General features: G+C 53.4%; 6 protein-coding genes across 18 annotated transcripts in view; 4 read left to right on the plus strand and 2 right to left on the minus strand.

Moving 5' to 3' along the window:
• The first annotated feature begins 2,435 nt into the window (after positions 1–2,435).
• On the plus strand, positions 2,436–14,013 carry LSM14B (LSM family member 14B). 2 transcript variants are annotated; one of them, XM_064276305.1, is made up of 10 exons: positions 2,438–2,604; positions 4,755–4,918; positions 6,210–6,345; positions 7,034–7,150; positions 9,324–9,491; positions 9,725–9,802; positions 10,085–10,246; positions 10,556–10,706; positions 12,317–12,502; positions 13,195–14,013. In XM_064276305.1, exons 1-9 carry the CDS (start codon positions 2,478–2,480, stop codon positions 12,486–12,488), a joined length of 1,275 nt encoding a protein of 424 aa, XP_064132375.1. In that variant the 5' UTR covers positions 2,438–2,477; the 3' UTR covers positions 12,489–12,502; positions 13,195–14,013. The 2 variants fall into 2 exon arrangements, with proteins under 2 accessions (XP_064132376.1, XP_064132375.1); XM_064276306.1 differs by lacking the exon at positions 9,324–9,491 and having other exon boundaries at positions 2,436–2,604.
• Positions 14,014–15,856: 1,843 nt separating this feature from the next.
• On the minus strand, positions 15,857–23,278 carry PSMA7 (proteasome 20S subunit alpha 7). The gene is made up of 7 exons (XM_003421773.4): positions 23,096–23,278; positions 19,468–19,594; positions 18,417–18,541; positions 17,753–17,875; positions 17,120–17,239; positions 16,424–16,486; positions 15,857–16,076 (listed from the first exon to the last, which is right to left on the minus strand). Exons 1-7 carry the CDS (start codon positions 23,189–23,191, stop codon positions 15,984–15,986), a joined length of 747 nt encoding a protein of 248 aa, XP_003421821.1. The 5' UTR covers positions 23,192–23,278; the 3' UTR covers positions 15,857–15,983.
• Positions 23,279–23,711: 433 nt separating this feature from the next.
• SS18L1 (SS18L1 subunit of BAF chromatin remodeling complex) lies at positions 23,712–49,438 on the plus strand. Of its 6 annotated transcripts, XM_064276309.1 has the most exons (12): positions 23,729–23,829; positions 25,070–25,109; positions 27,565–27,710; positions 31,024–31,100; positions 31,468–31,552; positions 33,020–33,164; positions 33,827–34,024; positions 35,616–35,780; positions 36,234–36,335; positions 38,495–38,587; positions 40,723–40,842; positions 44,017–49,438. In XM_064276309.1, exons 4-12 carry the CDS (start codon positions 31,024–31,026, stop codon positions 44,430–44,432), a joined length of 1,401 nt encoding a protein of 466 aa, XP_064132379.1. In that variant the 5' UTR covers positions 23,729–23,829; positions 25,070–25,109; positions 27,565–27,710; the 3' UTR covers positions 44,433–49,438. The 6 variants fall into 6 exon arrangements, 5 of the variants coding, with proteins under 5 accessions (XP_064132380.1, XP_064132377.1, XP_064132378.1 ...); XR_010319331.1 differs by lacking the exons at positions 25,070–25,109; positions 27,565–27,710 and having other exon boundaries at positions 23,712–23,829; positions 44,017–45,991; positions 46,082–49,438; XM_064276310.1 differs by lacking the exons at positions 25,070–25,109; positions 27,565–27,710 and having other exon boundaries at positions 23,712–23,829; positions 44,017–44,144; positions 45,779–49,433.
• A 103-nt stretch (positions 49,439–49,541) lies between these two features.
• On the plus strand, positions 49,542–61,945 carry MTG2 (mitochondrial ribosome associated GTPase 2). 4 transcript variants are annotated; one of them, XM_023540822.2, is made up of 9 exons: positions 49,542–49,639; positions 52,102–52,209; positions 54,058–54,266; positions 56,529–56,676; positions 57,067–57,182; positions 57,839–58,057; positions 58,355–58,493; positions 59,313–59,703; positions 61,485–61,945. In XM_023540822.2, the coding sequence occupies exons 3-9, from the start codon at positions 54,063–54,065 to the stop codon at positions 61,561–61,563; spliced, it is 1,296 nt and encodes a 431-aa protein (XP_023396590.1). In that variant the 5' UTR covers positions 49,542–49,639; positions 52,102–52,209; positions 54,058–54,062; the 3' UTR covers positions 61,564–61,945. The 4 variants fall into 4 exon arrangements, 3 of the variants coding, with proteins under 3 accessions (XP_023396590.1, XP_023396589.1, XP_003421847.1); XM_023540821.2 differs by lacking the exon at positions 49,542–49,639 and adding an exon at positions 49,688–50,112; XR_010319332.1 differs by lacking the exons at positions 49,542–49,639; positions 61,485–61,945 and adding an exon at positions 49,688–50,112 and having other exon boundaries at positions 58,355–58,635; positions 59,313–59,422.
• A 4,876-nt stretch (positions 61,946–66,821) lies between these two features.
• On the minus strand, positions 66,822–77,662 carry HRH3 (histamine receptor H3). The gene is made up of 3 exons (XM_064276313.1): positions 77,404–77,662; positions 76,328–76,494; positions 66,822–74,616 (listed from the first exon to the last, which is right to left on the minus strand). The coding sequence occupies exons 1-3, from the start codon at positions 77,660–77,662 to the stop codon at positions 73,690–73,692; spliced, it is 1,353 nt and encodes a 450-aa protein (XP_064132383.1). The 3' UTR covers positions 66,822–73,689.
• Positions 77,663–89,629: 11,967 nt separating this feature from the next.
• The window catches only part of OSBPL2 (oxysterol binding protein like 2), a 53,632-nt gene continuing 6,172 nt past the window's right edge, over positions 89,630–137,089 (plus strand). The window contains exons 1-12 of one of the 4 annotated variants that reach the window (XM_064276315.1): positions 90,005–91,161; positions 91,275–92,455; positions 108,924–109,092; positions 109,441–109,582; positions 112,400–112,475; positions 118,851–118,985; positions 120,031–120,128; positions 125,090–125,272; positions 126,098–126,205; positions 131,204–131,293; positions 133,311–133,434; positions 136,947–137,075. In XM_064276315.1, coding sequence (XP_064132385.1) covers positions 109,056–109,092; positions 109,441–109,582; positions 112,400–112,475; positions 118,851–118,985; positions 120,031–120,128; positions 125,090–125,272; positions 126,098–126,205; positions 131,204–131,293; positions 133,311–133,434; positions 136,947–137,075 — 1,122 coding nt within the window. In that variant the 5' untranslated portion in view covers positions 90,005–91,161; positions 91,275–92,455; positions 108,924–109,055. Of the gene's footprint in view, positions 89,729–90,004; positions 92,456–108,923; positions 109,093–109,440; positions 109,583–112,399; positions 112,476–118,850; positions 118,986–120,030; positions 120,129–125,089; positions 125,273–126,097; positions 126,206–131,203; positions 131,294–133,310; positions 133,435–136,946; positions 137,076–137,089 lie in introns of those variants that run through there. The other 3 variants (XM_064276316.1, XM_003421772.4, XM_064276314.1) reach the window with 3 other exon arrangements.

Consider the following 137,089-nt stretch of genomic DNA (forward strand, 5'->3'; position numbering starts at 1 on the left):
TCACACCTGTCTCCCTGGAGACCACACTGCTCTCCTGCGTACTCACCACGGGAGCTTCATCAGTGGCTCTGGCTGCAGTGGAAACCTCCCAGCTGCCTCTTTGTCCACCACCCACCCTATCTGCCATGAGCGGGCCCCTGGCCGTCCACAAAGCCCTTCACAAGCATTAGCAGCTGCTAGGGTCCTCACATCCACCAACGAGATGAACAGGGCAGACGGGGAAACTGCAGCAGAGGGTCTGACCTGTCCAGGGCCTCCCAGAAGCTCTGCTCTCTGTACTAAAGCTTGCGTGCTGTTACAGGGCTTTTAGGGTGGAGGTGCCAGGTGGGGTGTGGCCCAGTCTGGAAAACAATCTGCACCAATGCCCTCCTAGATCAGGTCGAGGGCACGCTCCTGCTCCCACTTCGGGCAAGACTCCTGCATTCTTGGGCCTGGACACCACGTGTATTTTTAGGCCTTTACCCCGCCCAGGCACTCGCACTGCCGCTTGTCTTCAGGGACCCACCCTGCTGCACTACCAGAAGCCTGGCAGCATTTGGGAGGTCTCTGGAGCTGCCTCTTGCCCTGGCCCTGAGGCCCATTACCTGGACTCCACAGGCTTGGGATGCAGTTCCTCTTTCTAAGAGAGCATCAGCTCATGTGCCCTGAGAACGCAGCCCCACCCCTAACACAAACAGGCTTGTGGCTCAAAAACCAGGAGGTATAAGGTAGAGGATAGGTGCCCTGCTCTGTGGGGTAAAGAGGTCTATAACAGTTAGCTCTCAACCTCGGCAGAACAGTGGGATCACCAGGCCAGCTGATGTGAGGTGCCCAGGAGACCCCCGTCAGCGCCTAGTGCAGACAGGTGCACCTCAGTAAGCCGGAGGACAGGATGAGAGCCTGGATCTTCCTCCTAGGGGCAGATGAGCCGATCCCCAGCACCTCTCTTACTGGGCTGGTCTAACCGCAGCTTCACTGCTTGTGCTCCTTGTTGGTGCTGTTTCCCAGGAGGCAAGGAATTCCAGGGTGTGCAGGTAAGTCCTGGCAGACACACCTGGAAGACTTTTCCAGCTTCTTGTCTGCTTCCCCTGAGCTCTCTTCGTCAAACTACTGTTCTCTGGCTGGATGTTGCAGGGGTCTGGTTGCTCTGGTGCGGTGCTTGGCAGAGAGCCTGGCTCGGACCCCTCCAGGCCTGCCCTGAACGCACCTCCTCCGCTGTAAAATGGGGTAGTCAAAATTCCGTGTCTCACATGGCAGGTGAATTGTTCTGATCACGGCTTTCAGCTCTGATCAAGTACACACGTACATGTGTACACGTGAAATAAGCACTTCATAAATAATACGTCTCCTCAGTCCCTATGTAGCGCGCTTTCTAATGTTTCCAGTTTTACTTACATACAACGCAGGTCACCACCCACTTAATTTTCAGGAGCCAGCACGGGTCAAGGAGAAATAAACAGCCGCACATGCGTATTAACTGCTTATTGTGCGAGGTGCCGCTTGAGGGGCGTAGCGAAATAAACGGGGTTGGGGACCGTACTACATTATTGCCCTCCGGGGCTCCAGCCTCCTTGCCAGCGGGGTAGGGCGCAGGGGCGAGCGGGCAGGGCCAGGACAGGTGGGGCCTGGGGCCCTGCCAGCCACCAGGCGCCGCAGGTCTGGGAGGAGATCCGGGGTTAAGGAGTGTCTCAGCGCGTTATATTTAGGGGCTGACCCGCCGGAAGTGCTGGATGCCGGTGCCACTGCGCTTTACTGTTGTCCTCCCTGAGAGACTGCACGGCCTGGGCGCGGGGCCGCGCGAGGAGCGGGCCCTCCCCCTGCTTCCCTCCGGGCCCATCGGGAGCCCCCCGGACGCCGCGCGCCGATCTCGGACCGCGGGACGTGGAACGGGGAAGCGCACCCGGTCGACGGCCGCGGGGCGCACGGCCGCCCTACCACCCTCGAACCCATGCCACGGAGAGGCTGTGCGGACCCGGATAACGCAGACGGAGAAACTGAGGCTGGCCCCACCCCGCGGTCTGCACACGAACACCCCCTCCGAACACGCGCGCTTCCGCGCTGGATTCCAACCCCTTCCACGGCGCGCGCAGTCTCGTGCTCCCCGCTTTTCGCAGGGCCCGCCGGGAACAGGAGGGGCGGGGGGCGGGGGGGCGGGGACGTCGCGCTACGCAGGCGCAGGGCGCGGGCCCGCCCCCGGGCTGGCGGTGCGGCCATCTTTAAAGGGAGGCCGGCGCGGCGGGCCAATGGGAGGTGCGGGGGCGGAGCGCTCCGCGGGGACCCGGATGTGGCTGCTGCGCCCCTTCTTCCCGCGCCCCTCAGAGCCCGGCGGCGCCCTTCTTGGCCCGCCTGGTCCCCGCGCAGGGCTCTTGGGCGGCAGCGAGCAGGCGGCGCGGCGGCGGGCCGAGGCGCGGAGGAGCGGGCGGCGAGGCGAGCGTGAGGCGGCGGCGGAGCAGGCCGCGGCCCGGCGCCTCGCCCCAGCCCCGCGGCCGGCCGCCGCCATGAGCGGCTCCTCGGGCACCCCGTACCTGGGCAGCAAGATCAGTCTCATTTCCAAGGCGCAGATTCGCTACGAGGGCATCCTCTACACTATCGATACGGACAACTCCACCGTGGCGCTCGCCAAAGGTACGCCCGCGGAGCCGGCCCAACCGCCCGAGCCCGGCCCCCGCCTCTGGGTGGCTCTCCCACCGGTGCGACTGCCCGGACCCGTGCCCAGACCACCTCACGTCCGCCGCCTGCCCTACCCCGGGGGACCCTCCCCTCCTCCAGAGCGTCCCCCTCGACGACCCTCATGCTCCACTCTCCCCCAGGACGCCCCCCCAGACCTCCCCTCGAGGATGCTCTCCGCCCTTCCCGCCCCCAGAGAACTCCTCCTCGCACCCTTTCTTCCGCTAGTGCGCCCCCCGCGATGCTCCTTGCGCGACGCCCTCCCCCAGGACGCAGCCCCCGACCTCCCCTCCCCCAAGGATGCATACCCTTCTTTTCGCCCCCAGAGAACTCCCTTCTCTCCCGCAGAGCACTCTCATGACGCCTCCCGCGCTCTTCCCTCCCCCACGACGCCTCCCTTTGCGACATCCCCACACCCACGACGCCCCTCGGGCTCTGTCCTAGCCCAAACGCCCCCCCCCGGACAAATCCTTGCGACCTTTCCTCCCCTAGGTATGCCCCTACTTTCTCGCCACCACGACGCCCCTTTCCCCCCCAGGATTCCTCCTCCCCCACGATGCTTCCCTCCACACTTTTTTCTCCCCAAGAATGTCTGTCACCTTTACCCCCGCGACGGCCCCCAGCTCCTCTTGTCCCCCGCTCCCGCCCCTGTTGGAGAGTGCCCCGAGCGCACCCAAGCCACACAATAGTCTCGCCTCGGCCCTGCGGCCCCACAGCAGCGTCATTGTGCGCCGGGGCGGAGTGGAGGCAGGGCGCGTCCCGCTTAGACCCTGGGGGGCTGTCTGAAGTCAAGCCTGCTGCTCACCTGCCCTTGGGACGGGAGGGTACAGCTGGGCCAAGAAAGGGAACTCGGGGGGGGGGAGGCGAGAGGCGGTGCAAGGGGCCAGGAGTGTCCCAGAGGCCTTCACAGGCTTAGGGACCTTCACAGGCTGAGGGGGGAGAGAACATGAATTCTCAGGCCTTTCTGGAACCCATTAAGCATCTGGGGTCTTGAGCTGGAACAAATACCACTTCTTAATGGCAGCAGCTCAGTTTTCCTATCCTCTCCCAGATGCTGAGGCTTACCCCTTGGTGACAAACTTGGGTAGGCTCGGCTAGACTTAGACTTGGGGTTCTACATCAGTCCAGGATGTTTTCTGAGCTTGCTGAGGGAGAAGGTGGTCCACACTCTACAGAAGATGGGCAGGTACTCCTGCCGTTTGGAAAACAGCCCTTGTGGACCTAGGTCTGCAGAAACCAGCCCTTTTTGTGCCAGGTCAGGGCCACTGTGGTGGGTCAGGATCTCTGCCGGGAGGTGTGCTGAGGCTGCTGCCACAGAGGGAGCCCCAGGCCTTCTGGACATAGTCGTGCTTCCCGGAGTGGAGACTGCACTGCTACTGCGGGAACGGGAACGTTTCAGCGTAGAAGGCTCCTTTTTCTCCTGGTGCTGCACCTGATAGAAGCTGTCTGTTAGAGAAGCTGAGCCCCTGCCCCCCAGTACTCAGCAGGAGTTGTGCTTGTAGTTTAGGGAGGCTGCCCTCAAGCCTCGATATGCGCCTGAGTTCCTGTGAAGCAAAGATGGGACCCCTGAGCCCTGCCTATCAGGGCAGTGCCTCCGGTTCTGCAGCTTAGGAGAGAGTGACCACTCAGGTTCTGGGTTCCCTCCTCCGCCAGTATTTTCACTACCGAAACAGCTGTTCAAGGCTGATGGTGGGAAGAAGGAAGGGGGATGGCACAGCTCACTGGCTTCTCTCCTGAAGAGCATTGTTCCCTGGGGAGGTTTCAGGCTAAGCCAGCTGTCAGCTGTTTAACTTAGGACTAGTTGGGAGTCCTGCACGTAGGTGCGTTTGCGTTAGGGAGCTGGCATGTCATGGAACTGTCAGCATGAGATTGTTCCTTGTGGGCTCTGTCAGGTGGCTTAATTCTGTAGGTATCGTTCGCTGAAAGTCAGAGTGCCAAGTCAGTGCTGCAGCATAAGATCCGGGTGCTGCATGTGGACGTGCTCGGGGGAAGGGGCCTGCTGGGTCCTCTTCTGTCTTTGGAAGGTGTGGAGCTGTTGTGCTAGAGAGGTGATTGGTGTGCTTGGCTATGGATGACAGTCTTATACTTGGCTCTTCTTATCTCTCAAGTGAGGTCTTTTGGTACTGAAGACCGCCCCACAGATAGGCCTGCCCCCCCGAGAGAGGAGATTTACGAGTACATCATTTTCCGTGGAAGTGACATCAAAGACATCACCGTGTGCGAACCTCCAAAAGCTCAGCACACGCTTCCTCAGGATCCTGCCATTGTACAGGTAAGCGTGTCACTGAGCTGCTGTGGCATGGCTTCTGATGCGTGCTGGTGCCCAAGTGAAACTGGTTGTCATCTGTCTGGCCGGAATACTCAACCCAAGGGGTAACCTTTCAATGAAGAGGAAAGGGGATGGATTTGGTCAAGGCTGTTGACGTTCCTGTGGAAGACCTGGATCCAGGCAGCTTTCAGGAGGTGGCTGTGCTGTTAGCGGGGCCCCGGGGAAGGCGGCCTGTGTGTGTCTTTCTATATGTGTGTGTGGAGTATGCTGTCAGCTGGGCCCCAGGGAAGGAGACTCGTGTGTGTGTTTCTCTTTGACTTTGTTGGTCTATACTTCTGTCCACGTGTGTTATTTTTTTTGTGCGTTTGTCTGTGTTTCTGTGTGTATGTCTGTCTGTGTCTGTGTGTCTCTTACTTTGTCATCGCGTATGTTCTTCTCTCTGTGTCTTTATGTCTGCGTGCACGTGTGGTGTGAAGGGGCAGCGCCTCTTGTCTGGTTTTGGGTGCCTAGGGAACGGTATTGGTTTTTTGTTTTCGGTGGGATAAATCTAAAGCCTGAATGGGTGGAGAGGAGTGAGAGATCCTAGTAGGGGCAGCAGGACTTGCTCTCTTAACGCCGTCTAGATGTTAAATCATGTGACTAGGAAGCTAGATCTGCAAGGCTTGTACCACGTGGCTGCCCGTTGTGCTATGAGAGCATGTCTTGTTTAGGACACTGAGGCCCAGGTTAATGCTTTCTTCACTTGTTAGTTGAGGTATTTATTGGCTCCCCGGGTTCATGCTCTGCACCCTGCCTGGAAGGTGGAGCACAAGGAGCGGCACCTGGGCCAGACTACTGAAAGGTTGGAGGTTAGGTGGGCCAAGCCTCGAGGGACAGGAAGTAGCAGGCGAAGGAGGTGGGAAGGCCTGGCTGAGGCAGCAGGGGGGCAGGACAGAAGGGGGACGTTCCGGAGCTGCGGACAGTTCCCCAGCTACGTGCTCCGGCTGCGTGCATGCGTCGGGGCTCCAGGGACCACGAGGCTACCTGATGGCAGTGGGGGCCGCTGGAGGGTTTTCATCAGGTGGGGGGTGATTGTCACAGTTACACAGACACAGGAAACGGGGAAGAAATTAAGTGGAAAAGGAAGCTATAATCTCGTGTGAGTCTTCCTGAAGCTCAACTCTGGGAACCATCTGATTGTTTCAGAAATACAGGAGGACAGTGGGGTGCTTGTCCCGTCCGAACAGGTGCTCTGAGTGCAGGCTGCGGGGCCGCAGAGGCTTTGCGCTGCTCTAATTGTGTTCTCGTTGTCCAGTCTTCCCTGGGCTCGGCCTCCACGTCGTCCTTTCAGCCACACGTGCCTTACAGCCCCTTCCGAGGGATGCCCCCCTACAGCCAGCTGGCAGCCAGCTCCCTGCTCAGCCAGCAGTACGCAGCCTCCCTAGGTCTCGGTGAGTAATGTCCCTCTGGTAAGCTGCTTGTGCTTGTGACTGTGAGGACGCAGAGCCAAAGTCTCTGACCTGCGTCTTCTCCTATGAGTTACCCAGCGAAACGTCAAGTAATCAGAAAGCTTAGTCACTACTCAATTTAGGGCAGAAGAGGCAGCCATTCTGAGTCAGAGGCAAATCAGAGTTCATTTGAAACGTGAGCCTGGGTCTGGGTGGAGCTCTGGCATATCTGCGTCAATGCAGAGATTATTGGCATGTGGTTACAGATGGCCTAACCACTTGCACATGTGAAAGCTAGTAATTATAAAAGTCACCCTCCCTGTCACCGTAGTCCTGTAAGATTCAGTTGAGGTAGGCCTCCCTGAGTAAGGTGCTGTCCGACACACATCCTTGTCGGGACGCGACTTTGGGGATGTGTCCAGAACCGCCCTGTGCATCCGCTAGTGGGGAGGTGTAGAGGTGGGGTGCACTGTGACCAGACCCCAAACCGTGTTTGCCTGCCGCTTGCTACCAAACGTCCTGTCTGTCTCTGTCGCTGTTCTTAGCGTGATAGGTGGCCCTCGGCCTCCTTGTCCAGTTTCTAAAATACATTGTGTGAGTGCATGTCCCCCGGGAGGTTGCTGGGCACGAGATGGTGCATCTTCACTGATGTGTATTCTCTGTTTCGCTGTTTTTTTTTATCTTCCTTCAGAGAAGTTGGTAAGCCCACCAGCCTCAGCTGCTGCTTCCAGCCCTAGCTCTTCTCCATCTCCACAGCCTGTGTCAGAGCTTGACATGTCTTCAGAGCCACACCAGCTCACATCCAAGGGTAACAGCAGTGTGGAAGAACTGCATGCTGTCTTGCAAACCACTCTGAGAGCAGGGGGTGCCAGTAGGCCAGCAGCACAGTGATCATCACAGAGCAGGGGTGAACCTGCAGGCCAGCAGCACGGTGGTCGTCACAGAGCAAGGGGGTAAACCAGTAGTCAGCAGCACGGTTGTTGTTACAGAGCAGGGGTAAACCAGTAGGTCAGCAACACATGGTGGTCGTAATAGAGCAGGGGGTAAACCACTAGGTCAGCAGCACAGTGGTTGTCACAGAGCAGGGGTAAACCTGCAGGCCAGCAGCACAGTGGTTGTCACAGAGCAGGAGTGAACCTGCAGGCCAGCAGTGCGGTGGCTGTAGCTTTAGGTCCCGCCCAGCATCCTTAGGCTCCTCTGTGTATTCTGGGTCCAAGTCTGCTCTGGTCTGGGCCTCCACTGCACGTGTGGGAGACTCCTTCTCACAGAAGGCAGCTTCCTGGGGGTTCGTTGGGTCCCAGACACGTTAGAGATGGCCGGGAACGTATGCGTCTAGATTGAGGGCAGCTATTTAAACCACAGTGGGACCTGCTCACACCCCGAACTGCTTCTTGGTCTGTGTGGGACCTGAGGCAGTTCAGAGCACTGAGGAGCTGGGCTTCAGGCATCTTCGTTAATACCAAGCCCCGTTAAAACTTGGGTGATTATCCCACGCTGCTTGATGAGGTGAGCAAGGGCTGCCCTGCCGGCCACTCACTGATAGTAGGATGTCCCATCCGTCTGCTGAGGGGGCAGCACCTCCTGGGGTTACTTTCCCTGTCCACGTACTTGTCATTTTACCTGAAGCTCTGAAGTTCATGTTGATACTTCTCACATACGCCTGTTTCGTGTACGGTACCGCATGCTTTGCTGCAGGCTGGAACCTGACTGTTACATGAACTTCATCCAAGATGGTAGCTTGGGCTCTCCTGGGGCACACAGCAACTGTCAGTGTGTTATCTCACGAGGGTCCTTGTCCAAATCTTACGTTGACGCCAGCGTACCTGATTTACAGAGTTAGCTTTTTTCCCATGTAAAAGCTATGTTAGGTAATTTCATTGTTCTTGGGACCGTTGACATACAGTTGCTCATGGAGTTTTGGTTTCTTAAAAAAATGGTTTGGTTTTATGAAAAGTACATGAGGCCGTCTAGTTATAGCATGAGTGTGAAACAGCCATAAGCTGTGTCTGTCCCTCAAGGGTCCTCCAGCACTGAGGGGTGCCAGGCCAGACAGCGTGGGGTGGGTGCATTCTGTGAGAGAACACTTTGAATACTGAGGCCACCCCCAGCCTGCCCACCCGTGTTTCTGACCTGGTTACTGGACTTTCTCCATGGTGATTTTTCTGGTTTCTGTCCCATTACAAAAGTTTTTATCTCTTGTTGGGCTGCCCTCCAGTTATAGCTGTCCCTGGTTAGGGCTTATTTGTTCTGGTTCACATCTCTGTATACCTCTTAGAGTCCAGAATTGAGTAGTACCCACAGACCCAGGAATCTAGAAAGAAGAGTGCCTGTGTGTACCCTGCGTTGCCCTTTTCTTCTGTGTCAGGGGGTCTGGTGAGGCCAGGGATGCCTATAACGAGGCCACTGGAGCCTCAACCCCATATGTTGACCCTGGAGACGAGCATGGCTGTCATTTCTCTGAAGTGCAGCTTTTACTGCTGTATCTTTTTAAATTTGTCACACCTTAATCAAAACTGTAGTAGTCTAGAATTCAGTACCCATGGCATTTTCTAGAAGGTGGTAGACCGGGCTGGTCTTGTCTAGCATGCACGAGAATGAAACATTCTCGGATCCTGAATTCAGCAGCTCAGTTGGGGTTGTAATGTATGTGATTTTAGGAAAGCCAGGTCTGTGCGACCTGGGAAGGCCTATTGCAGGCAGGATGTTTGTCCCTGCTTGGTTCCCTGAGGTCAGTGTGCTTGAGGCTCCCAGAGGTGAGCTGGACTTGGTGCTGGCTGGTGCTGTCAGGCGGCGTGACCGACTTTTCTGTCCGAGCTAGCCTTGGAGAGGTGTGCCCTGTTGGGGGCTTGACCTGGGCTTGGTAGAACTGTCTAGGCTGTTTCCTTTGTCTCTCCCCTGACGTGCTGGCCTGAAGAGAACTGGCTGGGGGTGTGAGGCTTTCTTCTTTTCTGATTTAAATCCTCCTCCTGTCCCCAACTCAGGGCCTGGTTTTCCATCCATCCCAGTCGGCAAGAGTCCCATGGTGGAGCAGGCCGTTCAGACTGGTTCTGTTGATAACCTGAGCACCAAAAAGCTGTTGCCTGGCAAGGGGTCTGCAGGGGTGCAGCTCAACGGTCGCCAGGCCCAGCCAAGCAGCAAGACCCCCAACGGTACTTGAACACTGTCCGCTCCCTCCTTAGCGCTCACCTCCGGGTTTCAGAGTGGGGTGGTGTAAAAACAGACCCACCACCAGAGACCCTCCCGGCCCTAAGCCCCTGGGGCCTGGCCAGGTGGGCCTCTGCTTCCCCCAGTGCTGCTGCGCAGGTGTGGTGGTGGGCGGCTTCTGTCGCTGGGCTGCTGGCTTTCGCAGAGGCTTTGCCTTAATTTGTCCTTTGGCGCCTAGATGGAGCTCAGCCTGCAGCTGTGCAGAATCAAGGGCTGGTGAACGACGAGAACAGGAGACCTCAGAGGAGAAGATCAGGTACAGCTGCTGCCCTTCCAGTTCTGGGCCAGGAGTGACCAAGTTGAGCTTTGCTTGCTCCTCCCACCTGCTGCTTTTTGGGCGATCATCTCAAGGGGTGCAGGGTGCCTATCTCTGCATAGACTTGTTGTCTCAGGGTGCTGTGCTCCCTTTTTGTTGTCTGTGGGCTGTATCTGTAGTAACGAGGTCTGCAGCACCAAGCAAACTACTTTTGAAATCATCCTTGGAAATACCTCACCAAGCCGGTGGCTGACTCCAGCCATGTGTGTCTGTCCTCTCCAGGGAACCGGCGGACAAGGAACCGCCCCAGAGGGCAAAACCGCCCAGCTGCTGTGAAGGAAAACACTATCAAGTTTGAAGGCGACTTTGACTTTGAGAGTGCGAATGCTCAGTTCAACCGAGAGGAGCTGGACAAGGAATTTAAGAAGAAACTAAACGTTAAAGGTCTGACCCGTTACGTGAAAACTCACGTTGCCTGAAGGAGCGTGTTAAAAGGAGAGGGGTCACAGGGAGCCAGTGGGGTGGGGACCAGTGTGGAAACCACGTCATCTAGGAAGGAACGAGATGAGGGGGTGAGTGGAATCATTCTCCTGGGGTAAGCAGCAGATTCTGTGCACCCATTACAAGGGCACAGGGAGCCGAGCAGTGAGCAGTTGTGAGGAGATTTCCACTTAGTGTAAGGCACCGATGTGGCCGGAGTGCACGCCGAGCAGACCCTGCCTACATTAAAGCAGGCTCTACTTCTCTCCACAGACGACAAAGCTGAGAAGGGGGAAGAGAAGGACCCAGCAGTAGCAACCCAGAATGATGAGACCCCCGTTGAGGAGGACCTTCTGGGGCCCAACTGCTACTATGACAAGTCCAAGTCGTTCTTTGACAACATCTCCTCTGAACTCAAGACCAGGTGAGCCTGAGCGGACGGGTGGAACAGATACCCTGCACACCTCAAGAGGACCTGACTTAGGTGCTGTGTCTCCATGGCCAAGGTCAAGTCAAGCATCTTAGCATCACACTTGGGTTTGTCGTAACAGATAATGTCAGTCCTAGTGGTGCCTGCGTTGTTCCACAGTAGGTGCGACCTGGGTGTCCTTCAGCGGTCACAGGCACCTGCAGAGTTGCAGCCGAGGTGAAGTCCGCCCTCACCTCTCCATCCCGTGAGGGCCGGACTAAGTATTCCTGTTCTCCTAAGGAAACTGGACTTTGAGTCCTGCTACACCTTGCCTTGGCCTGCTTGTTTTTCTTCAGCTGGCCTTGGTGGCCCGACAGCCTTGGTACCCGAAGCAGCGGGCTGCAGCCTTCTGGCCACGCTGTTTTCTCACTTAATGTTTTGAGGCCAAGGACCGAGCGCAGGCTGCTTAAATTTTTAGCACCTGACTGCTGGTACTGGTGTGTCGTCCCAGAGGAAAGCCTAGACGGTGGGTAGATGAGGCCTGTGGAATGGGCGTGGCACAGGAGACTTGGTCCATTCAGTGCACAACTTATACCAGACACACACCTGGCCATGGAAGACATCCCAGAAAGCAAGATGGGGAGCTTGTCTTCCCACATAAGCAAGATGGGAAAGCCCCCTCCTCACCTTCCCCACACTTGGGTTTTGGCAGGGGAAACAGGCTATGAACAGCTAGAACAGGAAGTAGGCTGCCCTGGGGAAAATAGCAGCATGGGCCAAGGCAGCAAAGTGCAGGGGCAGGCATGTGGTAAAGGAGAGGGCGGTGTTCCCAGACAGGGCGCTGGCTGAGAGCAGGGCTTCACAGGTCACTGACGGTTCTGGCATGACTCTGGGTGCTGTGGGGAGCCGTGAGTGGGTGTGGGCTGAGGGATGATGGCACCAGATGTTTCCTCTGCACTTGTCGAGAGTGGGCTAGTGGTGCACAGGTACAGAAGCTGGTGGTCACTGGGGGCCTTCGAGGTAACCCAGCTGTCTTGGAATAGGGTGATGGAGAGGGCTGAGGGGCTGGGTCCTGTGCACAAGGTGAAGTTGCTGCCTCTGACTGAGGAGGCCAGTGGGGGCAGCAGGTTTCGGGCAGGAGGTGAGGTCCCCAGTTTGGATGTGTTGAACGGGAGCCTGCAGTGTGGGTGCACCACTGGGTGTGGAATGGGCTCAAGGAGCAACCCAGTTGGGTGTGGAAGGGTGCGTCAGGAAGAGTGTGGGGGGCTGGTGCTTTGTCCCCTTGCCCCCACCCCAGAAAGCACAAGCTTCATCTAGCCCAGTGTCCTCTTCCAGCGGTCACTTGATCCTGGAGGGGTGTGAGTTGCCTGTCCTGGAGCCTGTCATGAACTTGTGTGGGACCCTGGTCCTGGATGATGGGCGAGGGCCCCATTAGGCAGCCTGTCTGTGGAGAGCAGCAGGCCTGGTGTGAAGTGTAGCTAGGTCTTGGGCTCCAGAGTCTTGACAGGGTCTGTTCACCTGTGAAATGGATTGTGTCAGTCTGTTCATGGGCGCTGAGGCTGGTTCAGACGCTGAGTCGGTACGAGCAGCGGCTGTAATTCTTATGTGCTGTGTCTGGGGTTCAGTTCCAGGCGTACTACGTGGGCTGAAGAAAGGAAGCTCAACACGGAGACCTTTGGGGTATCAGGAAGGTTTCTGCGTGGCCGCAGCTTCCGGGGTGGATTTCGAGGGGGTCGAGGCACCGGCACAGCTCGTCGCAACCCAACCACCCACAGAGCTGGGACTGGTAGGGTGTGAGGATGCAGCCCGACGTGAGTGATGGAACTTTTTGGATCGAGACTACAGGCTGGGTGGGAAGCCTCCTCAGGAAGAGCTTGGAGCCAGGGAGTGGGCTGCTCTGTTTTGAAGAAAAGCCCCAAGGGTCAAGGGCCCCTTGAGGGCGGGGACCTTCTAAATACTTGGGCGTACTTAGAAATGGCAAGACTGCAACCCGAGCCCTGACCCCAACAAAGACCAGCTGTGCCAGGGTCCCCAGGGAGGGATCCCCAGACCAGCTACCGCAACCCCTGGGGGGCCCAGGCCCCAGTGTGGTGGAAGCCCCCTGCAGTGTTGTGTGGGCTAGAATCTTCTCAGAGTGTGGTCAGCAGGCAAGAGCTTGTAGCACTCTGAGTCTCAGCCCACCTACCTGCCCTGAGCAGAGTCTGCATTTTAACGATGTCCTGGGGCTTGCTTGCATGAGGTTCAGGCTCTAGGCAGAGCTTCCCCTGTGGGGCGGTGAGGGAGTGTCCAGTGCTGGCCCTCCCTAGCCCTTGGGGAGGCCAGAGGGGACAGGGAGCTGCCTTACTGACCCAAGTGCTCAGTTTTCCCCGTGGGCAGCCCTGGCCGACCGAGGGAGAGTGAGAGGCTCCTGTCCCCACTCAGGCCACAGCACCTGGCTGACCCTGGGTCGCTGCCTAACCAGACGTGCTGTGGAAGCCAGCTTGGTGGTGGTGTGTCTTTGCAGGCTCCCGCTGAGGCGGCACAGAAGGAGCTGCGTACGTGAGGACAGGACAACGTGGAAGACGCCGCACTTCTTGGGCGAGACACGGGTCGCTTTGTTTACTGTGGAAAGTTCGCGCCCTGCTACTTGTGTTTTGGACTTACTGTGGAGTGGTCCAAGTTAGAGCCACTTGTTTTGGGGGACGTGTCCCAGGTGGCCTCCTTGAGGTGACCTGGCCTGTTTTTCTCGTTCAGTGCTCACAGCTAATCCCAAGGTTTGCTATTTTTCAGAAAGGTTTCCACTTGGGCCTCACTCAGTGACTTTTTATGACTGCTTTGACTTCTAAAGTGGAACCAAATTGCATTTGGCAAATACAGCAGCCAGGTGTGTCTGCAGCAGACTGGCCTTTGGTGCTGCTGGCCTGGTACTCCCGCTGTCCAGGGCAGGGCCCCAGGAGCCAGGGCCAGCTCAGGCGGGGTGGGCGGGGTATCAGGCGGATCATGTTGTAAAGCAAACTAGGGTGCCTTGCTGCCACCTGAAGTGGGGTTGTCAAGGTTGGGGACTGGCAGATGAGGGAGGAGGCTCAGGAGGACCCCTGGGAATAGGATGGGGCACTGAACTTAGCTTCTTAGTGCAGAGTGTGCTTCTGTAGGGGCTGATGTTGGGGTTGAAGCCCAGGATAGGCCCCTGCCTGATCCTGGCAGGCTCTGTGTCGGGCCCTGGCAGAGGACAGCAGTGTCCTCGTCCACTTTGGAAATGAGCCAATCTTTTGCTAGTTCAGCTGACCAAGAGCATATCTTCTCTCAATTGTAAATAGTTGTGTTTTTCTCTCTCAAGGTGGGGTGGGGGTGGGCGCGGGCGGGTGGGCGGGCGGGCGGGCATATAAACTCGTTGCATGGGTAGGTCAGACTTAGTGTAGCATGCGTCCCCGACGACGGGGCATTTTCTTGAAAACAAGCACCTTGGTAACGAAACCCCTTCCAGTTAGCTGTAAAGGTTTAGTTGTGTATTATTAAGTTACTGTAAAGCTGGGTTTATTTTTGTAGGACTTCATGGCTAACAATTAGGACATAGCAATGGGGCTGCTCTGTTGGAGTAATGTAAATTGTAATTATAAATAAACATGCAAATGTTTGTTTTTTTCTCTTACCTAACGCTCAGTAAGTAGCCCGCTGACTCCCCTGTCCAAGTCAGATCTAGCGTCACATTCACGGTTCCATGTGTTTTAGTCTAAAGGTCTGTTCCAGGCCTGGAGTGCACTTGGGGAGCATATTGGCAGGAGTTGGGGGGACTGGTGGTCTTGAGGAATAAGCTGACCAGGCTTGCTGTAGGTGGCAGGAGTTGGGGGAGCCTGGTGGTCTTGAGGAATGAGCTGACCGGGCCTGCTGTAGGCGGCAGGAGTTGGGGGCCCTGCTGGTCTTGGGGAATAAGCTGACCGGGCCTGCTGTAGGCAGAAATCTGGGCAGGAACACCAGTTCAGAGGTAACCTGCCTCAGGGGTGGTACATTTCCTGCCAGGAAGCAGCTTCCATGCTTGCGTGGTTCCTGGGAGCTAAGGAGATGAGGCACAGGGCTGTCCAGCTCCTCACTGGGGCCACCATGCAGGACAGCAGGTGGACTTGCCAGTTCCAGGCTGAAAGCACCCCGCTTCACTGTAGTGGGGTCAGAGATGATAGCTTTTAAGCAATCCTCAGAGGAGGAGGAATATCTGGGAAGTTGTGCCAATTCTTTGGAAACTTGCGTGTTGAGTTACAAGCCTGTGACTTAATTGGGTGCCAAGGCAGGGATGTTCCGTGGGTGATTTGGTGGACCCCCCTTTCCAGGCAATTGGTCCCTGACACGTGGGGACAGTCCCTGACATGTGGGGACTGGCCAGCACCTCCAGCAGAGCCCAAGCACCTGGCGGATCTCCCGGGGTGGTCTAAGCTCCAGAATTTGGACCAATTCTTTGTAGCCTTTTCTGGCAGCAGCCATCCTTGACCTGTAGAAATGAAACCCCCACTGCGTAGTGTACATGCTAGATATAAGCAGCCACAGCCCCATTCTCAGCCAGCTAGGTGACTCGCGGTTAACTGCATAGGCTGATACAATTTTAAATTGACAGCTGAGACAGTGACCCAAGCCCTCATACAGCCGTGGGGAAGGGGCGAGCCAAGGACCCCTGAGTCTTTTTTGAGCCGGGCCTGGAACTGGAACCCAGCACCCAGCAGCAAGCACAACTGCTCAGGCCCGGGGGTCACTATTAGGATTTTTTTGTGAAGAAAAAGTTTGCAGTTATGAAGGTGAACTGTGTTGGACTGGAAGGCAAAATGCTGCAAAAGGAGGGGGACTTCCAGGAACAGAGGGACATCTGAGATGGAAGACTCGGGAGACTCCAACACAAAGATGTGCTAAAGCCCGCGGCAGGAAGTTCGGAATGGCGCTGCTCTGCAGGATCTGAGTTAAACAGGAAACTGAGTGCTTTCAGGTATACGTCTGGAGCCCGACTCTGATCCATGGGGTGGGAGCCCCAGCAGGGCATCTGTGCCCCTCAGTCACCTGGGGCTGATCCCGAGGGAGGACCCCCACCCAAATAGCTAACAGCGAGAGAAGCTCACATCAAAGGAAGCCCTCGGATCCCAAAAATGGGGGGGGGGGGGATTCTCTTTTCCTGAGAAGCTACTGTAATCACACCTACAGAACACACATTCTCTTTAAAAAAGGTTAAAAAATACAGAGGTTTATTGTTGACGATCAGTGTGGGTAAATGGGTGAAGCCGCCACGTCCTTGAGGATCCGTGATCTGAAGTTAAAAATCACAAGCAAGAGAGCTCATCATGATGCTTTTTTCTGTTTCTTCTTTTCATTTTCTTCTTTTTCCTTTTCAATTTCAGCAACATATTTCTCAATTTCTTCAGGATTTAAAATCTACCACACACAAAAAAATACATATATATGGTTAACCCTGGGCCCACGGTGCCAAATCACTAGCGTCTGCTTTGATGGGGGACACTCCTGGCTCCGGCCAGTGCGAGACCAATTCTAAGCCTCCCTGGGAAAGGACAGAAAACGAGACTGCGCATGCCTAGACCTTGCTGCCCATCAGGAAAAACAGGTTCTGCACACCAGCACACGCGTGCCACCTTGACACAAGAGGACGGAAAGTGTGCCTTCAGACACACCTGTGGGCACTTGGGAAATGTTTCCTTCTAAGCTAGTGCTGCCCTGCCCCAACCACTGAGAAACTACAGGCAGAGGGAAAAGAGGAAACTTACCTTGAGGGGCTGATCCCGCCGCATGACAGCAAGCTCAATGTTTTTGCCACCTGACTGAACCACCTAAGGGATGAGAAGACGGCAAGATCAGGTGCCTCACTTACCTCGACACAGCGAGTACGCAAGCACCTTAAACGGTCAAATGTGTGCCTTGTCCAAGGTCTGGGCACCCACCGCCTCTGTCCTAAATGCACGCGAGTGTGTGAAGTCCACTTAGCACATGGTACACTCTCCTATGCAGCTCACACACTGACATCTGCCCCCACATGCAGCCATTCTCACCATCACCCGCCGTTTCTCATTCTAGCCTAGCCTCCACAGGGAGGCCCACTTGCCTCTTTAACTCCACCCTCTAGCATTTCCCCAATAGCCCTCGCCCTTCTCCCCTGGCTCCACAGCAGCTCAGAGCCTCAGAAGGCGCTGGTGAGGGCCGGGAGTGGGCAGGCAGCTTGCCTGTGCCCGCACTCTGCACCGCTTACTAGCTGAGTGCCTCGGCTGCCCAGGTGCACAGTGGTGCACTGCTGCTGAGAGAACATGCTAACCAGTACATGCCCCGGGAGAGCCACTGCCTCGGCAAATGCTGAGACCCCAGCCATTACCGCTGGCATCCCCACCACTACCTCCACATCAGCCATCCTGTCCTGTCCATTCCATACACGCAAGGAATACTCCCACCACATGCGGACAAAAACCTACCTCCAGGAGGGCCTTGATAACAAGTTTAACGGCCAGGTCGTCTGTCTCAATGGCTTCATCCGTATAGTTCTTCTCCAGGAATTCACGCACTGACTTCGCCCCCCGGCCGATGGCATTGGCCTGAAAAAACATGTTCCATGCAGCACAAGGCATGCAGCCCACAACCCCCTGAGTGGCCAGCAACTGCCCTGCTCCCTGGGCCCACTCTGCCTGGGGTCCAGGGAGCTGCAGCGGCAGGGCAGGGGTGGGCTGGGCCCAGGACCTGCTCTATGGGTCCCTCCTGTGAAAGCTCTTAGAGTTGGTGCTCCCCCTTACCAAGAAACAGATTATACTTTCATTTCATTCCCAAAGACACCTGGGAGCTTTTAACTGTTCTATTTCTCAAACCTCACCATCCTTTGACTTCCTCCCAAATGTCTCTGCTCCTATATGGTTAGAGCTGTCTTATAATGTCTCTGCCCCCATATGGTTAGAGCTGTCTTAGAACACTCACGTTCCATGTGTACGTGCACCTTAATGTGCACGTAAGATTAGGCTAATTTTAACTGGCACCAAGGATCACTGATTCAGGCCCAATCCCTGTCGGCGGTACCCAAAGTCCCTTTATCTAGAAAGAAAGGCTGCTAGACTCACCTTCCAGGCATGGTACGTGCCTGAGGGGTCAGTCTGATACAGTCGGGGAGTGCCGTCAAAGTCAAAGCCCACGATGAGGGCAGAGATTCCAAAAGGTCTGCGCCCATTGCTCTGCGTGTAGCGCTGCCAAGAAATGAAACAAGTCAGCGCCACCTTCCTTCAGCCTTGGCACTGGCACAAGGCCCCAAAGCTAGCCACAGGAATTACCAACGACACCCCAAACAACTATGGTCTATCTCGGAAATTCCAGGGAAGAACGGAAGTATTTTAAATTGCTCAGCCCACTCTCAGGTTACTTGCAATTCCGATTATGAATGAAACTAGCCCACAGCTTTCAGCATTCCTCTCTGCATATCCGTCACCCTCAGAAAGACCCGCCTGTGACCAGAACCACATCATGGAGCATAACAGAGGATCTCTGGAGTCACTCTGATGGAAACAGATGGGCTCAGCCTGCTGAGGGGTGGCTTTCCGCCCCTCCCACGTGCCTGGTGCCATCTCCCCACGCCACCAAACGAGAGCAGGAGACCACCATAGCGAACTGACGTGTACCACTGACAATCAGGACTACCCCGGTGCTCTGACTGCCTCACGAGTAACACAGGACACTTTCCACAGCAGGCCGATGCCCCATGCTGGAGCCGTGCACCCAGGCAGTGCACACCTGCTTCAGACTGGCAATATAGCGGGTGATGTACTCCACGGTGACCGGGTCCTCCACTGTCAGCCGGTGGCTCTGGCACTCCACTCGGGCCCTGTTGATGACGATCCTTGCATCGGCGGTGAGGCCTGCAATGACAGCAGAGCAGAGCTTCCACCTGAGCCACACGTGCCCAGTCCAGTGAGGACGACACTCGGGATGCAAGCAGGACAGCAGTGGCCCTCTGGCATGGATCTCAGACTAGTCCCACGCAGCCAAGCATGGAGGCCACCTGAATGACTGCCCGCGCTTAGCCACACTAGGTTATTCCCTTGGGAGTTCTGTCACGAGGCTGGTCAACCCCTTATTCAGGTCATGAGAGGCAAGATGAAGAGAGCTAACCCGCACCACGTGCTCAGTGGCCCTGCCCTCTCACCTTACAACAGCGTGTGCAGCCCAAGAAAGCCTGCCCTTATATCACAACAGAACAGAAAAATGGCCATGAAGGGACACGGCACAGCAGCCACATCCTGGAAGTGCTGCAGAGGTATCCTGTGACACTCTGGCCAATCCTTTAAAATCCCACACCCATTTCTTGTTATGGATTGAACTGGGTCCACCCCAAAATATGTGTTGTAAATCCTAACCCTGTAGATGCGACCCCATTTGGGAACAGGGTTTTCTGTTGTGTCAGCGAGGCCATGCCAACACAGGGTGTGTCTTCAGCAGTCAATTTTGAGATGTAAAGAGCAGATGGGGCACAGACAGAACAGAGATGACCAGGGACCGCTAGAAAAGCTGCGACAAGGATTTCTCCCAGAGCAGACAGGGAAAGCAGTCCCCTAGAGCTGGTGGCACCCTGATTGCAAACTCCCAGCCTCCTGAACTGTGAGAAAATAAATTTCTGTTCATTAAAGCTACCCACTTGTGGTATATACGTTACACCAACACTCATCAATGGCTCTTGTTGACCAGTTGACACGTCCCCCAACAGCCTTTCCCCCCCGCCGCTGCCCTTAGAAGTTCTGTTCTTTGCTGGACCTCAAGGAACAAAGCCCTGTCCTGAGACTGGTACCTGCAAACGCCATGCAGACATTGTCATCCAAAGCACAGATCTTCCGCACCGTTCTCTCATCCTGCAGTTTGGCCACAGATTTCTTTTCCACTCCAAGAACAACAATTTCTCTTCCTCGTACGCCAACCTTCAATAAAAATCAACAAACCGCTTAATACAGTGACTGAGGTTCTGCCACCAGGCGAAGCAGCAGCCCTCACCTCACCAGGTGTGCCAGGCACAGCCTGCCCTCCTCCATGTGCCCGCCACTACAGTCAGCAACACACCCTGCCAACCCTGGGTATCGGCTCTTTATTGGCAGAACTAGCTGAAAGTGAAGAGGACTTGAAGCCCTTACTGATGAGGAGCAGAAGGTACAGCCTTCCGGATGGATTACACTTTAACACAAAGAAGACAAAAATCCTCACAACTGGACCAGTAAGAAACATCACGATAAAGGGGGAAAAGACTGAAGTTGTCAAGGATTTTATTTTACTTGGATCCACAATCAACACCCATGGAAGCAGCACTCAGGAAATCAAAAGACGCATTGTATTGGGCAAATCGGATGCAAAGACCTCTTCAAAGTGTTAAAAATCAAAGAGGTCACTTTGAGGACTAAGGTGCGCCTGATCCAAGTCATGGTGTTTTCAATCGCCTCATACGGATCCAAAAGCTGGACAATGAATAAGGAAGACGGAAGAAGAACTGATGCCCTTGAATTATGGTGTTGGCAAAGAATAACGAATATACCGTGGACTGCCAGGAGGCAGAACAGATCTGTCTTAGAGAAAGTACAGCCAGAGTGCTCCTCGGAAGCGAGGATGGCAAGAGTTCGTTTCACTTACGTTGGACATATTATCAGAAAGGACCAGCCCCTGGACAGGGACATCGTGTTTGGTAAAGTAGAGATCAGTGAGAAAGAGGATGACTCTCAATGAGATGGACTGACTCAGTGGCTGCAACAGTGAGCTCAAACAAAGCAGTGATCGCAAGGATGTCGGAGGACCAAGTAGTGTTTTGTTCTGTTGCACATGGGGTCGCTATGAGTCAGGATGGACTCGACAGCACCTAAACAGAGGTTATCCAGGTACTCTAACCTAAAATGCCCGACGCCATGCTTTTAAAATACTGAGAGTTCAATCATAACGTAACTAAATTACTATATAATTAGCATATGCGTTATTTAAATCTAATGAGTTAAACAGTTGCCCTTAATATCGCTGGGTGCCATCAAGTCAATTCTGACTTATAGTGACCCCATGAGACAGAGTAGACTTGCCCCCTAGTTTCCTAGGCTGTGATCTTTACAGGAGCAGATTGCCAGACCTCTCTCCTGTGCAACCGCTGGTGGGTTCAAGCCACTACCTCTTGGATAGCCGCTGAGCGCTTAACCATCATACCACAAGTGCTCCTTAACAGTGAAGTTAGGTATTCTGAAACGAACGTTTCTAAGTTGTGAAATTACGAACAACCCATTGTGCCTGTCCCAGCAGTGCCGTGTGCTAATGCACCTGGCTGTGTGAGGACTTGCCATTGGGGACAAAGGTGTCAGCTGTTGTTGGGAGGGTGGACAGGAGATGATGTGGCCATTGTTCCAAAGAGAGAACCTCAGTTCCGTCCCCACTGAGACAGAAGCAAACACAACGGGACAACTCTCAGAGAGATAACAGCCCTGGTTATTTCTGAGCGGAGCCTCCCAACACCCAGCACTGCTGACGCTCTGGCTAGATGACTCTGTGGGCAGCTGTGCGGGCACTGTAGGGAGATTAGCAGCACCCCTGGCCTCTACCCACTGGATGATAGTACCCCTCCACCTCCTTAAAAATTTAGATACCAAAAATGTGTCTTAAAATTGCCAAATGCCTCCGGAGGAAAAAGTGCCCCCAGTTCAGAACTACCTGACCACTCCCAGAGAAATGGACTGGTTTGCAGGAGCTAAGCCAACAGGTAAGATTTGGGGCCTTCATTTCTAAACAGCTAAAACTTCAAGAAATGAAAAGGAAACGCACAGCACCGCACGGGTTGCCTCTGCTCTGCAGCTCCAACCTCCCCAGTGCTGGGCTTGAAGTGAAAAACTGGCAGAGAATTTGCAGTGACAAACGGACGGCAGCGTCACGTGCTGTCTCTAAGGCCCCTGCACATCAAAACGGCCCTGTGTGGTGTGAGCTGAGGCCCAGCGTGGTGTAAGCTGAGGCGCGGGCTGACTCAGATTGGGTCGGGCTTCTGTGGCCTAATGGTCAGATCCAGGGACGCACCTGCCCAGGCCCTGCATTGCTGACACTGGGAGCCAGCAGCTTTTTGTTCTCCAAGCCCACCAGGTCCTTTGGAGACAACTCATTTCCCTAGTGGAGGAGACCCCCATAACTCGGAGCTGGCTGAGTATCGTTGCTCCAGCGCACCAAGGAAGCCTGCAGGAGCCAGCCCTGAGAGCCCATCTGCGCCCCTGCAGTGCGTGGGCCAGCCACACCCCCGCCGCAGTCCCGCCCAGTGCAATGGTGACCACGCCAAGATGGCCGTCACACTGCCAGCATCGCGCGGGGCTCAGGGGGGCACTCCGCTGCAATGAAAGATAAGCAACCCTCCTTAAGTTTCCACCCCCTTCCCGGAACTCCGCTGTTTGTGAAAACGCCTGTCAAAAACCGTGGGCAAACATCTGCCGATATTTCTTTCAGTTACCAACGCTGTACGTCCCCGGCCTACTCAACCTCTGAGAAATAAACAAGCCGCTCAGTCCTGGCTCGCTCTCCACCCAAACAGCAGAAAGCCACTGACACCGCAGGTCCCAAGGCCTCAAATCACAAACGCGGTTCCTCCTCCGTTTTCCTTTCGAACAGCAGGGTCGTTGCTTCCGTGCGCTCCACTCCTACCACTAAAACAAACTAAAACCAAACCCACTGCTCTCGAGTCGATTCCGACTCATAGCGACTCTATAGGACAGAGTAGAACTGCCCCATTGAGTTTCCAAGGAGCACCTGGTGGCCTTGAACTGCCGACCTTTTGGTTAGTAGCCGTAGCAATTAACCACTACGCCACTACGCTCAGTTAAAACAGCGAGCCCACCACACACGCCCCCGAATACAAAGAGGGATCAGCACGGCGGCTCGACCAAAGCAGGGCAGCGAAGGCAGAGCTGCCGCGCCGCGCCAAGGTTTAAGGCGCGTACCGGGGAAAGCGCCGCCGCCCGCACGAGAACGCGCCGCTTCCCGAGCCCCCAGCACCCGCCGCCGCGCCCCGGACCACCGCACCCGCCGCGCCTGCCTCCAGGACGCAGGCAGCGGGACACACGGCAGCTTCCCGAGCACCACCCTTCCGGGACCCCGGCACAGCCCGAAGCGCAGCCCTCCCCGGGAATCCTCCCTGCGCTCCCCCGTAGGCTTCCTGGGATCCCCCAGCCCCATCCCGGCGGGCTCCGGGCGCGCACGCCCCGGGAAATTCCCGGCCCACGGCTCGGCCCACTGACCCTCCCCGCGGGTTTCGGGGCGCACACCTGCCGTCGACCCCGGCCCAGGGCGCGGCCCTGCTCGTTCTCCCTTCGGGGTCCGGGGCACGCACCCTCCGCGAAAACCGCCAGGAGCCCCGGCCCCCGCGCGGCCCACTTCCGCCTCGATCCCCGGGCTCGCGCAGGCCTCGACTCGGCCGGTCTTACCGCGGTGGAGCCCTTCTTTACGGCCTCCTGTGCGTACTCCACTTGGAAGAGGTGGCCGTCGGGCGAGAAGACGGTGATAGCGCGGTCGTAGCTCATGGCCGGGCCCGGCACGGCCTGCTCCGGAGACTGCCCGCTGCGCCCCAGCAGGTAGGGGAGACCGCCCGCGCGCGTCCTCAAAAGCGCACACTCATGCGCCGCTGCGGCCGACGCACCACGCCGGGCTACGGCCTACGCTGCCGACGCATGGCTACGCCGCCGACGGAAGCCTACGACTGCGCTGCTCGGCTGACCCGCCGACGGCGGCTTACGGCGCCATCGCACGGCTACGCTGCCGACGTAGGCCTACGCTGCTGGCGTAAGGCGTGGGAGGGCGTCCGGAGCGCACCACGGCGGGCGCGGGGGAGCGCGGCGAGAGCGGCGACGGCGGGTGCGGCGCGCGGGACAGGCGGCGGAGCGCACGGCGCGGGGCGCTGAGATAGGATCGGCGGCGCGCGGGGCGGTGGACGGGCAGGCCGGGGTACGAGGCGGAGGCGGCGGCCAGGGCGAGCCCACCGCGCGGCGCCCCCCGCCCGCCCCGCCCCCACCGCTGCGGAGACGGAGCGTCCTCGGACGCCGCGCGCGGCCAGAGAATAAGCCCCATGAGCCAGGGCTGAACCTCTGCCACCATGTCCGTGGCCTTCGCGTCCGCCCGACCGAGAGGCAAAGGCGAGGTCACGCAGCAGACCATCCAGAAGGTGGGCCGCGGGCCGGGGCGGGCGCGGGGGGCGCAGGGCCGGAACAAAGCGCGGGCGCTGCCGCACCGAGGCCGCCCCCCGCGCCCCTCGCAACGCTCTCGGGTGCGACCGCCGAGGCGCGCCGCCTGCGCCAACTTTGTGGGGGGCGCGCCGGCCCGGGTGGGTGCGGGGGTGCCCGGTTCCCCAGGACGCAGCCAGTGTCCGCGGTGCTTGCCGGAGCCAGCCCGGGTCATGCCGGGGACAGGGTGCCGGGGACAGGGTGCCGCCGCCCGCGGGGCTGGGGACAGGGTGTCTCGGGGCCGGGCAGGAGCAGGGCCGATCGCGCTCGGTTGCAACCTGGGTGGCGAAGCGGCGGCGGCCACTTGCTTCTGCTCGCACGTTGGCGAGTGGAGAGGGGCCGGGTGGGCCTGGGGTGCATGGCTGGGGCGGCACGCAGCCTTTTCACAAAGGTGCTGACGCTTGGAGCCAGGAAGGGTCGGAGCAAAGTGTGGGGATCTCGTCCCCGAAGCTCCGCGCGTGAAGTCCACTTGCTCACCAGTGCGCCACCACCTCGTACTCGCATGTAACGTTCTTTTTAGCGTGACACCCTGGCCTGCTTTTTCAGCTAACAGAAACTTTGTAGATTTGCCTGACAGCGTTCCTTCTCGTTTTACGAGCTTGGCACTGCAGTTTTCTAGGGATATCATTGACCTAGGCTTAGGAACGTGTTTAACGAATGCTTTTTAGACAAAAGCCTGTAGTTTTGAAAGGGAGACTTGGGATGTCTTATTGTTTCTTATTAGAAGACTCGCTCAGAAGGGAATCCGAGCCAGGCATTCCGCTTTAATCTCCACAACGTCATTTGTAGCTACATTGTTTTCTTTTCTGAACTTTTGATTCCGTTATCATTCTTCCTGCGGGTTCCCAGGAGCGTCCAATTTTCCTTCGGGGTGCACTTTGCTGACTGTGCCCTGTGTTCTTTGGTAATCTGCTGGGTCCTCGTGGAGGTGGCCCTCAGTCTGTGGCTTGTCGTCGTATAAACGTTACTACATTAGCTGGCGTTAGGTGTTCTATGATTTTAACAAACAAGGAGCCTCAGCAGATTGAGAAGCAGTAGAAATGCAGATCTCAGAGTGTGGCGTTTTAATTGTGTAATAAACATTACTGTAGTGCTTATTGCGTACCAGCCAGGTTCTAACAGTTGTCCAAGTCTTTATTCGTTCTGTTTTTCCAGGTGCTTACTATCTCTTCTGCTTTATAGGTAAGGAAGCTGAGGCATAGAGAGGTTAAGTGCCTGCCTGGTAAGTTGTAGAGCTGGGAGTCGAACCCACACAGTGGAGCTCCAGGGCCCTCTCCAACCATGACACTGACCTTGGGACACTTGGCTAGGCAGAGGGCTGGGCATGTTTTGGCAGTCGAGAGGGGCTCCTGGCACCCTGATTTTGGGGAGCTTATCTCTGATAAGCACAATCGTCATTCCATCTTTGGCTTCCTGCCCCCCAACTTCTCCAGGCAAGCATGTGTGTTAGTGCGGCCACCCCCAAACACAGTGGTCAGAAAGAGGAGAGCCTACCTTCAGACCCTCAAAAATGCACTGGCAGCTGGCTTGACCTGTCCAGTCGGCAGTCCACATCCTCCTGCCTGTGCGTTTTGACAGTGAGTCCGTGCCCCCAGAGCTGTTTTACTGGGTTGCCTGGGGGGGTGTGACAGTCTGCCTTGCATTCAGAGTGTGGTGTTTGCAATGTGTGGTCGTAGGTATGCGTTGGGGGCGTTGAGGAAAACCAAGGGTGGTGGCGAAGAAGCAGGAGGTGTACGCCTTGTTCTCAGAGCGTATCTGTCGGTGGGATTCTGTTAGGCAAAGTCCTATGCCACCTTCAAGGCCCTACTCAGATGCCTTCTCTCTCTTTGGTTGGCATATGGCCAATATAGCAGTTTGACCCATAGCTTGAGCTCCTGGGCTACTTTCTGTTTGCAGTCTCCTGAGCTCCTGGGCAGGGTGAGGGCTCAGGACATACTAAGGGTGGATGACACTGGCTTTGTCAGTGGGAGTGCTTTTGTTAAGTGGGTGTGTGCGTTTTGGGGGTGTTCGAGACAAGAAACAAATGAAAAGAGGGTCTAGAAGTTTGAGGGAGTCATGGGTCGTCTCATGCAGGGACTGCGTGGAGCAGTCCAGAAAGGCAGGAAAGGCTGGCCTGCCCTGGGGACCTGGGCCCCGTGCTGAGGACATGGTGCAGGGGGAGAAGCAATCAGAAAGTGCTTGGGTGAGAACTGCTGAGCTCGGGGTGCCACTTTGGTGGGCCTTAGCAAATCCAGCAGCCCCTGCACTCAGCTGCCTGGCTGAGTGGCTGGGACCTGTCCTCTGCGCCTCCCCTGCGTCTTGGGACCAGTGTGTCCTGTTGACCAGCACTGCACTCTGGGGAGGGCAGCAGTGTGGCCAGGTGTGGGCATGTAGGAAAGGGCCCTGGGCACGAAGCTCCTCTGGCCTGCTTGGTGCTTCCGTGCTGCTCAGCACACAGTAGTTGCTCAATAAATGCAGCCATTGTTGTTACACTTTGTATGGCATTCTTGATTGTAGGCTGGGGATGAGGTCTTGTCCCTCTGCGTCCCAGCAGCACATGCAGGGCGAGATCAGTACACAGCCCCGGGAGGGGGGGGACGAGGTGGGGACCTGGGGCTGTTTGCCAGTGAGGAGCTGCAGGGGTGGCGCCGTCAGGCTGCCTGGGCCCCTTTCCTTCCCCAGTTTCTTTGTTCTTAAGACCAGAAAGGGTGATGCCCTACCCAGCATCCCAGAGCATGAGTGGGCCAGCCCTGCTCCAGTGTCCTGCGTGCGCAGGAGCAGGGGGTGGGGATGTGGGGAAGGGATGGCCAGCTGGGTGGCGGATGGGCCTCAGGTAAGGGATGGGCATCCAGGCAGAGGGTGGGTGCCCTGGTAAGGGATGGGCGTCCAGGCAGAGGGTGGGTACCCAGGTAAGGGATGGGTGTCTGGACAGAGGGTGGGTGCCTTGGTAAGGGATGGGTGTCTGGACAGAGGGTGGGTGCCCAGGTAAGAGATGGGTGTCCGGGCAGAGGGTGGGTGCCCTGGTAAGGGATGGGTGTCTAGTCAGAGGGTGGGTGCCCTGGTAAGAGATGGGCATCCAGGCAGAGGGTAGGTGCCCAGGCGGGGGATGGGTGTCCGGGCAGAGGGTGGGTGCCCTGGTAAGGGATGGGTACCTAGGAAGGGGGGGTTCACATTGGGTAGGGACGGGCTCTTTGGTTAGGAAGGTGAGCCGGCTGTTCACAGAATGAGACTGTTCCCCCAGCTGTGAGTGGTCCAGGGACACCCCCAGCTTCCCACTAACATTGCTAATTGACAGTTTTTAGTGAGTTGTTACAGAAAGCTTGCTGCCCAAAAGTAGAGTCCCCCCTGCCAAGGGAAACACCAGCTACCTATATTTACATCCCCAGGGATGGAGAGGGGGTGATCTCCTGGGAGGGAGTAGGGGTGGGGTCCCAGGAAGCCACAGGAGCCTAGCCAGGGGTGCTGAGCAGCCTTGGCTGGCTTCTTGGTCATCTTCTGTGCTTGAGTTGCCCCCGTGAGGGAGCCACCCTGCCTTGCAGTGGGTTACTCAGTATGGCCCGTCTAGCCATAGTCTCTGTGATTCATACACAATCACTGAGTAGGACAATGCAAATAAAGTGTAAGTAAGGTGTACGGAATTCTAACAAGGGGATTGGTCAGTTTTCCTATCTCACTAGGCTTAATATGAGTTATTCCAGAGGCAGGAAGGGAGGATCTCACCACCACCAAGAAAGAAGAGCCAGGAGTGGACTGTATCCTTTGAACCCGGGATCCCTGCACTGAGAAGCTCCTGGAACCAGGAGAGAGCGAGCGAGCAAGTAAAGGAGCTGTAACACCAGAGACGGTGAGAATTGGTGGCAGCAGAGGCAGGAGATGGCACGGTGGGTTTCCTGGCCCACAGAGCAAAATTGCTGAGCACCTTCGGGCAGGAGGCCGCTGGTGGAGTAGGGTGCCTCTGGGCGCTTGGTGGAGCTAGGTTTGCTGACTCATGGAGCTGGAGCTGAGTGCCTTCAGGCAGAGGCTTGCTGGTGGAGTAGGGTGCCTCTGGGTACTTAATGGCTGAGTTTAAAGAGCTTTGTAATGCTTGCCTGAGCAGGGCAGAGTCCGAGGGGCCAGAGAGAGGCATGCCTGCAGACATAGCTGAGAAGAGGCTGTCCTGATGGAAGAACTGTATCCTGAGCGTTCCTGAACCTGAGTTGTAGCTCTTACTCCCCTAATAGACCTCGTAGTCTTGAGGGTTGTCTTTGAGTTCTATGTGACCATCGCAGTGGATTATCAAACCCAACAGCGAAGTAGAGAGTGCCATGAGAGGGACGGTTGGTGTAAGAACTGGCGAAGACGGTGGAGAGAGGAGGCATGTCTGATCTCTGCCTCATAGTGATCAGCCTTGGACTGTTGATCTAGATTCTTCTTCCCCTTTGTGAAATTAGAGATCAGGCATCTTGGCGTACACACCCCCACAGCCCTTCAGCTGCGCTTGAATCCAGCACTGTTGAGACTCAGGTGCCACACCTGTGGGCTGAGGGTTGGCAGGACTGCAGAGAGTAAGGTGCAGCCCCTGTGGGTGGGGGAGTGACAAGACAGCAGAGACTCAGGTACAGTCCCCATGGGTGGGAGGTGCAGGACTGCAGAGGCTCAGGTTGGCCCCTGTGGGCAGGGAGGTGGCAGGAAGGCTTTTCCTCTCTCCTGCCAGAAACACCTGGCACCAAGCTCCCTTGCTGGGTGTTCCCCCAAAGCAGGCATTCTCAGAGCCTCTCTGTCTGTGCAGCCCCCTTGTCCTTTTATCTCTCCCTTCTGAAGTGGCTCAGGCTCTGAGATTAGCACCTTGCACCTGCAGCTATGTCTGGAGACTGGCAGCAGAGAGCGAGGGTAGAGCCTGGTCTCTCTCTCTTTCTCTGATTCTGTCTTTCTCTTTCTCTGTCTTTGTTTTCTCGTTTCAGGAGCTTCTTAGCACAGGGATCCCAGGTCCAAAGGACAGGCTCTACTCTTGGCTTTTCTTTCTTGGTGGTGGTGAAATCCTCCCTCAGCTCTGGAGTTGGCTCTCTTTTAAGCCTAGTGGGCTGGCAAAACTCACCAACCCCTTTGTTAGGGTTCCATATACCTTATTTCCATAGCCTCACCCCCACAAGGGCACCATGCACCTTTTTTACGTTTTTAGCAAGCTATCCAGTCACCGTGGTGGGCCACAAGCACCTCGTTTGTATTGTTCCACCCAGTCATTTGGTGGGAGTTATGAAGGTTGGCTAGAAGGGACATTCTAAGTAATTCGCTGCACTGCACAGATTCTCCCAACCACGGAAATCTTGTTTCAGGTATTCCAGCAGGTCTGTTTTCTTGGGGCAGTTCTTCTTGAGTCTTGGGTCTCCCTCCACCATCCTCCTGGACTCCTCTGGCATCTGGTATCATTGTCTATTCCACAGTCCAGTCCAATCCCTGTCTGAAAAGTTGGCTTTGGGAATGGTTCCTGTCTTGGGCCAACAGAAGATCCAGGGATCATGACCGCTGGGGTCTTTCTTGTCTCAGTCAGACCATTAAGTCTGATCTTTTTACGAGAATTTGAGGTCTGCATCCCACTGCTCTCCTGCTCCCTCAGGGGTTCTCTGTTATACTCCCTGTCAGGGCAGTCATTGGCTGTGGCCAGGCACCATTTAGTTCTTCTGGTCTCAGGCTGATGTAATCTCTGGTTTATGTGGCCTTTTCTGTCTTTTGGGCTTATGATTACTTTGTGTCCTTGGTGTTCTTCATTCTCCTTTGCTGCAGGTGGGTTGAGACCAATTGATGCATCTTAAATGGCCACTTGCTAGCGAAAAACACACTTTTGGAGGCTGGTTAATTGTCCACGTATAGCTGTATCTTACCTCGCCTACCCGCCTCTGTTACTGACCCTTTGCTTTCCCCCTTCTTGAGCTGCTATACTGTGGGTGTTCAGCTTGTGACCTTGGGAGCACCCCTTGTATGGGAATGATCCCTCAGGGTGAAGCGAAGAAGCCCCTCAGGGTGGCTTTCATGGGGAAGGAAGAAAGCCGGTCACGATGGTCCTTCCTTGGTGTACTCTGGGGAGAGCCATCACACCAGCACCTGTGGGCTGCAGCTGTCCTCACCTGCCCAGCAGGCTGACAGGTGGGCCTGCAGGTCAAGCAGTCTGCCCTCTGTAGGGGGAAGATGCTGAGCAGGAGGGAGGAAGTTGTAACTTAAAAACAGAGCAGGAGAACCCAGCCTGGAGGCAGAGGTCAGGGATGGCGAGACACCGATCCACGGAGCCTGTCCTGTGGCGGGGAGGCTCGCTGCTTCAGTTTTCCTGTCTGTGAATGGAGCTATGGGTCCTGCCTCTAAGGGCAGTTTTGAATTAAATGATGTGGGATGAGCCTGGCTTCGGGCCTCAAGAAGGGGGAGGATGGGAGCGGGTACTGCTCCACGTGATGGAGGGGAGGAGGGAGCGATGGAGGGGAGAAGGCGGTGGAGGGAGCGACGAAGGGGAGGAGGGAATGCCGCGTGTAGGAGAGAATCTCACACACACCAGCAGCCTGCTTGGGATTGGGCAGGGGGCTTGGAAGCAGTGGGACCCCAAGTTCTGGGAGATGCCTTCACAGGGTGAGTGGGGGGGGTGGGCAGCCCTTGGGACTGGGATAGGATGCTGGATAGCCAGGCTCAGTGGGGCAGGGGGGCCACCTGCTTTGTGGGAGCCCACCCCTGCAGCAGTGCTGTTCCTGCCCCTCCCCCAGGCCGATCGCAGCCTCCGTTGGGAGCAGGCTGCTTTCCCTGGGGTGGCACTCTGTCTGCCCCTGTGGGGGCTGCTCCCCATTCCCCGTCTTCTGTGGTCTGATTTGTGGGTCTGTCATACCTGTAGACGTGGGCTTGGAACCTCGTGTAAGCATCCCCAGCCCCCTCCCCCCCAGGGTCCCAGCAGACTCCTGGAGGAGCCTTGCTGGGCAGATGCATGGTCAGAAATGGGCAGGGAGCCCAGACGGTTGAGGGCAGCCTGGTCAAGGGCACCCCAAGGGGTCGGAGCAGCAGGGAGCCTGCCCTAGGGTTTGGGGATGAGCTGTGCTCAAGGGTGGAGTCCCCAGCACAGACCTTGGTAAGTGCCTCAGCTGAGGTTGCATGTGACAACAGAGTCCCCCCCCGCATCCCCCCCCCACATTCCCGTGTCCCCGCAGATGCTGGACGAGAACCACCAGCTGATCCAGTGCATTCTGGACTACCAGAGCAAGGGCAAGACAGCCGAGTGCACCCAGTAAGTGCCGCCTGCTTCTGCCAGCACCGCAGGGACTTCAGGGACATGGAGGTGGGTGGTAGTGGGCCCAGGCTGGCCACTGCTGGATACACCATGGGACAGGGCCCGCTGGACCCCAGGGCCTGATACAGTCAGAGGCGTTCATGTGGGAATGGGGCATTTTCAGAGGCCCCCACGTGTGGAGCTGGCTGCCCAGGGTCAGCAGGAGGAGGAGGGCTTTTTCCCTCACAGCCCCCCACCCCCGTCTTCAGGCCCCTAACTTGTCCCAGGCGATCTCCGGGGCATAGGGCCGTCTTCACTCTGCTTCAGGATCAGCCTGTGACTGTGGCGGTGTTGGCGTCCCCACCCCCGCCCCCGCCCCGTGCAGGTACCAGCAGATCCTGCACCGGAACCTGGTGTACCTTGCCACGATTGCCGACTCCAACCAGAACATGCAGTCCCTGCTCCCGGCCGTGAGTACCGCAACAGGATACCCGAAAGCGGGCAGGGGGGAGTGAGTGGAGAGAAGAGGAGGGGCGACCCCCTGAGGCAGGAGTCAGGGCTGGTGCCCAGCGTCCACCAGAAGGGCAGGGTCTGTACCAGCTGACTGCTGGAGGAACTGAGATACCTCAGAGCTTTCAAGTCAGGGTTCGGGGTTGTCAGCCTCCCCGCCCAGCAGGAAGTCGCCATAGGCTGTTGTGGTGCATGGGTTGGGGATTGTGGGTGGAGACAGTGGGATGGCTGGAGGCCTGTGGCCCACTTGCCTTCGGATGATTTGAGGAGAACTCATGAAAAGGGCTGTTCTCAGAGACTGGGACAGACATTGGTGCTCTAACTGGAGCTGGTACCGTGGACCGGTTTCTGCCCCTGCACTCCAGATGGCCAGGGGAGGGAGCAGGTACTGCAACCAGACGTCAGATCTGTGTCCACTGCTAGTAGGAATGTAAAACAGTGAAGCCGCTGTGGAAGACAGTTTGGTCGTTCTTCAAGAAGTTAAACATAGAGCTACCACGCCAAGAAATTCAAATCCGTTGTTGTCGAGTCAATTCTGATTCATGGTGACCTTATAGGACAAAATAAAACTGCCTGGTAGGGTTTCCAGGGAGTGGCTGGTGGATTCAAATTTGCCGACCTCTTGGTTAGCAGCCGTAGCTCTTAACCACTGCGCCACCAGGGCTCTGGCATGGAGCTGCTGCATGATCTAGCATTTCCACTCCTGGGCGTGTACCTGGGAGATGAGAAAGAAGGGACTCAGATTCGTGTGCACCAGTGTTCTTGCAGGGCCATGGCAGAGCACAGAACGTGCAGCCGAGTAAACCAATGCAAGGCCTGGGCATGTCAGCAACAAGGCTCAAACAGCCTGTGCAAAGTCCCGGGGGCTGGGGGAACTGAGGCTCAGAACAGCCGGTGCAGAGTCCTGGGGGCCTGGGGAACTGAGGCTCAGAACAGCCTGTGCAAAGTCCCGGCGGGACTGAGGCTCAGAACAGCCTGTGCAATGCCCCGGGGGGACTGAGGCTCAGAACAGCCTGTGCAAAGTCCTGGGGGCTGGGAAGACTGAGGCTCAGAACAGCATGTGCAAAGTCCTGGGGCCTGGGGGTGGGGGGTGGGAGGGCATGGTAGGACCGAGAGATGCAGAGATGGTGAGGCAGCTGAGCCCAAGGGGCAGAGCAAGTGTGGATCAGATGAGGGCACAGTTTGTCCTTTCATCCTAGGAGAAGGGCCCTGCTTTTAGCACTCAAGCATATTGATAAACTTGATGCTTGTTTAGGTCTTCCCCATCTTGGCCTTGATGCATCCTGGCATTCTGGCCCTTTGGGGGCTCCGTTGTGCCTGGAGTGACAGTGTTGACTATAGACGTTTGTCAGGTGGCTGTGAAGTGTAGGGGAAATTCTCCTGGAAGCTGTCCTCGGTCAGACTAACCACCCGCCTGTCACCCGCAGCCGCCCACCCAGAACATGAACCTGGGCCCGGGAGCACTGTCCCAGAGCAGCTCCGGCCAGGGCCTGCACTCCCAGAGCAGCCTCGGCGACACCATCGGCACGGGCCTGCCCCCCTCCTCCCTCATGCAGGGCCAGATCAGCAATGGTGAGCATTCAGAGAGGCAGGGCTCCCGGTCACCTGGAAACGGGGTCACTGATGAAGGCTCTGGGTGGCACTCCATACCCTGCCCGGGCTGAGACGGCCTTCCCTCTCCTACCTGAGGTCCGGCACAGGTGGCGTGCATGTGCAGAAGGGACTCCTTCCTCTGTTGTGATGCTCAAATTACACCCATCTCAAATGCAGAACGTGGGTCCGTGTTGATCTTCTGTTGCCATTAATGCCATTGAGTTAGTTCTGACTCACAGCAACCCCACGTGTGCAGGATAGAACTGTGCTCCATAGGATTTTCAAGGCTGTGACTTGTGGAAGCGGTTGGCCAGGCCCGTCCTTCCAAGGCTACTCTGGGTGGGTTTCAACTGCAGCCTTCCGGTTAGTAGTCCAGTGCGTCACCGTTTGCACCCCCACGCTCCTCCTGATTGTCTAATAAGCTGCTCCCGTTGCTGTCTTTGAGTTGGGAACCATGAAAGTAATTGCCAGTTACACAGTCATCTTGTACTTGGGTTCATGTGGCTTGTTCACTAAGTGACTAGTGTTATTAACCAACATGTCAATCTCCCTTTAAGAATCCCTTGGAGGGGCAGCGTTGGGCGAGCTGCAGAGGTGGTCCTGGCTGCCCAGCCGCCTCACCCATCATTCCCTCCCGGCAGGTCCGAACCACGTGTCCCTGCAGCCGACGGCACAAAGCACACTGCCCACCACTTCCATGAGCCTGTCAGCCAGCAGCCACAGCTCGGGGCCTGGCTACAGCCATGCGGGACCCGCCTCGCAGAGCGTGCCCCTGCAGGGCCAGGGTGCCATCGGCAACTATGTGTCCCGGACTAATATCAACATGCAGTCCAACCCAGGTATCTCCTCTCCTGCCCCCTCCCCGGTCCCAGGGGCCCCTGAGACATGGCCATGTCCCACACTGGGTCCCTGGGGGCGGAGGGAGGGCGCCCTCACGGCAGGCATTGTGCTGCTGCCCGCTCCAGCAGCCTCGGGGGTGCACGGCGGGGGGAGGCAGGGTGTGCACGGGGCTGGCTTGCAGCCTCTGAGGAGGGCGGCGTTTGCTTTGGCCTGGGAGGGGAGGATTGGGCTCACGGAGGCACAGATGTCCCCACGCAGGAAACCGTGTGGCTGGGGTCACAAAAGTAAAAAGCGTTGACGGTCCGCAAGTGCCAGCCTGAGGGCTGGGCCTTCTCTGGGGCAGCGGAAACCACCAGAGCTGGGCTGTCAGGATGGTGGCCACTGGCTGCTTGGGGCTGTTGAGCACGAGCCCTAAGTGAGGTGTGCTGTGGGCACCAGAGGCAGCCCAGGTTTGAAAGGTTAGCATGAAAAAGACAATGGGAAGGATCTGTTGAAAGTAAAAACGTGGGTGGAAAATGATTTTCTGGACATTTTGGGTCAAAAAAAGTACATTATTAAAGTTGATTTCACCTGTTCCATTCTGATTTTTTCAATGTGAAGTCACACACGTGGCTCAGCTCTGTGGCTCCCATCCTGTTTCTGTTGCCAGCATTTTCTAGAAAGTTCTTAGGGGTGATGTGTCAGACAGGCCTGTAGATGTGGAAGAGTCCACTGTGACTGTAAAACCAGTAGGGCACAGGGGGTCAGAAGTAAGGGTCATGGTCATGGGAGAATTAGAAGAGCCATAGGTCACCGGGGATTAGGAGTAAGGGTCATAGGTCACAAGGGCGTCAAGAATGAGGGTTACATGTCACAGGGTCAGGAGTGAGGGTCATGGGTCACAAGGTGTCAGGAGGGAGGGTTGTGGGTCACGGGTGAGCATCGTGGGGGGGCCAGGAGCAAGGGTTGTAGGTCACGGGGGGGCCAGTAGTGAGGGTCATAGGTCACAAGGAGGTCAGAAGTGAGGGTAATGGGTCACAGGGGGGCCAGGAGCAAGGGTTATGGGTCACGGGTCTGGAGCAAGGATCATGGGTCTTAAGGGTGTCAAGAGTGAGGGTCACAGGTCACAAAGTGTCAAGAGTGAGGGTCGTGGGTCACAAGGGGTCAGGAGTGAGGGTCACAGGTCATGGTTGCAGGTCACAGGGTGTCAGGAGTAAGGGTTGTGGGTCATGGGCCAGGAGCGAAGGTTGGGCTCTTGGGACCAGCCCTGGGGAAGGAGCCGTGGAGCCCTGGTTGGGCTGCCTTGCCGAGGCAGTGGGGGCCTGGTGTGGAGCCGTGGTTGGGCTGCCCTGCCGAGGCAGTGTGGACACGTGCAGTCTTGTTTGCTGTGGGGCCCCCATGGCCCCTGCCCAGCAGTGCTCTGTGTGCTGAACGTTCTATGGGCTGGGGTTCGAGGGGGCAGGACAGTGGTGCACACCCATGGGTGGGAATGTGATTGGAGTTGTGGGGAGGTTGCTGGGAAGACTGTGGTTCACAGGTGAGTGAGCGGGGGGGAGGGCGTGTGCCACTTGGATGATGTCCCCCCAGCCACTTGGGTCCTCATGTCCACAGTGTCGATGATGCACCAGCAGACAGCCACGTCCCACTACAGCTCGACGCAGAGCGGGAGCCAGCACTACCAGGGCCAGTCCTCCATTGCCATGATGGGCCAGAGTGGCCAGGGCAGCAGCCTGATGGGGCAGCGGCCCATGGCACCATACCGGGCCTCCCAGCAAGGTAACGCCCGTCGCATACGCACACCGACACACCCTGGGCTCCAGCTGTTGCTGAGCCCTCGTGCACACTCAGCTCCCCTTCTGTGAGTCGGAGTGGTGCTCCTGCCCAGGGGTGCCTACGAACGGGTCCGTACATGGCTCTGGACCTGGGGCTGCGCTGGGGAGGACAGAGCCTGATGCTGATGGGAGTGGGGCTTGGTGCAGGGTCAGTGCTGGGTGCCATTGTTTTCGTAAGTACCAAGCTTAGAGTGTCAAGGACTGGAGCAGGGGGAGAGCGAGGGGTAGATAGTGAGGCTGTCCTCCCGCCCCCCTGGGTGACAATACAGTGTGTTCTCTGTGAGCTGACTGCCCACTCCGCAGGCCTGCATCTGAGGTTTGTTTAGGATGTCCTCGTCCATAAGGAGAGCACTGTGCAGCGGCTGGCTGAGTGTGACGTGCAGTATCCGGTCCGCAGGCTCATCGCAGCAGTACCTGGGCCAGGAGGAATACTACAGTGAGCAGTACAGCCACAGCCAGGGTGCCACAGAGCCTATGAGCCAGCAGTACTACCCAGATGGTGAGTCCAGGCACGGGGGCCTTAGGCGGGACCCACATGCCTTGGTAGCACTTGTGGGGTTACTGAAGTGGGCCAAGGGGGCCGTGCTGGCTGTGGGAGTAAGCCATCTGGACCTTTTCTCGGTTGTTCCAGTTCAGACTCGTAGCCTCTGAAACTCCGTCCGCAAAGCGTCCAAAGCCAGTAGTAAAAACGGTGGCAGTGGCTGTAGACTTCCTCATCTAACCCTGCAAGGGAGAAGAGATAGTCAGCATTGGCACCAGCCCAGTGTTGACTCCCGTAAGGCAGAGATCAGACGTACCTCCTGTCTCCGACATTTTTACCAGTTGTGATACCAGCCATTCCTTCCACAGCACTCTGCTTTTCTGCTGGATTCGATAATTCATTGCAGAGGCCACAAAGAACTCACAAACTATACTCAGAGTTACAGGGTTTATTAGGGAAGTGACAGGTTACAACTTGGGATCAGGAATGACTCAGGATGTAGTTGTTTGGGTCAGGACAGCTTCTTCTTAGCTGTGCCTGTAGGCAGGCCCCTCTCTCAGCCCCTGGGCCCCTTGGCCTGGCCTCTGCCTTGCTTGCGCAAGTGTTTATAAAGTGCCCTAGCTCTGCTGACAAGTGCCCAGAGGCACCCCACTCCAATAGCAAGCCTCCTGCCCGAAGGTACTCGGCTCCATGGGTACTGTTGCTCCATGGGTCAGCACACCCACCATACTGTCTTGCTCAGTGGGTCAAGAAGCTCACCGCACCATCTCCTGCTGGTTTCCTGGTCCTGCTGCTGCTATATTTCTGCCATCGGTTCTCACTGTCTTGTGTCTTCTCCAATATTAACAGCTTCCTCTGTCTCCTGGGTCTAAGAGGTTCTTAGCACAGGGACCCTGGGTCTGAAGGACGTGCTCCACTCTTCATTCTCTTTCTTGGTGGTAGTGAGGTTCCCCTTCCTGCCTCTGGGGTTGGCTCCCTTTAAGCCGGATGGCAAAACTGACCAGTCCCTTCATTAGGGTTCCTTATACCTGATTTGCATGCCCCCCCCAAGAAGAGTTCTGTGTACCTTATTTGCATTGTTAATCTGTCCAATCCCATTGGTGGGCCACAAGCACCTTATTTGCATAGTCCCACCCAATCATGCTGTGGGAGTTACAAGACCATGAATGGTTAGAAGGACCGTATCAAGTAACTCCCTGCAGCGCACCTTGTCTGAGCACGTTTGAGGTTTGGGATGAGACTTGGGCTGGCAACGGGCAGTGCCCGGTTCTAGAGAGAAGCCTCTGGCACATGCCACTGCCACTTAGGGCCCCTCGTTTCATGCAGAGACATGCAGTGTTTTGAGGAGGTGGATGTATGTCCCAGCGTACAGTGATTCAGGAAGGGACCTGATCCTCCGTGACAGTGTGTCTGTTTCTTATAACCGTGTCCTCACTGCCCAGTTATAATTTCCACAAATTATTTCCCTTTTAATCATCACCTTTCATTGGCTTTAAGTTCTAGTCCCCGGGGCTTTTAAAGTGTCCTATAGCATGGCTGGAGCCCTGGTCGCACAGTGGTTCAGAGCTCGGCTGCTAGCCAAAACGTCGGCAGTTCGAATCTACCAGCCACTCCTTGGAAACCTATTGGGCAGTTCTGCTCTGTCCTGTAGGGTCGTTATGAGTTGGAATTGACTTTACGGCATTGGTTTTTTTTTTTGGAAGTGTGTCTTGGACTTGGGAGGTGGAGATGGGGCTTCCCAGAGAGGGTCCCCCCAGCTGGGGAGCAGCGGGTACACGTTGGTGAAAGATTGGCTGTGGGCGAGTGGCAGAGACTGGCTGCAGTGTGAGCATGTCCCTGCAGCATGGTGTGACACAGGACAGGGCCCCCCTGGGTAGATGAGGCAGGAGTGGCAGCCACAGTTCCTGGGTGGTTGTCACCATCAGGCACTTGACACACTTCACTGTCTGCACAAACCAATCATGTCATCCTCACGCTGGCCCACGAGGTAGCAGAGGGAAACTGAGGTGCGGAGCATTGAGGAGCTTCTTCAGGGCGCAGGCTATCTGTGGAAAGTAGTGTTCGCCCCAACTCCGTCTCATACCTGGCTGCTGCCTTGGGTTCCCTTCTGACCCTGTGACCCCCCCCCCAGGACCAGCCATGGGGCCTCTGCTGACTGCAGCCCTGTTTCTTTGCAGGCCACGGAGACTACGCCTACCAACAGTCGTCCTACACGGACCAGAGCTACGACAGGGCGTTCGAGGAGCCTGCCCAGCACTACTACGAAGGCGGTAAGGCGCCGGGGGCCCCGGGGTCAGGGCTGTCCTGAGGAAGGGGCAGGTTGAATCTCAAAGAGGGCAGTCGGAGTGCCATTTGGGAAGCTGCATCCACCTCGGGAAGCTCGAGGTGCCCGCTCTGTGCTGGGACCCCACCCATCAGGTATGGGAAGCTCGAGGTGCCCGCTCTGTGCTGGGACCCCACCCATCAGGTATGGGAAGCTCGAGGTGCCCGCTCTGTGCTGGGACCCCACCCATCAGGTATGGGAAGCTCGAGGTGCCCGCTCTGTGCTGGGACCCCACCCATCAGGTATGGGAAGCTCGAGGTGCCCGCTCTGTGCTGGGACCCCACCCATCAGGTATGGGAAGCTCGAGGTGCCCGCTCTGTGCTGGGACCCCACCCATCAGGTATGGGAAGCTCGAGGTGCCCGCTCTGTGCTGGGACCCCACCCATCAGGTATGGGAAGCTCGAGGTGCCCGCTCTGTGCTGGGACCCCACCCATCAGGTATGGGAAGCTCGAGGTGCCCGCTCTGTGCTGGGACCCCACCCATCAGGTATGGGAAGCTCGAGGTGCCCGCTCTGTGCTGGGACCCCACCCATCAGGTATGGGAAGCTCGAGGTGCCCGCTCTGTGCTGGGACCCCACCCATCAGGTATGGGAAGCTCGAGGTGCCCGCTCTGTGCTGGGACCCCACCCATCAGGTATGGGAAGCTCGAGGTGCCCGCTCTGTGCTGGGACCCCACCCATCAGGTATGGGAAGCTCGAGGTGCCCGCTCTGTGCTGGGACCCCACCCATCAGGTATGGGAAGCTTGAGGTGCCCGCTCTGTGCTGGGACCCCACCCATCAGGTATGGGAAGCTCGAGGTGCCCGCTCTGTGCTGGGACCCCACCCATCAGGTATGGGAAGTTGACATGCCCGCTCTGTGCTGGGACCCCACCCATCAGGTATGGGAAGTTGACGTGCCAGCTCTGTGCTGGGACCCCACCCATCAGGTATGGGAAGCTTGAGGTGCCAGCTCTTTGCTGGGACCCCCCCCCCCCGCCCGCTTAGGTATGGGAAGTTGACATGCCCGCTCTGTGCTGGGACCCCACCCATCAGGTATGGGAAGTTGACATGCTGGCTCTGTGCTGGGACCCCCCGCCCCCGTCAGGTATGGGAAGTTGACATGCTGGCTCTGTGCTGGGACCCCCCCGCCCCCGTCAGGTATGGGAAGTTGACATGCTGGCTCTGTGCTGGGACCCCCACTGGCTTATGTGCATTCACCAAATGGGTGAGGTGTTAACTGGTCATGTTGGCTTGGGTCAGGGGGTGCTCTGCCACTGGTCGGATCCACAGCTGACCAGCTGCTCTAACACACTTCTCACATCTGTGCTTTGGGTGTGTTTAACGTTTGTGTTAGTGTGCTGGGGCTGCTGTAACAAAGTTCCACAAATTCGGATAATTAAAACAACAGGAATTTGTCCTCTTGCTATTGTGGAGGCCCCAAGTCCGAGATCAACAGTGCTTACTTCTGGAGGCTCTGAGGGAGAACCCTTCCTTGACACTCTCCCAGCTTCCGGTGGTTTCAGGCAATCCTTGCTGTCCTTGGCTTGTGGGCACATCACTCCAGTCTCCGCCTTGGTCATCACATGGCATTCTGTCTGACTCAGTGTCCAAGGTTCCTACTTTTAAGAACAGCTGTCATTGGCTTAGGCCCCCTACTCCAGCAGGACATCATGTTACTTAATTATACTCACAGAGACCCTGTTTCACATAAGCTCGTGTTCATGGTTCTCAGAGGTTACGATGGGGACGAGTTGCTTTTAGGGAGCACAGTTCAATCCATAACAGTGGTATTAGTCTTCAGGTCGATTGTGATGTTAACCCTCTCGATTATTTTGGTTTTCTATCTATTGTTCCAAAGCGGTAATAAGAAAATGTAGTGAAACGTTTGGGTCATTGTGGGAAGAAACACATACTGACGCAGCAGACATGGCCCGGGGCCTCTAGGTCACCTGTGCCTTGAGTGCACAAGTGCGCCACCTCTCAGGTCTGGCACCGAGCTTGGCATTTCCTTCTTTGCTTCCAGGAAACTCAAAGTACAGCCAGCAACAGGCCGGCACCTCTCAGGTCTGGCCCTGAGCTTGGCATCTCCTTCTTTGCTTCCAGGAAACTCTCAGTACAGCCAGCAGCAGGCCGGCTACCAGCAGGGGACGGCCCAGCCGCAGACATACTCCCAGCAGCAGTATCCCAACCAGCAGAGCTACCCCGGGCAGCAGCCAGGCTACGGTAGGAGACCCCACACAACCACCCAGGGTGCCACATACGGTCATACACTATCACGCTGTCGTTTGAGGGGACTGGTTTTGTTTTTTTTTTTTTTTTAATTGTGATTTAAATGAAAGTTTGCAATTCAAGTCAGTTTCTCATACAAAAACTTATACACACGTTGTTATATGACCCAAGTTGCTCTCCCTACAACGTGACAGCATACTCCTTTTCTCCATCCTGTATTTCCCATGTCCATTCAACCTGCTTCTATCTCTCTCTGCCTTCTCATCTCGCCTCCAGACAGGAGCTGCCCACATAGTCTAACGTGTCTGCTCGAGCTAAGGTTTATTCCTCACCGGTATCATTTTATGTTTTATAGTCCAGTCTAATCTTTGTCTGAAGAGTTGGCTTCGGGAATGGTTTTAGTTTTGGGCTAACAGAGAGTCCTGGGGCCATGACCTCTGGGGTCCCTCCAGTCTCAGTCAGACCATTAAGTCTGGTCTTTTTACTAGAATTTGAGGTCTGCATCCCACTTTTCTCCTGTACCATCAGGGATTTTCTGTTGTTTTCCCTGTCAGGGCAGTCATTGGTAGTAGTCGGACACCATCTAGTTCTTCTGGTCTCAGGCTGATGGAGTCTCTGGTTTATGTGGAACTTTCTGTCTCTTGGGCTCATAATTACCTTGTATCTTTGGTGTGCTTTATTCTCCTTCGCTCCAGGTGGGCTGAGATCAATTAGTGCGTCTTAGATGACCGCTTGCTAGCATGTAAGACCTCAGGGGGACACTTTTTAATAAGCTTTTTGTTTTGGAATGATTTTAGATTTATAGAAAGTTGCAGGGTAGGACAGAGCTCCCAGGTCCCCTGTCGTTAACGTATTACGTGGCTGTGATTCAGCTGTCACAGTGAAGAAACCAACATGGGCACGACACCACTCATTTAACATTGGGCTTTATTCTAGTTTTCCATTAATTCTCTCTTCTGTCCTGGGACCCCATCTGGACTCCATGTCACAGTTGGTTGTCCAGTCTCCTCTGGGCCATGACAGTTTTTCATACTGTCCTTGGTTTTGATCACCTTGATAATTTTAAGGAGAGCTGGTCAGGTGTTTTTTAGGAGGCCCCTTTGGGTTTGTCAGATGTTTTTCTCGTGGTTACACTGGGGTTGTGGTTCTTGTGGGGAGGACTAGGGGGCGAAGTGCCCTTTTGTCACACCATACCAGGGGCCACCTGACATCCACACATCACTGGGGAGGTTCACCTTGATTACCTGGCTAAGATGGGGTTGGCCAGGTATCTCTGTGAAGTCACTCTGTGCCCTTCCCCTGTCTTTGTAGGCGAGTCAGAGTCCAGCCCACACTCGGGGGTGGGAGGGCGGTGAGCATTAATCCCACATCATAGAGGGGAGCGTCAACGTGTACTTTCGGGGTTCTTCTGCATGGGAGTGTTATGTTTTCTCCGCCATTTACGTAGCTATTCAGTCACTTCCTGTCAGTGTGAATTCACACACACTCACACTCTGGGCTATTACCCAGTGCTACGCCTTTGTTTGGTTACCTGCGTTGCTCCTGCACTGGCCCTGAAGGTGGCCCTGGGCCCCCTCTTTTTGTACTCCTGGCCCTCCTCACTTTCTGGCACCACCAAGTGCTCCAGGTCCTCTTGCTTCCCTGCTCTGGAACCCACTACCTCCCCCAGGAGCCCTGGTTTCTTTGCTTGGAAAATGACCTGGGCACAGGTGGGCATTTATTGAGCTCCAGTTTTACGTACGTGTCCCCCAAAGCAGCCAGGTGTTGGCCAGTGTTGCCGTGGCTCCTCCCTTGTTGGCCTTGTCTGGCCCTCAAGGGTTTGCTAATGCAGGACTGGGCCAGCAGCCTGCCGGAGATATGGTGAGGGCGCCCACGTCCACAGGGCTGCATTGGGACACAAGGAAGTGAGCAAGGGCCTTTTGAGCTTCGGGGCGGGGGGCGGGGGTCATGTTCACCAGAAAAAGGAAATGGGCAAAAGTGAAGACGTCCACTCTCACTAAGGTCCAGTCATCCGAGGAAAGCAAAAGGCGTTGGCAGGACCACAAGCCGCATCTGCCTGGAGCTATCTAGGCCTTGACCCCCTCCCCAACCCTGGGCAGCGTCTACCACTCACCATGGACGAGAGGCTCTCCCCACATTTCTGCCCATCCCCGAGGTGCACCTCAGCTTGCTCAGTGCTCAGGACCTCCCGTGAGGCTGTCACTGGGGGTGGCTTTCTTGTGTGGTGGTCACACAGGTGACCACGTTCAGAATGCACAGTCAGAGCCTTTGTGGAGGATGGGGTCAGTGTGACGTGCATCGGCTCAGTGAAGAGTTTGAGTGGCAGTGAGTATTCACATGACACTCGTGGGTGTCACAAACCCGGAACCCTTCATTCAGCCAGGGACGCACATGGATACTCCATCACCTAGGCCCTGACAGGTGTTCACACCTGTTCTCTGCCTCCGCTCTGCTGGTAGGGCCTAACTCGTGTTCCCAGGGGCCCCCAGCAGTGCCTTGGCCCTCAGGCCCAGCTCCCACCTCGTTAAGGGCAGGGCTTGGGGAAACGCCCATGGGGCTTGACCACAGTCACCCTGAGAAGCATTTGGGAAGCTTTTGAAAAACAAGGGGCCAGACCCCCCAGGCAGGTGACAGAGTCTCAGTTCTCGGGGTGGGCCCGTAGGCCAGGGTTTTGTTTTTGGTTAAGTTCACAGGATTCTGATATATGCTGAGGAAGGAGAGCCACACTGATAGGTTTTTTCCAGCCTTTGACTAGATGTCTTGGCTGTGACTGATTAAATTGCCTTTATGGATTCTATCCAAAACCTTACCGTTCACAGAATCGATCACCGGATCTTGTGATTTTTAATTAAGTAACGTATTTACAGTAGCCACCATCACTGACAGAAACCGATTTCAGAACAAATAGGACACAGCTTTGTCAGCACTCCACCCACCTGCTTCCAGGAAGCACAAGTGTGCAGAGAGGCCCTGGAGGCATGCCGAAGGGTGGAAGGATTCATCCCAGCCTCACAGGGGACCTAGAGAGCACAGGGCACCCAGCAGATTGGCGAGGGGGTTAGGTGGGGTGGTTGAGCACTTTCACTGTCTGGATTTCATGTGGTGCAAAGGCAGATAACAGGTCTTAGAGACTCGGTGTGTCACTTGGCTCCTGGTATATCTCCTCAGGGCCTGCCCAGGGTGCCCCCGCGCAGTATTCCAGCTACCAACAAGGACAAGGCCAGCAGTACGGAAGCTACCGGTCATCTCAGACGGGACCGTCCGCGCAGCAGCAGAGGCCATATGGCTACGAGCAGGCAAGCTTCCGCAGTGTTTCCAGGCGTGGGCATCTGCCATGTCTGTCGAGATGCAGTGACGATTCTCTAGTGGTCATGAGGAGTGATGAGACAGGGCTCATGGGCTTTCAGGGCCCTTCTGGAATGTTAATTCTGTGCTTACAAGGCCCACATGCTCAGTTCTACAGGCACACTCACCTTGCCACTGAGCTTACTGTTGCCTCAGTAGGTGTGAGTCCCTCGTCCATTGGCACACCCCTGCAACAAGCATTTGCTGAGGGCCCGCCCCAAGCTATCCCCCTACCCTGAGCCCAGGATGCAGTGGTGGCAGACACGGCTGCCACGCCTCAAGAGCTCACAGCCTGCTCTGGAGGGCTGCTCACTCAGTAGGCCAGACTTTATCCTGCAGGCTGGGGGCCAGGGGCTGGGCCATTCTTCCTTCCCATCCCTATCATTGTAGGTGCCCAGGAAACCTTGCTGATCAGCTGGGGCTGAGAATCCAGCACCCAAGGAGCCTTCCCCTCTTCCAGCCTCACTGGGCATGTGCCCTAGTCCTCTTTCTTTCAGATTTCACATGGACTGAAATCGTTACCCTGGCTATCCCCACTGCCATGTCAGCATGCCGGGCTGGTGATACCGATTGTGTGTGGCTGTGGGCCCGTCGGGTGTCCGCTGAGGCAGTGAGATAGTGATGAGGCTTCCTTTGTTACATGTTGGTGTGAGGACCTCATGGCATAGCGAGCGCAAGCATACGACTGGCTGACAGGCCTCTCCGACCTGAGTCCTTGGCTGCAGGGTTGGACCAATGATTCTTTGTCAACTGAGTTCTTGGCCGCAGGGTTGGACCAATGAGTCTTTGTGACCTGAGTCCTTGGCCACAGGGCTGGACCATTGAGTCTCTGTGACCTGAGTCCTTGGCCTCAAGGTTGGACTAATGAGTCTCTGTGACCTGAGTCCTTGGCCTCAAGGTTGGACTAATGAGTCTCTGTGACCTGAGTCCTTGGCGGCAGGGTGGACCAGTGAGTCTCTGTGACCCGAGTCCTTGGCCTCAAGGTTGGACTAATGAGTCTCTGTGACCTGAGTCCTTGGCCGCAGGGTTGGACCAGTGAGTCTCTGTGACCTGAGTCCTTGGCCACAGGGTTGGACTAATGAGTCTCTGTGACCTAAGTCCTTGGCCGCAGGGTGGACCAGTGAGTCTCTGTGACCTGAGTCCTTGGCCGCAGGGTGGACCAATGAGTCTCTGTGACCTGAGTCCTTGGCCGCAGGGTGGACCAGTGAGTCTCTGTGACCTGAGTCCTTGGCTGCAAGGTTGAGCCAATGAGTCTCTGTGACTGGAGTCCTTGGCCGCAGGGTGGACCAATGAGTCTCTCTGACCTCTGGGTCCTTGGCCGCAGGGTTGGACCAATGAGTCTCTGTGACCTGAGTGCTTGGCTGCAGGGCTGGACCAGTGAGTCTCTGTGACCTGAGCTCTCGGCCCCAGGGTTGGACTTCAGGGAGTCCGTCCCTGCCCTGTACAGAGATACTGGTGCCTACTTGTTGGGTGTCTGCGTGTCTCTCTGTGTCCTCCCACCTCGTCCTGGCTGTTGGCCCCGGGTGGGTTGGGGCCTTATACACGCTCACCCTGGAGGTATAACACGTGTCTTCATCTCTTTTAGGGCCAATATGGGAACTACCAGCAGTAAGGGACGTGCGTTCTTGTCGGTGCCCTTGCAGCAGTGTGTCTATCTGGGGAGCGGATGGGCCAGCAGCAGTTCTGATGAGCTGTGATCCGTGGGTTCCCTCTGCCCAATGCAGCGTCTGCATGCGAAGCTCATTTCATGCTGGCTATGACACTGGGCGTGCTCGCTGGCACAGGCCACGCTTGAATGGTGTGACATATTTGGTGCTGTGTAGAGTATTGTGTGTTGATACGATGGAGAGGTTGTCCTTTCTCACATCCCCTTCCTTGATGTTTCTAGTTAGTTGTAGGGTCATGTCACCAGAGCACCCTGTGTCCAGCGATGGGAAAGACCTCGACGCTTAGTCCGTGTATCCATATAGCAGGCCTCAGGTCTGGGTTCTCTGCTTGTGCGGCTTTCCTGAGGTGAGCTGTAAACTTCTCTCTAGCTGGCCACACTGCATGTTGACACACGCAGCCCTGACATGGCCTCTTCTGTGCCATAGGGGAGCGTTCTTCTGTGTGGGGTCAGCTGCTGTCACAACACACAGGACAAACGTGTGCCATTGTTGGAGAGGCTGTGAACGGTCATTCCCAGAGCTTGCTCATTACCTGTGTCTCACACTGATTGTTTTTCCAGAAAGTTCCATGTATTTGATTCAGATGTAAAGAGGGCTCAGTGACTATGTTCCAAATAAGCATGAATCCACAAAGGCAACATATGGTCAGCATAACTAGGGAGGGTGGAGTGACCACCAGAAAGCCATTCCCTGGAAATCAGGGCATCGGAGATGACTCTGGCTTTGGCCCTTGTTTATCTGATGCCCATTTCTGCAGTCTGAATGTTTAGTATACCCAATTCTAAATTTAGAGATAAATTTAAATATTGGTACCAAATGTTCCAAACCATTGGCAAGTTGTTTATATTATTTTTTCCAGGACCTACTTGTTCAGATCTGCAAGCAAGTGTTCCTTTTCTTTTAGGGATATCTGAAATGCACGTCCTATTTTTTAAAAGGAACCCCAATAACTTTACTGTATTCTTCCTCATGAAAAGTAGAAGTTATGTGGAGAAATTTGAGTAATTTTTACATTCCTGGGATATTCTATCCTACTCAGACTGTGCAGACATTCACAACAGCTCACTTGGAGAGAAGTGTGATCAAAGGAAAACTCTGACATTGCCACTAATGTGTAGAGTGAATATTTGATCTACTTTTACTTCGGTAATAATATCCATATTGGCTGTGAATCCTTTAAAAAATAAGTGCTTCAGATAAACGTTGAGGTACTTCCAAGAACTACCAAGGGGATGCAAAAAATATCCAATTCTGGATATGTCAGGTCTGCTAAAGATAATGCTTTCCTTTGATAAGCTTTATATTTAAAAAATTAAAAAGCAATTCTTTATCCAGAGTGAGTTCGTGCTTTACGGTTTACGAGGTGCGTGTGTTTCTCACTTGAACGAGTCTTGGCAGACTACACTGGAATCGGAAGCGGTGATGGGTCCCGCTCAGATGGGGACAGGCTCAGACGAAGGCTCGCCCCCCAGCCCCGCCCAGTGTGCAGTGCTGTTCTAGGACACGCTGCCCATGTTCACGGGATGTAAGCGTTTATTCTGTAGGGACATGGGTTTATAAAACTCACCACTGGTAAGGGCTTGAAATATATGTATCCACGTTAAATGGCCGAAGTGAGAGCTCTCAATTGCTAAATGAAGAAGGTGTTAGCAGTCACACTTAGGGATTCATCTCTCTCGATTTTGTTCTTTTCCTTCCTGACAATTTTCATGTAACTAATTTGCAGACTCAACTGGGGATTAAAATTTCCCGTTGAAAATGTTAAACAATGTAGAAAACTGTGAAAATACCGTTTATTTTTATTCCTTGCCAGTCTGGGAATATGCCTTTTGTGTGTGTGTGTGTGTGTGTGTTTTTTAAAGTGCTGTAGTAATACTTTTGGGGAAAAAAAAAAAAGTATCCCAAAACTTCTTTAAAAACAGAGTATCTCAAAACTTCCATCTGAAATGTCTTACGTTAAGTTCTTGAATGTTGTGTACATATCTAAAAAAGCACTTTGCAAAACAGTTTGTACATTTATTTCCTAATTTATATATGATTTTTTGGTGTTAATATATTTAATGATTAATAACAGAGTATTTAATGTGTTACCCATTTTTATGTAATATTGTATTGTGGGGACAAAGTGACGCCAGCAGTTCTTTTTCGTTAATTGTATCTCGTGTAACATGAATGTTTGAAAAAGGCTTAGGCTGAAATGCATCGTTTGTGCAGTGTGGTTGGTGGCGCTTGCTGTTTATGACTACTGGGGAAGGCCGGTGACAACGCAGAGGAAGACTCGGAAGTTAAAGTCCATTCTTCCCACTCTTGTCTTACATCCAGCAAGTAGTGGGTTTGAAAAATGACCACAGTATTCAGAAGTGCTGACAAGTTTATGTTGGTATGCAAAAGCTCCTTACCCGTTAGGGTTTGCCGTTGAACCAGTGGTATCTTTGGACTTAGCATATTAAAAATTACCCTACAACTCATGTCGAGAGCCATTATGAACTGTATTAAGGTGGACGAGATCTTCTAGGAGCTCCAGAGAAGCCTTAATGTGCTCTTTTAGTTGGGGGGCTACATGAGCCTCTGATTCTCTCAGTTTATACGTGTGTGGGTCTGAATGTTGGGCGTCCATTCAGAGCTGTAAAAAGAGGAAGACTGCTTCCATTTTCATTTTAAATTTCATCATTACTTCGTTTCTTTATTGAACAGGCCAAACTTAATCGTGAGTACATTTTTTTTTAAACATCCTTTTTTTCAGTCGGAGTTTGGTGTATAAATTGTTAATGCTTTTGGTGTAATCTATTAATAAACTGGTTCTTCAAAAACTATCCCATCAAGTGAGTTTTTTTGAAGTTCACAGGATTTGATGCACTTGCAAACACCAATTGGTAGGGCCCTGTTGACTGTAATGAGGTCTCAATTGAGAATCACCTTTCAGGGAGAACCCTGACCCCTGGGCAGAGTCCAGATGCACTCACCCTCTATTCTTCACCCAATGGGAAGCGGCCTGTGACAACGTGGTGTCTCAGGATAACGTTGAAGTGTGCGGTGTAGGGACTGGACAGAAGGTGTAGGCTTGCTGGCTGTCGGTTCCCATTGTTTATACAACGGCTCCCAGCTGTTTTGTTTGATCCTTAGGGCGGCATGGGTGTCTTTGTCAGACAGTGTGTTGAAAGAAGGATCAAGAGTTAGGTAACATCGGGGATTTGATGGGGAGATGCGGTCCGGTGGCATTGCTGAGCAAGGACAATGGAGAAATTGAGTTAGCGTCCTGCAGGGAAGCGAGGCCTCGGCGCTGAGCTGAGGGAAGCCTTTCTCTATCCCTTCCCACCTCCCTTCATGAAGTGCTTCTCCGCCGCTGTCCGTCTGTCCAGTGCGACCTCCGGGGGTCTGCCCAGGCGGCGCCCACCTCTCGCTGGCTGTCCACCCAGCCTCCAAACACTACACCGTTTAGGCTGCCTTCGGGCTTGTCTGGACTCCCGAATCTTTACATGGAAACTCCAGGTCCCTCTACCCTGTGTCCGCGGGCGCAGCTGCCAGGCGTCCGGGGTACGAGAAGCCCAGCCCGGCGGCGGGTCAGCACCAGCGCCTAGTCCAGGACCCGAGCTCCTCTCCCAGATCCGCATGCTTCTGCACATGCGCGCCGGGGAGGCCCTGCGCAGGCGCATCAGGACCCCGGGGCGGGGGCAGTGGAGGGGCGGGGCCGATGGGTCACGACTCGCCCGTGCCGCCCTGGAAGTGACCCTCTGCCTTCACGGGCGAGTGACCCGGAAGTGATGAGCCCTTCCGAGCCGGTGAGTGGGGGAGCGCGGCGTACGGGCCTCGGGAGCGGGGGGCGGGCGGCCCGGACCCTCGGGGCCACGCCGACCGGGGTCCCCTGCGACGACTGGGGCCGCGAGCTCGGACGTAGGCGCGAGGAGTGCCTTCCGGGATTCGGGACGCCAGCACGGTGTCCCGGCGACACTCGAAACATCTCGGTCATTTTTCGTTTGGCGACGTGGACGGGGCCGCCGGGTGCTGGGCTGCCCTGGCGACGTAGCCGGAGCGAAGGCGAATCCCGCCCGGGGGCTGCTGTCCGGCCGCACGGCCTCCGTCGTGCCCGAGCGGCTGGAGGTTCGCCGCCGACTGTGCTGGGAGCCCCCGGCGCTGCAGCTTCCCCCGCCCCGAACGTGCTGCACGTGGGGCGCGCTTGTCACAGCTGTAAGACACTGTGACTAACGGCCCCAGATTCCAGGACACCCCGGTGTTGTGCAGCCTGCATCCTAGTGTAAGTAGTCGGAAGGATCCTAACGAGTGGAGCGTTTGAGGATAAAGCCGTTACACAATTCCTTGGATGTATTCGGGAGTCTGCGTAGTCCACACTCTCGCATGCACACGAGAGGAAGCTCCTAGTTAACGGGGAAAATTACATTGCCCCGCTTTCGCTTCGAACTTGTACTTCCTTTCCCCTTTTCTCACAGAAAGTATTTTTTTTGGTTGAAAATCTCTTATTAATTACCCTATTGTAACTGCCACAAAGATAGTGTACGAAATCAAATTTGAACTTATTAGAAATTTCCTTTCGCCTGAAGTTCTTAAACCAAACCAAACCTGTTGTAGTCGAGTGTAGGTATTAAAATTTTTTTTCCTGGATGTTTCTTTACAATTATTAATAGTATACAGTTGTACAGAAATGACAAACAAATGCACGTTTTGATACCAGAAAACCAAACCCATTGCTGTCAAGTCGGTTCTGACTCAGTGATCCTATAGGACAGAGTAGAACTGCCCCATAGGGTTACAAGGAGCACTGGTGGATTCCAGCTGCCGACCTTTTGGTAAGAAGCTGGACACTTAACTAACCACTGTGCCAGCAGGGCTCCATAGCTTGGTAAATATTAACCAAAAAATAAAGTTTTATTTATTGATTGATAATTGAACCAACTGCTTATAAACACGCTGTCAGTGAGAGGGCTTGCTTTCCAATTAGTCCATCTTCCGTGGTTGAGTTTTCTGAGGACAGAAAGGTCTCGAAGAGCAAGTGGTAAGAAGATAGCCAGCATACACATTCCAAAAAATAACTAAACCCGTTGTCACCGAGTCGATTCCAATTCATATTACCCGCTCGTTAAATATATGTGTGTGTGTATATATATATATATCTCCTGTTACTCTTGAGTGGATTCCGACTCAGTGCCCATAGGACAGAGCGGAACTGCCCCACAGGGCTTCCTATAGACTGAACCGCTAACCTTTGGATCAGCAGCTGAGCGCTCACCACCTCACCACCAGGGCTCCTTTCTCCCGCATACGGGGGTTGTAAGCAATGAATGTAAAAATCAGTGTTGGTTTAGAAGAGGTTCTTGGCAAGTAATAACTTCTGTGAAGTAGCGGACATTGAGCTTAACCATTTTATGGAAACAACAGCAGTATTGTCTAATGTGGAGCCCTTACTGCCTTACTGAGCGCCTTTCCAGGCGTTTGTTTTAGGATCCACTGATTGACGGAACAGTTGCTCAGAAGGTCCCGAGATTTCCCATGAACCTTTCTCCCCCTGCACAGAGTTTCTCCTGTTATGAACATCTTGCATTGGTGTGGTACACTGGTTACAGCTGAGGCGCCAGCATTGGTGCATTGTCCTCACTCACCAAAGTCCTGGTTTACGTGAGGGCTCACGCTGTGCTAGACAGGCCTGTGGTTTTGATGAATGAGTGATGTCATCTGGCTACCGCTCCAACGTGGCCCCAGCATTTTCAGCAGCCTTTTCCTGCGCTCATAACCCCTCTGTCAGACTCCGCAGCCCGGCTTCCTCTTCTGTCCCTTATACTGTGCTGGGCTCTGCTGGATGCTGTTAGGAGGGATTTGAGTCACCTTTTCTGTGCTCGTACTGCACAGTACAGACCAGTGTTGACCCGTAGGACTTTCTGTGGTGGTATAAATGCTCTGATGTGCATGTTCAGTATCGTAGTCACTTGTCATCTGGCTGTGAGCATTGAAATGTGGCCAGGGTGACTGAGGAACTGAAATTTAATTTTATTAAAAATTGGACAGTACAGGTAATGTCTTATTGGAAGGAAATAAAGACACCAGGTAGCACCATGAAGCAGCTGAATTTATTTGCTGGCAAAGGAGAGCCGCGTCTCTCAGGAATGACCTTGGTGGGCTCTCCAAGCAGAAATTGAAAGGGCAAGGAGGAGGCAGGCCAAATCGGAAAAGATTCTGAGCTCAGGACTGGTGGGCTTTGCAGTCAATCACCTTCGGGACTGATTGCCCTCAGGTGGCGCATCCTCCACGACGGCTGGGGAGCCTGCTGTCAGCTGCATCTGGGATGGATGGCCTGACTCTGCAGCGGGCACAGCTGTGGATACGCTTGTACTAACGACTGGTGAGTTGTGTTCTTTCCTTGAAACAATCTCTATTATCACAGTCACTCCTGCCTCCTGTGTCTCGTAGCTCCGTGACCTTGGGCAGATCACTTCATCTGTCTTTGCCTCAGTTTCCTCATCGGTAAAATGGGCATCGTGTGAATACTTTCCTTTTTTTAAATATACACACTATTTTTTCGGGCAGTTTTAGGCTTACAGAAACTTGTGCCTGTAATGCCAAGAGCCCTGGTGTGCCCTTCCTCCCCGCCCCACAGTCTCTCCTGGGATTAAGGCCGTGCATCCCTGTGGTGCGTTTGTCACGATTGGTGAGCTACCATTGATACATTCTTAGTAACTAGAGTCCTTTGTCTACAGTGGGGTTCCACTCTTCGTGTTGCACAGTCCTACAGGCTTTGACACACGGATAATTTCATGTACCCACCATGACAGTATCACGCAAAATTGTTTCACTGCCCTAAAATGCCCTGTGCTCCCCGCCTTCATCCATCCTTCTTCCCCAGAACAGGAGTAACACCGAGCTTTTCACTGCCTCTAGAGTTTTGCCCTTCCAGAATGTTAAGTAGCTGGAATCATGCAATAGTAGCTTTTCCAGACTGGCTTCCTTCACTCAGCAATATGTTGTAGTTAGTAGATTCCAACCCATGGCAGCCCCACGTGTGCAGAGTAGAACTGCTCCGTAGGGTTTTCAGGACTGTGACTTTTCAGAAGCAGATCGCCAGGCCTGTCTCCTGAGGTGCCTCTGGGTGGTCTCTAATTGCCAACCCTGGGATAGTAGTCAAGCGCTTAACCGCTTTGAACCCTTTTAACGTTTGTACCACCCGGGAACCTTCAGTTAGCAATGCGCATTTAAGGTTCCTCAGTGTCTTTTTGTGGCTTGAGAGCCCATTTCTTTTTATTTCTTAATAATACATCATTCTACAGATGTGCCACAGTTTGTTTATCCATTCACCTTTTGAAGGACATCTTAATTTTTGGCAGTTGTAAATAAAACTACTGTAAACATCTGTGCCGGCGTACAGTGGGTGCTCAGCGCTCAGGGAAGGAAGGAGGAGGCCCCCGCGTGGCCCAGAGTTGCCAGGGGCAGCCTAGTGGGCGAGGGATGGTACCAGCAGTCTACCATGTGGAGACTTGTTCACAGAGCACCCATGGGTGCCTGCCAGGCCCTACTGTCAGTGCCTCTCAGGCTTAGCTCACCCTGTTCATTTTACAGATGAGGAGACCGAGGCGGGGTGGGCAGGGAAGCCATGGAGGGGGAAATGGGGAGGAGCAGCACAGGGAGGCTGAGGTGGAGGGGCAGGGAGGCTGAGGCCGGGCAGGGAGGCTGAGGCCGGGCAGGCACACTGACTTTCCTGGCCTCACCTCGCACCTCAGGGTAAGTGGCTCCAGAGTCTGGGGGCTCAGCCCCTGCATGCCATGATTTGCTGTTCTGATTGTAGCGCAGCTTGACAGCCTAAAAACTGCACAAGGTATCACACTAACATTTGCATCATGGGAGTTTTGATTTTTGGGAAACTTGAGGTCAGATTTCTTTTTAATACTTTCATTTAGCAGATATTTGATTTTCTATGGGGGAGCGTGTCAGTGTTACGAGGGTTTTGCAGTTTAAATCATACACCATAAATCCTGGCCCCAACTAGCGTTGAGGCTGAGAGGGGCCAGGAGACCTTCATGATTCCAGGTGGAAGTGGTGAGTGGCGTAAGAAAGGCGTGGCTGTGGGTGTATTTATTTGTCTGAAAACCCCTATCGAGCTCTTCTCTGAATTCATGTTGATGTTCAGGTTTAAACTCAGCTATTTTTTTTTTTTTGAAAACGTTACTTTTTTTTTGGCCAACATTACTTTTGTCAGGTGGCATGATACCTGCCAGATTTTTCTCAGCAAGATGGCAGACTGCGTTGGAGGGCGTGAGGCGCTGGACCCCATCCACCTGGGCCATCCTCCAGCCCAGCTGGCTCCTCCAGCCAGAGCCTGCTGCTCGACTCCTCTCCATCAGCTGTGCCAGCTGTGCCAAGCGCCAGGAGTCCCCCCAAAAGAAAATGCTTTCTGAAAAGAAACTGGTAAGCATTCCAAACTTAATGGCGTTTGCCTGCGTTTCCCCTCAGCACCCTCCCATTATTGTCTCCATTTATTCTGGCAATGATGTTGAAGGAACACGTGTGCATTCCCGTCCTGTCAATTCCTACTCCTGGCAACCCTCTAAGACAGAATAGAACTGTCCTGTGGGGTTTCCAAGGCTGTCATCTTTACGGAAGCAGACTGCCGCATCTTTTTCCCAGGGAGTGGCTGGTGGGTTCAAACCACTAACCTTTCATTTAGCAGCCAGGCGCTTAACCGCTGCACCACCAGAGCTCCTTGGAGCACATGTAGCTTTTTGAAAGTGGCGAAATGAAGCAAAGGCCTGCCTGTGCGGAATATTGTGTGTGGTTAGCGCTGAGCGTGCTCTAAAGCACAGCCGGTGTTCTCGTCCTTAGCTGGGTGGGGGGCGTGGGGTTCTTGTTTACCAGAGCCTCGTATTTAAAACACAAATGGGCTTTGACCAAATTTGAAAAAATACGGGTTTATGACCCGTTTTGTTTCCCCCTAAATGGAGGGGTTCCAGATAAGCATTTTTAGGGCAAATGGTTGTATTTTTCTCATTTCCCTGGAAAAAATGCTATGACAATCTGTATATTTACTCAAGTGGCGACGTTTCTACATGGTTTCTGTCTTTCCCCAGAAGGAAGAACCAAACCTAAGTTTTAATGCCAGAACAGGGCTCATCTGTTGTGCTTTTTTCTATCAGGGTGAATTTATTAGTTTTTAATTTTTATTATGGTGAAATCTAGATAAAACATTGACCACTTGAACCATTTTTATGGGTACGATTCGGTGACGTTAGTTATGCTCCCCATGTTCTGCAGCTATCACCACCGTTTCCAAATGCTTCCACCACCGCAAACTGACACCCAGGGCCCCTTAAGTTATACATCCGTATTCCCCCTGCCTCCGGCCCTGGTAACCGCTAATACACTCCGGTCTCTGCATTTGCCTTTTCTGGACATTTTGCAGAAGTGGGATCACACCGCATTTGTTTGTCAGGGTGACTGATTGGGTTGGCTTGCATCGAAATTAGGCATTGAGTTTTTGAAGCTGCAGTTCATGGTTTTTCCATGTGATGGTGCCAGAGAATCTTAAAATATTTGTGTATTATCTTAAAAAAAAAAAAAATCTGTCTATAAAGCAGTTGATAGAAGTGCAGCTGGCCTGGGCACTGGTGGGGCCCACAAGACCCTGGCGGGGTCTGTGGGGCCCACGTAGTGAGGAAGGCAGCCGGCGCCCTCCCAGATACCATGTCCTGTTGTCTCAGAGATTGGAATTTCTTGTAGAATTATTTAACACTTACTACAGATAAACTCGTTAGTTCTAATTCTTTAGCTAGCTTGCCCTAACCTAGGGACCTGTAGAACAATTGACTCTCAGATAAAGGCTCTGTTTATAGTACAGAATTTAAAACTATGCCCTGCATACATCAGGCCGCAGAGACCTGCTTTCTTCCTGGTTAGAACCGTGACGATTGCCCCAGGAAGGCTCGTCTTCTCACTCTTGGTTGGCCCTAAAGAACTATTTTTTCAATAATACGCTTCTATTTAAAAAGAGCAAAACCAAACCAAACTGTAAAGATGCTTTATTTGAAGACTTTTCTGGACACTCCTGCTTCTCTAGATTGGAAATGTGTTGGTATTGAAGTGCACACCCATGCTGACCCTTACATGGCATTGTCAATCGTGGGAATACATGTGACCGAGGAAATGTTTTTATCTTTGGATTTTAGGAGTGGTTAGCAATTATAGCAAACTTCTCATTGTAAGAGGCCCATTGCAGATAGAAAAGGTCTATTTAAAACGGATGTTTGGGCTTGCAGGAGGGTTTTTTTTTTTTAATAATTTATTTTTTGTTGTTGTTGAGAATATACACAGCAGAACATATACGAATTCAACTGTTCCTTGCATTACAATCTTTGATTTGTGTAGCCATTCTCAGCCTCTTTTTCTGAGTTGTTCTTCCCCCGTTAACATACACTTGCTGCCCCCTAAGCTTCATATTTAACCTTTCAAGTTGCTCTTGTCAGCTTGATCCCATATAGATGAATCTTAAAAGAGCACGATGCTCAAGACAGACATTGTTTTCTAGTCAAGCTTAACTGTTGTTTGGTTTTAAGAAGACTTCAGAGATATTTTTGGTTTAAGACTTAAAGATGACCTCAGGGTAGCAGTTTTGGGGGTTCATTGTGGGAGGATCTTAAGTGTCGCTAACGGTGTGGGGTGCCCTGTGTTTGGCAGAAGAGGTACTTTGTGGATCACCGGAGAGTGCTCGTCCGTGGAGGAGATGGAGGCAACGGGGCGAGCTGCTTCCACAGTGAGCCTCGGAAGGAGTTTGGAGGCCCCAGTGGTGGTGATGGAGGCAGCGGTGGCCACGTCATTCTGAAAGGCAGGTGACCGAGGGCGTCTCAGGGTGCACATCGTCCCAAGAGGCAGGGGCCCAAGAGCCCTCTGGAACAGGCCAGCATCAGGCATCTCGGAGGCCCATCTCCACCTCTGGACCTTGACATGGATGTGGAGTAAATACTGACATGTGGACACCATTTTCATTATGCCGACATTCATATTTAAATAATGCACCCGGGCAGCTTTGGCAGGCTTTCCGGAAGGAAAATAAGAACTTAGCTTTAAAAGAACAATCACATTGCTGTCTTTATAACTTCTGCTGCTATTTCCTTCCACGCTGCCAGGTGCATTTCCAGTGTTTGTAACTGAAGGAAAGACAGTGGCTGCCCTGCAGATGGTCTGGACTGCAGGGTGAGGCGCTTCTCTCCTTCAGTTGACAGGCAGGTCAAGTCTCTGTCCTCAGTCCTGACCCGCTATCAGGGTTTCCATGGCGAGGACGGCGGCCGGAAGAACTGCTTCGGTCGGAACGGTGGTCCCCTCTATATCCGGGTAAGCCACAGGGCACCTAGTGTCAACCCCACTCCCGTTGTTCAAGGTCATCACGTGTCTCGGGGTTCTGCAGTGATTCAGTCAGCCCCCTTGACTGAAACACACAGTCAGGAAAACTAAGAGACTGAGCCAGACAGACAGTCACCCTAATGCGGACCCATAGACGGGCTTTTGTGCTCACGTTACACCACGAGCCTGTGGGACCTATTCGCAACCCCCCAAAACTGCAATCTCTGGAAGGGGAAGCCCACCAGGTCCACCCTCCTCTGTCGCCCTGCCTCAAGCAGCCTGTGCCCTGGGGGCCGCCGTAGCCAAGCTTCTTGGCACATCCCCTCCTGCGCTGAGGGTTTACCTTCTCCCAGGTGATTGCAGGTCTTTCCTGTGCATCACTTCACCCCAGCCTTTTAGAAACAGTATCTGAAACAGCCATCCACACCGTTTGAAGAGAGCGCGACAGCCCGTCACAGCCCCCTGGGAGCAGGGCCTTTCTTTGGTGCTTTGAAGCTCCATGATGCTTCCTTATTCCAAAATGGGGTCAATCCAGAGGAACCGTCTGCTCTTCTCAGTTCTTCCTTGCGGATATGTGCAGGAGTAAGTTACAGGTGGCCTCTCTCTCTGGTCGTGGCCCTCAGACTGTGAACACTTGACCCTTCTAGGTCCCCCGGGGCACTTTGGTCAAGGAAGGAGAAGACACCGTGGCTGACCTCTCTTGCCCGGGTGATGAGTATGTCGCCGCTCTCGGGGGTGCAGGAGGCAAGGGCAACCGCTTCTTCCTGGCCAATGACAACCGCGCCCCTGTGACCTGCACCCGAGGGCAGCCCGGACAGGAGCGTGTCCTCTTCCTGGAGCTCAAGATGGTGGCTCAAGCAGGGATGGTGGGTGTCAGCACACCAGCCCCTCCGTCCCTGACATCCTGATGGGAGGGAGTCCCAGCTGTCCCAGGGAAGAAGGAGGCACTGCCGCTGGGCTTGCCAAGTTGGCTCGCACCTCCATACTCCTGGCCCGCAGCCCTGCCCTACTCTGCCTCTACCAGTGACGGGCTCGTGGCTGTGAGGTCACCTTCCGCCACACCCACAGTCCCCAGGCTTGCCCCACTTCACTTCCACCGGTGACAACCTTGTGGCTGTGGGTCGCTTTCTAGAATCACAGGGCTGCCCACTCTTTGTCTGCAGATTGGCTTCCCCAATGCCGGGAAGTCCTCGCTGCTCCGAGCCATCTCCAACGCAAGGCCTGCTGTGGCCGCTTACCCGTTCACCACCCTGAAGCCCCACATCGGCGTCGTGCACTACGAAGGCCATCAGCAAGTGACAGGTGGGACTTCGCACCATGCAGGGTGGCCTGGGCCAGATGATGGAAGCAACTCAGGAAAATCATAGGCAGCTTCATTTTTAAGATGTAACACTGCTATCCCTGATGGACAGAACTAGGGGCGGCTGCTGTCTGTCAGAATGAGGTTTGTTCCCCTGCCCTCCGCTCCGAGGAAGCTGCTAGTTCCTGTTCAGGCATTTGAGTCTGAGTTTCAAATCAGAGGGAATTGTTTCTTCTCGCTCCTTTACCCTGCTCTCTCTCCTGCGGGGAGCTCGCATCAGTATGCAGGCAGCACGTGATTTGAAAAGCTCTCCCTGTATCATTTATTTTAAGGGAATAAAACTTTTTCAGAAAGTAATGTACTCATTAAAAATAGTAAGCCGGCTGGTAACGTTGTTTTGTATAGCATTTTCTGTTTGCAGAGTACTCCGTTTAATTGCTATCGGCAATCACATTATTAAGAGTATAGGAAGCCATTTCTGCTTTTTGGAATCATTTTTGGAGCCAGCAAGACCAGAGGGACTGTGTCACTTTTCTCTGAGAGACGGACCAGCGCTGCCTGCCACCCAGACGTTTCAGAGCTTCTTGCAAAGCAGAACACTGCAATGCGCAGTGTCAGCTGTCCTCAAGAATCCCTGAAATAAAGAAATTAAGAGCTGCATTGCTCAACTTTCCACTGTTTCTTGAAAGGACAAGCCGTAAAACACGAGAAATTGGCCGCAGGCTTGGGCTCCGGGCTTCCCGTGAGGCTCGAGGTGGAGGGTCGTCTTCGGGGCGCGGAGGGGCTGCAGGCGTGATCCTGTGCTGTGTCTCTTCCCACAGTGGCCGACATCCCCGGAATTGTCAGGGGCGCACACCAGAACCGCGGCCTGGGGCTCGCCTTCCTCCGCCACATTGAGCGCTGCCGCTTCCTGCTGTTCGTGGTCGACCTCTCGGTGCCAGAGCCCTGGGTACAGCTCCAGGACCTGAAGTACGAGCTCGAGAAGTACGAAGAAGGCCTGTCAGAGAGGCCCCACACAGTCATCGGGAACAAGATCGACCTCCCTGAGGCCAGAGCCCACCTGCCCGAGCTCCAGGCCCGCCTGGGACAGACTCTCATCCCCCTGTCAGCCACCACCGGGGAGAACCTGGAGGCCCTGCTCCTGTGTCTCAAGGAGCTGTGTGACAACCATGCAGAGGCTGAGCGGGCATGTGGCCGCCAGCCACTGAGCAGGTAACACCCTCACAGGACAGGGCTGCCAGCATCTGAGCTGGTAACACCCTCACAGGACAAGGCTGCCAGCCACTGAGCCTGTAGTGTCCCCACAGGACAGGGCCGCCAGCAGCTGAGCTGGTAACACCCTCACAGGACAGGGCCACTGGCTGCTGAGTCAGTAGCACCCTCACAGGACAGGGCCACTGGCTGCTGAGTCAGTAGCACCCTCACAGGACAGGGCCACTGGCGCCAGCAGCAGCCACGGTGGGTGTGGGCACCAGGAAGGCAGAGGATTTTCTGGGCTGCTGCACAAATAAAACCCAATTATGAAATGCGGTGCCTTTGAATGTGTGCAAGTACCGCCGGGTAAATCATTCAGGGACATCGGTGTCCGTGTCTTCCCCAGTCAACTCGGGCTCGCCTCTAATGCATCCCTACTGTCTGGCCCAGGATCCCTTGTGTTCCAGAATATTCTGTACCACCTGACACCCAATCTGCGCCCAGCAGTTCACACACCTGTCACCTTCACTGGCTAATTTGCTGAGGTTAGACTCATTTGTGTTAACGAATGCCCTTAATTAGCAGGGGACCCACAGTGCTAATGTTATGAAATGCTGCTGAAAATGCAGACTCCCTGGAGGGCTGAGCAGAGAGAGCCCGTGTGGGTCCAGGGCCGAGGGCACAGACTTGAGGCTTAAGCACTGTCCCCTCACATTTATCAGCCATGACAAAGGGGCCCCTAGTTTCACAGCCCCTTTGTCACCAGCCGGTGACCAGCTGCTCCATCCCCAGGTGTGTCCTGCAGCGTGGCAGGCCCAAGTGCAGTGTGGGTGGTATTCTGGCTGCTGGTGGGGGAAAATGCCCCCATGCAGGGGGGACGGGATGTGTGTCGTCCTCTGCCTTGGTGTCTGAGAAAGGCAGGAAGGGCCGACTCCTCCCCCTTGTTCCTGGGGCACCATGCTGGGCTGGGGCCCAGACACCAACAAGAACTGGGTGTGTGCCCCCAATATCCTAGCGGGTGGGCAGGTGCACTGTGGTCCTGATTGGTGCTTGGGCCTTCACAGCACGTGATGGGTGAGTGGGACTCGGCCCTCAGCATTGTTCACGCAGGCTGTGCAGAGAAACGGGGAGAAGTCTGCTGGGTGGCCTGGGGCCGGGTCTCCACCTAAACTCCAGACAAAATGGAGGATTTTCAGGGGTGGGGGACTCAGCCATTTAGAGTTTGGCTAAGCCGAATCAAAGGGTTAAGTCGCCTAAAGGACCCCCAGCGAGCCCTCAATGCTGGGGCTGCAATCACTTAACTGTGGCCAGGACCCTCCCCTCACCCACAGGCTAGCACCCAGCTCTCAGGAGCAACTTGGTTTTGATCTAACATCAAATCTATATCTAGAACAAGATAGCCCTTTTACCCAAAGCTTTATTTTAATGTCTTATAATTTCAAAGGTCTGTCTGTTTTCAAACCCTATTTGCTTTCTCTGCCAAGCCACCTCAAAGGGCTTCGTTAGGGTGAGATCAGGGTGGGTGTGTGTTAATTACCATTCCTTTCATCTTCAGCTACGGAGCCAGTCAAGACTACCCTGCCTCAGAGCCATCCTGCTCACGCCCCGCCCTCCCTGCTCCGTGGCCTCTGTCCAGTTCTGTCCCATGACGTGCCAGCTGTTGGCTGGAGTTCCACGTAGTTTCCTCCAGCAGCTCTGAGCTGACCACTTTGAGGAGCTCCCCTGTAACTTGTTCTGTGACAGTCAAACCTGGCCAAGGGCCCAATATTTTCTCCCTTCTTTTCGCTCCTACCACACAGGAGGCCATCCCAACCCATACCTGGTCACGCCACCACCAGGGACTGCACGTCCAGCAACCACCAGTCGAAGAAGTGGTAGGGTCTCGTTCAAAGCTGAGTCGGCGGCACGTCCAGGGACCTTCATCTGGCTGAGGGGGTTGGGACGCTGTGTCCAGGTTGCACCACATGTCTTAGATAGCCTTCCCTGTTCCACATGGGGAGCCCCAGCTTGCTGCTTTCCTGTTGCCAGAACTTTCCTTGCCACAGAGCCCTCGGGACTTTTCCCCATCACACAGAAAGCATTTGCGTGATGTTTTAAGCATAGCTTTTTCTCTTTCACGCGCTACTCTGTGTAGGAAGGTAAAGCTGGACCTCACTTCCTCCGGCGGGTCCCCGTCTCTTCTGTTTTAGGAACAGAAATTTTGCCAGTCTTCATTCTTTCAATTGAGATATAGTTTGTACACCATAAAATTTACCATTCAAAGGCATACAATTCGGTGGGTTTTCGTACATTCACAAGGTTGTGAAACCATCACCGCTATCCAATTCCAAAACGTTCTCATCATCCCAAAAAGAAGCAGTCACCCCCTCCCCTCTCCCCAGCCCTAGCACCCGTGGATCTGCTGTCTCTCTGGATTTGCCTGTTCTAGACCTTTCTATAGATGGAACCGCACAGCAGGTGGCCTTTTGAATAGGAGGACTGGGACTGGAGGCTGGGGTCAGAGCAGGTAATTGGCTGACCCCGGCCTCAGCGCCGCGGGGGGCCAGCCAAGGGCTCCAGGGGCCATAGTGGGTCCTGCCCACTCAACCTCCCAGCTCAGCGCCTCGGGGGGCTGGCCCAGGGCTCCAGGGGCCACTGACGGTCCTACCCACTCACCCTTCCGGCTCGTGGGGAATTTCTGGTTCTACCACTTAGAGGCTGGGGCCCAGGAACAGGGCAGAGGCCGGGTGCATCCCCACCTCTGAGCTATCTCTGCTCCTAAACCCTGGCCTCGACTCAGGGTGTGCTGATCCAAAGCCCAGGGCTTTAAAAAGCCGTCAGATTGCCAAGTTCAAACTTGGACATCAGGGTGACTGGAGCACACAGCACAGCTCCCAAACTCTCTCCTTGCGTCCAAAGCCTCCTGCGCCTTCCTCCCTTCTCCCCTTTCTTTTTCTCCCTCCTTTGATGGATGCTGTGTGCCGTCTGAGTGTCGTCTGAGAATTCCCAGCTCCGGACAGGACGCCTGCCTCCCTGTGTGCGGGACGGCCCCGTGGCGGAGCACCTGCTCAGGTCCCTGAGCAGCAGCCTGGGGAAAGAACTATGGCCAGGCATGTGGGCCCGCCTCCTGACCTTCCAACCCAAGGGGTCTGGGCTGTTAAAGACGGCTCTCCTACCAAGAGCTAGTACAACTAATTAGTGTTTACTGAATAGCTCACTTACTTTGCCCTGTTGTATTATTAACCAAAGACATGAACTGGCTATGGGCAGGCTGAGCTGTCCTGCCCCCTAAAACAGAGGGATTCCAGCCCGGCTGGAGCCTGGGTGTTAAGCAAGCCAGCACCGCCCCCACCAGGACATTTGGGAGCAGGTAGATCCACACCTTCTGCCCACCAGTGGGGAAATGGAGGCTCCAGACAGGGTGGATTGGGGGTCTTGCTGGACAGGACTCCTCCATCACAGTTACAAAAACCCATTTTATACTGGCTGTAGAAAAGGTGTTTTTGGTGACTGGTGAAACAGGCCCAGAACTGGCTTTAGGCAAAGCTGGATCCAGGCACTCAGACAATGGCATCAGGAAGCTGTCTCTTTCCAGCTCTCAGCTCAGCTTTTCTCTACTTTGTCTGCAGTCCAGGTGAGCACCGTCCACCATGGCCCACAGCCAAAGCAGGCTTGGAGGCCCCAGGCCGCTGGAGAGGGCCCCTGCCTGCCAAGCCCTGGAGGCTGGGCTGGGGAATGTACCACCCTGAACCGACCACAGAGATTCTGACTGCCCACGCCTGGCACCCACACCCATCCTGGGGCCAGAAACTAAGGGGTGGGTGGTTTGGCCCTTGGTCCCTGTCTTAGTCATCTAGTGCTGCTATAACAGAAATACCACGAGTGGATGGCTTTAACAAAGAGAAATTTATTTCCTCACAGTAAAGTAGGCTAGAAGTCCAAATTTCAGGGCATCAGCTCCAGGGGAAGGCTTTCTCTGTCTGCTCTGGAGGAAGGTCCTTGTCATCACTCTTGCCCTGGACTAGGAGATTCTCTGAGCAGGAACCCCAGGTCCAAAGGATGTACTCTGCTCCTGGCACTGCTTTCTTGGTGGCATGAGGTCCCCCTGTCTCTCTGCTCACATCTGGCTGTTACATCACAAAAGAAATTGGCTCAAGACACAATCCAATCTTGTAGATTGAGTCCTTCCTCATTAACATAACTGCCGCCTATTTCACCTCATTAACATCATAGAGGCAGGATTTACAACACACAGGAAAATCACATCAGACAGAAAAATGGTGGACAATCACACAATACTGGGCATCATGTCCTAGCCAAATTGATACACATTTTGGGGGGGACACAATTCAATACATGACAGTCCCCAAAGAAAAAGTGGCGACTGCTGTTACCAGAAGAAGGGGGCAGCAAGAGACGCCCTTAAGGACCTGCACCAGGAAGCCTTGAGCACAACTGGTAACGTGTCCGTTCACTGAGCTGGCTCTGCCGGTGCCTGGGGTGCCCGGTGGGATGGGGCGCCTGCCCTGGAGAGGAGGGAGAAGGTGGCCCCGGGAGCTGAGAGCCCTGGGAACGTGATCGCGGCAGGGAACCAGCACTGACTCGGTCACTTAGCTGTGTGAACAGGAGCTGGTCACAGCATCCCCATGCCTGGTGTCTATAAAAAGGGGGTGAGAGAGCCTACTTGGTGGGGTGGTCTGAGGACTAAACAGATTTAGATAAGAAAAGCACACAAAGTATCCTGAAGCAAGTTGTTGTTGTTGTGTGCCATCAAGTTGATTCCGACTCATAGAGAAGTCATGTGACCAAGTAGGACTGCCGCATAGGGTTTCCTAGACTGTAATCTTTACAGGAGCAGATCCCTAGGCCTTTCCTCCCGTGGAGTCACTGAGTGGGTTTGAACCAACGACCTTGCGGTTAGCAGCCGAGCACTCCACTGTTGAGCCACCAGGGCTTCTCTCCTAAACCAGAAACCCAAGTAACAAAACCCATTGCCACTGAGTTGAACTCTGACTCTTAGCGACTCTATAGCATAAAATCAAAAAACCAAACCCATTGCTGTAGAGTCAATCCCGGCTCACAGCGACCCTATAGGACAGAGTAGAGCTGCTTCATAGAGTTTCTAAGGAGTGGCCGGTAGATTCCAACTGCCAACCTTTTGGTTCGCAGCCGAGCTCTTAACCACTGTGCCACAGGGCTCTCCCTGCAGCATAGTGTTAAAACCAGACTGCATTACTATCCTCGGAGTCTGAACGCTCACGTCTGCTACCCCGGCTCCGCTCCCATGGGGTCCCCAGGCCCAGCCTCAGGCCTCTCGCCTTCCCTGGCCAGTCCCTTGGTCTCCCCAGTAACCCCAGCCACCCCCATTCTACAGAAGGAAACAGGCCCAGGAGCTGCCTGGCCTTGGACACTGCTGGGACCAGGAGGCGGAGGGCTGGCATCTCCTCAGGCTGCCAGGATTTGAGCCCTAGCCTCAGCATAGGCCTGCGGGGTAGGCTGGGGCCATCCCTGCCCCCTCTGGCCTCAGTTTCCCCCATGAAACAAGGAGTCAGACTTGCTGCCATCTGAGCACCCTTCCTGCCATCTGAGCACCCTTCCTGCCTGGCCATGCACCTGGGCATTATGAGCTGAGCCTCCATGGCACCACCAGGCCCACGTCTCCCTCCTCCCCCATCAGCTGACTGGGCAGGTCTGCTGCTCACAGCTCCTTTGGGCCAAGACAACAGGGGCATACAGGTGGCACTTGATCAGTGCTTCATGTTGTATTCAGTAGAGCCAGGTCTGGCCCAGAGTCTCTTCTGGGTCCCTCCTGCACCCCCCTGCTCCAACTACAGCACGCAGAGAGGGTGAGGCTTTTCTGCAGCGGAGACCTGCAGTGTCCCCACGGGGCCACACAAGGAGGCGCTCAGGAACTAGCCTTGCTATGGAGTCAGACTGGGTAAGATCCTGCTCCCCACTCCCATCAAATGTGTGACCACTGGTCCCGCTGTTGGCAGTCTAGAGAGGGACAGGCACCCCTTGTGGACAGCTGGAGGTTGTGGCAAGCTCAGCCGGCCTAGCGCCCACTGTGCGTTCCCGTAGATATCTGGGGGCCTGTCTTTGCACCCCTTCCCAAGCCACAAGTGAGACACGGGGGTAGGGGGAGCAGAGGCCAGATGGCCACATGCCCCCCTCCCCAGCTCCAGAAGCCCGGACTGGGAGACCATGCTTGGCTGTGGTTCATACCAGTTCCCCATTGTGCCCCTAGGTCTCCAAAGGGAGCATTGGACAGCTTGGCCTCTTGCAGAGGATGTGGGGGCCCTGCTGGGCACTGTGAGAACTCAGGGAGGGAGGACCCTTGGCACAGCTGCCCACTGAGGCACAGAGACCCCTCGTGCCTGTCTCCCCTGGAATTCCGTGCTCTCCCCAGCATGGGCCCAGGCCTGTGCCAGGGGCACCTGTTATGGATTAAATTGTGTTCTCCCAAAACAGGTGTTGTAAATCCTAATCTCTGTGTCTGTGGTTACATAGGTATTCATTGCTTAACGTCTGTTCGGGTAATGCCTGACCATATATGCGTCCATGGTCCCACAAAGTTATCCCAATTGGAGAACAAGAAGTAGTGGACATACTTTGCTAAGTAGGGAGATCTGACCTGTCTCTTACTAGCACCCCCATCCTGTGTTCATTCAACTCCCGGCCCTGGGGCAGGAGGGTGAGGGAGCCCTGGCACCTCTGCTGCTGCCTGTCCCACTGTGCTTGCCTCAGGCAGGGACCAGGCAGATGCCACCAGAACACCTGAGGGGGATGCCCCCTGAGGCTGCTGGCCCACTTGGCCCGAGGGCACCCTGTGCATCACGCCCGGGTGAGGCCTTGACTCCTCCAGTGGTGGCAGATCCTGGGGGCGGGCTGGGCTGGAGGAGCTTAAAGCCCATTAGGGGAGATAGGGAAGGCAGTCTGGGAGGAACGGAGGGAAGAAAAAGCCTGTGGGCAGGCGGGGGCCGGGCAGGGGCAGGCGAGGGCTGAGCAGGGGTGGGGGGGTGGGCGCAGCTCTTGGAGACAGGGTGGTGACCCCACATGACCGGTGGCAGCAGAGCCAAATTTTGGGTGCAGTTTCTCAGTTTGGTGGCAGCAGTGGTGGTGGCGGCACAGGTCCCAGGCTCAACCGGTGACCATCCTATGCACCTCTCTCCTATGTATGATATGGTGTTCACGCAATGTCCAAATCATATAACATCCCATTTCACAGAACATGTTGTGGACGTTAAGTGACGCATACCTGAAATCCCATTTAGGAATAGGTGTCTTTGTTATGTTAATGAGGCAGAATTGGTGTGGGGTGCATTCTGAGTCAATCTCTGTTGAGATCTAAAGGAGATAAAACAAGCAAGTGAGAAGGCACAGAGTGGGGAAGAGAGATGCCAAGCCACGTTGAAGACTGCCCAGGAACAGAAGCTCAAAGAGACAAGGACCTTCTTCCAGAGCTGACAGAGAGAGAAAGCCTTCGCCTAGAGCAGGCACCCTGAATTTGGACTTCTAGCCTCTAAACTGTGAGAAAATAAATTTCACTTTCCTAAAGCCACCCATGTGCGGTACTTCTGTTACAGCAACACTAGATAACTTAAGAATTTGGTACTGAGAAGTGGGGGTGCTGCTCTAACAAATACCTACAGTGTGGAAGTGGTTTTGGAATTGGGTAATGGGTGGAGGCTGGAAGATTTTTTTTTTTTTTTTTAATTTTACTTTAGGTGAAAGTTTACAGCTCAAGTTAATTTGTTGTACAAAAACTTATACACATAATGTTATATGTCCCTAATTGCAATCCCTATAATGTGACAGCACACTCCCCCTTCTCACTCCGAGTTTCCTGTGTCCATTCAACCAGCTCCTGTCCCTTTTTGCCTTCTCATCCCGCCTCCAAACAGGAGCTGCCCATTTAGGCTCATGTATCTCCTTGGAAACTCTATGGGGGCAGTTCTACTCTGTCCTACAGGGTTGCTATGAGTTGGAATCGACTCGACCGATGGCACTGGGTCTGGGATCTACTTAAGAAGCACACTCTTCACAAGTATTATTTCATGTTTTGTAGTCCAGTCTAACCTTTGTCTGAAGAGTTGGCTTTGGGAATGGTTTTAGTTCTGGGTTAACAGAGAGTCCAGGGGCCGTGTCTTCTGGGATTCCTCTAGCCTCAGTCAGACGATCAAGTCTGGTCTTTTTACGTGAATTTGAATTCTGCACCACACTTTTCTCCCGCTCCGTCAGGGACTCTCTGTTGTGTTCCCTGTTAGGGCAGTCATTGGTGGTTGCTGGGTACCGTCTAGTTCTTCTGGTCTCTCTCAGGCTGATGAAGTCTCTGGTTTATGTGGCCTTTTTGTCTCAGGATCATATTTTCCTTGTGTCTTTGGTCTTCTTCATTCTCCTTTGCTCCAGATGGGTTGGGACCAATTGATACATCTCAGATGGCCACTTGCAAACTTTTAAGACCCCAGACATCACTCACCAAAGTGGGATGTAGAACATTTTTCTTAATAAACTTTGTTATGCCTATGGAAGAGTTTTAAAGTGCCTTACAGTAAAAGCCTAGATTGCCTAGAAGAGACTGTTGGTAGAATTATAGGAGTCAAAGGCAATTCTGGTGAGGTCTCAGAAGCAAGTGAGGAGAGCTATAGAGAATACATATGGCACCAACAACAGAATGTCACTATAAATGTGCACGTTAAATGTGCTTCTAAAAGACAGTGCTGAACACGTGATTGGGCGTGGAAGGTCAATGATTTTTATGCAGCGGCAGAGAAAGAACGTGTCTGAATTATGTTCAAATGTTTGGTGGAAGGTAGAACTTGTAAGGATGAACTTGGATATCTGCTGATGAGATTTCTAAGCAAGGTCTTAAAGGGGTCGCATGATTTCTCCTTGCTGCTTATAGTTAAATGCAAGAGGAAAGAGATGGACTTAAAAATGGACAGTGAAAACTGAAAACAAAACTTTAAAGATTTGGAAAATTTGGTTGTACAAACTAAGGACACATGTCCTAAAATTTTCATGAAGGATGTGGGTACACAATATTTTGTTAAAGACATTACGCCTGTGACTGATGGATCTAACCAACTATTACAGCAGGAAAACCATCAGCTTAGACTGAAAGGGACAGAGAAAGAACAAAAGGAAAAAACGCTGTCTGCCTTTTGGAATTCTACAGGCAGGAAACAGGCCAAAGGAGCTGCATCTGTTTCTTCCAAGGAAAAAAAGAACTATCCCTGGAGCAGCTCAGAGATCAGCAGAACTGTTGGAAAAAGCAAAGGGAGCACAGCTGCCTCAGTCTCAAAGGGTGGGGCCACAGCCTCTGGGGTCTCAAAGGGTGGGGCCACAGCCTCTGGGGTCTCAATAGGTAGAGCCACAGCCTCCTAGGTTTCAAAGAATCAGATCTTCACCAACTCCATTCTGGAGCGTGAAGCTGCCATTCAGTTTGGCCAAGAGGATGGGGCCGCTGCCCATAGCTGAGAGGCAGGGCTGCCATGCCCAAGGGACAGAAGAATGGAGCTTGCCGAGGCTGAGTGGGTAGATGGACTCCCACCCAAAGCCAAGGGAGCTGAGTTTCCTTCCCAGTGGACCTGGAAGGCTGAGCTGAAGCCCAGGGCCAAGGAGCCTCCACCTAGAATCCAGAGAGGATGGCCAGCACTCAACCTGGAGGGCGGGGCCATTGCCCAGATGGTCCTAAAGAACAGAGGATTATTTTCAAGCCTTGAGAGTGAATGTAAATCACTCTGCTGGGTGTAGGACTTGCTTGGTTTCCATTATCCCTTCTTTCACCCCAACTTCTCCCATTTGTAATGGAAATATCTATCTTGTGCCTACCTGACCATGGTGCTTTGGAAACAGACAACTTGTAGTCTAGACTTCGTAGGTTCACAGATGAAGAGGAATTTTGCCCCAGGATGGAAGACACCTAAAGTCTCACCCATATTTGATTTAGATGATTCAGAAGATGAGGTTTTAGACCTGGAGCTGATGTAAGACTTTGGGGATAATGTGATGGGGTGAATGTGTTTTGCAGTGGCAAAGACATGACTTTTAGGGCCCCGAAGTGCAGAATGTTATAGATGAATTGTGTCCCCCCCAAATATGTGTTGTAAATCCTAACCTCTATGCCTGTGCTATAATTCCATTTGGAAACGGGTTGTCATTGTTACCTTAATGAGGCAGGGTTAGTGTAGGGTGTGTTTTGAGTCAATTTGTTTTGAGGTATAAAAGAGATTAAATCAGCAAGCAAGAAAGCAGAGATGGGGGAGGAGAGACTCTGAGCCACATGAAGATCGCCCAGGAGCAGAAGCTCAGAGACAAGGAACTTCCTCCAGAGCAGACAGAGAGAGAAAGCCTTCCCCTAGAGCCGGTGCCCTGAATTTGGACTTCTAGCCTCCTAAACTGTGAGAGTATAAATTTCAATTTGTTAAAGCCATCCATTTGTGGTATTTCTGTTACAGCAGCACTAGTTGACCAAGACAGCATCCAGAGCCAGCACAGGAGCACATGCAGCAGTGCCCATCCTGAGGGGCCCTGTCTGGAGGACCCTGGGAGGTCTGCTGGCTCTGGCCTTCTATTGGTGAGTGGCTCCAGGGCTGTGGGCAGCCCATCCCTGTGCACTCAGGTGGGTCCTGAGTCCCAGAACTGCCCCGTTCCTCAGATACCACGCCCCTCTAGTCTCTGCATATGTCCCTCTATGGCTGCCGAGGCCCCCTACTGTTAGGTCATCGGGGACCACTGCTTCCAGGCAGACCTCCCAGACTGCACCCTCCTGGATCCTGAGGCTCCCTCCCCAGCACCCATTCCGTCAGCAGCAAGACTGCCATGTGATGCTCCTCCTGCCTTGGGCCTGTACACTTTCACTCCTCGCTCTCCCATCAGCTCCCCTGACTGGCCCCTCTGCCTCTTGAACCCCTACCTGGTGCTCAGCAGGGGCCCAGCCCATGTCTGCTGATAAGTGAATGAGTGGATGCCACCTCCACCGAGTGGTCCCAGTCACTTGGCTCACAAGCCGGCCGCTGCTCCTCCGGCCCTGCCCAGTCTCCCCTACAGCTCTTAGCCCCTGAGGGAAGGCCCTGGTTATTGATTATTTGTTGTTTATATGCCCCCTGGAGCCCAGGGACCACGTATGTCTGTGCCCACATAGGTCGGGGCTAGCCTCCAGCAGATGTTGGTCAGTGGCGGCCCCTAGGTGTGTTTGTTTGCTGGAGAAGCCGGCGATGGACTTGGCCTTTCTTCTCTCCTCCTCTGGCCCCACACAGGAGCTCGGGAGCAGCAGTTTCCAGACATTGAATGCAAAATTGCTTGAAAGCCTGTGCTTTTATCCTCCAATTTGCGGCCATTTAGCAGGACTGGGTGGAGAGGCTGTTGGCTCTGGCTGAGCGTGCGGCATAGACGCGCCCACTGCTGCCAAGAACAGGCTCTTTGTCCTTTTCCAGACAGCCAGGCCAAGGAGCTGGAGCCTGCAGGGGTCAGGCCAGGTTGAACAGGACCAGGAGGGGCAGTGGACAGCTAGTCTGCTGGCAGCAGCAACACAGCCTCTTTACAGTGTTGGGGCATCCCACAGGCAGCTGCCAGGTGGGGTCCCTGCTCTCTGAGCTCTGTAGAAGGTGGCATCTGGTGTCCTTGCTTCCATAGTGCCTGCCCTGCTCCCACCTCTGCTCATAACAGCACAGCCCCCTTGGGTGGGGGGAGTGCACACAGACAGGGACAAGAATCACCAAGGTCCAAGTGCCCCAGGCTTGCCTCCCTGGTCACCAGGGAGGGTGCTGGCTCTGCCTGGCAGTTTCTTGCCCAAGAAGAGGGTCCTGCCTTGACTACAGGGGTGCCTCGAACTTTCAGGAGATAAAATCAGGATGTTTTTTAGAGAGAGCTGGGGCGGAGGGGTGCGGACTTAGGGCTCTGGAGGGACTTCTCCAGGAGTTTGGATAACAGAAGTGCAGACACAGCTGTGGGGCTGAGAAAACGTCCAGAGTAAACAGGTTTACATTTTTTGTTTCATTTTTTTAATGTTGCTGTGACGGCTTGTCCCCCCTGCAGTGTTGGCTGATCTGAGCCATTATGAAGCCATGTCTGGGTGCTGAGCGGCACTGTGGTGCTAAAGCCTGGACCCCCTGGCACCCAGCGGTAGCAGGGTTACACGGAGAGGATGCACATTTCTGCCAAGGGCCAGGGAACCACGGCCAGAGCTGGGGCAGAGCAAGCTGACCACGGGTGTGCGAGAGGGAGGCTGCGTCTGCGTGTCTGCCAAGGGCCAGGGAGCCACGGTCAGAGCTGGGGCAGAGCAAGCTGACCGCAGGAGTGCGAGAGGGAGGCTGCATCCATGTGGTCAGGGGGAGAAGGCCCCCTCTGACTAGTGAGGATGACAGCTGACGCCCTGAGTTTGCACCTCTCCTGAGTTGGACCTGACATGCCATTTTCCAAGTGGACTTTGTGCTCCAGGGTGTGAAGGCCAGTGTCTGCCTCCTGTGTAGAGCCCACAGAGACTTGCCGCAGGGCCGCCTTTAGGACACTTTGCTCAGCAGGCAAGCACTGTGTTCCATCTGTCAGGTCCTCTTCTCACTGTCTCTGGCTGTCACCTTTGGCCCCACCTCCAGGCCTTTCCCCAGGACAGAGCCTGACAGCGCTGGGGCAGAGCCACGCTGCCCTGGCTGAAGGCTGTGGCCGGGAGTAGTCATGGCCAAGAGGGAGGACCTGTCCTGGGGGTAGGCAGGTGCCTGATGGATAAGAGAAGCCCCTCCCGTGGGGACCCCATGTGCTTGGCTAGTGATGTCCTTCCTAACAGGTGTACAGGGCTGACCCTCCCTGTGGGCTCCTGGGAGAGTGGGAGGCCAGGGGTGGGGCCTGACTGGGGTACAGGCCTTTGTTAGTGTGAAGGCCTGGGGTGAGCGGCCTGTCCCCACTGCAGTCCACTCAGAGGAGACCTTGTGGGGTGGGGGGAGGCTCACAGCCCTCCACCGTCACTGGCTGAGCTCTTGTCTCCTCACTCTGCCATCCCTCGGAGTCCTCAGGGAGCCACAGAAAGCCACAGGATGAAAATAATCCACTTTATTGTGGCCTCACGGTGGGCAGGGCAACAGGTGCATCAGGTGGCATGCAGGTGGCAGGCGTGGGGCCAGGCGGGGCAGGCAGCCCTCTCTGCCAGACCACCCAGGCTCCCTTGGCCTCCGTCAGAGCCCTCAGGGCATGCTGGCCCCTCTGCCTTCTAAGGCCCCAGCAGTCCCAGCTAAGCGGCTGGAGCGGAGGGGCCGGGTCAGCAGACAGAGGGTCCATCTGAGCTCTTGGCACGGTGCCACACCGGGGAGCACAGGGTGACGGGCAAGCAGCTGGTGGCTGAGCCGGAAACAGCAGTACAAAGGGAGGAGGGCGTGGGAGCCCACACCTGCCAATCCAGCCCAAATGCCTTGGCAATTTTGTCTCCCTTGATTAAACATCCAAGGAACATCAAGTTCACAGACGTGTTTTCTTCTTCATCTTCCTGAAAACACCCAGAATGGAAATGCAGAGAACAGCTGTGAGGTTCCTGGAGGGTCACTGGGCACTTTTTGGGGAGCAAGAGAGTTGGAGCGGGGAGTGATAAAGGGGCCAGGACTTAGGCTTAAGCAGGGGTGAGACAGTAGCAAAGGTGGGGTCTGGCTAGTTTGGGAGCAGGCAGGTGTGCAGGTCTGTGCAGGTGTGTGCGTGTGCAGGAGCAAACTGCTGGGTCAGGAGGCCTGGAGCACACACTAAGCACTTGCTTTGGCAAGAGAACACCAACCAGTATTTGTGCAAAAAAGGACACCAGCGCCCTGCCCACTGGGGTGGGACAGCGTGGCTGGGAGCCCTGGACTGTCCCTCTGGGGCTGGAGCCAGGACTGGGGTAGCAGCCCCAGCCTACCATGTTCCCGTTCAGCCAGCACGGGTCCCCCATGCCCACCGCTGCAGTGCAGATGGCCTGAGGGAGGCTGCCTGGCCTTTAGGGTGGCCCCAGACATGATACGGCTCCTCGGAGGGCCATGTGGGGGCAGCATGGGTCTGGAGGACTCCTCACTTCCAGCAGTGCTCAAGGGAGCCATGGGGCTGGATCTTGAGCTTGTGGGGGCAGAGCAGCTTGGTGAAGGCGCGGCGGAAGCTGTAATGGCAGAGCGGATAGAGCACGGGGTTGACAGCTGAGTTGGCCCACAGCAGCCAGAAGGACGTCTCATACCAGTAGTCAGGGACACAGTGGCCATGACAGGCAGCGCGGATGATCATCAGGAGCGTGTATGGGGCCCAGCAGAGTCCAAAGATGCTCACGATGACAGCCAGGGACTTGGCCACCTTCTTGTCCCTTGACAGGCGGAAACGCTGGGTGATGCTCTGGGACACCATCTTCATGCGCTTTTCCAGCGACGCGGAGGACGCCGAGGGCTTGGGGCCACGCTTGAACGAGCGAGGTCGCTCTGCACCCCTTGAGGAGCTGCCTGAGCTGGAGGTGGGGGAGGCTGTGGCGCCTCCTCCCCCACTGCCACCCCCAAGGGCCTCCTCCCCCACATCGGGGCCAGGGGCCGCCTCACTGACCCCATACCGGTGCAGGGGCAGGGCCTCCCCGGGCCCCTTGTGCCAGCAGCCCCAACAGCTGGGCCGGGGTGGGGGCGGGGAGGGCTGGGCCTCGGGTGGGGGCTCCGGGCCGGACGCCTCTCGGACCCCATCCAGCCGGACACGCGTGCGCCTCTGGATGTTCAGGTAGATACTGAGGTTGAAGAAGGTGACACTGAGGAAGGGTGTGAAGAACTCCAGCGTGGAGGCCGTGATGAGGAAGTACCAGTTGTAGAAGAACTCGGCGTAGCAGTGGCCCTCGGGGATGGAGCTGCCGCCGGACAGGTACTCCCAGCTCAGGATGGCCGGCCCATACAGCAGGAAGGCCAGCACCCACACCAGCGCCATCTTCTGCACCGCCCGCCGTGTGTCACCCTGCTGGGCCCGATATGACACCTGTGGCGCGAAAGTCAGCAGGGACAGGGATGGTGCCCAGGCCAGTCTCTGGCATCTGTGCACTGGCCTTCCCCTCTCTCTGCCCCCTTCGGGGCTCAGCTCATAGTGCCTCTGCCAGGAAGCCTCCCGGGCTTTCCCCAGAACCTCCCCCAGATCAACTTGAATCCTAACTGTGCTTGGCTACCTGTTGACCCCTCCACCCTGGCTGTGAGCTCCCTGGGGTTCTGGCATCTCCCCAAGTTGCCAGCCCCCACACTGCCTCAGCTGCACAGGAGGCGCCACTCAGCATCTTGTTCCCACATGAGTGGGGCTTGCAGAGAGAGGCCTGAGCCACTGCCAGGGGAGGCCCAGCCCAGCCCAGCCCTGTGCAGACGCTTTGCATGTAGCTCCCCAGGGAACTGGGGGGCAGGCAGAAGCCAGTGCCAGCCCGTTCCTGGGCAAAGTCCCATTCCTGACATGCACAAAGCATCCTGGAGCCACACCAGGAGAGCTGAAGGGAGAGCAGGAGGACGGGGCAGTGCCCAGCAAGTCCTCCCCAGGATCCAGGCAGGGCATGGGGCACTGCTCCTCTCAAGTACAGAAAGCAAACAGCTCAAAAGGAGGGAGGGTGGGACATGGCAGATGTCTCTGCTCTGTCTCAGCCAGGCCAGGCAGCGTCAGCAGTTCCCCCTGGAGGGGCTCAGCAGAGGGAAGCACTTTATGGATATTATCTCATTTAACCTGCCCAACAAAGCTATTATTATCCTGGCTTTCCCGACGGCTGGGGAAGGGAGTGGGGAACCCAGGTGGGCCGGCTAAGGAGGGTGGAGCTGGGGCTGCAGCGAGATCTGTCTGGTCCACCCTGTGCCCTCTGTGTGTGCTCTGTCCCATAGCTTCTTGAGGCTAGACGGGGAGATACCCTCCCCCGGCAGAGGGGAGACCCCTGGGAGTGCAAGGTCGAGGGGTGATTTCTGCTCCAGCCCAGCCGGCCCTGTGCCCAGAATGCACAGGCACAGAGAACCCAGGCAGCCTCTTGGCCCTGCCTCCTGGTTACCATGGCTGCCACTCAAAGAAAGGGAGGACCACAGAGCCAGGGCCACTGCCTGTCTGCCAGAGTGGTGTGTGCATGTATGTATGTATATGTATGCACATATGTGTGCAGGGGCATGTGTGCATGTTCTCTGTGTATGAATATTGTGCAACATCTGTGTGCAAGTGTGCATGTGTGTGTCCGTGTGTTTGTGCACATGTGTGCAGGTGCATTTGTGCACTGTGGATGTGTTTGCACGTATGCATGTGTATGCATGCATGTATTGTGCATATGTGTCCATTGTGTGTGCATGTACACTGCACGCACACATGTGGATGTGTGCGTATGCATCCACATGTGCAGGTGTGTTTCGTGCACCTGTGTGCACACATGTGCGTGTGTTTGTGATTTGTGAGTATGTGCATGTGTGTCTGTGTATGTGCGTGGCAGGGCGGGAGGTGCAAACACAGGTCTTGCCAAGGGCTTCTGACCTCAGATCCTCCCTCAGCTTCAGGACTGTGCACCTGCCCTGATGGTGGTTGAAGGGACCCTGCCATCAGGGCATCCGATTCTGGCTCCAGAACCCCAGGACCAGCCCTCTGGCAGCACATGGCTACTGAGCAGCCAGTCATCAGGTGTGATGAGCACCACTGAAGGACTCAGGACATCACCTGCTGGGCCCCTCCCTGTCCCGGGACTTACCGCTCTGGTGACTGAGAGGAAGCGGTCATAGCTGATGAGCACAATGTTGAAGACAGACGAGGTACACAGCAGGTAGTCCACCACCAGCCACAGCTTGCAGAGGCCCCGGCCAAAGGTCCAGCGGCCGGTCAGCACATAGGGCACATACAGGGGGATGCAGAAGGCACCTGGCGGGAGGCACAGGGAGGCCACGCTGGACAGGGGCCGTGGACAGTGCCGGCCCAGTGGAGGGACCTGGGCGTCTAGGACCACAGCACTCACCTTACCCTCCCCCACACCTGGTCTCCTAGGGCACACCCTCTGCTCTGTGTCTGGTCTTCATTCAACTCTTGCCCCCTCCCCACTGGTGACCCCTGGATATGGGGGCAGGAGGGAAGGTCATGGGGTGTTTGTCTAGATGGAGACTCAGAGCCTGGAGTTGGGACTGGGCTTCTGTCCAGCCCTCCCCAGCCCCCAAAGGAAAGAGAATTTCCTCCTCCTCCTCCTGCCCGCTGGGACCCAGCCCCTAGCCTGGCCTTGGACGGCCCTGAGCATCAGCTCAGACACTGAGAAAGCTGTTCACTGGCTTATAGGGCACTTGGCTGCCACATTGGCAGCCTCTCCCTCAGGAAAGCCGCGCTCCTAGCGTCGGCAAGACACCTCGCAGCCACAACAGGTGTCTGGCGCTCGGCCCCCTCGGCGCCCCGCCCCCCAGCCGGCAGCAGAGTGTGGGCACGTGAGAGTGCGCCGCTCCTCTGTGCACCCCCGCCTTTCTCGCGGCCCCCTCCCCCAACACGGCTCGGAGAACCGCTCTTCCGTATGCCCTCCCCCAAACCTCCCAAGACCCTCCCCCCTGAGCTCTCCGCGCGTCCTGAGTCCCTGCAGCCTTTGTTTGGCCGCGGCGCCGAGCCAGCGCTGCATCCGCCGCCGCTGCGCCCTGCGCCTCGCTGACCGCCCGTCGCGCCGGCCCTTCCCTGGGGACACCCCCAGCACCCTTCCCCAGCCTGGCTGCCGGCGGGGTCGCGTGCCGAGCGGGAGGCCCCCGAGGCGGCTCGGGCCCAGGTCCCGCGAGCTGGCATGTGGCGCGGGGGCTTTACCCACGAGAAAGTCGGAGATGGCCAGGTTGAGCAGGAAGAAGTTGTTCTGGGTGCGGAGGCTCGAGTCGGCCACGAAGGCAAGCATGACCAGCGCGTTGCCCAGCACCGTGGCTACAATGAGCAGCGCCATGAGCGCGGCCAGAACCGCGGTCCAGGCGGCGGAGAAGCTGCGAGCCCCGCCCGCCGCCGCCGCCGCCGCCGCCTCACCCGCCAGCGCCCCCGACTCGTTGAGCGACCCGTCGGGCGGCGCGCGCTCCATGGCTCCCGCCGGCTCACGCGACTTCGGGCCGAGAGGTAAGGCACGGGCCGCGGGCCGGACGGCCGGGAGGGGTTCCGGGCCGGGCGCCTCGTCCCCCCGGGCTCTCGGCCCGGTCTGCTTCCCCGAGGGTCGCCCGGCGCATGGTCCGCAGGCGCCGGGACCGAGCGAGCGAGCTGCGCCGAAGAGCCCGGGCCAGTAGCCCGGGCCAGCAGCGGGCGCCAAGCTAAGCAGAGCCGGAGCGGCGCCGGAGCGTCCGTGCGCCCCGAGCGCAGCGCCAGCGAATGCGCCCAGCGCGGAGCCGGCGCCCCCTACCCGGCGCAGCGCCGCCGCCATTGGCTGTAGCCGTCGCCCCGCCCCCGCCCCGCCCGGAGCCGGCAGCACCACGGACAGCGCCGCGTGCCATCGGCTGGCTGGAGCCCGACGCGGGGCGCAGGGCCGCGGCTCGCGGGGCCCTGGGTGGGCAGGGCCGGACCGGGAGCTCGCCTGCCCACCCGGCCAGCGCGCGGGAGCCGGTCTCGGGTCGTTCGGCCTACCCCGTGCCCTTGGCCCCGGTGACCCGGCTCAGCCCTCGTGGGGAGCCCGGCACTTGTGGGGACCCACGGTGGGGGTGGGGGCAGAAACGCCTTGCTCCCGCGCCCAGGGAAACGTGCCCTGTGGGTGCCCTCCCTGTCTCACGCCTCGGGCAAGCGGGTCTCCGGGGGTGGAACGTCTCAAGAAGGAGAGGTAGGGAGGGGGTCTCCGAGAGTGGGTCCCCGGCCAGGTCCACCCCCAACATGTGGCGGACTCTGGCCTCAGTCTCGCCGTGGGCAGGGCCCGGCGTAGGGTCCAGGGTGACCTGTCAGGCGCAGACAGATGTTCAGTTACATAAGGGAAGATGGGGAGCCCAAGCGGCCCAGCTGGGAGGGGAGCGCGCCCACCCCGGGCTCAGCGCCCCCAGTGGAGAAGAGAGCCAAGGGACTGCAAGCCGGGCCGGGACCCCCGCTGGGCAAGAGGAAAGGCGGTCCTTGCTGCAGCGGACAGAGGCCACTGGGCTCCCGCGCTGCCTGCGGCGGCGGCTGCGCCGCGTCGACCGCGTTAGCCCCTGCGGGAAGGGAGGTGGGGAGGAAGCGCCCCCCACCCCCGACACAGCTCAGATAGGGTCAAGGACAGATGCAGCCTGAGACACTCACGGTGAGACAGACAGACACACCCACACTCAGACACACAGAAACCCACAGACCAAGGAAACAGTCACCCAGCGTCAGGGACCACAGTGGCAGTTAGACACACATCAGACAGCAGACAGCCAGGCAACAGAGCTCGGGAGGGAAGCTGCGGCTCCCTCTGCCGCCAGTAGCACACACTGGCAGCAGCCTTGGCAGGACAGGCTCACCCCAGTGCCTGGGGGAAGGAGTGGTAAGAGGGGGGTCCACAAGGCTGCCACCCCTAGGTGGGAAGTCAGGGGGCTACAGATTGGACCCCAGGCACAGGCACACAAAGCACCCCCATACTTTCAGCAGCCCCTGAGTATGGGGGGCCCACCCCTCTGCCAGCCCCAACACATGCTTCAGAAACTTTGGGAGTGGGGGGCTGGGCTCCCTCCACTCCCTCCTTGGGCAGGGGCTCCTACCTGCACACACCCAGGAAGGAACCCCCAGACCCTCAGCCCAGCCAGCCCATGATTTCCTGGCTCTCTGAGCCTGTGCTGGGAGGAGGGTTGGGGACCCCAGTGCCTCCTTCTGCCCAAGAGCCCTCTTGGGGTGCCTGGGTCCACTCATACCCTGCCACCAGCAACCTTGTTGCGCTAACAGCCTCCCCACTTTCCCTGCACCACCCCAATTTGCCTAGCGGTGGGACAAGTCGAGATGGAAAGTTCCTGGAGCTGGGCAGCAAGGGTGATTGGGCCCCCTGCCCCCCATCATCCTGCCTCCTTAGCTGCTGGGTCCATGCTCCAGCCACCCCATCCTCAGCCAGCAGCTCCCTGCTGAGTGGGCCCTCTGGGCCCACCCCTGCTCTTCCCCAGTGACCTTGGTAGTGCTTTGCGGGACCCACCTGAGGCCTCAAAAGGCAGGATTGGATGGGGGTAAAAAGGGGGCTCCAGCTCTCTTGCTCACTGGCTGAGAGCCCCCTCCCCCACTTTGTGTCTCCATCCTGGAATGGGAGTTCCATAGTACTGACCACCCAGGGCTGAGGGGAGGAGTAAGAGGGAGGAGAGGCAGGCGGCCCTGGCTGCTCTCCTGTGACTATTGTAATTCTAGGTGGGAAATCTGTAGAGGAGCAGGATTTGGGGACATTGTGCCAAAAACGATGTGCCCTGTGTCGAGATTGAATTGCCAGTGGGATGTTCTAGGGGAGAGGTCAGAAGGGCATTGGGGTTGGGTAGGGGAGCTTGGGCTGGAAAAACAGGCAGGGTGTTGCCAGGATCAGGCCAGCAGGACGCGGCCCCAGGCGTCCTTCCTTGTCTTGGGCTGTGGGCCCTGCCGCCAGCAGCTTGCCTTGATGGGAACACTTTACTCCCTTGAGCCAGCTGCATGTCCTGCTGTGCAGGGACATAGCCACTTATGAGGAGTAATGAGGGGCCTCAAGAGCCAGCGGCAGCACACTTGGCCTGCTTGTCACACCAAGGCAGCTTCCTGGCACCTGTGGGGCTTCCGAGTCCAGCCTCGATGTTACCTCCATGGAAGCTGCTGTTTGCTTTCTCTCCCCTCCCCCCCACCCCCGGAGGAATCATTTGAATATGGGAGTACAAAGTTTTCTTTCTTTGTTCCTTGTCCCTGCCCCCCCCCCACCCGTGACATTCTGAAGCAGCTCTGGGTGCATTCTGGTGAGCTCAGGGCCCAGTGTGATCAGGATGGCTCCCGAGGCTGCAGTTTGGAACAGGAAGCAGAGCAGAGCCTGCCTTTCCCTCCCTACCTTTGGAGTCAGGGCAGAATTGGGTCTGGGGATATGTGACAGGCAGAAGATAAGGCGGAGTGAGATCTTCTCCAGGGTCCCCAGTTGCTGCTGAGCAGGAGACCTCAAGCACCTCCATCCTGAAGGTGTCGCTGCTCTGATTTGGCTGCAAGTAGCAGACACCAGCTCAAAAGGGCCTGGGGAAAATGACTGCTTACTATTGCCCAGGGCTGGAAAGTGCAGGGTAATGAGTTTCAGGTATAGCCGCATCCAGGAGCTCTGGGAGAGCTGCTTCTCCCCACTGGCCTTTGCACCATGCCCATTTTGTTCTCAGGCAGGGAGTCTCTTCCAGGTCACAGCTGTCCCCACGGCTGCAGGCTTCTTTCCTGCCTGCTCGTGAGACTCAGTTTTCTGGGGTATGAAATGGGCTTCCCAACATATCCACCACAGAAGGTCAGCATGAGGAGCCATGCATCACCCTGAGGGCTTGATAAATATTTGCTGAGTGCCTGAAATGAATTGCACCTGAGCAGGTCCTGCTGCATAAGTGATAAAGGAAATCATGGAGGAACAAGGAAGGGAAGCGAGAAAGTGGTCCTCTGTTTGCTGCGCCTTCTCCAGAGCCCTCAGCCCAACAGACTGGGAGGGGCAGGGATGGCTCTGAGCCCCACCCAGCTGTGTGGGGGCTGGGCCTAGCCCCAGGTGAGCCTCCACCACACACAGGACTGTGGGGGCTGTGACCAGACAATGCCACAGTGGGTGCTACCGGGGACCTGCCCCCAGGTACCAGAGTTCATCCTGAATCCAGACCTGACAGTTGATATTAAACTCCTGGGGGCTACCAGGCCTGACCAGAGGAAGGCCAGAGTGACCCAGGGCCCTGGGGCTGGAGAAAGTAGGCAAGTTGGGGGCCTGCTGCTGGAGCAGGTGGAGGTGGGAGGGGCATGGAATCAGCACAGTACTGGGGGGCACTCAGTGGACAGGCCTCAGCAGGGCCCTGGAGAGCAGAGGGTCAGCCATGCCTCTGTGCCCCCAAGGGTGGGGGGGGTCTGTCTGGGGTGGAGGAGGGGTGGCCCACTGGGCTGGGTACCTTGGGGTGGCTCTGGGGAGTTTGACTGCTGTGTGGCCATCACTGGCCATGCTGCCTTGCTCCATCCAGGGGTGAAGTGGAAGCCAACAACACCACCCTGACCTCAGCGGCCCCCAAAGGCCCAACTCTTGCCTCTGAAACCTGGCAGAGTCTCCTTCTGTTCCCTGCCCTTTCCTGGGCACAAACCCACAGGCCCCACTCTCCTCCCAGGGCTGTCCAGGCCTCCCCCATCATGCCACTGACACTGGGTCCTGGACAGTGTGTGCGTGCGTGGGTGTGTGCATGTGTATGCATGTACATCTGTGTGTATACATGGTCCCAGCCCCTGAGCCTACATGCAGGATGCTGGGCACCTCTTCCTCCCAGCAGGCTCCCCTCAGGGGACCGTGGGGGTGCTCTGGGCAGGGTTGGGGCTCAAAGAATTGCTTCCTGGGGGAGGAGACAGGAGAGCCCTTCCAGCGCCAATCCCTGCTGCAGGTGCCTCTCTGTTTACTCCCCAAACCCTCGGGACCAGCAAAGTTCCTGGAGGAGCTGAGCCTGTCAGAAAAATAAGGAGCCCAAGAGCGCTAAGTGCTGGGGACACCGAATCCAGTTAATGAAGATGTCCCCAGGGTCCTGCAGGGTGGGGACCGGGTCTGAGGGACTCCCAAGGAGGGGGCGAGTTGTGTGTGTGTGTGTGCATGTCTATGTGTGTGTGCTTGTCCATATGTGTGTGCATGTGGGTCTGTGTGTGCCGGTCTGTGTGTGTGTCTGTGCATGTCTGTGTGCATGTCTACGTGTGTGTGCTTGTCCATATGTGTGTGCATGCAGGTCTGTGTGTGTGTGTCTGTGTGCATGTCTACGTGTGTGTGCTTGTCCATATGTGTGTGCATGCGGGTCTGTGTGTGTGCCTGTGTATATGTGTATATGCGTGTCCATATGTGGGTGTGTCTGTGTGTGTCTATATGTGTGTGTGTCTGTGTGTATGAGTGCTTGACCTTCCCTCCCCACGACCCTGCCCCCACACTCTCCCGGCCCCCTGCTCAGCTCAGCCCTCCTCTCTGGGTCTGAGCTCAGACACTTGGCCCCTCAGAGAGGTCCCTCCAGGTGACATCCCAGCAGAGAGCAGCCCAGGATGGAGGATGGGGCAACCTAGGCCTGACCAATGGTCCTGAAGTGCTGACATGATGTCCCAGGTCTCATCTAGAGGTGGGCCACCTGAGGGTGGGTGTCCTGAAGGAAGATCCGGGGGCTGCCCCCAGAAGACAGCCACAGAACAGCAGACGCACACTGTGGAGTTAATGCCCCCTTGCCCCTCACCCCTTTACAAAGGCTGTTGAACACCTGGTCTCCTTTGGACCTCGCACAGCCCTGAGGACACCGGCTTGGCACACTTCCACAGCTGTCTGAGACCTTGTCACTAAGTGGCAGGGCTTGGATTCTGGGCAGGGCCTGTGGGCTCCAGGCTCTGTCCCACCCCAGCTGTTTGCCTAGCTGACTGGCACCACTCCAGCAGACAGTCAGGAGTGTTTATTGAGCACCTACTGAGTGTAGCTCAGCTGAGCTTGGCAGAGGGGGTGCTTTGTCTCCTGGAGTACCTCACAGAGGACTGAGCCCTGGGGGTCCTCGAGCCCTAGCATGGGCCTCCATGTACACTACCTTTCCTAAGTACTGTGGGCAAAGTGTCTGGCCCATGGCCTCTCATCACCCTCTGTCTTCCCTAGAACAGGCCCACGAGCCACTGACCTGGCGTCAGGGGCACTCCTGAGGCCGGAGCTGGAAAAGTGGTGCCCCCATGGCCCCGCCTCCCATCTCTCAGCTCCCTACCCAGGAAACTATGAGATTTTCAGGCCTGTGCAGAAAGAACTGTGGGCCCCTGCCCAAACCTGATTAGACATTTCAAGATGGCCTGGGTGGAGCATTAAACTGAGCGTGGGGCCCTGGGGGGTGGCTGGGTCCATGTTCATGGACCCCCTTTTCTCCTCACGGTCCCAGGCTCAGCCTGGCCCCTTGAGTCCCTTCCTTTGTAGGCTCCATGAGGGCAGGACTGGGCTGGCCTTGCCCACTGCCCCCACCTCCTCTTCTCCCCCCTTTCTCTCCCACAGATGGAATTGGGGAACCACCCCATTTCCAGAGGGACCCTGCATGCCTGCTGTCTCTTACCTAGGCCCCAGCAGCTCTGCCAAAGTGCTGCCGACCTGCCCCACCCACTGGCGGGGGGCTCCTGTAACTGCGCAGAGGCCTCAGCTACTCCAGAAGGAGGCCCGGCCCGCCCCACCCTAGGCACCTCATGGCTCCATGTACTCCCCAGGCACATTTAAACTTTGCACCCCCTCTCCACCCCCTCTCCTGGCAGCTCCCCAGACACTGAAGCCCAGCCAGCCACTCAGCCGACGCAATTGGCTCCTGACAAGTTAAATTTAACCCAGCCCAAGCTGTCTCCTCCTGCTCCACGTGGATCCCTGGGCAGGGCTGCAGAGGGGGAGCCAAGCCCCTGCTCCTGCACACTGGGCACAGCTCCCTGCCCTGGCCCTGTGGGCCCGTGCCAGGTTTCCTGGTACCTGGCGCCCAGCCAGGGTGGACAGCGGTAGGGGCACCATGAGTGCCACTGGAGGGGAAACAGGAGCCCATTCCGCAGCAGCTGGGTACAGCAAGAAGAAGGTTCATGGCCCCTGTGGGTGCTCTGCATCTGGAGGCCATGCTGAGGCCCAGGCCCAGCATGGGCTGGCACATAGTAGGACCACAGGCTGTGTGGCTCCAGGCGACACCAGGGACTTGGGGGCTGAGAGTCCTGCCAGGTGTCCTCTGCTGCTTTTATTCCTTTCCTTGACAGTGCAGGGACTCATGGTCTCAAGAGGCATCCAAGCCTCTGGGCCCTGCTCTAGCTGAAGGAGCAGAGCTGGGCACCACAGGTGGGGCTGGCCTCAGGGCCCTGAGCAGCTCCAGGGGTCTCCCTAGGAAAGGGCAGCAGGCAGGCCCCTCCGACAAGTCAATCCCAAGAACCTCTGACAAGTGGCCACCCCATAATCTTCTCCCGTTTGTTCCCTGTTTTATTCAGGGTGGCAATGCACTCGGCCGAAAGGCTGCTGCCCTGCCCAGTGTGGCTGGGATGAGGTTCTGGCCAGCAAGACGTAAGCAGAAGTGTATCTTTGTGTCTCCAGAGACAGATCCTCAGAGGGAGCTGATTTGCCTGGTGCGGTGGTGCTCCTCTTTGCCTCTTTTCCTTCCTCCTTCTTCCTGGTCAGACTGTGCATGTGATGGCTGGAGCAGCAGCAGCCACCTTGGACCATGAGGTGATGCTGAGTATGAAAGCCAGCACTCAGAGAGTGACACAGTCAGGTAGGAGCTGGGTCCCTGATGATGCATGGTACCATACCAGCTCTGGACAGCAGGCCTGGTGTCACACAAGGGATAAGTATATTTCTATTTTGTTGAAGCTGTTGTTATTTTGAATTTCCTTATATATGCGGCTGCAACTAACCCTAAAGGGCAGGCAGCCAAGTTGGCCCAAACATCCCCCAGAAAGGTAGGAGGCCAGTCCAGTGTCCTGCATGACACTGCATGGGAAAGGCTCCTAGTTCCTGTAAATCCTGGGCCTGCAGCAGGCCCTTCCCATAGCCTGGGGCTGCATGTCCCGGGGTTGGGGGAGAGTGGGAAGCCCCAGAGCAGAGGAGGAGACATGTGCTGCCTGTGCTTAAACAACTTTCCCAAACCCATGGGACCATGGAGACCTCTGCTCCAGAAACACCTGGTAACAGCCAGAAAGGCCTGGCACCCCACGGTACCTGGCGTGGGCAAGTCCTTGTTGGGGCAATGCAGTGAGGAGGTTGGGCATGCAGGGACAGGTAGCCTGGGCCAGCGCACAGCAAGTGCTCAGTAAGTTCCAGGGCTGCCACCACAAAGCTCAGGAGTGGGCCTGTGCCTGCTCTCTGAAAGTGGAAGTCGGGACTCCCCACCCCCCACTCCAGCCTTCCCTCCTGAGCCTCCTCCTTCCATCTGATCTGGAGGCTGCGTGTCCACCGCCCTTTTTCTGCACTGAGTTCCACTTCCCGTGGGTCAGCGCCTGGCGGGCCCCTGCACCAAAGCTGAATGGCCCCAGTGGAGCAGGGTGGGGGCTGAACCGGGTGGGGACCACTCCAGGAGCAGTGGTTTGCAGAGCTGCAGAGGCGAGAAAGCCTCGGGGTAAAAAGTTTATAAGAGGAATGTGATTTTTTTTTTTGGCAGAATTTAATGATGCAGATTTTTCAGGTCCCAAAGCCATGGGGGAAAAAAAAACAAACGGAGAAAGCCCTTTGCTGCTGCTATTGATAACTTGTCTCTCTTCACGTGGAGGGGTTCAAATCTAAAAATACCCTTCTCCCGATGATGGGGAAGCAAATGCTGTCACGCTGCAGAGCTGCACTGGGGAAGGAGCTGCGTGGGCCACGTGAGGGCCAGGGCTGGCTTCTGCTGGCCTGGCTGCCCCCTGGCTGGCCAGGCTGTGTCCAGATGGAAGATTCCACAGCATTCCACAGAGGAGAGTGGGAAATGTCCTCTGAAAGCTTGGGAGTGGCAGAGAGAGAAGAGCCCCCACCAGGCCTCACCAGGGCAAAGGCCAGGGCAGCAATTCTGGGCAGGCAGCATTCTTGGTGCCGAGCCCTGTAGGTCTAGGAGGTGTCTCAACCAGACCCAGACAGAGATAACCCAGGCCCAAAACCAGCTTGGGAGGAGAGAGTGCGGGGCGAAGGAACAGTGGTCTGGGCAGGACTGCCACTCAGGTCCGTGCTCTGCTCTCAGAGCCTCAGTTTCCCCATCTGGAACGGGGAGCAATAATCTCCATTTGGCCTCCTCCATGCTGAGATGGGACAAGCTTCCTGGACGTGGCTGTGACCGCTGGGCCAGGGCACACCAGGCCTCGGGCACCCAGGGCCAGCTGGGCAGCTGAGGTGGGCTGCTGCCCAGGGTGCATGAGGTCGTGATATCCACTGACATACCCCATGGTTGGAAGGGGCATCCTAGCTCCCCTTCTTGTCTGGGAGGATGGTGGGAGGCGGGGTATCCTGGTAACTTCAGGGAGCTCCACCTTCTCCCCACAAATTCAAGACCTGGCTTGGCCCCAGTTGGCCTAAGTCCCCGCCATCCATGCTGGGACGCCCCCTAGGATTCAGAAGGAGTTCCGAAAGAGAGGCTCCAGTTATCCGTGCTGGAGGGGGGTTTACACAGGCAAGCATGAGTGTGGGTTTGCTCCAGGGTTGGGTGGGCCGGAGAGCAGTTCCAGGAGGCTGAGCTTTCCTTTCTGACAAGCTCCAGTGATGTTGCCTGCCAGTGGACTGTGCTGGGCCTGACATGCACTGGGCGACTTCCTCTTCATAGGGCAGCAAGGCTCAGTCTGCTCATCTGTAAAGTGGGGATAAAGACACATAGTAGCCACTTGATCAGCTGTTGCCAAGAAGAAGGGGATGAAGCCTGAAAAGTAGGGACTCGGTCAGGTCAGCTGTCGTGATTCTTATTCTCATCACTGCTCTGAAGCCAACCTATCTTCTTTCTGCCTCCCCTCCCATCTGCTTCCTGGAGAATCATGCCTCTGGAACTGACCCCTTGACCTGACAAAGATCATGAAAGATGACAAGTCAGACCCAAGACCCCCACCCCCACTCCTGATCCATTAGCACAGGGCTGGTCTGCCTGGTTTTGGCAACTGGGACCAGAACAGAGACAGGAGCAACTGACCCTCCTTCTCATCTGACCCAGTTACCTCATCTGTTAAAAGGAGAGAAGCCAAGTTGCAGCCCAGAGCCCCTCTTGAGAGCAGACCCTACCCTCAAGGCTCACTAGCAGGCAGGGGGAGGGGGATGGCTACCCTTGTCCCAGGAGTCCCGTGCATGGATGTGAGGGTCATTCAACCCCAGCCTCCCCTCTGACCATGTTCTCTGGGTGGGTAGGTGGACCACCTCCTCCCAGGGGCAGGGTCCCTTGCACTCGGTCAGTCACAGAGGCTTGTCAGGGTGAAGGGTGGGGAGGGGTCCTTCTGGGACCCTGTTCTGGGCCCTGTCCTGGCCAACAAGGGAAGCTCTGGAGCCGGTCATCTCTGGGGCAACCAGCTGTGTCCTCGTCCTCGTCCTGGCTGGGGGCCTCCCCGCAGACCGCACCCTTCCTCCCACCACAGGAGTTGGGTTTTTCAGAGGTAACCATGGCAACACCTTTGTTTCTGAGGCCTGGTGCCTGCCTCCTTCCCTCCCCTCTCTTCAGGAGAGGCCCAGAAAACTTCTTCTCAGTCCCTGCACATCCCTGGCTGTGGCTGACTGTGGACCCCGTGGGCAGGGGACCAGCCTCTGGATGGGGGAAGGGGCCCCAGATGTGGCCTGGGCCCCACCCCTGTCACAGAGCCCCACTCACTCACTCACTCATATCCCAATATTTATTGGGGGCACAGAGCATCTTCTGTGGGTGCCAGAGGTGACCAAGGCCTGCCCTGCCCTCCAGGCACCCGGCCCCAGTAGGGTGACCTGCGGAGAGTCCCCTCGGTGCTGGAGGTGGGGAACAAGCTCTGAGGAGAAGCGCACGCCCACCGTGGGGTGGCTCTGTGGAGGAGGTGATGCTGAGCGGAATCTCAGAATGTGCTAGGTTATCATGGGCGATTTAGCAGTAATTTTGTGTTTTTACTCTTTAGGCAGCTGGGCGCCCAGGGCCCTTTTGGTTCCACCTCAAACTAGCTTAAGCAGAGAATTTATCGGCTCATGTGACCAGAGCCTTGGGATAGATCCTGCTAAAGTGCGGCTGGTTCCATGAGACCAGCGTCAGGGCCAGGGCCAGGGCCAGGCCTCAGTGTGCTGGCTGCCCTCTGGCTAGCCAGCCGCATTCACAGAGGAGATTCCACAACATTTGTTTCTACAGTATTTGCTTTTCCTTTCCTCTGGTTGGCTTCGTTCCTAGGTGCCCCTCCTCTCGTGGTGGCAAGCTGCCCACCAGTAACCCAGTCTTAGTTCTTTCCATCCCTGGGCGGAGGACGGTCTTTGACCCCAGCCTCCCCTGGGCGAAGTGATCCGGTCCTGTAGGAAAAGTCCCAGGGCTGACCGTCACTGGCCAGGATAGGGCCTCACACCCACCTCTGAGCCATTTACTGTGACTCTGAGCAGACAGCCTGGTTTCTGCTCCTCCGCCCACCCCACAATGGACCCACGATTCAGTGGAATGAGGGTGGGGAAGCCTGGTGTGCTCATGGGCACAGAGAGGTTAGTTAAGTTACCCAGGGCCACACAGATGGAAAGGATACACGCTCAGGGTCTGACACCAGCGCTTCTGAGCCTAAGAGCACACCTCTGTGGTCAGCAGGAGCCAGCGGGACCAGGGACGCAGCAGGAGAGGTGAGTTGGCCTCCGATCTTGGTGAGCAATGTATGGCATGTAACCCCCCACAAAAACTCAAACCCCTTGCCATGGAGTCAATTCTGACTCATAGCGACCCTATATGACAGAGCACAACTGCCCCATAGAACAGAATAGAACTGTCCCATAGGGTTTCCAAGGCTGTAATCTTTACGGAAGTAGATCGCGGGGTCTTTCTCCTGCAGAGAGTCTGGCTGGTTCCAACTGCGCCACCAGGGCTCCTATGGTATGCAAAGGAGAAGGGCTCTTTGATGTTCGGTGGGCTATGGGGGCCCTGCAAGGTTCTTGAGCTGAGGGAGAGTGACTGTGCCAGGATGACTCCTACCTACCACCCATGTCCCCATCCCCAGGGTTTGGGCAGCGTCGCGGCCCGGGCCACCTGACTCACTGTAAACTTATCTCTAGCCCGGCCACGCCCTCCCCCCCGCCTTCCGGATCCAAATCTGCATATCCCCGCCTCCCACCCGCTGTGATTGGCTGTCCGCGTCGTCACTCCTTCGCGTGAGCGGGACTCCCGAGTGGGCGGAGGGAGCTGCCGCTCTCACAGTATTAGCATAGTCCCGCCTCCGGGGCGGCCCTCCGGCTGCGGGTTGATTGGGCCAGCGGCGGCTGACGCCGGGGCACCGGGCGCAGCGAGTGGCGGGTGCGGCTGTCAGTCCGAGGCGGCCGGCCGCATTTCCGCCTCGGTGTCAGCGGCCGCGGCGGGGGCGGGGCGGCAGCGAGTTGGGGGCGCGGAGGAGACAGCGTCCAGGTGAGGCCCAGGTGAGACCCACCGCCCGCCGTCGGCGTCGCCGAGGGAGGCCCGGCCACCGGCGGGCCACGGGGGGCGGGCGGCGAGGAGGCGGCGGGCAGACCCGGCTCGGCTCGGACGCGGCGGCCCGCGGGTCTAGGCCGCACGGGCGGCGGGAAACTTGGGGAGAAAGTTCCGGGCGGCGGGCGGGACCCGCGGGCGGCCGCCAGAGCCTCCCCGTCGTCGCCGAGCAACTGCGGCCCCGGACGCGGGACCCCGAGGGACCCCAGCCCCCGGCCGCGCGGACCGACCCCGGGCCCCCGGCTGGAACCGGGCCCTGAGCCCGGGGCCGCCGAGTTTGGGCTCCCGGGACGGCTCCCATCCCAGCTGTCGCCCCAGTTCACCAGAGAGTCGGATCCGAATAAACTCGGAGGCAGAGAGGGGCAGCCCTTGCTCCAGTTCCCCTTTCGTCTCTGGCCCTTTCCTTTCTCCTCCGGGTCCGGATGTCAGTAAGGACAGGTCTGATGGGCACGTCTGATTTCTGGTGTGTATTTAAGGTAGTCGATGTAGTCGATGTACCTGGTCCAAAAACAGGTCCAGCCAGCAATAAAGGGACATAGTGGACACTGCTGACCCTGCCTCCTGGGTCTCCTGCATCGACCACCTGTGTGGGGTCCATCCTGGAAGGCTTTATGCATGGTACACCCCTTCTCTATGCTGCTGTTTCTGTTCTTAATTTATAAATCTTCACAGACTGTATGTACTGTTGTTAACTTTTTACCCAACACGTGCCTTTGGTAATCTAATATTAAAAGATTCTTTCTCTACAGTTAAATTTTGGTAACCAGGAGGATATGCCATTAGAGGGGATAAGGTCAAATTTAGATCATGATTGTGGCACTAATCACAAAATCATTCTTCCGGGGTTTACGTGGGATGAGAAGTTAGGTGATGTAACGATGTGACAAATCCGTGAGGGTGAGGGCCACCTCCCAGGAAGGGTCGGTCTCAGTGAGCACTGGTTGGGGTAGCAGCCACGTCTGGATTAATTACAGCTGGAGAGGTAGTGACTTCAACTCATTCAGCAGCATTTCCTGAATGTCCACTGGGTGCCTGGCACTGTGCTGGGTGACTTTTCCACCTGCTGCAGATGTTGAGAGGACATCCCCGCATGTCGGGAGCCAGATGTCCACCTCCTGTCTTTTGTACTGCCCTGGCTGTGGCAGCAAAGCGGAAGGCCCTTCCTGGTTTCGCAATGTGGGCCGTGTTTTCCAGCCTCAGTTTTGTCATCTGTGAAGTGTAATGCTTACCTTACAGGGTTGCTAGGAGGAGCAGGTGAAACGATGGTTGACAATATCCGCAACACATGGTAGGCGTTCCTGCCCCATCCTCAGCAGGCGCACGTCCTCCTGGTCCAGCACGGCATCTGACACAGTATTGTCACTTCAGATGTTGCTGTGTGTAGGTGGGCGACACTCTTCTTAGTAGAATTTACCTTCCTTGTTTGCCTCACATGCCTGTCTGTTAGTAACAGCGCTCACCTGAGCTGATGACAATATTTAACCATTGTTGTTACAGGGCGGCTGTAACAGGCAACCCTTTATTCACGTAAGCCTCACGACAACCTACAAGACAGGTTAACATTATCCTTAGTTTATTCACGAGGAGGCTGAGGAACAGAGAGGGTAAGTAACTTGCCCCGAACGACAGTGAATTATGGAGCAGGGATTTGAAGTCAGGCGCCCTGGTGGCGCAACAGCTAAGTGTTCGGCTGTGAACCGAAAGGTCTGTGGTTCAAACCCATCAGTGGCTCCAGGAGAGAAAGATCTGACAATCTGCTCCTGTAAAGATTACAGCCTAGGGAACTCAGTGGCGCAGTTCTACCCTGTCACACAGGATCACTGTAAGTCAAAATTGACTTGACGGCACCCAGCGACGGTCTGGCTCTGAGTCCCCCTCTCTGGCATGGTTCTGTTTCACAGTCTCCCCTGCACATTTCAGCCATGGTGCTGTGCTGCGAGGCATCAGAACCTTGTTTCTTACAGCATCTGTAATAGGTTTTTATTTTTGGTGAGCCTCAGTGTTTATAAAGCCATGTTGTTTCTTCCAAAATATAGTCATTTTCTGTCTGGCCACCCAGGAATTTGCCAGAACACCCCACCTGCCTCCAAGTCCCTCTGTTAGCAGTGAAGACGCTGGTGCTGATTGTGTGAGATGGCATCGGGAGCGCGGAGGTGTTGGCCGATGTGTCGGTGTTAAAGCACACGGCTTTAGTTTTCAATTCAATACTGAGTGTATTTAATGCAGTTAGCTTTACAGTGCACATTTAGGACGTTTTTCTTTTCTCCCTCAAGGATGTTTGAAGGGATCAGACTCTATTTTGTTGAATATTTGATGAGAATGTTATTTTAATGTTTAAAAAGTGCCACTTGACTTTCATCCTAGGGTCTCTAACCCTCGTCCTCCAGGAAATGCTCGCCAGTGCGGCTCGAATACCGATTTGAAACTTCTTTGACTTTAACACATTATTACATTCAGCTAATTACAAAAATGACATTTGTTTTGGTGAGAAAAAATCTGAAAAGTTTCATGTACTCTTATATTCTCTATAAACAGGGGGTTTAGTCTCTTGAAAATGGTTTCCTCAGCATTTCTGTGAAAAACTAAGACCTTGTCTTTTCAGAGGAGTCTGACTGTGGCAGTGATAAGGCATTCAAGGCTGAAGGCTTTTAATGAAAACAGTGACGTTGGTCCTCGAGGTAACGCTTTACGTTCGTGGGTTTAAGAATCCGTCTGCAGGCGGTGCGCAGCAGTGGGAAGGCCCAGGCTGGCCCTCCGTCTGGCTCTTCCTCTCTGGCTGTTTGATGTCAGAGAAGTCACATAACTGCTCCTGCCTTCAGTGTCTTTGTGAAATGGGGTCTTTGTGAGGTTAGAGTGCTCTGCTGCTAACTGAAAGGTTGGTGGTTCGAACTCACCGGCCACTCCATGGGAGAAAGATGTGGCAGTCTGCTTCAGCAAAGATTTACAGCCTTGGAAACCCGGTGGGGCAATTCTACTCTGTCCTGTATGAGTCGGAATTGACACCACTGAGGTTTTTTGTTGTTGTTGTTGTTTTTGAGGAATAGATGTGACAATATAAATTGTCTGGTGTCTAATAGGTGTTCAGTGCACCCTTTGTGTCCCTGCCTGAGAGTGCTGAAATCGATGCCCACCACCACATGAGGACGCATGCGCGCGCGCGCACGGGCCCACGTGCTTGCGACTTAAGAACAGGAAGCCAAGGAGAGCGTTGTTAGGCAGATTTGCGTTCTCTTCCAAATGAGCTACAGTAGTACTTTTAAATGACTGCCGAAGTAAGGGTCGTACTTATAAAAGATCCCCTAAAGAAATAAAACTGCCTTTGTTTGCAGATGATATGGTTGTTTATGTAGAAAATCTTCCAAAATCATTAAAATCCTGGAACTACTATATGGTCACACCAAGGTTGCAGGATACAAGGCTTATATACAAAAGTCAGTTCCTTGCCCATATACCAGCAGTGAACATAACACCATTTACATTAACACCAAAAAAAAAGAAATACCTAGGTGTAAATCCAATAAAATATGTACAAGATCTATATGAGAAAACTATAAAACTCTGATGAAGGAAATCAAAGAAGATCTAAAGAGATATTCCATGTTCATGGATAGGAAGATCTGATATAATTAAGATGTTAATTCTTCCCAACTCGATCTATAGATTCAGCGCGTCCTAATCAAAATTGCAGCAAGGTATTTTGCGGATGTCGGTAAGCTGATTCCAGAGTTAAATGGAAAAGCAAAAGGCCTGGAATAGCTGACACAATGCTGAAGGAGGACAGCTGGGGACCAACCCTCCCCTTCTTCAGGACTTACCCTGAAGCTGCAGGGGTGGAGACGGTGGTGTTGACGAAGGGACGGACCGGGACCCACTTGCGAGGCCGTGGCCACAGTGCTGAGCCAGAGCCTTCTGTGGGTGGTGCGCTTGCGGGTGGGGTATTACTTATCCTTTAACGGTCAGTGCAGTTCCTTCTGGAGCTGTGATGTTTGAGTTCATCTTCACAAATTGTCGAACAGGAGGTTCAATTCTGCAACTTACCATACTTTAAGGTCAATTTGTGTAACCTTAAAGACTGAAAGGAAGTCAGTATTTGAACATGACTGGTTATAAGAAAACCTAGATCCTGAGCGTTGATATCCTGGCTTCTAGTCTGACGCCTTAGGTGCGTTCAGTGTCCATGTACGCTATCTGTGTCTCTGCTGTAGTTCCCACTTTTCAAAGTGTCTCTGCAGAAACATTTCAGGTGTTGGTGTCACAGCCTGTCAGACTGAGGGGCAGACTCAGGTCCTGATTTGGAAATGGGGTGTGGAGTACCAGCCCTTGCCTGCAGCTCTTGTTGGCATGCATGTAATTACATGTTTGCAGGGACTTCATGGTGCTTGTTTCCTTTTCCTTCCAAAGTGGGAAAATAACCTGGGGTCACTTAGCGGAATCCTGACGCTCCAGCGTCTTTTCAACCAGAGCTGTGGTCACGCCAACCCTACCATCTTGGAGCTAAGCGATAGAAGCAAGCCTTTAGCAGACCAGATTTGAGGGACAGAGATGCTGGGAGACCTGTGGCCCATGCCTCTGTCTCTTTCTGCGTGTTTGCTTGCTTGCTTTCTCCACTGGAAACCTTGCTTGGTTTATTCTGAGACACCGACTCTGGGATCAGATCCTGGCTGTGCCAGCGCTGGCTCTGTGGCCCTTGGAACTGGAGACAAGGGGGCCGTGGGAGGGAGGCTGTGTGTCTGTCAGGTGCGGACGTCCTGGTCCTCACTCTGCTTCTTCCCGCATCTGCCCATCCAGGAAGCCACCCAGTGCTGGTGGAGGAGGTGTGTGATTGATCCCTGAAGGGGAGGTATGGCCGTGGGAGTGGGTTCTCAGGTGGGCACACCTGTCTAACCCTGTAGCCCAGGCCTTGCGCCTGTGCCTTTCCCGGAGGGGCTGGGACCACAGGCCTTATAGGGTGCCCAGACTGGCACAGTGGTTCTTGTGGCGGGGGGGGGGGGGGCGGGGAGCATTGAGGACAGTGGCTGTAGGGAAGCTGTGCTGAGTCTATGTTCTAGAAGGGCCGCCAGCTGCCATCTGGGGGAGCAGTGGTGTGTTTACTGGGCAAACAAGGCTGCTCAGAGGCTGGCCCCATGAGAAAGGAGCCAGCTGTGACTTGGTACCTCCTGCCACCGCATGCCTGGCTATAGGCAACTTTTGCTACTGCCTGAGACCCAGGGAACTGTGGACTTGGGGCAGTTTGGAGAAGGGTGCTGTTAGTGTTACAGTGGGGACAGGCCGCAGCTGGGGCTGTGGAGGAGAAGGTGGACCAGGCACACCCCTGTACTTCGCCACCAGCCTCCAGCCTGGTGTGGACATGAAGGTGCATATCTCACTGCCAATGTGATGCACAGCCAAGCCGGTGCTTTAGGTTTCCGTAACTGCCTTTATTCCAGGGAATCATTGACCGTGGGAAGTGGTGTGCACATGAGAGGAGGCGGGCAGGTGAGGGGAGCGATGACTGCGGGGGGTGGGGGCAGGAAGGAAGGTCAGGGGGCTCCTGGCACTGAGACTGTGCTCTCAGCCCCCAGAGTCTCCTGGGAGGTCCTGTCTCTGGGGTGGCAGTGTTTGGGGTTGGGAGACCATGCTTGTCAGCAGAAAGCTCCTGGCTCACGCTGTGGGGTTTTTGAGCCAGGCTTCTCCTCAGAAACACCTGGGGACTGTGTGAGTGCAGGCTCCAAGCCCAGCCCCAGGTCTGCAGAGCCGGGTCCAGGAGAGGGACCCGGGTGACCTGATGACTGTGTGACCAGTCTCCAGCTAGTACTGGGGACCGCTGCAGGGCATGACTCTGTTTGGGATCAGGGGCCCTTTGAGAACGTGTTGACTAGCCCGAATCATCTTTGTGGGGAAGGAGAGTGAGCACTAACAGCACTTGCGGTGTTTTCTTTGTGTTCCATCAGAGGTTCATGCTTTCCCCGGCCTTGGTCCCGACGCCCACCCTGGAACTGTAGGGAAACACCATGGGCTCTGGCCAAGGCTGGTGTGGTATCAGGGTGACCATGTCGTCCCAGCACCCCGAGCGAGAACTGGACTACAGGTGGAACCAGTCAGGGCTGCTGACTGTGGGCAGGAGACCAGGGGGGAGGGCTGGAGAGGAGGCCTCGAGGAGGTGGTGACAGAGGGAGGCTGAGGACGCCTGCCTCACCTGAGCGGTCATCCAGGGATACCTGGGCACCCTGTCCACCTATGCACGTGCGCTCTCTGGACTCCTGGGACACTGCGGGACAGCAGCCTTGCTCCCCCAGGCCTTTTCCTCCATCCCTGCTCTGTACTGCACCCTTCACCGCGACACTCCTAGGCCAGGGGCAGGCGTCTGTGCCTGTCCGGCCAGCAGCCAGGGACTGGGCCCGACACGCCCTCTGGTCAGCTCTATGAGCAGCAGCAGCTCACTGACGGCTGTCTCTCTCTGGGGCCTTCTCAGGCCCCTGGCACCATCCTTGGGCTGCTGTGTGTGGTTTCTGTGGGCGCAGTGCTGGAGAGCTGCAGGTACACCCTGCCCAGAATGTTTTTGCCCTCTTCCGGGTACCAGTGCTGCATTTGGATAGCGTCTTCAGAATGATGGGCTCATTAAAACAAATGCTTTTGTACCAAAGAGTGTATGTTCTTGTGTGTTTGCACCAGGGTGTCATGTGTTTGCATTTCTAACAAGTTCCCTGGCGACGCTAGTGCTGCTGGTTGGGGGCCAGTTCAGAGAACCGTAGTATAGCAGCAGTTCTTAAAATTTATCACACGCAAGAATCACCTAGGGATCTTGTTAAACTGTAGATTCTGATTCAGTATATCTGGGCTGAAAATGTAAATTCCCAGCAGGGGTTCCAACCAGAATGAACCGGCTTAAAGTCCTGCTATGCAAGTACTGTGTCTGGCATTACAGAGTAATGTTCCTTGAAGTGTGAGACTTCTGTTTGGGTTTTACTAGTCACTAATGAGCCGTTTGGGAACGTCGAGGAAAGGGACCTATGGGAATTCACCGAGGACTGTGGCTTCCACCCCTGGGTCCTCAGGGGACCTGGCCCTGAGCCACGGCAGGAGGAAGGCAGCTCACGGGCAGCTCCCCAGGGTTGCCCTTTGCCTGTCCAGGGTGTGGAGAAGGGTAAGTGGTGGTGGCTAACGTTGTCACTCGTGTGGCATGCTCAGTTCGTCTGCTGCCAGTCTCGGGGCTGGGAACTTCCTGTTTCTCACATGAATTCCCAAGAAAACTCAGGTGTGCTGACTGCTCGCGTCTTAAAGTGTGTGCTCACCAGCTGTCAGAACGAAGGGCTGAGGTCTGGGCTTCTCTTAGAAGTTTGACATTCTGTGTAGTACACGGTAGCCGAATTTGTGACGAGCCTAAGAACAATCATATAAACCTAAAGAAGCCTGAGCCATTGTTAAAGCCAGACGAGCTGAAAATAGAAAGCGTGTTGGTTTTGCCTCAGAAGAGCTGTCTGATGTAACTCCATGCACGGCTGGACTTCACTTCATTCTGCTAAAGGACAAGGCCAGCGCTCCACAAAGGTCATCTTGAGTCCTTCCGTCATCACCGAGGCACGGGCGGGTGGAGTGGGCAGAGGCAGGTGTGCCGGGCATGGACCCCCATGTGGTGTGACTGCAGGTGGTGGGCCAAGGCAAGACAGCTTGCTTGCCATGGGACACTTTTTTTGTTGTGGGTAGAGTAGGTATTTTTTGAGTCTAAATTTACACGAACTTTGTGAAAACAACTACTAAGCTTTTACAATTTGTTGTTGTTGTTAGGTGCTGTCGAGTTGATTCTGACTCATAGTGACCCTATGTACCACAGAACAAAACACTGCCCAGTCCTGCGCCATGTTCTTAATCGTTGTTATGCTTGAGCCCATTGTTGCAGCCACTGTGTCAGTCCATCTCGTTGAGGGTCTTCCTCTTCCTCTTTTTCCTTGACCCCGTACCATTACAGGAATGGTAGCTTAGCCTTTCCTTCATACTTAGCAGAAGGCCTCGTTTCAGTGGGTACGCATTGAGAAATCAGCTCAAGGGGCTTATGGAAATAAGAACAGAAGCAGGGCTTGGCCTGGTACACTCTTGATCACAGCCACCAAACAGATTGGTCTCTGAAAGGCTGCTGCAGAGTGCAGGACCAAGCGGGCTGTCTTTTTGTCCATCCAGCACAGGTTTGGGTGGTGCCACACAGAGGGCTGTAAGTCCGATGTCAGCATCAGGTGCAGTGCCCCACCCTGAGGCCTCAGTCCGTGGACACTAGAGCTGCACTGGCCAGTATGGAAGGTACTGGCCACTTGTGGCCACTTCAGCATGACCAGTTACATGTACTGACATTGAATGACATCCCACATTCTGTTCCTCAGCTGCACTAGCCCCATTTCAAGTGCTTAGTAGTCAGGTCTGTCCAGTGGCTATCGTGTCGGACAGTGCAGATTAGAATGTTTTCAACATCACAGAAGGTTCTAGAGTGTATGCATTGTTGAGTTTTTGCTTTAGTTAATTTTGGATTTTTTATAAAGGAAGGACACTGGGGACTGAGCCTGGTGGCCAGCTGGCCATCGGGAGGGCCAGGGCCTTGGGGTCCAGCAGCATGTGGGTCCCACTCTCACAGCGTGCCTTCCTGCACTTTTATCGTATCAGCCAAAGGTGGGGAAAGCACTCAGCAAAGATGACCACCAGGGCAGGCTGGCCCAGGCTTGGCCCCACGGCGATGTTGCTGTAGAAGAGAAGCCTGGCATCTGCTGTGCCCGAGGCCTGCTGGTGGCTGAGTGAAGGTTGTTGCTTGCTAGGCCAGAGTCCCCGATGCTGGGAGCCTGGGTTCTTGCCACCTGCGGTGTCCTTGTTGGGACTTCACAGGATTCTGATAGAATAAGCTGTAAGGGTGCTGGCCTGGGGAGACTTGTCTTCTCACACATCTGGTGAGGGTAGGGTCCCAGCAGGTCGGGGGAGGGCTGCTCCAGCCTCAGGCCCGCAGCTGCTGGGGCTTTCTGGCCCACTGCCTTCTTTTCCCACACCCCCGTGGCTTATTGGGCTCCATGCCACTCCCAGGCATCTTGTGACTGCAGTTGCCATCCCCCCTGCCCTCACCCTGGCCTTCCCTTCCTCTCGGCCCGTCTGTGGCCCAGCCCTGGCCCCTCACCCCGACTCCCCTACTTCTTCCTGCTTTGGAGGCCCCCTCTCGCTGTGCCTCACTCCACACTCAGCTCCCGTTGCTTCCTGAGGGGCACCCTCCCGAGCCCCCGATGAGAAAGACCCTCTTTGGAGCGCCTGCTGAAGTTTTGCCTGGTGGTTGCTAGGTCCACGCCTCTCACCCCCAGGACCCCACAAGGCAGGACTGTGATGGTCCACTCACTCCCAGCTCCCCTCCCGTTTGAGACTGGGCGCCCACTGGGCACTGAATGGATGAATGAGATCACAGCTGGTCTGCGTTGTCCTTCCCGTTGATAATCTGTAGTTGTTGTTAGGTACTGTCGAGTTGGTTCCCACTCATAGTGACTCTGTATACAACAGAACAAACACTGCCCAGTCCTGAGCCATCCTCACGATCATCATTATGCTTAAGCCTGTTGTTGCAGCTGCCATGTTAATCCATCTCATTAAGGGCCTTCCTCTTTTTTGCTGACCCTCCACTTTACCGAGCATGATGTCCTTTTCCAGGGACTGATCCCTCCTGATAACATGTCCAAATTATGTGAGACGAAGTCTTGCCATCCTCCCTTCTAAGGAGCAGCATGTTGGTTGTACTTCTTCCAAGACAGATTTGTTTGTTCTTTTGACAGTCCATGGTATATTCAATATTCTTCACCAACATTGCAGTTCAAAGGCATCAGTTCTTCATCAGCTTTGGCCTGCTCATGAGGTGATTGAAAATACCATGGCTTGGGTCAGGCGCATAATCTGTAGTAGTCGGGTGATTTTGAGGGTCCTTGCTTGGGACTCTAAAAGGAAGAAGGAAAGTGTGTGTCGGCTGTTAGGCAGATGTTTCCAGAACCATCTGGAGGCTGTACTGGGACTCACTATCGAGCAGAAATGCAATTGAGTCTGGTTCTGCTGCATTTGAAGGCTCAGCATAGACCAAGTAGAGTGTTGGGAAGAGGCTCAGAGGTGGGTCTTTCTGGGTCCCAGTGGGGTTGGACGTTGGTGGGCGGGCAGGGCAGGTGACCTGAGTATCCCTACGGTCATCCCAGTGGGGTTGGACCTTGGCGGGCAGGGAGTGGTGACATGAGTGTCTTGGCTGTCATGCCGTGATCGAGGGCCTCTGTTTCCAGTCTTAGTCTAACCTTGCATTCTGTACCCTCATTTTAAAGAATGCCCATCATTTTTTACTGATTTACCTTTAATGTTAAGACTTTTGTTATGGGTGAGTAACCAAAAAGTCAGACCCACTGCCGTTGAGTTGATTATGACTCATAGTGTCCCTGTAGGACAGAGTAGAACTGCCCCATAGGGTTTCCAAGGCTGTAATCTTTACGGAAGCAGACTGAGAAGTGGCTGGTAGGTTTGAACTGCTGACCTTTTGGTTAGCAGCTAAGCGCTGAACCATTGCTCTACTAGGGCTCCTGTATGCGTGAGTAGGCATCTGAAAAAATAAAATGGTTCTTAACATGTTTTTTTTTAAATACTTTATTTTTTAGAGCAATTTTTGAATAACAGAAAAAATTGTGAAAAAAGTACAGCTGTGGAGTTTACATTAACTTTACTCAAAAGAATTTGGTCTTTGTCCTCAGTTCCTGAGAGATAATCTCTAAAATAAACCTTGGAACGTATGTGTCTTCAGTAAGGACCCAGACCACACCTAACAGGTTATGCTGGTGAGGTGATGAGGTGACTCTGGGGTAGGGGCTGGCCAGGCCAGAGGACCGCCACCGCATAGTGCCTTGTGATCACCTCGTGATGTCCACCCACCTCAGGGGAGTGGGGCTGGAGTTGGCATTATGTTATGAGGCCCCAGTAAGGGCTCTGGACACGGGAGCTCCATGGGGTTCCTGGTTGGTGAAAGACATCCATGCACTTGGGAGGGTGGAATGGCCCTTAGGAAATGGAAGCATCATGTTGGGGACCCTCCCAGACCTCGCCCTGTGCGTCTCTTCATTTGTATCCTTCTTATAATAAAACTCTGATCATAAGTATAGTGCTTTCCTGAGTTCTGTGAGTGTTCCAGCGAATTATCAAACCTGAGGGGGTAGTGGGAGCCAGCAGGTCAAAAGTAGGGGTGGCTAGGAGCCCCTGAGCTTACCGCTGGTATCTGAGCGGGTAAAGGAAACCTCTGAATTTGTAGCCCACAGGTGGAGTGAGGGTGTCACGTGGACTCCCAAACTTGCAACTGGTTTCTGGAGTCTTGGGCCTCCTTGGTTGTCTGAAGGATGGTGTTCCTTCACCTTGTAAGATGTGCCCTAGCTCAGAGTGGCCAGGGGCAGGGGAAGAAGTGCTACGTGGGCAGCTGGAGTCAGAACAGTGGAGACCTGAACGGGGGATGGGCTATCTCCTCAGAGTTGGTGTCAGGAAAAAAGTAGATACTTGATTGTATTTGCTAGTGGATTCGATTGAGCCTTTCCACAGCGTTCCCTCCTACCCCCTCCCCCTAGAGTTTCTCCTGTTATGAACATCTTGCATTCTTGTAGTACATTTGTTACAGCTAAGGGACCAGTACTGATGCATTATGGCTAAGGCCATAGTTCACATTGGGGTCCACGCCTTATGTGGCACCCCTCTGTGGGTTTTGACAGATGCGTGATGTCCTGGGTCCACCGTTACAGTGTCCTACAGGATAGTGTCTCTGTCCTGAAAATGCCCCATACTCTTCCTACTCATCCCTCCCCCGACCCCCTGGCAACCAACCACTCATCTTTTCACTGTTTCTATAGTTAGACCTTTTCCAGAATGTCCTACAGTTGGGATCATATATTGTGTGTCTTTTTCCACTGGCTTCATTCACTTAGCAGTATGCATTTAAGGCTCCTGGATATCTTTTCCTAGCTTGATAGCTTGTTTCTCTTTGTTGTTGTTAGTTGTCATCAAGTTGGCTGCACTTTGTAAAACGCAGTGAAACTTTACCCCGTCCTGGGCCATCCTCACGATCGTCAATATGCTCAAGTTTGTTGTTGCGGCCACTGTGTGCTGAGTGCCTTCCAGTTTAGGGGGCTTATTTTCCAGCACTATATTGGACAGTATTCTGTTGCAATCCATGAGGTTTTCATTGGCTAATTTTTGGAAGCAGATCACCAGGGTTTTCTTTCTAGTCTGTCTTAGTCTTCTCATCATTGAATAATACACCATTGTGTGGATGTACCACAATTTGTTTATCCATTCACCTTTTTTTTTAATAGTTTTTATTGTGTTTTAAGTGAAAGTTTACAAGTCAAGTCAGTCTCTCACACAAAACCCCCTATACACCTTTCTACACACTTCCAATTACTCTCCCCCTAATGAGAAAGCCCTGCTCTCTCCCTCCACTCTCTCTTTTCGTGTCCATTTCGCCAGCTTCTAACCCCCTCTACCCTTTCGTCTCCCCTCCAGGCAGGAGATGCCAACATAGTCTCAAGTGTCCACCTGATCAAAGAAGCTCACTCCTCACCAGCATCCCTCTCCAACCCATTGTCCAGTCCAATCCATGTTTGAAGAGTTGGCTTCGGGAATGGTTCCTGTCCTGGGCCAACAGAAGGTCTGGGGGCCATGACCACCGGGGTCCTTCTAGTCTCAGTCAGACCATTAAGTCTGGTCTTTTTATGAGAATTTGGGGTCTGCATCCCACTGCTCTCGTGCTCCCTCAGGGGTTCTCTCTTGTGTCCCCTGTCAGGGCAGTCATTGGTTGTAGCCAGGCACTGTCTAGTCCTTCTGGTCTCAGGATGATGTAGTCTCTGGTTCATGTGGCCCTTTCTGTCTCTTGGGCTTGTAACCACCTTATGTCCTTGGTATTCTTCATTCTCCTTTGATCCAGGTGGGTTGAGACCAATTGATGCATCTTAGATGGCTGCTTGCTAGCGTTTAAGACCCCAGATGCCACTCTTCAAAGTGGAATGCAGAATGTTTTCTTAATAGATTTTATTATACCGATTGACTTAGATGTCCCCTGAAACCATGGTCCCCAGACCCCTGCCCCTGCTATGCTGGCCTTCAAAGCATTCGGTTTATTAAGGAAACTTCTTTGCTTTTGATTTAGTCCAATTGTGCTGACCTCCCCTGTATTGTGTGCTGTCTTTCCCTGCACTTGAAGTAGTTCTTAAGTACTATCTAGTTAGTGTGTCCATTCACCTTTTAAATGACATCTCATTTCCTTCCAGTTTTGGACAATTATGAGTAAAGCTATAAATATTCGTGTGCAGGTTTTTATGTGGACATGTGTTTCCAGCTCATTTGGGTAAATACCTAGGAGGCACTTGCTGGATCATATGGTTAACCTATGTTTAGTTTTATAAGAAACTGTCAGACTGTCTTCCAAAGTGGCTGCACCATTTTGCATCCCCACCAGCAATGACCGAGCATTCCTGTTGCTCCACATCCTTGCCAGCGTTCGGTGTTATCAGTGTTTTGAATTTTAGCCACACTAATAGCTGTGTAGTGGTATCTCATTTTACCACACTTTTTATCATGGGAGATTTTAAACATGCAGAAAAGCAGGATAGTATAATGATTTCTATGAGCCTGTTACCAGCTTCAACAATCCACCCGCTCATGGCTCGTCTCGATCCGTGATTATCCCCACCTACTCCTGCCCATTTACTTCAGGAAAGTCCCAGACGTGATAGCATTTCCACCCATAAATATTTCAGTGTGTGGATCTTAAAAAATACTATTATGACACCTTAAAAAGTAATAATGTTTCTTACTGTCATCAGTCTGTTCAGATTTCCAGTCGTGTAAATGCCTGTGTAGGTTTGTGTCTGTCTGGCCGGGCCTAATTTAACCCTGCTGCAGTTATTAGTTGATGTGTCTTTTTTTTTTTTTCAGTAGCTTTTTTGTGGTATTACTGATACCCAAAAAACTGTACATATTTAAAGTGTCCAATTTGATAAGTCCTGATGTACTCCTGAAACTATCACCTCAAGATAGTGAAGTACCCTTCTACCTCTCTTTCTTGCCTTTCTTTTCATTCATTTGCTAAAGAATGTGGGTTGTGTCCTGTTTGGATTTTGCTAGTTGTAGCCCTAGGACGTAGTTTGACATGAAGTAGAGTTTACAACATGGTTTACTATAACACGTGTGCACACCCAAGAAACCAACTCCTCGCCAAGGTAGTGAACTGTCCCTCCATCTCTCTAGGTCGATCTCTCTTTTTTCCTTCATAATTTATTTGTTGAAGAAGCTAGATTTTGTCCTGGAGAGTTTCCCAGAGTCCAGATCCTGCCAATGGCATCCCCATGGTGTGGCCTAGCATGTTCCTCTATGCTTCCTGTAGTTAAACCTAGAGGCTGGGCCAAATTGTGGTTGATTTCCTTGGCAAGACTGTCCCCAAAGTGGCGGTGAGTTCTTCCTCCAAGTGTGTGGTGGCTGCAGCCGCAGATGGTCCGTGATCCCCTCCGTGTTGCACAGTGGTGGGGCCCCGAGCTCGTTCTTTCTTCACGGATAAGTTGGAACACTAGGATGAAGAGAAACTCCCTTCATCTAGGGTTTGGGGTGCAGTGGTCAGTGCAGCGTGGCTAGGAAAGGCAGAATGAAGCCCGGTGTGAGTTCCTTTTATCAACAGCCTTCAAAACCAGGTCTTAGTTTCCTGGTATCACCCAGTGGTGGCCAGTTAGTTTCCTTCTTAGTGTGTTTATGAACCATGGACTTTAATAAACTCGCGGTGTTGTGGTCTGCTGCGGTTTTTACTTGGCGTGACCCTGTGGTCTTGAATGCCTTCCTTGCTGCCTGGGAGGGGGTGAGATGGTCCCAGTCCCTCCTTCAGCCACTTCTCCAAGGAGCTCTGGTCCCTTCCGTACCTTTTAAAGGGGCAAAGCGAGTCGACAGATGTTGTGGATGGCGTGTGACGTTAGAGAGGAGTTAGAAGTTAGTAATAAGAGCATCTGAAAAACAAAGTCATCAAGTGCAGAGCCATGCTTTTTGTGCTGGTGTGTTCAGAACTGTGCAGTTGCCCAGTTCCCAGGGGACAACCGGGGGGTTGGGGAGATAAGGGAGATGCTGACGAGTCTCTCAGGGAAAGAAGGAAGAAAAGGACTTCATGCTAACTTGTCCTATAACTTAGAAGCTTGTGTATATATGGCTGCCATTTTAGCTTTGTTTTGGTGGGCAGAGCATCAGGGCAGAGACACTTAGGGGGTGTCACCAAGCATTGGCTGTGGCCATCCTCAAGACAGAAGGTACGTTCCTCATTCCGGACCACCCGTCACTCCTCCACTTCAGAGCTGCTGTGGAGCGCTCTGGGACTTGTCTCTTATACTGTGAACTTGACTTATGTTCAGAAAAAGCAAAACCTTTGGGACAAGGCTGACTTTTTGATCCAGTCTCATGCCATTTATAAAACACTGCTGTTCATGTTGTTGTTGTTAGGTGCTGTTGAGTTGGTTCCATCTCATAGCGACTCTACAACAGAATGAAACACTGCCCTGTCCTGTGCCATCTTCACAATTGTTGTTATTCTTGAGCCCATTGTTGTAGCCACAATCAGTCCATCTTGTTGAGGGTCTTCCTCTCTTTCGCTGTCCCTCTGCTTTACCAAGATGATGTCCTTCTCCAGGGACCGGTCCCTCCTGATAACATGTCCAAAGTATGTGAGATGAAGTCTCACCACCCTCCCTACTAAGGAGCATTCTGGCTGTACTTCATCCAAGGCAGATTTGTTTGTTCTTCTGGCAGTCCATGGTATATTCAATATTCTTTGCCAACACCATAATTCGAAAGCATCAATTCTTCTTTGGTTTTTCTTATTCAGTGTCCAGCTTTCACATGCATATTACGTGATTGAAAATACCATGGCTTGGGTCAGGTGCACTTAGTCCTCAAAGTGACAACCTTGGTTTTGAACACTTTTAAAGAGGTCTTTTGCAGCAGATTTGCCCAATGCAATACGTCGTCATCTGATTTCTTGACTGGTGCCTCCATGGGTGTTGATTGTGGATCCAAGTAAAATGAAATCCTTGACAATTTCAATCTTTTCTCCATTTATCATGATGTTGCTTATTGGTCCAGTTGTGAGGATTTTTGTTTTCTTTATGTCAAGGTGTAGTCCCTATTGAAGGCTATAATCCTTGATTTTCATCAGTAAGTGCTTCAAGTTGTCTTCACTTTCAGCAGGCAAGGTTGTGTCATCTGCATAACACAGGTTGTTAATGAGTCTTCTTCCGGTCCGGTGCCGTGTTTTTCATATAGTCTCACTACTTGGATTACTAGCTCAGCATACACATTGAATAAATACGGTGAAAGGGTGCAGTTCTGACACACACATTTCTTGATTTTAAGCCGCACAGTGTCCCCTTACTCTGTTCAAATGACTGTTCTCTTGATCTATGTACAGGTTCCACATGAGCACAATGAAGTGTTCTGGAATTCCTTTACTTTGCAATGTTATCCATCATTTGTTGTGATCCACACAGTTGAATGCCTTTGCACAGTCAATAAAACACACGTAAACATCTTTCTGGTATACTCTGCTTTCAGGCAAGATCCGTCTGACATTAGCAATGATATCCCTTCTTCCACATTCTCTTCTGAAGCTGTCTTGAACTTCTGGCAGTTCCCTGTCAGTGTACAACCATTTTTTAATTATCTTCAGCAAAATTTTACTTGGCTGTGATATTAATTATATTGTTCAATAATTTCTACATTCTGTTGGATCACCTTTCTTTGGAATGGGCATGTATACGGATCTCTTCCGGTTGGTTGGCCAGATAGCTGTCTTCCAAATTTATTGGCATAGATAAGTGAGTGCTTCCAGCATTGCATCCGCTTATTGAAACATCTCAGTTGGTATTTCATCAATTCCTGGAGCCTTGTTTTTCGCCAGCGCCTTCATTGCAGCTTGGACTTCTTCCTTTAGTACCATTGGCTCTTGATCATATGCTGTCTCATGTAATGGTTGAACATTGACCAGTTCTTCTTGGTACAGTGACTTTGTGCGTTTCTTCCATCTTTTGATGCTTCCTGCATCGTTCAATATTTTGCCCATAGAATCATTCAGTATTGCAGCTCGAGGCTTTAATTTTTTCTTCAGTTCTTTCAGCTTGAAAATGCCAAGTGTGTTCTTCCTTTTTGGTTTTCTAACCAAATGTCTTTGCACATTTCGTTATAATACTTCGTCTTCTCAAGCTGCCCTTTGAAATCTTCTGTTCCCTTTAGCTACTGTATGTTCAGCACCAAGTTTCACAGTCTCTTCTGGCATTTATTTTGGTCTTTCTTTGCTGTCTTTTTAGTGACTTGTTGCTTTCTTCATGTAGATGTCCTTGATGTCATTCCACAACTCATCTGGTCTTTGGTCATTAGTGTTCAATACGTCAAATCTGTTCTTGAGATGGTCTCTAAATTCAGGTGGGACGTATTCAAGGTTGTACTGTGGGTCTCATGGACTTGTTCTAATTTTCTTCAGCTTCAGCTTGAACTCGCACATGAGCAATTGATGGTCTCTTCCTCAGCCAGCCCTGGCCTTGTTCTGACTGATGATAATGAGCTTCTCCGTCGTCTTTTTCCACATATGTAGTTGATTTGATTGCTGCGTATTCATCCAGTGAGGTCCACATGTATAGTTGCCATTTATGTTGTTGAAAAAAGGTATTTGCCGTGGGTGAGTTGTTAGACTTGCAAATCTGTCATGCAATCTCTAATGTCATTTCTGTTATCAAGGCCATATTTTCCAACTACTGATCCTTCTTCTTTGTTTCCAACTTTCACGTTCCAGTCGCCAGTAATCATCAATGCATCTTGATTGCGTATTTGATCAATTTCAGACTGCAGAACTTGGTAAAGATCCTCAGTTTCTTCATCTTTGGCATTAGTGGTTGGTGCATAAGTTTGAATAATAGTCTTATTAACTGGTCTTCCTTGTAGGCATATAGATAGTATCCTATTACTGACAGCTTTATACTTCAGGATAGATCTTGAAATGTTCTTTTTGACAATGAACGTGATACCGTACCTCTTTAATTTGTCATCCCCGGCGTAGTAGACCGTATGGTTTGTCTGATTCAGAATGGCCAGTATCAGTCCATTTCAGCTCACTAATGCCTAAGATATTGATCGTCATGTGTTCCATTTCATTTTTGACAACTTCCAATTTTCTTAGATTCATACTTGGTGCATTCGATGTTCCAATTATTAATGGATCTTTTCAGCTGTTTCTTCTCATTTTGAGTCATGCCACATCAGCAAATGAAAGCTTTACTCTATCCATGTCATTAAGGTCGACTAAACTTTGAGGAGACAGCTCTTTCCCAGTTGTATTTGAGTGCCTTCCAGCCTGAGGGACTCATCTTCCAGCACGGTATCGAACAATGCTCCACAGTTATTCAGAAGGTTTTTGCTGGCCAGTTTGTTCAGAAATAGACTGCCAGGTCCTTCTTCCTAGTCTGTCTTATTCTGGAAGCTCTGCTGAAACCTCTTGACCATGAGTGACCCTGCTCGTATTTGAAATACCGGTGGCATAGCTTCCAGCGTCACAGCAACAGGCAAAGCACCACAGTAGGACAGACTGACTGACAAGTGGTGGGGGATTGACATGCATGAGTTCTGCTAAAGTCCCGTGATAAGGTATGAGCGTAGTTCAGTGTATCTGCTAGCAGCTTGCTTATACCATGGTCTCAATCCTCTAGAGCTGGAAATCGGTGTTTGGTAGACGTGAAACATCAATACTGTAACGCAGTTCTCCCTTTATTTATAATCATTCTTTCTCACCTTGGATAATGGTTTGCGGAGACTTTCAGTGAAAACTTGAGATGTGTCTGAGCACCTGATAAGGGAACTCTGCCCTACCACACTCTGAAATCATCCATGTGACTTGTCCCTGATTGTCTGCTTTATCCTCTTCAAATAATGAGCATTCGTTCATCTATTAGTCATTGATTGGTCTTTATGTTATGTATGCTTTCTCTCCCTTGTATTTTTGAAATAATTATTTGTTATTAATTTTATTTCTTTGCTTAGATGTAATTGAGATTGATGTCAAGAACACTGAATGTTTCTAAACCATAAAATTTCTGAGCCCTAAGTGTGTCAAATGATTTCCCCCCCCAGATCTCCAGTGCCTTTTGGATTTTTACCAAGAACAGGTGCCAAGGATAAGACTCCCTGTGCTCCAGATGTAGCTCAGACGCCATGATTCCGTAGGGGAGCACACAGGGCAGCAGAAGGAGTGGCTGCTGAAGGATGAACAGTGAGGAGGAGTTCTTTGATGCCGTCACAGGTGGGTCAGAGGAAAATGAACTGTCGACCGTAGCGGGAGTGAAGATTCCCTGTAGCTGAGCCTCGGACCGAGCAGAGTCTGCATGGTCACATGGAATGAACTCGGGGCCTTTGAAATTCACTTGGGTACAGGTGTCCTTACTCAGGTGCTCCTGACATCTGCCTGCCTGCCTCACTGCTGTCACCTGTGTTTCTTGGGAAGCAGAGCTCATTCTTCTGAAACATGTCCATTAAAAGCCATCTTGAGCTTTAGGCTTTCTGCTTGCATAGCCAAACAGTAGACTTTCAGAGGCAGACTTTGACATCTTCCGGTTCCAGGGAAAATTCACATTTTGTTTGTCTTGTGCAGGCTTTGATTCTGATCATTCTGGGGAATTTTCAGAGGCAAATCAGAAGGTCACTGGAGGACTTGGCTCAGACACCAGCAAAAGTCAGGGGATCGGGAAAACTGGGGCAAGACCCCCGCAGGAGAATGGAGTTCAAACACACAGGTGTGTCATCTCACATATGCCAACAGGCATCTGTTCACCCTGAGTCTGCTTTCGGGACCTCATCAGCACCCACAGAATGTCATCTGAGCCCCTAGCCAGCGTCACCTGTGCTTACTTCTCCAGACAACACATAGTGTCCCAAGGCCTTTGTACCTCGGGTCTAGGGATCAGAGGACGACGCGTTTCAATGTGTGAGACCCTTTAATGGTTCTCCCCTCACCTGTAAGGTGATGGCATTCTCCGTGAGGCCCTGGGACCACTGTGCAGATTAGGGAGATGACCTTCCAGGGCTATGCCCATGCCTGACCCAGACACCTGCTGCCCGAGCCACGGCCCCACCTGTCTCTCTAGTAGACCCTGTCCATCTGTTTTCTCCCCTGGGCTCTGCCAAGTTGGCTCACCTCCCTTCGTCAGGACAGGAAGGGTTTATCTAGCTTCATGCAGTCAAGACCACACTCCCTTTTCCTCCTCTTGCTTTTTCCTCTTCCTGCAAGTAAATGCTGGGGATGGTGGCTTCCATAAAGAGGCTTTCTCAATAGAAGAGAGCACACAGGCTGGAGAAGCCATCAGGGTGGTGGGTCACAGGGGATGGGCTGTGAGCGCCTTGAGACAGTAGTGGTGGGAAGGTGGGGGCATCTGTCTGCATCATCTGATTTGTGTTTTAGCTCCAGGTAGCCCCTCCAGCCCCCCCCACCCCTGAGTTCAGACCTGTAGACCCATTTGCCTTCTTGCTGTCTGCACTTGCTGACTCAGAGGTACCTCACTTGTGCCTTTATTTGCTCATATATTTGTTCAACAAATGTTTGTGCACCTGCCATAGCTCCCATTCTCACAGCGAAGGGACGCTTAGGTTCCCTCTGGGGCTGGGCCTCCACCATCCTCCTCTTGCCCATGCACAGCGCATGGACGTGGGGTCAACCCTTGTACTGCCCTCCCTCACCACTGTGCCCCGCCTGCTCCAAGTGCTGATGTTTCTCCCATTTAAATATGTCTTGCACTCCTTCAGTGCCTTGTCCTGGTTCCACCACCATCACCCCTCACTGGTCTCCCGCACCCCTCTTTTCTTCATGAGAAACACAGAGCCATTTTATCAAGAGACAAATCAGATCAGGTTCCTCTACCCTTTGTTAGAAGCTCTCAGGCAGGGTGACCATGTGGCCTAGTGTACTCACGAGGTCTTGAGCAATGATCAGTAGCGTCTCTTTCCTCCTGGAGTAATGATCAGTGATACCCCTTTCCTCCCGGAGTAATGATCAGCGATGCCCCTTTCCTCCCGGAGTAATGATCAGCGATGCCCCTTTCCTCCCGGAGTAATGATCAGCGATGCCCCTTTCCTCCCAGAGTAATGATCAGTGATGCCCCTCTCCTCCCGGAGTAATGATCAGTGTTGCCCCTTTCCTCCTAGAGTAAGGATCAGTGATGCCCCTTTCCTCCCGGAGTAATGATCAGCGATGCCCCTTTCCTCCCGGAGTAGTGATCAGTGATGCCCCTCTCCTCCCGGATTAATGATCAGTGTTGCCCCTTTCCTCCTAGAGTAAGGATCAGTGATGCCCCTTTCCTCCCGGAGTAATGATCAGCGATGCCCCTTTCCTCCCGGAGTAATGATCAGCGATGCCCCTTTCCTCCCGGATTAATGATCAGTGTTGCCCCTTTCCTCCTAGAGTAAGGATCAGTGATGCCCCGTTCCTCCCGGAGTAATGATCAGTGATGCCCCTTTCCTCCCGGATTAATGATCAGTGTTGCCCCTTTCCTCCTAGAGTAAGGATCAGTGATGCCCCTTTCCTCCCGGAGTAAGGATCAGCGATGCCCCTTTCCTCCCGGATTAATGATCAGCGATGCCCCTTTCCTCCCGGATTAATGATCAGTGATGCCCCTCTCCTCCCGGAGTAATGATCAGCGATGCCCCTTTCCTCCCGGATTAATGATCAGTGATGCCCCTTTCCTCCCGGATTAATGATCAGTGTTGCCCCTTTCCTCCCGGAGTAATGATCAGTGATGTCCCTTTCCTCCCGGAGTAATGATCAGTGATGTCCCTTTCCTCCCGGAGTCATGATCAGTGATGCCCCTTTCCTCCCGGAGTAATGATCAGTGATGCCCCTTTCCTCCTGGAGTAATGACCAGTGATGCCCCTTCTCCTCCTGGAGTAATGATAGTGGCATCCCTTTTCCTCTCGCAGGTAAATCACAAGGCCCGTCCTGTCAGGATGGAGGCCAGCACCCTCACCATATCACCCTCTCGGGCCAGCCCTGCTCTCTCCTCTGGCTTCATCACACCCCTTCCCACAGCCTGGTGCAGGTCCATGCCCGCCCTCCATCTGCGATCCTCTCCTTCCTCCTCCACCTCTCTAGTTCCTCAGGGAACCCTTTCCTGCCCCGCTGAGCCATGCCCGTTCCTCATAGCCCCGCTGTCCCTCAGCTGTGCCACCGCACAGTGTTTATTGAAGGCACGTGTGTAAGAGGGGCCGATGGGAAGTCTTTGTTCCTAGGCAGTGTGCAGTAGAGCAGGCTCCTCCCTTCCCCCCTGCCCTGGCTCCCTGTCCACAGCAGCGCTGTGGAAGGAAGCCACAGATTCTTAAGGAAATGCCTGTCTTGCTTGTCATTGTCATCAAGGGAAGCTGTACAGAAAACCGATGCAGACCTTCCTTTGAGCCCTGGAACAGCAGTCTAGGCTGCTTTTTTCCCCAAACACAGCAGAATAAAGAAACGCTAATGTTTATATATAAAATTTAGGAAAAAATGGTCATTGAGCTAAACCGTCAGTGGTAAGTGACCCTCATGTTGGATTAATCATACCTCTGGTTATGTTATTCCTTTGCAGGACCTCGCTGCCCGCCCCCATGTTCACCAGAAGTGATTTCAGTGTGTGGAGCATATTAAAAAAATGCATTGGGTTGGTAAGTTCAGATGGACTCATCTGAAAGTCTGAAGCTTAAACATGCTTAATTTCTGTGGGGACTTTATGGCACTGCTGGCAGTTTAAGAAGGTAGACTATGCATATTTGAAAACAGCGTGAAATAAAGATAATACAACAGGAAAGGACTATCTATGTACGAGGAAGAAATGGGGGAAAATGGTGAGTTATTGAAAAGACCTCGTAGGAAAGCACTTGAGACTGAAACCCAGGCTGAAGTGGTCTGTGAGAATGCTTCACTACTTGTTGCCCCTGTTCTCCTCCTGCTGTTTACTTCTCCTCTGACCCATTTCAGGCCTTTTTTTTCGAGAGAAAATGCTGTTTCCAACTTTTTATTTTTAAGTAATTTTAAACTTCAAGAAAAGTTGCAAAAATAGTTGAGAGCATTCCTGTAGACTCTTCACCCAGCTCTCCCTGAGCTTGATGTCTCAAAAACTGTAGTACATAATGCACAGACTAAGGGATTGTCACTGGTGTGTTCCTGTTGACTCCGCTACAAACTTTATCCTGCTTCAGCAGCTCTTCCACTGATGACGGCCTCCGTGCCAGGATCGCACCCAGGCTCCCATGTGACTTCAGGCGTCACGTCTCCTCAGGCTCTTCCATCTCTGACTGTTCCTCAGCCTCTCATTGTCTTCCCTGATCTTGACTCTTTGGAGAGTACTAGTTGGTTATTCTGTAGACTGTTCCTTGGTTTGGGTTTTTCTGAAGTCTTTTCATGACTGGGTGGATGGCGTGCCTTATTGGCAAGAGGACACCGAGGTGAGGTACTTTCCTAGCATGTCAGTCAGGGCACATGATCTCCATGTGTCCAGTTACTGGTAATGTTGGCCTTTATCACCTGACCTGTTGGTTTATCCACTGGAAAGTTACTATTTTTGTCTTTGTAATGAATAAATATCTTGGGGAAGATACCTGGACTCCGGGTAAATACCGTTTTTCACACTATTTCGCCTGCCAGTTTTAGCATCCATTGGTGGATTTTGCCTGTAGCAGTTATTACTGTGTTGTTCTAAGAGTGCTTCTCTATTTCCCTTGTTCCTTGTAAGTTTACTAATTGGAATTCTTCTATAAAGGAGCAATGTCCCTTCTAATTGTACATTTATCCCATTATTTATATCTGCATGGACGCGTTCATATTTATTTCGTGGGTTATGAGCCAGCACTGTCATTACATATTTAGTTGCTCCAGTCATTCCACCTGTGGCCATTAGGAGCTCGTGTAGGTTGACCTGGCACCTGTTACCCCCCCCCAAAAAAATCCAGTGCCATCAAGTAGATTCCAACTCATAGAGACCCTATGATAGGCCCCATCTTATTTCTGGCACTCACTTCCAGCACTATGGGATGTTCCGTGTTTTTCTTGTGTTCTTCCTGCCTCAGCCTTGGAATCAGGCACTTCTCCAAGGAGTCTTTTTATTGGAGAGTAGTATTTAGAAACCAAGGTTTGGATACTGGGTGTGTTTATTGCTACTGGGATGTCACTGCTCCCAGGCCTTCCCAGCAGCCCAAGCTTGGAAAACCCGATATGTGTGCCTGCTCTTCCTGCCTGCCCGTCAGCGTTTGCATGTCTTTCTGGGCGTTACCTTTCAAAATAACACACCTGAGATGCTTTTCTATCACTAGTGTTTTCTCCTGTGTTTATAACTCTGTGGACAATTCAAGTCTTGACATAAGTATCTGGGGATATACAAAGAATGTATTTTTATTATCCTGAAAAACGACTTGATTTTGACTCTCCAGGATTCTAACATCTTTTCAACAAAGTGAGATACAGTGAAACCTGTGAGAGCTGGAGCTCAGTGGGAGTGCCTTGGTTTTCTGGGTCTTGCAAGTTTTCTGCCTTTGACAGGGTGCAGCCCTACCACTTTTTTTCTTTCACTCATCGTATTGGAAAATATTTGCATTTTTTATCTCTGACTGGTTTCTGCATTGCGCAGGTTCTGGCTTTTGCAGGCTTTACTGTACTTTAATTTCAAATTAAAATAGCAAATTATAGGATGGATTCAGATTAAAGCTGAATGCATACTCAGGGATGGTGTGCTTCAGAGCCATTGGGAAGAAGGTTCTCTTACTCAGTCCTTCAGCCCCTCTTCACAGCAGTCTTCCTTTTGCCCTTGAAATGCTTGTCTCTCAGTTTCTGCAGCATACTGCTCTTTCTACGACTTCTCAGCTCATAAAAAAAAATAAAAAAAAGCAACTTGTTACCATGGACAATTTCAAACACATACCAAACCAGACAGCGTCATATAAGGTTCCCCTATGTCCTCATCACCAGCGTCTACAATTATCCGTCATGGCCAGTTATAGCTTCTCTGCCCCTCCACCTGCTTTCCTCTGCCCCTGGCATTATGAAGCAAATTCCAGACATCTTTTTTGTGTGTGTGCGTGCTTTAAGTGAGAGTTTACAAATCAAGTCAGTCTCTCATACGAAAATTTTATGTATGCCTTGCTATATACTCCTAGTTGCTCTTCCCCTAATGAGACAGCACACTCCTTCTCTCCACTCTCTATTTTCGTGTCCATTCGGCCAGGCTCTGACCCCCTTTGCCCTCTCATCTCCCCTCTAGACAGGAGCTGCCCACACAGTCTCATGTGTCTGCTTGATCCAAGAAGCTCACTCCTCACAAGTATCATTTTCTGTCCCATAGTCCAGTTAATCCCTGTCTGAAGAGTTGACTTTGGGAATGGTTCCTGTCTTGGGCTAACAGAAGGTCTGGGGACCATGACCTCTGGGGTCCTTCTAGTCTCAGTCAGACCATTAAGTCCAGACTTTTTTTTTATATATATATAATTGTACTTTAGATGAAGGTTTATAGAACAAACTAGCTTCTCGTTAAACAATTAGTACACATGTTGTTTTGTGACATTGGCTCCAACCTCACAACATGTCAGCACTCTTCCCCTTCTTGAACTTGGGTTCCCTATTACCAGCTTTCCTGTCCCCTCCTGCCTTCTAGTCCTTGCCCCTGGGCTGGTGTGCCTCTTTAGTCTCGTTTTGTTTTACGGACCTGTCTAATGTTTGGCTGAGGGGTAGATATCGGGAGTGACTTCATTACTGAGCTATAAACGTGTCCAGGGGCCATACTCTTGGGGTCTCTTCAGTCAGGCCAGTAAGTCTGGTCTTTTTTTGTGAGCTAAAATTTTGACCTACATTTTTGTCCAGCTCTGTCTGAGACCCTATATTGTGATCCTTATCAGAGCAGTCAGTGATGGTAGCCAGGCACCATCTAGTAGTGCTGGACTCAGCCTGGTGGAGGTTGCGGTAGTCGTGGTCCATTAGTCCTTTGGACCGATCTTTCCCTTGTGTCTTTGGTTTTCTTCATTCTCCCTTGCTCCAGATGGGGTAAGACTAGCGGAGTGTCTTAGATGGCCGCTCGCAAGCTTTTAAGATCCCAGACGCTACTCACCAAGTAGAATGTGGAACTTTTTTTTCAGAAACTATCTTATGCCAGTTGAGCTAGATGGTCCCTTAGACCATGGTCCCCACAGCCCTCAGTCCAGTAATTTGGTCCCTCAGGGAGTTTGGATGTGTTTATGGAGCTTCCATGACCTTGGAGTGAGGGGAGAGGGCAGAGACAGGAGGCTAAATTTCTTGGAATATACCAGGTTGTGCTGAATTCCCCAGTATTGTGTACTGTCAAACCCTTCACCAAAGTTACGACTTATCTATTGACCAGACACCTTTTTATTTGTGGAATTTTCATGTCTCTCTAAAGGATGAGGACTCTTTTAACATAACCACAATACCATTAGCTACTTCAAAAAAGAACATAATGCTTTAATGTCATGGAATAGCCACATAGTGGTCAAATTCCCAGGGCCTCAGACGTCAGTTTTCACTTAATTATTTTTTAGCCGCTCGTTTATATGGACCTCGCTTGGATCCTGCCATTAGGAGACGTACCAGCACCTTCTTGTCTCTCTTCCTCTGAAGTTAAGCCCTGTCGACGAGGTGTTTCACCCATGTCCTCTGCGTTTACTGCCCAGGCCCAGGGCTCAGCCGTTTCACCAGGAGAGCTCATTACATGACCAGCGGCTCGGCTCTGGGGCTGCAGCAAACTGGTCCTGGTTTCTGGTCTTTTCAGGGCATAAAGCCAGGGACTGTGTTTTGGTTGTTTCGTACTGATGCTTCCATCGGACAACAGGGTTTGTCTTGCTCTTCTCTCTGCTGTCTGTGTCTCTGCCCTCCCACATAGACACTCCCAGCTTCAGCAACACTGGGGGTGGTAGTTAGACTTGTAGGTAGGTGGTGACTTACCTGCTTTACCCCAGAAACATAACAGTCCTGGGTCCAGCACCCATTCTGCCACTAACCATGTGGGTACGGGAGCAGCGTGAGCGTGTTTGGTCTTATGGCCCATGTGTCCTCATGGTACATCTCACCGGAGACAGGCATTGACATCGTCCATTCTAGAATCGTCCGGGCAGCCCATTTCCGTGTGGAAGTTATGTGGGGTCATTTTTTCCGTTCTGTTTTTAGTGTTTAGAGATTGCTTTTTAAAATTCGATTTCGTTGTAGAATTACGGTCCAAAGTCAAATCTATTAAACAAGGCATTAGCTTCCTGTCCCTGCCTCCTCCCCCCACTCCCTCCCTTTTCCTGTGTGTGTGGGGGAGGGGGGGAAGAATTGCCCTGGAATTGACTGCAACTCATGGCAACCCCATGTGGGTCAGAGTAGAACTGTGCTCCGTTGGGTTTTTAATGGCTGATTTTTGGAAAGTAGATTGCCAGGCCTTTTTTTTCTGAAGTGCCTCTGGGTGAACTCATACCTCTAAACCTTTCAGTTAGCGACCAAGTACGTTAACTGTTTGTACTGCTCAGCAACTTCCCCTTCCACTATAGATAATCATTGAAGGAATCCTGTGGTGTATTTTTTGTATGTATCTCCATATACCATAAAATTTACTACATGTAAATTTCCTCCCCATTTCTGAGATAAACGATAGGCTGTTACGCAGACCTTTTCCCCATCTGGTTTTCATTTAGCACTTTCTCCGTAGCAATATAGAGCGGTTTCCTGTTACAACTGTGTTGTAGCCCCCGCATGGATGCCCTAAGTTCACTCAGCCAGTGCCCCGTGCTGGACACCGGGGCCATTTCGGGTCTTTCATTGACCCAAGTTGTGCCTCCCATTGTGTAGTGGGGCTCTGGGGTGTGCCCCCGCTGTGTAGTGGCTCCCCAGGACACACCCCTGCTGTGTAGTGGCACCCCAGGACGTACCCTGCTGTGTAGTGGCACCCCAGATGTGCCCTGATGAATGCTCCGTGATGCTGTTACACCTCCCATAGTCATTGAGGAGGGGCCGCTCCAGCCCACGCACGAACAAGGAGATGGGGCCAGGTGCTCAGTGGAGGTCACACCCGCAGGGTGACACTTTATCTGGCAGATGGGACCTTCCACAACCTGGCCGAATGTGCTTCTCCCTGTGTCCCCAGTGTCTGTTCTCAGGCGCCACACGGGGACATGGGTCTGAGTGAGGGCCTCCATCTGAAGCTGGCCTTGTCTCGATGCCACTGGGCAGCACCAGCCATGTCTCCTTCTCCCCCTGCCCCGCCACTCTCCTCTCTCTCCCCTCCTCCCCGCCTCCGTTCTGCCCCCTCTCCGTCCTATCTCTTGCCTTCCCTCTCCTTCTCCTCTCTCCTCCCCCCTCCTCCCCCTCCCTCCTCTCCCATGCCCTTCCTCCCCTCTTTCCTCTGCTCTCTCCCAGTTCCCCTCCTCTTCACCACCCTCCTGTATTTCTGCCTCAGCCACCCCAGGTTTATGCAGCCATGCTTCATCCTGCAAACCCCTTTGCCTTATTCATGTCTGTCAAGTCTCCTTCCTGGAACCCATCTTGGGGTGTCCCCGTGGGTGCCTGATGACTCCCCAATCTGGCATCTTCCTGGCTGTACCAGCATAGTCTGCGCTCACACCACACCCAGGAGAGCAGATACCTGGGACTGGGCCAGATTGGGGAAGGCCTGAGCGGCCCAGCTAAGGGGTTTACCGTCAGCCTGTAGGTGATGGGGAGCTGGTGAGGGTTCTGAGGGAAGCATTGGGCACCCTGCTTGGGGATGACTTGTCTGGAAGTGGCCTGAGAATGTGCTGGAGTTGGAGGGATGAGTGATGGCAGGCACACTCGGAAGCTTCCAGCAATGTCAGTTTGAGACCAGAGTCTGGAGTGGGCCTGTGTGGTTAAGGAGGTGAGGACTCAGAGCTGTGGTGCCAGTGCTGGGTCCACACAGTCAGATGTAAGCAGCCTGTCGGGCCACTGTGGGGTGGTGCTCTGTGGGGCAGTGTGGCTGTCACTTGGTGTGTCTGCGGTGCGTGGTCGTAGATGCACTAGAGTAATGGTTCTGCCTTTGGTCACTGCAGGAGCTGTCCAAGATCACTATGCCCATCGCCTTCAACGAGCCGCTGAGCTTCCTGCAGCGGATCACGGAGTACATGGAGCATGTGTACCTCATCCACAAGGCTTCGCGCCAGGCCCAGCCGCTGGAGCGCATGCAGGTGGGCAGCTGCCCTGGGGCAGAGTGGACCCACCGACACGCAGCCATGGGGCTGGACTCTCTTCACCTGAGGCAGCCACCGCAGTGCAGACTGCTGGCCACATAGCATGTCCTCCACGGTTGTGACGCTGGAGCTGGGCATGCAGACGCCCCGGACTAACCGCAACACTCCCACCCACTGCTTTCCACCTGAAGTCTCTCTCAGCACTGGGCCCTGCAGAGCTGCAGGTGCTGCTGAGACTGGGGCTGTGGGATGGGAGCTCCTCTGGGGTCCCCTCAGGACTAGAGCCCCGTGTGTGTGTGTGCGAGAGAGAGATCGGCACTGTGTCCACCTGCCGTCTGTGCATGTGAGACAGATGGATCGACATTGCCTCTGCCTGCAGTGTGTGTGTGTGTGTGTGTGCACGTGCGTGTGAGAGACAGATTGACAGTGTGCCCACCTGCAGTGTGTGCCTGTGTGTGAGAGAGACGGATTGACAATGTCTCCACCTGCAGTGTGTGCATGCGTGTGTAAGAGACAGATTGACGTGTCCACCTGCAGCGTGTGCGTGTGTGTCACAGATGGATCAACATTGTGTCCATCTGCAGTGTGTGCATTTGTGTGTGCATGTGTGAGACAGAAAGATCGACATTGTCTCCACCTACCGCGTGTGCGTGTATGCGCAAGACAAACGGATCGACGTTGTCTCATCCTGCAGTGCGTGCATGTGTGAGAGACAGATCGACATTGTCTCCACCTGCAGTGTGTGCATGTGTGCGCGAGTGTGTGAGAGACAGACAGATGAACATTATCTCCGCCTGCAAGGGAGTCCTGGGCGTGGGGCGTGCGAAGCAAGGCAGAGTTCCTGCTCTTGGTGGCTTTGAGGAAGTAGTGGTGTGACAAAGCACACTTCCCCGGGGGTTCTGTAATCTCAAAGCATGTCACAAGTGGGAAACTGGAAGTCACCCTGGAGTAGATAATGACAGAGAAAACGTGTGCTGTGGATGGCCTCCTGGTCGACGCCCTTCCTGGCTGAAGCGCTCACTATCCTGTGGCTTGTTTGCAGTCTGTGGCTGCCTTTGCAGTATCGGCTGTGGCCTCGCAGTGGGAGAGGACCGGCAAACCGTTCAACCCGCTCTTGGGAGAGACGTATGAGTTAATCAGGTAAGGAGCAGAGGCCCGGCATAAACGGCTTCTACATTGAATTCTTGCGACGGCAAACACTGGGTTCCCCCGCCGGCGCTGACGGCTCCACTCCCAGAGCAGCCGGTAGAGCCGAGGAGCTCAGGAAGGGCTTAGCAGGCCAGAGGCTAGTCAGGCTGGGTATTGGGACTGAACTGTGACGAGCAGAGCCTGGGGCATGAAGCAGAGTCAGAGACAGGATAGCTTCATTGTTAGAATCAGGAGTGGAGACGGAATGTGTAGGAAAGGGCAGGCCGAGTGTGCAGGGTTGTGATGGTTTGTTGTTTTTTTCTTTGTATTTTATTGTTTTGAAGATATGCATAACAAAACATAGGCCATCTAAAGAATTTTTGCACATACATTTCAGTGGCATTGATTACGTTCTTCAAGCTGTGCAACCCTTCTCCCTAGCCTTTTCCAGATCGTTCCTCCAAATTGTTAGTTTTTGAACTAAAGTGGAAATGGGTGCCAGTCAGTGAAACGAGGCTAGTTTACCAACGCTCCTTAGTAGATGCTATTGAAAGAGCAGCTGATGCTAAAGAGAAGAAAAGAGGGCACACTGCAAAGAGGTGCCGGAGAGCCCTGCTCCCCCCCATCAGCCCAGCGGGTGCTAGGACGGTGGCCGGGCGGGCTAACTGAGTTCACCAGGCAGCACCTGGCTTTGAATGTCTAGTGCAGCTCCTTCTGTGCGTGTCTCCCCAGCGGCATTACTCTGCTTCCTGGGGTGCTCCAGTTTGCACCCCCGCCCACCTCCCTTGAGCTTCCATCCCTGATCTTGTGCTCAGTACACACGTCTGAGTTTGGACTCCAGGAGGTCAGATCCCATCGTCCATGGTGAGCTGGCTGGTCTGGAACCCCTCCACTGACCCTTGTTGCCGACAGGGTGCCCGTTCTCAGAGAATTGTCCTGTGGGCCAGCCAACCCAGTGAAAATGCCCACTCCACCACCAAGAAGAAAATGAAAACCAGATCAAGAAAGTTAGACAGTGGCTGGATTTCTCACTCATCGGGTGAGCCGGGTGAGATGGCAAGCTCGGCAGGCCGGCCGAGTGTGGAGGCCAGCAGTGTCTGTGGGGCAGTGAGAGGTCTGGGGCAGCTTTCAATCCGTCACCCTGGGGACCACCCAGAAGTGTGTCTGACACAGATGCTGGTCCGCATGCCTGAGGACACCAGGAGCTGCATGACAGCCCTGAGTCCAGCCAGCCCTCTGACGGCCCCTGAGGAAGGGTAAGAAGCCGTCCTGCAGTGTACCCTTCACACCTCTGACCCCAGTGTCGCTGAGGAAACGACTCAACTCTGCCTTGGTTTGATGAGGACGTTGGGGGGATACTGGGTGGTGACTGACACCAGAAGTTCTTGTACGAGACAAGATGCGTCCTGCCCACGAGCCACAGCGCAGGCTGTAGAGAAAGGCATCAGCCACAAAAACTAGGCTCTGGTTTGGGTTCTGGGCTAGCTGAGATTCTGCTGGGATATCTTATTAAAATAAAAGGTTTCTACCAGATCTATGTCCTGAAGTCTTCTTAAAACGAGACACTAGTTTAGCTTAACTGGTAAGGAGTGTCTGCCTTGAGCTTTGTGCTCTTCTGGGATCTGTCCATATGGGGTCAAACTGGTAACAGCAACTTGAAGGTTTAGATAGGAAGCTTAGGGGGCAGTGAGTTTATGTTAATGGGGGAGGAACAACTCGGAAAAGGAGGGTGAGAATGGTCACATAACTCGAAAAATGTAATCAGTGTCACTCAGTCATACATGTAGAAATGGTTGAATTGATGTATATTCTGCTGTGTATTTTTTTTTTTAATTTTTTGTGCTTTAGATGAAGGTTTACAGAACAAACTAGCTTCTCATTAAACAATTAGTACACATATTGTTTTGTGACATTGGTTACCAACCCACGACATGTCAGCACTCTCTGAGTCTTGATCTTGGGTTCCCCATTATCAGCTTTCCTGACCCGCCCCCCCCGCCTTCTCATCTTTGCCCCTGGGCTGGTGCGCCCCTTTAGTCTTGTTTTGTTTTATAGACAAGTGTAGTCTCTGGCTGAAGGGTGAACCTCAGGAGTAGCTTCATTACTGAGCTAAAAGGGTGCCCGGGGGCCATATTCTTGGGGTTTCTCCAGTCTTTGTCAGACCAGTAAGTCTGGTCTTTTTTTCTGTGTGTGAGTTAGAATTTCGTTCTCCATGTTTCTCCAGCTCTGTCTGTCCGGGACCCTCTGTTGTGACCCTTGTCCGAGCAGTCAGTGGCGGTGGCCGGGCACCACCTAGTTCTGCTGGACTCAGTCTGGTGGAGGCTGTAGTTGCTGTGTGTATTCTAAACAACAATAAAATAATAAAGGATATAAGTATAAAAAAAGTTTTTTTATACATATCAAGTTACAAGAGCATGCTCTTTATAGAAAACGTATAAAATTAGAAAAGACAATCATTAAGATTTTGGCAGACGTCCTTTTCCCTGAAGCGTGGTGTGTGTGTGTGCGTTCACCTAATGTGGTAGATGGTGTGTGTGTGTGTGCGCGTGTGTGTTCACCTAATGTGGTAGATGGTGTGTGTGTGTGTGCGCGTGTGTGTTCACCTAATGTGGTAGATGGTGTGTGTGTGTGTGTGCGCGTGTGTGTTCACCTAATGTGGTAGATGGTGTGTGTGTGTGCGTGTGTGTGTTCACCTAATGTGGTAGATGGTGTGTGTGTGTGTGCGCATGTGTGTTCACCTAATGTGGTAGATGGTGTGTGTGTGTGTGCGCGTGTGCGTTTACATAATGTGGTAGGTGGTGTGTGTGTGTGTGCGCATGTGTGCGTTCACCCAATGTGGTTGGTTTACCGTGTCCTCTCCTGTATGACATCATGCCACCATCATTTTCCCGTGCTATCACAGATTCTACCTGAACTACAGCGGCTCATCAGTTATAAGACCCTGTTTTTCATTTTGCCATTTCTGCATGCCCTAGTTTAATGTGCAGCGTTTTTCCTTCCTGCAATAAAACGGTGGTACATCTGCTGTACCCTCGATGGTATCCTGGGTTCCAGGAGCCCAGTTTCTCTGATATTTCAGGTCTTTGTTCTTGAGGCCTTTATCTCCATGTGTCACTAAGGGTTAAGAAGGAGGGGAATGAGGGCTGTGGGGTGGGGGCTAGTGGCCTGCTCCACCCATGTGAAGAGTTGAGGCGTGTGTGCCATGCCTGATCCGTGGGCAGCCTTGCCTCCATCGTAGGGGAGGGAAGCCTTGCATGTCCGTATGGGGGTCACTGCCGTGGCTGGGAGAGTGGTGTGGATGTCAGACTCACGAAGTCCCTGTGACCTGCAGGGTGGGCGCCCCCTGGATGCCCCATGCTCTGGGTGCAGGCTGGCCTGGCTAACTGCACAGCTGCTCATGCAGCTCTCTGCCCTGAGAAGGCCAGGTGATGAGGGAGCAGCCGCCCTGGGCTCGGGTGAGGGGCAGCCAGCTCGGGTGAGGGGCAGCCATTGTGGGCTCAGGGTGCAACTGTGGGTAGCAAAGGATGTGATTTTGTGTCAACACATGTCACAGCCGGAGGCCAGACGGGTGGTAGAGAACAGCCTCCTCCCTCAGCCTAGAACTGGGAAAACTAAGGCCAGAGGAGGCAGAGACTTGCCCAGGAGTCACTCGGCTGCCTGCCCTGGCCCGCCCTCTTGCCAGCAGCATTTCGTAAGTGCCAGGATCCAGGCTCTGAACTTACTTAGCTGTTAGAAAATCATTGGTACTTTGGGCTATTAAGAAACACCATTAGTGTCCCTTGAAAAAGATAAAGTGTAATATGAGAACATATATCAAAAACAGAAAATAAGCAGTACGGGTTAAAAGAATATGAATAACCCAAGATGCTTAATAAAATGTGACACACCAAATTGTTAACCTTTTTCAGGAATGTAATTCAGAGGTTGAGTGAAAGTAGCACAGGCTGAAAGAAAAAAATTAAAATTCTTCCAAATGCCAATATACACAGTTTGTCACGCTCTGATTTCCGGGGCGCCCTCTGCCAGTGTCCAGCCGTAGTGCATACAGGAGCCTGCGCACTTTCTGCTTTGGGAGCAACATAAACACGCCGACACCCCGTACACCTTTATCCCTGCCGTTCCTCTTGTATCGCTAAAAATACACTTTCTTTGCTTAGACAAGTATTCATTTTGTAAATTACATACCTTGGTAGGTAACCTTTTAGAATCTTAAGTTTTCAACTTTCCTTCTTCTGCAATGATTGGGAATTCTGATTCCAGGTGAGTTAGTTATTATGTAGTTTAGCTTTTATAATCTTAATGACTATAGCTGGAGGTGTATTCACAGTTCCGGAACAATTAAAAACTGACATTTTTATTGAAAAAGAGAGTGTATTTAAAAAAAATCCTGTTTCCTGGCCAGGAATGCCTTGGGGGATAAGAAGTTCCATCACAGAAATCTGGCGCACCAGCAGACGGCTAGATGCATCCCTCAGAAAGACTGTAGATGGATAACGGGGCTCAGTGGCCAGCAGGCTTTCCTCGCAGGGTTTGAGACGACAGCTTGGTGTCACTGGCTCTAATGGAGGTTTCTAGACCTGTGTCCATGAGCATTCCCACAGAGCCCCTGTGGGTGATCCCGGGCAAGCTTGAGGGAGAGCTTAGTGCTTCCAGGGACTAGGTTCCTAGAGAGCGTGAGGAGGGCTCCAGATGGCCTTCCCCGCACAATGGCTGGTTTCAGTTGGTGGTCAGGTCTGCTCTAGAGGTGTCTGTGGTCAGTGCCACGCTGAGTACAGCACTGTGGATGCTGGAGTCCAGAGTTGGAATCTGCCAAATCCCACAGTGTGGCCAGGGGCTCGGAGCACGTGCCGAGGTCAGGAGGGCTGTGCAGTGCATGGTGCAGCCGGGCAGCTCTCTGTTTCACTGACTTAGCTGTTTTTCCCATCCCCTGCTTCCAACCCCCCTCCCCCCCGCACTGCCATGTTTCTTACTAGGGAAGACCTGGGATTCAGGTTCATATCTGAGCAGGTCAGCCACCACCCTCCCATCAGCGCATTTTACTCTGAGGGGCTCAACCAGGACTTCATCTTCCACGGCTCCATCTACCCGAAGCTGAAGTTCTGGGGGAAGAGTGTGGAGGCAGAGCCCCGCGGGACCATCACGCTGGAGCTGCTGCAGTGAGTAGGGCACCTGCCACTCTGCCTTGGAGAGCCAGCTGTGTGCTACTCATGGGGAAGGAGACCCGCTTTTGTTAAGTGTGAAGAATTCCTTTGATGGCAGTTGCTTGTTTGTTCTCCACTGAGGCGCTGGGCCTGTCCAGCAGCAAGCGCTCCTTCAACTAAGAGCTTTCCTGTAGACTCCTGGTCAGGGTGGAGCAGACCTGATGTACCTCTGCTCATGCCTGACAGCTGTTGGAATCCCCAACCCTTTTCCCCATGACCTGATGTGTGCTGGCCACTTGTACCCGTTCTCTTCTCTAAAGAACAAGTCGAGCGGCCTGAGACCACAAACCGACTGTCTCATGCTTTCCAGGGTCAGGAACTCATTTGGGGCGGCACCTCTGGGTGGTCCTGGCTTGGGGTAAGAGAAGAGGTAGTGAGTGTGTTGTTAAAAACCACAGACCACTTCCTCAGTGGTGGTGTCCCTCCTCTGAGCCACCCTGAGATCGGTAAACTGCCAAGGATGCACACGAGCGCGCAGTCACCCTGATGTGTGCTGGCAAAGCAGTTTTCTTTTGAGAACATTTGGGAAAGCTGTTTCTCCTTGCCTCAGTCTTCTTTTATTGCTCATTAGCTTGTCCTGACATTTACATAGAAAGCTTTGTTGATATTACAAGAAAGGAGAAATAAATTTCAAATGATTGCTAAATAAATGGCTGCCGTTTGGGGGAGTGGAAAGGATTGTCTGCCCGTCTTCAGGCTCTGCCAGCGTTGGCTTTCTGGGTCACATGGGGCCTGTGCCTCACTGGCTTCTGACGTGCATGTGTCTGACCCCTTCCACAGGCAGAATGAAGCCTACACCTGGACCAATCCCACCTGCTGTGTGCACAACGTGATTATTGGCAAGCTGTGGATCGAGCAGTATGGGACAGTGGAGATCTTAAATCACAGGTACCTGCCATGGTCACTGGGGGCAGTCAGGTCCCTGCATGGTGAGGGCCGAGCTGGACCACGGAGCAGCCAGCAGGCTGGTCCCTACTTCTGTGGGCATTGAAACGACACTTTAAGTCATCTGTGTAGTGTGTTCCTCCTGGCTCTGCCAGGACCCCAGCTGGGCTCCAGCACCTCATGGCAGCGTCCCTTCCTGTTCCCTGTGTCCCCAGCTCCCATACCCACCCTGCAGGAGTGGGGCTGCACACAGGTGGTGGGCAGACGGGGTTGGGGTGTGTTGACGTCACTGTGTCGGGTCCCTTGTGGTTAATTTATTTATTTTTATAATTTTTATTGTGCTTTAAGTGAAAGTTTATGAATCAACTCAGTCTCTCACACAAAAACCCATATACACCTTGCTACACACTCCCAATTACTCTCCCCCTAATGAGACAGCCCGCTTTCTCCCTCCACTCTCTCTTTTCATGTCCATTTCGCCAGCTTCTAAACCCCTCCACCCTCTCATCTCCCCTCCAGGCAGGAGATGCCAACATAGTCTCAAGTGTCCACCTGATCAAAGAAGCTCACTCCTCACCAGCATCCCTCTCCATCCCATTGTGCAGTCCAATCCATGTTTGAAGAGTTGGCTTCGGGAATGGTTCCTGTCCTGGGCCAACAGAAGGTCTGGGAGACATGACCACCAGGGTCCTTCTAGTCTCAGTCAGACCATTAAGTCTGGTCTTTTTATGAGAATTTGGGGTCTGCATCCCACTGCTCGCCTGCTCCCTCAGAGATTCTCTGTTGTGTTCCCTGTCAGGGCAGTCATCGGTTGTAGCCAGGTACCATCTAGTCCTTCTGGTCTCAGGATGATGTAGTCTCTGGTTCATGTGGCCCTTTCTGTCTCCTGGGCTCGTGATCGCCTTGTCCTTGGTAGTCTTCATTCTCCTTTGATCCAGGTGGGTTGAGACCAATTGATGCATCTTAGATGGCTGCTTGCTAGCGTTTAAGACCCCAGATGCCACTCTTCAAAGTGGGGTGCAGAACGTTTTCTTAATAGATTTTATTATGCCAATTGACTTAGATGTCCCCTGAAACCATGGTCCCCAGACCCCTGCCCCTGCTACTCTGGCCTTCAAAGCATTCAGTTTATTAAGGAAACTTCTTTGCTTTTGGCTTAGCCCAATTGTGCTGACCTCCCCTGTATTGTGTGCTGTCTTTCCCTTCACCTAAAGTAGTTCTTATCTACTATCTAATTAGTGAATGCCCCTCTCCCACCCTCCCTCCTTCCCCCCTCTCGTCATCACAAAAGAATGTTTTCTTCTCAGTCTAAACTATTTCTCAAGCCCTTATAATAGTGATCTTGTACAATATTTGTCCTATTGCAACTGACTAGTTTCACTCAGCATAATGCCTTCCAGGCTTCTCCATGTTATGAAATGTTTCACAGATTCCTCACTGTTCTTTATCGATGCGTAGTATTCCATTGTGTGAATATAGCATAATTTATTTATCCATTCATCCATTGATGGGCACCTTGGTTGCTTCCATCTTTTTGCTATTGTAAACAGTGCTGCAGTAAACATGGGTGTGCATATATCTGTTCATGTAAAGGCTGTTATTTCTCTAGGATATATTCCAAGGAGTGGGATTGCTGGATCCTATGGTAGTTCTATTTCTAGCTTTTTAAGGAAGCGCCAAATCGATTTCCAAAGTGGTTGTACCATTTGACATTCCCACCAGCAGTGTATAAGTGTTCCAATCTCTCCACAGCCTCTCCAACATTTATTATTGAGTGTTTTTTGGATTAATGCCAGCCTTGTTGGAGTGAGATGAAATCTTATTGCAGTTTTGATCTGCATTTCTCTAATGGCTAATGATCGTGAACATTTCCTCATGTATCTGATAGTTACCTGAGTGTCTTCTTTAGTGAAATGTCCATTTGTATCTTTTGCCCATTTTTTAATTGGGTTATTTGTCTTTTTTGCAGGTGAGTTTTTGCAGTATCATGTAGATTTTCGAGATCAGGCGCTGATCAGAAATATCATAGCTAAAAACTTTTTCCCATTCCGTAGGTACCCTTTTTACTCTTTTGGTGAAGTCTTTGGATGAGTGTAGGTGTTTGATTTTTAGGAGCTCCCAGTTATCTAGTTTTTCTTCTACATTCTTTATAATGTTTTGTATACTGTTTATGCCATGTATTAGGGCTCCTAACGTTGTCCCTATTTTTTCTTCCATGATCTTTATCATTTTAGATTTTGTATTTAGGTCTTTGGTCCATTTTGGGTTAGTTTTTATGCATGGAGTGAGGTATGGTCTTGTTTCATTTTTTTGCAGATGGATATCCAGTTATGCCAGCACCATCTGTTAAAAAGACTGTCTTTTCCCCATTTAACTGTTTTGGGGCCTTTGTCAAATATCAACTGCTCATATGTGGATGGATTTATGTCTGGATTCTCAATTCTGTTCCGTTGGTCCACGTATCTGTTGTTGTACCAGTACCAGGCTGTTCTGACTACTGTGGTGGTATAATAGGTTCTAAAATCAGGCAAAATAAGGCCTCCCACTTTGTTCTTCTTTTTCAGTAATGCCTTATTTATCCGGGGCCTCTTTCCCTTCCATGTGAAGTTGGTGATTTGTTTCTCTATCTCATTAAAGAATGTCGTTGGGATTTGGATCAGAATTGCATTAAAAGTGTAGATCGCCTTTGGTAGAATAGACATTTTTATAATGTTAAGTCTTCCTATCCACTAGCAAGGTATCTTCTTCCACTTATGTAAGTCTCTTTTGGTATCTTGGGAGAAGTGTACTGTAGTTTTCTTTGTATAAGTCTTTTACATCTCTGGTAAGATTTATTCCTAAGTATTTTATTTTTTCACGATTTTATCTTCTTGGGGGCTACTGTAAATGGCATTGATTTGGTAATTTTCTCTTCGATGCTCTTTTTGTTGGTGTAGAGGAATCCAACTGATTTTTGTATGTTTATCCTGTATCCTGATACTCTGCTGAACTCTTCTATTAGCTTCAGTAGTTTTCTGGAGGATTCCTTAGGGTTTTCTGTGTATAAGATCATGTCATCTGCAAATAGAGATACTTTGACTTCTTCCTTGCTAATCTGGATGCCCTTTATTTCTTTATCTAGCCTAATTGCTCTCGCTAGGACTTCCAGCACAATGTTGAATAAGAGTGGTGATAAAGGGCATCCTTCCCGATCTCAGTGGGAATGTTTTCAGGCTCTCTCCATTTAGGGTGATGTTGGCTGTTGGCTTTGTATAAATGCCCTTTATTATGTTGAGGAATTTTCCTTCTATTCCTATTTTGCTTAGAGTTTTTATCATGAATGAGTGTTGAACTTTGTCAAATGCCTTTTCTGCATCAATTGATAAAATCATGTGATTGTTGTCTTTTGTTTTATTTATGTGGTGGATTACATTAATTGTTTTTCTAACGTTGAACCATCCCTGCATACCTGGTATGAATCCCACTTGGTCATGCTGAGTTATTTTTTTTTTGATATGTTGTTGAATTCTATTGGCTAGAAGTTTGTTGAGGATTTTTGCATCTACGTTCATGAGGGATATAGGTCTATAATTTTCTTTTCTTGTGGTGTCTTTACCTGGTTTTGGTATCAGGGATATGCTGGCTTCATAGAATGAGTTTGGTAGTATTCTGTCCTTTTCTGTGCTGTGAAATACCTTTAGTAGTAGTGGTGTTAACTCTTCTCTGAAAATTTGGTAGAACTCTGCAGTGAAGCTGTCCAGACCAGGGCTTTTTTTTGTTCGGAGTTTTTTATGACCTTTTCCACCTCTTCTTTTGTTATAGGTCTATTTAGTTGTTCTACCTCTGTTTGTGTTAGTTTAGGTAGGTAGTGTGTTTCTAGGAATTCATCCATTTTTTCTAGGTTTTCAAATTTGAGTATAATTTTTCGTAGTAATCTGATATGATTCTTTTAATTTCAGTTGGGTCTGTTGTAATATTGCCCATCTCATTTCTTATTCGGGTTATTTGCTTCCTCTCCTGTTTTTCTTTTGTCAGTTTGGCCAGTGGTTTATCAATTTTGTTGATTTTTTTTTCAAAAAAACCAGCTTTTGGTCTTGTTAATTCTTTCAATTGTTTTTCTGTTTTCTATTTCATTTAGTTCAGCTCTAATTTTTATTATTTGTTTTCTTCTGGTGCCTGTGGGTTTCTTTTGTTGCTCTCTTTCTATTTGTTCAAGTTGTCGGGATAATTCTTTGATTTTGGCCCTTTCTTCTTTTACGATGTATGCATTTATTGATATAAATTGGCCTCTGAGCACCACTTTTGCTGTGTCCCAAAGATTGTGATAGTGTTTTCATTCTCATTGGCTTCTCTGAATTTCGTTATTCCATCCTTAATGTCTTCTCTAATCCAGTCTTTTTTAAGCAGGGTATTGTTCAGTTTCCAAGTGCTTGACTTCTTTTCCCTGCTTTTCCTGTTATTGCTTTCCACTTTTATGGCCTTATGGTCAGAGAAGATGCTTTGTAATATTCAATGTTTTGGATTCTGCTGAGGCTTGCTTTATGACCTAATATGTGGTCTATTCTAGAGAATGTTCCATGTGCGCTAGAGAAGAAAGTATACTTGGTTGCTGTTGGGTGGAGTGTTCTGTATATGTGTACGCCCCTCGTGGTTAATTTATTTTGACACTTTAAACAACACTGAAGAACAACGCTTGCTGGATGAGCGTGTAGTGGCCGTCCTCAGTGTTATCCTTCCTCTGCCTTAGAGTGCTTTGTCCCTGGGATTTGAGGCTTGTTGGCTTCCTTCATATGGCCTCATCGAGTGCGACTTACACATCATGGCGGTCACCCATCTTCAGTGTACCCTTTGTGACCTCTGTCAACCCTCAGCACAGCCAACCTTTGGACATCCTCCTCACCCCAAAAAGAGCCCTTGATCCTGTTGCACCCCATCCCCTGCCCACCCCTAATCTATGTCCATCTCTGCAGAGGGGTGCTCTGGAATGTCTGTCCCACGGTCATGTTTGTGTTTGTCCCCCAGGACCGGAGATAAGTGTGTGCTTCACTTCAAGTCGTGTGGGCTGTTTGGGAAGGAGCTGCACAAGGTCGAAGGGCACATCCAGGACAAGAAGTAGGTCACTCCCGCGTGCCCGCCCAGACCCCCAGACCCCAGACATGCTGCGTGCGTACTGCCCACCCACACTTTACAAGGACAGTTCCCTACTGGGCAGGAGAGGAAACAGGGGCCACGATTTCCATGTGATTCCCAGAGTAGGGAGTGGTTGAAGCCCACTCTTTTCTTGAGGCTAAAAGATCTGGGTCCTTTTTCCCTTAATAAATGTGGAGAGAGCCGGACATTTGCACCAAGAGAGCCCTGCCAGTGAACGGGGCGTCACCTCATGCTGCAGCCTGGCCACGTATTCTCTCTGCACATCCATGGCCTGGCATCAGGCAGAACCCAAACCAGCCTGTGTGGGCTCTGCTTCCATGTGGCCCGGCACCAGGCAGAGCCCAAACCAGCCTGTTCGGGCTCCGTTTCCATATGGCCAGCCCAGTGCATTCTCCAAGCCAGGACCTTCACAGAGTCTTGTGAGCCAAGAAATGGCCAGTCGTGTCCTAACACATTTTCTGTTCCCCTCCCCCCCAACTTTTGGGTTAATTCTCTTATCTGTTGAGTCTCAGATTTATTGTTTCCTTGCCAGTAAGGACTTTAGGGCATATACTGCTGAGATTCCTTCCAGCTCAGACACTGAGCATTTGCCATTAGAAGCCCTGCCTGCTTTACTCTCTTGGGACATGAGAAGCTCGCTGGTTCAAACAGCCTGTGAAATGCTTTAGAGTTCAGGCTCTGACCATGCCACACTCAGCTCGTGTACCTTAAAGACAGCAGTCTTGTCGATGAGAATAGGACCAGCCAGCGCAGCAAGCAGTTTCTGCCCCTTGGGGCCAGCTGTGGGAAGCGCAGGGGACGAGGTTTCCCGTTCACAGCAGTGGGTGTTGTGTGCAAGCCCGTTCTGGTTTTCTGTCCATAAATTTGGGTGTGTTCTCTTTTAAAAGGGTGTCTTGTGGAGAGAAAGAGTCCACCATGCAGGCTAGGGTGCATGCCTATGGTGCCGGCCCCCCCAGCCTGAGCCCCTGCGGCACTGGTGCCCTCCCAGGATGTCACGAGGCTGTCAGAGCATGCATGCGGTTCTCCCCCAGGAAAATGCAAACAGATCCCCTCACTGTACTGACATCTGTTCTTTGAACACAGTCACCTTTGGGAAGCAGGCAGGACCTCTGGTGGCTGGTCTGTAGAGATCTCTAGGTTATTACTGAGAGAAAACAGCTGGCGGGCAACCAGAACGTAGGTGCGGTCCGTTGTGTGGCTGAAAAGGTGAGGCAGACAGCAGCCAGGGTGGGAACAGGTGTGGCAGACAGCAGCCAGTGAGAACAGATGCAGCAGATGGGAGCCAGTGTGGGAACAAGCGTGGCAGACGGCAGCCAGTGTGGGAACAGGTGCGGCAGGCGGCACCCAGTGTGGGAACGGGTGCGGCAGACGGCAGCCAGTGTGCGAACAGGTGCGGCAGACAGCAGCCAGTGTGTGAACGGGTGCGGCAGACGGCAGCCAGTGTGGGAATGGGTGTGGCAGACGGCAGCCAGTGAGAACGGATGTGACAGACGGCAGCCAGTGTGGGTGGGAACAGGTGCGGCAGACGGCAGCCAGTGTGGGAACGGGTGCGGCAGACGGCAGCCAGCATGGGAACAGCTGCTTATGTGACAATAGAACAGGGTCTGATGGACACGCAGTATGTAAACATTAAATGTATTTAAAATGATGATTAGATGGGCACAGAGAGTTTTCAGTTAAAAAAAATTACACTCTTTTTCTCCTCTTGGCTCTGCCACTCCTCCTTCACGGCTCCTGTTCCTTCATGTTCTTTTCTGCCATGGTGTCTCAGAAGTCGGAATACTCCCGACTGGCACGAGTAAGGGTTCTAAGATGGAAATCATCATCTTTGTATTTATCCAGAGGTATTCCAAAATGTATGAGAAGACAGGCCAAAACAAGAATCTTAACCCATAATCAGGGTTAGGGTGCAGCATATTTAGATGAACAGTTTATAATTACTATTAAACTGGTTTAAAAAATTCTCTTTTGATTACAGCAAAAAGAAGCTCTTTATGATCTATGGGAAATGGACGGAGTGTTTGTGGGGCATAGATCCTGTTTCATATGAGTCCTTCAAGAAGCAGGAGAGAAGAGGCGATCACCTCAAAAAGACAAAGCCGGTAAGGTGCCCACTCCAGGGCAATGGTCCTGGGCAGAGCACGGCCCTGGAGGTGGGCGAGGGTGTCCTGAGCCAGTGCTTAGAAACGAGCACTGTGCCTATCACTGTGGACAGTGAAGGAGTCAGGACGCGTCTGTCACAGTGAATGAGTGAAGGAGTCTGGATGAGTGAAAGATGAGGGAGTCAGAATGTGTCTGTCACAGTGAACGAGTGAGGGAGTCAGGATACGTCTGTCACAGTGAAAAATGAGGGAGTCAGGGTGCGTCTGTCACAGTGAACGAGTGAGGGAGTCAGGATGCGTCCGTCACAGTGAACGAGTGAGGGAGTCAGGATGCGTCCGTCACAGTGAACGAGTGAGGGAGTCAGGATGCGTCCGTCACAGTGAACGAGTGAGGGAGTCAGGATGCGTCTGTCACAGTGAACGAGTGAGGGAGTCAGGATGCGTCTGTCACAGTGAAAAATGAGGGAGTCAGGATGCGTCTGTCACAGTGAAAAATGAGGGAGTCAGGATACGTCTGTCACAGTGAAAAATGAGGGAGTCAGGATGCGTCTGTCACAGTGAACAAGTGAGGGAGTCGGGATGCGTCTGTCACAGTGAACAAGTGAGGGAGTCGGGATGCGTCTGTCACAGTGAACAAGTGAGGGAGTCGGGATGCGTCTGTCACAGTGAACAAGTGAGGGAGTCAGGGTGCGTCTGTCACAGTGAACAAGTGAGGGAGTCAGGATACGTCTGTCACAGTGAACAAGTGAGGGAGTCGGGATGCGTCTGTCACAGTGAACAAGTGAGGGAGTCGGGATGCGTCTGTCACAGTGAACAAGTGAGGGAGTCAGGATGTGTCTGTCACAGTGAACAAGTGAGGGAGTCGGGATGCATCTGTCACAGTGAGTAAGGGAGTCATGATGTGTCTGTCACAGTGAACACTGCGGGGGTCAGGATGTGTCTGTTACAATGCAACTGCCTGTCAGGGTCCTGGTACTGGTTATGGAATTTATGTGTACTTACACTGAGTCGAAGCTGAGTTGTAAACTGTGGCTTCAAGATTTCCTGGGTCTGAGTCTGTTCTCCCAAGCCTGGAGGTATCCGAGGGAACCGTGTTTAAGACCATTTCTTTCTGGAAGCTCCATGTTTTTGTTTCTTCTTAATAAAGCTCCTCTTTTCCTTTACCTGACGTAGCCTAGGCCTATTTAAAAAATCAAGTGAATGTCTTTTCTTTTTTTCTTAGCTCTGAGCACCAGATAATACATTTAACAGTCAGAAAGCGCTGGAAAGGATTTTCCTTCTGGAGCTTTGGATTACTGATTGTCTTAAGACTACATAGTTATTCCTGAGCTTAAAATCAGAAGTGATAGTTCAAAAGAAGTATCACATTTTTCTAGATAATAAGTTGGAATGGACCAAACTTAGCAAGAATACTCAACCTCTCCGGGAGCTGCATTGTTGCCTGTGCTGGTGTTTCATGTATGTTTTTAGGCATTTCTTTTTTTAATTTATTTATTGTGCTTTAGGTGAAAGTTTACAAATCAAGTCAGCCTTCCATACACAAAGCCATACACACCGCTCCGTGTGCTCCCAGCTGCTCTCCCCTAATGAGACAGCACATTCCTCCTCTCCACTCCATATTCCCCGTGTCCATTCAACTGGCTCCTATCCCCCTCTTCCTTCTCATCTCACCTCCAGCCAGGAGTTGGTCTCATAGTCTCATGTATCTCCTTGAGCACGAAGTTCACTCCTCATCAGCATCATTGTCTGTCTTATAGTCCAGGCCAATCCCTGTCCGTAGAGTTGGTTTGGGGAATGGTTCCAATCTTGGGCTATCAAAGGGTCTAGGGACCATGACCATCAGGGTCCCTCTGGTCTCATCAGACCATTAAGCCTGGTCTTTTTATGAGAATTTAAGATCTGCATCCCACTGTTCTCCTGCTCCATTAGGGATTCTCTGTTGTGTTCCCTGTCAGGGCAGTGATTGGTGGTAGCCGGGCACCATCTAGTTCTTCGGGTCTCAGGCTGATGGAGTCTCTGGTTTATGTGGCCCTTTTCGTCTCTTGGTCTCGTCTTTACTGTATGTCTTTGGTGTTCTTCATGCTCCTTTGCTCCAGGTGGGTTGAGACCAATTGATGCATCTTAGATGGCTGCTTGCCAGCATTTAAGACCCCAGACGTCTCTCACCAAAGTTGAATGCAGACCATTTTCTTAATACATTTTGTTACGCCAGTTGACCTAGATGTCCCCTGAAACCATGGTCCCCAGACCCCCGTACCTGCTACTCTGGCCTTCGAAGCGTTTGGTTGCATTGAGGAAACTTCTTTTGCTTTTGGTTTAGTCCAGTTGTGCTGACCTCCCTGTGTTGTGCATATTTAGGCATCTTTTCTAACAACACTCTTTTACTTAAGAAAAAGTAAAGTTCCACTTAAAGATCTTACAGACTTAGGATGCTCAGTTTATTTACTGATGTCTTTTCAGGCTTCTGGTTTGTTGTTCCTCTATCCAGCCCAGAAGCGAGAGACTGTTGTACATGAGTTCTTATCCTTGAGCTGTGTCTGTGTTTAGCTGCTGGCCCCAGATCAAGCAGCCTGTAGCCAGCAGTAACTAAGCCCCACTGGTGTCAGGTGGAGACTGCTAAGCTTTGTTTTTTATTTTCATGTTCTCCCTCAGCAGCTGCATTTCATAGTCACATTCTTCTTTCTGGGGAGCCCTGGTGGCACAGTGGCTAAGAGCTCGGCTGTTAACTAAAAGTACGGCAGTTCAAATCCAACAGCTGCTCCTTGGAAACCTAATGGGGCAATTCTGCTCTGTCCTATAGGGTCATTATGAGTCAGAATCGACTCAATGGGAACGGATTTTCTTCTTCCAATTCCCACTGATTTTACAAAATAAATGTAACGGTTGTCTCTCTTTATTGAGCTACATTCTGTGGCTGACGTTCAGTCTGGAAATCTCCAGATACGAGCCTGTCTTGGTCGAGAGCAGGCGTGGACCATTAGGTATGGCTTTTCAGCCATGGAATTGTATGGTTTAGGAGATTCCTATGGACGTGGATCAGATGTGCTGTTCTAGAAGGAGGCGCGCCATCAAGCTGTTAGGGCTCAGCAGGGCACGTTGTTGATGTTGCTGGTCGTTTTGCCACAAGGAAAGCCTGTGTGACCGTTGGCGTCCTGTCCCCTCCTCAGGAGTGAGTACAAATGCATGGTGCTGTCACCTGCAGAGAGGATGTTAGCCACTTTAGGAACAGGACGTCCGGTTCCATCTGGTGAACAGACAGTGTGCAGGGTGGGGGGCGCATTTTCCCTTAGTTAGGAAAAAAGGGAAAGACAAAGACAGTTTTGATCTGCTCAGTGACACAGCAACTGTCTGGAATTGCTTTGAGAACCACTCTCCTCCCTGGGGCTGATGCTGCCTGCCCCCCGCCTCCCAGCACTGTGACCAGCCTGGGCCTCCCGCCCCGTGACCACCCTGGCCTCCCCGCCCTGTGACCAGCCTGCCCCCCGACTCCGTGACCAGCAGCTCTCTTGCAGGACACCACCTCTGAGAAGGCCGACAGCGATGTGGCTGACAACGTGCCAGAGACGCAGGAGACAGTGCAGGTGATCCCAGGCAGCAGGCTGCTCTGGAGGATCAACACGCGGCCACCCAACTCGGCCCAGGTCTGTGTCCCTGC

Source organism: Loxodonta africana, chromosome 24 (genome assembly GCF_030014295.1).
Source record: "Loxodonta africana isolate mLoxAfr1 chromosome 24, mLoxAfr1.hap2, whole genome shotgun sequence".
In the NCBI taxonomy this organism is placed as follows: domain Eukaryota; kingdom Metazoa; phylum Chordata; class Mammalia; order Proboscidea; family Elephantidae; genus Loxodonta; species Loxodonta africana.

What these genes read in the sequence shown, in the direction of transcription:
- HRH3 (XM_064276313.1), bottom strand. Translation starts at nt 77,662, where the DNA reads ATGGAGCGCGCGCCGCCCGACGGGTCGCTCAACGAGTCGGGGGCGCTG. An exon ending in CATCTCCGACTTTCTCGTGG is followed by an intron (nt 76,495 to 77,403) that starts GTAAAGCCCCCG and finishes GCCTCCCGCCAG; the next exon opens with GTGCCTTCTGCATCCCCCTG. An exon ending in TCCTCTCAGTCACCAGAGCG is followed by an intron (nt 74,617 to 76,327) that starts GTAAGTCCCGGG and finishes TTCGCGCCACAG; the next exon opens with GTGTCATATCGGGCCCAGCA.
- LSM14B (XM_064276305.1), top strand. Translation starts at nt 2,478, where the DNA reads ATGAGCGGCTCCTCGGGCACCCCGTACCTGGGCAGCAAGATCAGTCTC. An exon ending in CACCGTGGCGCTCGCCAAAG is followed by an intron (nt 2,605 to 4,754) that starts GTACGCCCGCGG and finishes TTATCTCTCAAG; the next exon opens with TGAGGTCTTTTGGTACTGAA. An exon ending in ACCTCAGAGGAGAAGATCAG is followed by an intron (nt 9,803 to 10,084) that starts GTACAGCTGCTG and finishes TGTCCTCTCCAG; the next exon opens with GGAACCGGCGGACAAGGAAC.
- PSMA7 (XM_003421773.4), bottom strand. Translation starts at nt 23,191, where the DNA reads ATGAGCTACGACCGCGCTATCACCGTCTTCTCGCCCGACGGCCACCTC. An exon ending in ATATTGCCAGTCTGAAGCAG is followed by an intron (nt 17,876 to 18,416) that starts GTGTGCACTGCC and finishes ATTTCTTGGCAG; the next exon opens with CGCTACACGCAGAGCAATGG. An exon ending in GCACGTACCATGCCTGGAAG is followed by an intron (nt 17,240 to 17,752) that starts GTGAGTCTAGCA and finishes ATGTTTTTTCAG; the next exon opens with GCCAATGCCATCGGCCGGGG.
- SS18L1 (XM_064276307.1), top strand. Translation starts at nt 31,024, where the DNA reads ATGCTGGACGAGAACCACCAGCTGATCCAGTGCATTCTGGACTACCAG. An exon ending in AAGACAGCCGAGTGCACCCA is followed by an intron (nt 31,101 to 31,467) that starts GTAAGTGCCGCC and finishes CGCCCCGTGCAG; the next exon opens with GTACCAGCAGATCCTGCACC. An exon ending in CAACATGCAGTCCAACCCAG is followed by an intron (nt 34,025 to 35,615) that starts GTATCTCCTCTC and finishes TCATGTCCACAG; the next exon opens with TGTCGATGATGCACCAGCAG.
- MTG2 (XM_023540822.2), top strand. Translation starts at nt 54,063, where the DNA reads ATGATACCTGCCAGATTTTTCTCAGCAAGATGGCAGACTGCGTTGGAG. An exon ending in TGGCCACGTCATTCTGAAAG is followed by an intron (nt 56,677 to 57,066) that starts GCAGGTGACCGA and finishes TCTCTCCTTCAG; the next exon opens with TTGACAGGCAGGTCAAGTCT. An exon ending in TGGTGGCTCAAGCAGGGATG is followed by an intron (nt 58,058 to 58,354) that starts GTGGGTGTCAGC and finishes CTTTGTCTGCAG; the next exon opens with ATTGGCTTCCCCAATGCCGG.